Raw genomic sequence first — 144,179 nt, 5'->3', positions numbered from 1 at the left:
TCAATAATAACGGTGACTCGAAAGCCTTCAACTCCGATGAACGTTATTAATTTGCCTATCTGTTCTGTTAATCTCGTGAATTATTTAGAGGATTGTTTTTTTTAAAGATTTTTTTACATTCATGTGGACGAACACCTCAATTTCTTTAGCATTAGTTTGTTGTTTAACTGATTCAGTTATTATTGTTTGTTTATTGCTATTATTTTAAAGTCTTAATATTAAGACTCACAATGTTTCATACTTGGGCCAAGTTAATTATTTACACTTCTTAGAATAATGTTCAGTACTTGGCCAGATTAGTTGTTCACAGTTCCCCAATGAATGTTCCATAGTTAACTTGGGCCCTCTCATAATCCACCCATCCACAATGTTACATATCGTCAGCGGTTTCACGAAGTAGCACTCACTGCTATACCAGCAAAAAACAACAATCAAAGAAAACGGCCTCTGAAGTTGAATACTTTTTAGAAACCCGCCTCCCTTCAAAACTTCCAAGTATTTCCATTTAAATTGTTCAATGTAGATACTTGATGACTTGAACTTATCAATTAATCTTATTTTGACTCATTTGCATAATTAATTATGAAACTAGACACAAAAGAAGATGCGTGCTACTTCGTGAAACCAAAAAAGTGCAAAATATGTCTTTTTGAGTTTTCACGAAGTAGCACTCGCCTATGCTACAACACAGCATTTTGTATTGATTTTTGAAACTAGGTCAGCGCGCGCGCGCTCACACAACTTGCGTGCTACTTCGTGAAAACGTTTTTACCACACTTTGACTCGAGTGCGTGCCATGCATACAACGGTAAACAGAGGTTCGGGTGCTACTTCGTGAAAACAAAAAATGCCACGTTTGTGCCAAAATTGAAAACACTAATTAGCTTAATTAAAAAAGTAAAGCTGTCTCGAGCTTCGAAACATTATGGAATTGTAGGTCTTCGTGCATTATCAACAGAAATGTAAAAAAAATAAAAATGTGTAAAAAAATCCTTAAGCACGTAGAGTGCTACTTCGTGAAAACGCTGACGATATACAGGGGTGGGTTTCACAAAGAGTTAAGACAAGTCTAATATCAACTTGGGACGAGTTACTCGTCCCAACTTAGGACTGCCCATACATTTTTAATATCGCCTAGGACTAGTCCTAAGTCTTTGTGAAATCGACCCCCTGGGCTGTTCAATACATGGCCCTTTTATCATTCCCAGTTCCGCAATGTTTCATACTTGGCCCGCTAGATATTCACAGCTTCCCCTCAGGCCCAGTTTATTATTCGAAGTTCCCGAATGAATAATACTAGGGCCCAACGTTTTCTCAAAGTTTCTCAATGTTCCATACTGGGGCCCTCTTAAAGCCATTGGACACTTTCGGAACAGAAACAAAATAAAAGTTCACAGGTTTACAAAAAACTTACAGGGTTTACAGCTGGTAATGGTGAAAGACTTCTCTTGAAACATTATTCCATGAAATGCTTTACTTTTTGAGAAAACATTAAAACAATTATCAATTCTCGATAACGAGAATTACGGATTTATTTTAAACACATGTCATGATACGGCGAAACATGCCGAAACAGACTCCGATGACCGATTGAGCCTACATTTTCACAGGTTTGTTATTTTATATACAAGTTGTGATACACGAAGTGTGGGCCTTGGATAATACTGTTCACCGAAAGTGTCCAATGGCTTTAATTATAAAGACACTGGACGGAATTGGTAATTGTCAAAAAAAAAACCAGTCTTCTCACTTGGCGTGTCTCAACATATGCATAAAATGAAAATTTGAGCTGAATTGGTCGTCGAATGTGCGAATCGACTATGAACGAATAAACACTCTTGTCACACCAAGTTGTGTGCTTTCAGATGCCTGAATTCGAGACTTCAAGATCTATTAACTCATAGGGCTCGAAATCAAATGAGTGGAAAATTACTTCTTTCTCGAAAACTACGTCACTTCAGAGGGAGCCGTTTCTCACAACGTTTTGTACAATCAACCTCTCCCCATCGTTCCCAAGTAAGGTTTTATGCTAATTTTTAATTTTGAGTAACTACCAATACTGTCCACTGCCTTGCATATACTTGGGCCCAATTAGTCACAGTTCCCCATTGTTTCATTCTTGGCCCAACTATTTATTCTTCGTTCTAAAATGTTCCATACTTTGGTATCACAGGGGTTGGGATTGGGAGCGGTGAGAGGTTATATAAATTTCAAATCAACATAAATTAGTTGCACTTTCAGAGTTCCATTGCAAAACTTAATGTTGAGTTACCAATTGTTTCGTACTGGGTCTCTTTAGACTTTAATTAATCACTGTTCCACAAATTATCCATTCGGTACTTATTATTTACACCCTCAACGTTCCAATACCTGGGACCTTCTAATTATTCACATCTGTACATTTTCTTTCCTCAAATCCGAGATAATATTTTATCTTAAACTACTTTTTATTTATTTACAGCATAGTTTATTTTACCAACAACTTGCAACTTTGTTGTAACATATTATACCATGCATTATTTTCATTTACTTTCTTAAAAAACAATAATCCATAAAAACAATTTCAGTTACTTATAAATGTACAAGCTCTTAATAATAAAACGTTTATCACATCGATTACGATATAAGAGGATTGATGTTAAAAATGAAATAATAATACTGAAGTTATTTAGCTAGGGTTTTCACTTCATTTTGTTTGTTTTTGGCTCAATTTCATTTAGTGTTTAAACTCTACAAAGTTGCTTCCTGGAAGCCCGTGGAAAAGTAATAGACAACTCATGAGCGTGGCAAAGTTTTGTTTTAAGGCGTTTTAAATTGATCGAAATATGTGCCTCTTTGGCGTTTCATATAAACGTCATTACGTCCCAAGTGTGCGCATGTGCTGTACGCCAAAATCTACCTCAGTTTTAGCTCTAAAGTTTGGCTAAATTTGAATCACCCATGCCATCGTCCGAAGGCACTTCTCATGCCAGAAACTTAGAAATTCCGAGAACATTTGAAGCACTTATATCAAATGTGTAAACGTTCTTGAGATTAAAAAAGGGGATTCCGACTTTAAGTGGACGTGGCTTACTATGGAAAGGGAAGGGGCAATTGAATAGTAATTCAACATTTAAAGTATAAATTTGAGATAGGTGGGTGAGGCAAAACGGAATATTATTTATATGTATATTTTTTTAAATGATAGTAGTGAATGGCCACTAATCGCAGCATTTTGACCGATGACGGATGGCAAAAAGGCCACTACACCAATGGGGCTATTATTAAAGTTCTGCATGTAGGTTCCGGTAGCCCTACTGTGGCATAAACGAACAGGCTCAGAATTGGAGCAATAATGACGGGGAGGGGCGAAGGTGATGATTAAAGGAAGCTGGACTGAAAAATTTAGCTATTGTTCCAATCATAGGGTTGAACATTTGAAGGTTCCGTTAAAAAAAATAAGACGATTGCATATTATTTACAATTAAAATCATCATTATTTATAGTTATGATATGTATAAGCCTCTATGCATATTGCAAAAGGCACAAAGAGGCCAGTTACTGCACGTCACAATACCTTGCGGGCAAAACTTTCGGTAAACAAAAAACATCGAGGCTGACTTTCACACATAAACACGAATCTTCATAAATTTCCGGAATCCGTCACGAGAACAGATGTGAAAAGTTGTTTTGTCCAACTCGGCTTATAAATGGTAAATTCCCCCCTCATTTTTTGTCTAATTTGACTCCGTTTGGATTTTGAATTGTTTTTTTTCCCTCCATCATGTATCTCCATGTTCAATTACAATTTAAAGACTTGTCAGACTCAAGCTAATTTAATGCACAATCAATAGTTTCAAAAGTAAGATGCCCTTTTAAATGTTTCCAATAATACGATTATATAAAACATTTTGTATACAATTTGTCAGCACACTATATATATAGCAAATAATTGTTGATAAACTCATATACTACACCATAAATCTAATAACTACAATATGCTTTACTCTAAACAAAGCGATCACCCAGAAATCTACATTGTTCTTGCTCTGTGACATCACAATAGATCCATTGTTGTTTACGTAACAGGCCGCAATCGAGACAATAACTTATTCTTTACCCGTAACGCTCCAATCGGTAATTCTTATCCATAACGAGCAAACGCACACACCCTTACAAGTGCCAACTTATGAGGTACTTTGAACAATGGATCAATGCTATCCAAAAGGTTTTCTTTATTTTAGAGTGGTACCCCACAAAGGATTTCTTCCGAAAAGGGAACACTAGAACAACAATAGAAGTACCCCGTAATTGCCATAATGTAAGGGTGTGTAACGTGTGCGTTATTACTAATAGATGTCACCCGCACATATTTATCAACCCGCTAAAAGCGACGACTTCTCTTTGTTCTCCCAATTTTAAACTTATCACTTTTAAGCGATGTCTGCGTTTTGTGAACAAAGCCATCACCCCTTCACACATACTCAGAGAAATGCATTCTTATGGAGAGCATTCCTCTGCTCTTCCCGTTGTCCCTGCACTTGATTAACAAGCCAGTCTTTAGAAATCCCATCTGGAGTCCTTTCGCTTTCCCTTTTTTGTTTTGTCCTCCGTCTCCACAAGGTACTGAAAATGAACACAGTTTTTTCCGTCGTCCTCGGTTTGAACAGGTACAAATAAAATCACGAAACACGCAAGAAGTTCCCGCCAATTATAGCAACTCTCTGTTTCCTTTGGTCATCTTCAACTCTAAATGCTTAATGAAAATTAACAATTGCAATACCAAGCTTTCTGGTTGCCTATAGAGCAAAGTCAAAGGGACTGGATCCGCCAGCCACGCCATAGTAAAACATAAACAGAGCACCAGTCTACTTTGCCCGACAATGTCACGTCAATTTGACAACAAAAGTTTACCACAAAATCGCCAATAACGTGGATATTTGGATGGTATTTTTTACAAGTATCTTAACAAATGTTATCTATGATTAAACATCACTAAATTACGTAAGCGGTAAACCGATATGTTCCTTTAAAGAACCCCCCCCCCCAAAAAAAAAAAAAAAACTTTACAATAATTTGTTTTTTCTTTATGTAGACCTATATATTTTTAGCACTGTCCAATTCAGTAACACTTTCATGCAGTGAGTGGAATATAAACCACATACTCAACATATTTCAAACAAAATGTTGACAGCTGTGTTTTTTCACTTTTTTTCCCCAGATGAGGCACTTATAATGGGTGCGTTGTAACATTGATAAGTCTCCTTTTGTACGCACATACATGCACCAACAATGGGGGACTTTTGAACACTAGGTGGCAGCAGACTTACCAGGTAAATTTCCATTGTTTACGTAGTTCTGAGCAAGCGCACATTACTGAAAACAATGGATTTTACCTGGTAAGTATGCTGCCACCAAGCGTCCTAAAAGTCTCTCATTATATTTTAGTGAACGAAGAGCACCTGGTACGGAAGCAAACACCTATGCATGTACATGGTACACTAAGAACTTATTAACAACTATTAAGCCACACTGTGGAATATAGGGAAACCAATCCACCCGAGTAAAGCTACTCCTTAAAAGTTAAAACAAAAATACATAGAAGATGAGACGACACGTTATGGCAAAATGTTGTACAATGTATTTTCAAGGTAAAATCCACAACCAGATGCAGAAACTGAGCCAATCCATACAACAGTGGACCAGCGCATGTAGACCTTGTGCAATGCATAATTTGGAATTTAGCGATTGTCAAAACCGTAAGAATGGAAACTTTGGAAAGTCGCCACACACTTGACCCTATTTTGATATTTTAGTCATCCCATTGGCTCCCTGTTGGAACTAGTCTTTTTTAACACAAGAGGGCGCTAAATCCAGTGCTAATGTTTCTAGTTTTTGATGCTTGAGGGCGCTGTGCGTTTTCTTTTTGCCAAATCCCATTTTGTTAAATGTTCAAGGTTGTACCGTTTTTGGTACTAAAAAAGGTCCATTTGTTCCTGTTATTGAAATCCAATCGTTACCTGAACTGGGTGAGTTGACAGTTAATAATTGATCTATTATTGTTATGAGCCCGTAAGGGAGACAAATCAAGTTTTTGGGAGTTTTTATTGACAGTAAACATTTGAGATTTAGTCACATGGTCAGAGTTTGTATGGGGTTATATATTCATGTACATGTTCATGCATTTAGGGTTCCATACCTGCAGTTCTTCACAGGGCGGCTGCATACAGCCTTAATTATGTCAGACTTTAAAACATTATAACTGTGTCTAGGGCTATTCATGTTTTGGCTGTATATGTATCAGGTTTTGATTATGTATTTCTCTATTGTTATTTCAGCATAACAACAAGTAAACAAGTAAACAACTTCAAGCAAACCAACAAACCAACGTAAAACAAGATTATAAGAAAGGAATAGAGGATCAAGAACAGAAAGAAATAAATTCTCTATCAATCACAGTCAGATCAGAACAAGATTCCATTGACTTTCTTATTTGTGTTTATCGGCCAGCAGTAACACTGAGGATTTACAAGTTTCCTAGATTTATAAATATCCAACCAGTTTTTATGTTGCTACAATCGAGCTACTACCTTCAGTCCTACAAATTTGGTCCTTCGAGCCGGATAATCTCGTGAAACTGGTTTATCTTGTATTGGATAACAATTCCTTGGAACAACCATGAACCCTGACATTTCAGTTACAGTGTCGGAAGTTACGACACCATCTTCTATTGTTGTTAATGTTACACAACCATCCAATCTTATGCCATCTCCACCGGCTGCTACCATTGCAAATAGCCTAGCTACTGGACGAACCCCTCGCCCCCGGAGGGTTCCAAGTCATCTTGTACAGGACCATCAATTCATTGTCCTGCCAAGTCTACAGCATGACAGGGATCCTTCTTTCTCCCAGCGAACCATGGATGCACACAAAGCTGCTTCTGTGCACAGTGGAAAGTCGCGACGGACATCAGGGACAGTCAGTTCATCAAAGTCTGTGTCCCCATCAGAGATTCAGAGACGACTTGCAGAGCAGGAGTCACGCCGGAAATTACATGATCTGATGAGAGTAGCGGAGGAGGAGAAAGCGCAAATTCGTCGAGAGGCAGCTGAAAGGGAGGAAGAAATTCACCTTGAGCGAGTCCAGATAGAAATACGCACGCAACGCTTGGCGGCTGAGGCTCGTCTAGATGCAGAACATCGAGAGAGACAAGTTGAGTTTGACTTCGAACAGGCTGAGATCCAAATGGAGACTGAACGACTTCAGCGTGAACTGGAAAACGCTGTTGAGTCTACATACATAGACAATTTACCTGACAGTAACCCAGATGTTCAAACATCTCAGTGGTTAAATGGAACTTCACAGACATTTGAACAAACTTGTATTTCTTCGGGTGTTGTAAGTTCTGATGTTGTACATGTTAGTGATGGCACAGGCACTTTCTCTGTTTTACCTACACAGTCAAATAATCATGTTAAGATGCATGTCAGTAGTTCTGACCGGCAGGGACATGGTTCTGGGACCAATATTGGGGGTTTGAGAGGTGCCGGTGTCATTACTGGTGCAGCACTGGGGCTTGCTAATAGTTCTAAGAATAATGTGCCATATTGTTGCATTCCTACTGCAGTAACATCTATGCCTATGTATACCCAGGCCTTCAGTGGGCCCATGTATGGAAATAATGTATTGTTTAATCCCTCCCATAATACATGTACAACAGGTTTAAGCTTGCAACCTGCAGGTTTTACACTCAACAGTGTGCCCACAGCTATGAAAGTTCACTCATCTCAGGAGGCTGGAGTTACTAGCTTAACTCAAACTGTGTCAGCATCGCACGGAGTTGCCATTAATCAACAACCTGTGATGAACCCCTGCACACCATCTCAGAAGGATGCAGTTGATCATGCAGCTACACCCCTCGATCAGAGAGAACTGCCTTCCGACAACAGTGTGGGTGAGTCCAATGGCTTTAGTGGAAGTGACTCGGACAAATCAGAGGAGGATGACTCTTCCAGTGGCGATATTTCATCGCGAAAGGGCAGGAAATACAAAGCCGGAGCTGAGGCTTCATATCAATACCGATATGGTATGTTTGTAGACAGTTTGCCCAAGCTTGACATTCCTAAGTTTGATGATGAACACAATGTGAAACAATACGTCACCTTTAGATCATTATGGGATAGTATCATGAGCAAACCAGAGTTCAGAATACCAGAGGCCACAAAGTTTGCCTACATGCGCAGTCATCTGGGAGGACGCCCACTAGCTATCGCCGACAGGAATATGATCCTGGGTGATAAAGCATACGCAGCAACCATCAAGCAGTTTGACAAATCCTTTGGTGATCCCGGACGAATAGTGCAGGGCTTGCTTAGTCAGCTGGAAACTCGGCCATCACTTTCCTACAATGACTGGGCTGGATTGAGAGATTTCTCCGATGAACTAGTGACTATGATTCAGACCGCGACTCACCTGAAGTTCAAGGCAGAGTTGAAGAATCATAAGTATGCTGTTGAATTAGCTCAAAAGTTACCGGACAGACTACACACAGAGTTCTTGTCCAAAATGTGGAAGAAATCTGAAGGACAGAAGTATACAGTGCTTAATCTCAGTGAGTGGCTTGAAGATAAGACTGGTCCAGTGGGATTAATTCTTCTGGAACAATCTCGTAAGTTCAAGTCGGGTAAGAAAGAACGCCCCCAGCAAGAACGCAAACGACCTCATCCAAAAGGTCCAGATTTTCCAGTAACCAGAACATACACAGCGCAGATAGCAGCTCCAAACCCACAGGTGTGTGTAACCACTACTGCGAAGGGAGTAAGCAAGACGTCAACTCCTGCTAAGAACTCCAACGCTTCCAAAGGAGGAATCGGTGATAGGATCACTTGCCTTTATTGTGGTGTCAGCGAGTTGGGTCATTATCTGGAGACATGTGAAGAGTTCAAGAAGCTGAACTGTGACCAAAAGATAAAATGGTTGAAAGATAAGGGTCGGTGCAACAAGTGTGCTAAAAAGCATGAAGGAGAATGCCCATTTCCCAAGAAATGCAAGGATTGTCAGGGAGACCACCGTGCTAGTCTGCATGAAGTGGTGAAGTCTACAGTCAACAACCGGGGTACTGTCCTGTGCTCTGGAGTTGGGTCGAAACCCAAGGTGGGCTACGAACGTGATGTTTTGATAAAGGTGGTACCTCTCGTTGTGTATGGACCGAAGGGGATGATTGAAACCTTTGGTGTGCTTGATGAATGTGCAGAGCGAACCATGATTCTTCAGCAGACTGTAAGTGAGCTACAAATTCATGGCCCAGATGAAACGCTGAGGATTGAAACCGTGATGGGGGATGCTGATTGGAAAGGGAAGTGTGTGGATTTCGTCGTTTCTGCTAGAGGTGACCAAAGTCAGAAGTTCCAGATCAACTGTGCGTTTACCGCAGATGATTTTCAACTGGTTGACTACAGTGTGTCTGCCGAAAGGTTGCAGTCAAAGTGGCCTCATCTACGAAACTTACCCCTGTTCACTGCGGACAAAGTCCAACCTGCGCTATTGATTGGTGCAGATCACATAGAGTTGACGCTCTCAACAGAAGTTCGGACTGGTCCCAAAACAAGTTCTCCTGTGGCAGTGAATACCCTCTTTGGTTGGACCGTTCAGGGTAGACAAGGTCTTCAGCAGCCCGGTGTCAAGTCAACTACTAGCCATCAGGTGTTGTTTACGATGTGTCAACAGCCAGAATATCCACTCCACCAAATGATGGAAAGATTCATGGCAATTGACCGGCTACCACATATCAATGAGAAGGAAGCAACCCGTTCCCGACTTGACAAGCTAGCTATCAAGACTCTCAAAGAGAAGACTGTGCAGGTTGAAGTTCAGGGAATACACCGCCTTGAAACACCACTGTTGTGGAAACCGAACAGAAGTATTCCTCAGAGTTCAGCACGAGCCGTTCAAGGTCTGGCACGCTCGCACAGAAAGAAAATGACAAGTGACCCTAAGCTGGCGGAATACTGCAAAACGTATATGCAGAAACTCAAAGACCAGGGACATGTAGAAGAACTCGGAACAGTCGAGGAAATTGCGGCAAAGGAACAACAGGGTTGGTACATCCCGTATCATGTGGTTCACAGTAGTGGCAAGTACAGGCTAGTGTTCAACTGCTCATTTGAGTTTGCAGGCCAGAACTTGAATGACGAGCTGTTGGCAGGACCTACCCTAAATTCTTCTCTGCTAGAAGTGCTGTTGCGTTTTCGACAAGGTCGAGTTGCTGTGTCTGGTGACATAACAGCCATGTTCCACCAGGTCAGACTTTCTCCTGAAGAGCGTTGCAGGTTTCGGTTTCTTTGGTGGGATGAGCAGATGGATACTTGGATTGTCTTTCAGTGGTTAGTGCTCCCATTCGGAGCGACCTGCAGTCCTTGCTGTGCAACATTCGCATTGCAGAAAACCGCAGAAGATGGCAAGGAAAGATACCCTCTTGTTCAGGACACCATAAAGCTGGAAACGTACGTAGACAACCAGCTAGCTAGTCGGGACACCGAACAACAGGCCAAAGAACTTGTTCTTAGTACTCGCCAGTGTCTACAGGAATCTGGATTTCAGATGGTGAAGTATGCCAGTAGTCACCCAGAAGTGGTAGAGAATCTGCCGACAGCAGCCCGCTCTAATCACCATTTGAGATCACTCTCACTCGATCAACTTGAGGGTAATCCCGAGCCAGCTCTTGGTCTCAATTGGGACTGTATGAGTGATGAGATGTATCATCCAGCCAAAGTTCCTGACAACCGTTTGCTCACAAAACGTACTGCTCTGAGAGTTCTGGCGAGCCAGTTTGAACCCCTTGGTGATATTGCACCATTCACAGCAAGAGCTAAGATAATAGTCCAAGAACTCTGGATGAGCAAACTTGACTGGGATGAAGAAGTCAACGACACTGATATCAGGAAAAGGTGGGAGGACTGGTGTCTCGAACTGGAACAGATTCCCTCTTTACGGATGCAGCGGTGTTACACTCCCTCACATGTTGACAGTACTAGTGTCAAGCGAGCACTTCATGTTTTTTGCGATGCTTCAGAGAGGCTGTATGGTGCAGTTGCATATATGCGTTCCGTGGACGACCATGAGCAAGTCTATATGAGTTTTGTACTGGCCAAGTGTCGAGTGGCACCGAAGCGACTGACCTCTATGCCACGTCTTGAACTGATGGCTGCTCTCGTTGGTGCACAGCTGGCTCAGTTGGTGAGCCAAGCCCTAACTGTGGAGTTGGACTATGTGATGATGTGGAGTGATTCTACCACGGTGCTGACATGGATTCAGTCAGATTCTTGTCGCTTCAAAGTTTTCGTTGGCACCCGTGTAGCTGAAATCCAGACCTTAACTGACGGCATGGAATGGCGCTACGTGCGGACCACAGACAACCCTGCGGATGATATAACTCGGGGACTGTCAGTTGCAGAGCTAGGGAAGGGCTCCAGATGGAGTGAAGGACCACCATGGCTACTTGGTCCACCAGACACCTGGCAAAGTGAAAGTGCACCAGTCCTCGCACAGACCCGCGCTTCATCATCTGCTGATACAAGTGAGATTAAGAAAGCTCTCTTTTGTGGAGTGACCATGACCGGCCCCGTGAATGATCTGGATTTGACGGTTTTTGAGAGTTGGACTGACTTGGTCAATGCATTGGGTCAGAAGTTGTATCCATTTGATGAGCAGGTGACCGGTGCTCTCTCTCCTGACCAGACGCGTGATGTTGAGAATCAGCTCCTCCAGCGGGCACAGATGGATCATTTCAAAGCAGAGATCGCTGCCCTTGAGGCTGGAAAGGAGATATCAAAGGAAAGCCGTCTAATCCAGCTCGCACCCGAGCTAGACAGAACTGAGAAGTTGATCAGAGTTGGGGGTCGTCTAAGAAAAGTGCCTCAACAGGATTGTGTTGATTTCGAGTTACATCCAATTGTCCTGGACCAGCATCACCCAGTTACCAAGCTCCTAATCAAGGATGCTGATAACCATTTCAGTCATCAAGCTGGCACCGGACAAGTTTTTGCCTACCTTCGGCGTCGCTATTGGATCATCCGTGGGCGCAGTTCAGTAAAAGGTGTTCTCCATGCCTGTTTTGAATGTCGCCGTTGGCGTGAGAAGCCCCGAGTCCCTCGTATGGCTGACCTCCCAAAATCCCGCTTGCGACTGCACAAGCCTCCTTTCTACTCAACAGGAATGGACTGTTTTGGTCCAATGACTGTCACAATTGGACGAAGACAGGAGAAACGCTGGGGCCTTCTGTTCAAATGCATGACGACCCGTGCCATTCATCTAGAACTTCTGGAGAAAATGGATGCAGATCACTTCCTAATGGCATACCGAAGGTTTGCTTCCCGGCGAGGAGTACCCTATGAGTTACTAAGCGACTGTGGCACTAATTTTACTGGTGCCGCAACAGAGATGGAAAATGCCTTGAAAGAGATGGAGCCAGAGCTGGTTAAGCGACTTGCGAAGTACAAGGTGTTATTCAGGTTCAACCCCCCTAACGCACCCCATTTCGGTGGCCTGTGGGAGCGCGAAGTACGTTCAGTCAAGACCGCACTCAAAGGAGTACTTGGAGACCGCACTGTCCCAGAACCTGTTCTGCGCACTGTATTGACTGAAGCCGAGGGCATCATGAACTCCAAACCTCTTGGTTATGCATCGTCAGAGGTGGCAGATATCGATCCAGTAACACCCAACATACTTCTGATGGGGCGGCGCGATCCTGCACTCCCCATGGTAGTCTATGATGAGGGCCGCCGCAGTTGGCGACATAGTCAGGTCTTAGCAGACCATTTCTGGCGTCTCTTCATACGCTCGTACCTGCCAACTTTGCAGACCCGACAGAAGTGGCAGCGAGAGGTCGACAACCTGTCTGTTGGAGATGTGGTGATGATTGCAGACCCACAGCTTACCCGCTCCCAGTGGCCAGTTGGTGTTGTGTCAGAGGTGCTTCCAAGCAGTGATGACAGAGTCAGAGCTGTCAACGTGAAGGTGGACAAACGGACGTACAAGCGACCTGTATCCAGGCTTGTGAGATTGTCCAAGTATGAGGAAGGGGATACTGCCAAGAGCAATGCACTGCTCACTCGTACTCGCATTCCATTCAAGCTCTACTCTAGCTATGAAACAAGTACTGTTTAAGTTCCTAATTGAGGTGTTTGCCTTAGAATGCCTAAAAGTCTACCTATATGTTAATGTTACCGTAAAAAGGTTGTATTTGATTTTTGCAAATTTCCTTAAGAAATTTGTGGGCGGCCATGTTGGAACTAGTCTTTTTTAACACAAGAGGGCGCTAAATCCAGTGCTAATGTTTCTAGTTTTTGATGCTTGAGGGCGCTGTGCGTTTTCTTTTTGCCAAATCCCATTTTGTTAAATGTTCAAGGTTGTACCGTTTTTGGTACTAAAAAAGGTCCATTTGTTCCTGTTATTGAAATCCAATCGTTACCTGAACTGGGTGAGTTGACAGTTAATAATTGATCTATTATTGTTATGAGCCCGTAAGGGAGACAAATCAAGTTTTTGGGAGTTTTTATTGACAGTAAACATTTGAGATTTAGTCACATGGTCAGAGTTTGTATGGGGTTATATATTCATGTACATGTTCATGCATTTAGGGTTCCATACCTGCAGTTCTTCACAGGGCGGCTGCATACAGCCTTAATTATGTCAGACTTTAAAACATTATAACTGTGTCTAGGGCTATTCATGTTTTGGCTGTATATGTATCAGGTTTTGATTATGTATTTCTCTATTGTTATTTCAGCATAACAACAAGTAAACAAGTAAACAACTTCAAGCAAACCAACAAACCAACGTAAAACAAGATTATAAGAAAGGAATAGAGGATCAAGAACAGAAAGAAATAAATTCTCTATCAATCACAGTCAGATCAGAACAAGATTCCATTGACTTTCTTATTTGTGTTTATCGGCCAGCAGTAACACTGAGGATTTACAAGTTTCCTAGATTTATAAATATCCAACCAGTTTTTATGTTGCTACAATCGAGCTACTACCTTCAGTCCTACACTCCCCATTGCTCTTTATAATTGTTTTGAGTAATTACTAAAAGTGTCTGTAGTGCTTTTAATGTCGAGGACCAAATGAATATTAACTACAGAACTACATGTGTACAAACCTTAAATAGCCCTATTGGCTCTATGCCTTCGTTCACGGTACAGCATCACAAATAAAACCACTGCGACACATGTCGACACTGCGAACCCCACTGATAGCAAAATTACTGCAACAGGCGACTGTGAGCTTTGTTCAACGATCCCATCCGTTCGCAATTGTTTATTCTTATCGTACCCTGAAAGAAAATTTTGTTTTTTGTTAGTATAACACAATTTCAGGCTTGTAGACTGGCATGGCCACTTAAAGAAGTACTCATCAAAAATGAGCAAGGTACCATTCAAAGATGGCGCATGAGAAATGGCGTTTTGGCTGATAGTGATAACCCCATTCTGGTAAAAAGCATTTAGTTGTGTTCCACGAACTTGAAGATAATGAGAGTAGAAGGCTTCCCTTACAATATCACTAACGTGCTGAGAGGTGACTATACTTTTTTAGAAATGAGTAACACAACGTCACGAAAATGCGTTTTACATGCTGAAATAATTTTCGTAAACTCGTTTTACTCATTTCTCAAAAACTACAGCACTTCAGCAAGTAATATTTTCAGGAAGCTTTCTATTATTCAGTTCTTTAAACCGTTCAAGTTTATTGTTGATCTGTGGACATTGTGTTTTGTGTCCTACAAAAACTACCCACACCTTTTAAGTGTGTGTGTTTGTGATAGGGGGAGGGGATAAGGAGGTGGGGGGGGGGGGGGCTTATATCGTCACTGAGTTTACCAAATATCTTACCTGCGTCTTGGTTTGTGTCTGTTGTTAATGACGACGGTCTTTTGTCGTCCGCCCCTGAGCATGCTGCAGATACAAGAATTTGCAGTATAGGAACAGTATTTAGCAATGGAAGTGTGACAACACAATTATAACAGGGAACAAAAATCAGCATAAATGAGAAACACTTCGAAGTGGTGTGTTTATGTAAACATGTATCAATTGTTATTCCCTAAAATTTGAGATGCTTTACTTTCTCTGTAACGCTTCTTAGATTGTGTATGCAATGTAAGGGATTATTCCTCCTGTGTGGACATAACCACTTCACACTGTTCCAACAACCAAAGGTATACTGATTACTCAAAAATAAAGTTGATAGCTTTAAAAACTAAAGTTGTTTTTCAGAGAGAGATAATTTCTCACTCAAATAATAAAAGGATTCAAGTTCAACTAAAGCATTTTAAGTTTGATTAAGCATCTGAAAGCACACAAAGTAATTGGTGCAACAGGTGTGTTTTTCATTCATTATTCTCCTGCAACTTCGATGACCAATTGAGCCCAAATGTTCACATATTTGTTATTTTATGCAAAACATTGGGATACACCAAGTGAGAATGCTGGTCTTTGACAATTACAAAAAGTTCCCAGTGACTTTTAAGCCGTTGGACACTTTCGGTACAGAAACAAATAAAAGTTCACAGATTTACCACAGGGTTTACAGAAGATAATGGTGAAAGACTTCTCTTGAAATATTATTCCATTAAAATGCTTTCTTTTTTGAGAAAACAATAAAACAATATCAATTCTCGATATCGAGAATTACGGATTTATTTTAAACACATGTCATGACACGGCGAAACGTGCGGAAACAAGGGTGGGTTTTCCCGTTATTTTCTCCCGACTCCGATGACCGATTGAGCCTAAAATTTCACAGGTTTGTTAATTGATATAGAAGTTGTGATACACGCAGTGTGGGCCTTGGACAAAATACTGTTTACCGAAAGTGTCCAATGGCTTTAAAGGCAGTGGACACTATTGGTAATTGTCACAGACTAGCCTTCACAGTTGGTTTATCTCAACACATGCATAAAATAACAAACCTGTGAAAATTTGAGCTCAATCGGTCATCAAAGTTGCGAGATAATAATGAAAGAAGAAAACACCCTTGTCACACGAAGGTGTGTGCGTTTAGATGGTTGATTTCGAGACCTCAAGTTCTAAATCTGAGGTCTCGAAATCAAATTCGTGGAAAATTACTTCGTTCTCCAAAACTATGTCACTTCAGAGGGAGCTGTTTCTCACAATGTTTTATACCATCAACCTCTCCCCATTACTTGTCACCAAGAAAGGTTTTATGCTAATAATTATTTTGAGTAACTACCAATAGTGTCCACTGCCTTCAAACCTTACCTGATCTGACCGTGATGTTGATCAGCGCCTTGTCATCCCATTTGAATCCACCGTCCACGTCTCTAGGCACACACCCGTACTTCCCGCTGTCTGAAACCGTAGCCTTAATAACAGTCAGCACAGAGTCTTCTCCACTGACGCCACCCTCTGTCTTATCACACCGAAAGACCCCGTACTTTGTTGCATTACCATTGGGGATGAATCCCATTGTCCCGTCCTCCTTGTAACGGAAGAACTCTGCCAACCCATCGTGGTTCCTCACGATGCAGTGAACGTTAAATTCCTCTCCTACGTGGCCTCCGGGCGAGTGGATCGTCACCAAAGTCGCTGTGATTTCTGGTTGTGTAGTTAAAAAATAATCAACAAACATGAAAAATAAAAAAATATAAAAACCTTGTTGCACAAATGTAAAGACACAGGGGTCGATTTCACAAAGAGTTAGGACTAGCCCTACTTAGGACTAGTCCTAAGCGATATCAAAAACGTACAGCTAGTCCTAAGTTAGGACTAGTAACTCGTCCTAACTCAAGATAAGACTAGTCCTAACTCTTTGTGAAATCCACCCCTGGACACATTTGGTAACTGTCAAAGACCAGTCTTCTCACTTGGTGTGTCATAAGATATGCACAAAATAACGAAACCTGTGAAAATTTGAACTCAACTGGTCGTCGAAGTTGCGAGCTATTAATGAGTCAGTTTTTATGCTAACAATTATTTTGAGTAATTACTAATAGTGTCCACGCCTTTAAGCGCTTTTATTTGAGTGAAAATTGCCTCTTACTCAAAAACTACACGTTACTTCAGAGGGTATGGAGCCAATTCTCACAATGTTCAATGTCTGTATCAACAGCTTCCTACTGTTAGTTACCAAGAAAGTTATTGCTCACAACTACTTTGAGTAATTACCAACTATGTCCAGTGTCTTTAAGATTATATTGGAATGATTAAATGTGTCATAATGTGTAAGTGCAGAACGCCGCGGTAAGCAGAATTATAAATTTATTAGAGCCCAACTGTCACAACTGCAGGTTGCATATAGCGTTATTTTTCAACTGATATTGACACTTACCCAGCAACGTGCTTACGAGAGTCAGGATAATCGGCAGGTACTTAGCATTTCCCATTCTGCCTACAAAAAGACAATTATAATGTACATATACAATTAATAATTTCTTCCAACCTCGGTTTTGTTTGATTGGAAGATTTAGGTGGCCTACTTATGTTAGTATAGGCGTTCGAATTAAAATAACAACATTTTTATTTCGGGCCGACTCATTACCACTATGACCAAACCATGTTGGGGTGTTGGTGTCCATTGTTTGTTTGTTTGTTTAACCTTTTTTTGTGGTGTAGTACCTAGACTGGCAAAGGTTCAGCAACATATCAATTGATTCGAAAATGCATAAAATGTACTATCCCGAGGTCATTTAGTAATAAGACTAAACACGTGAAAAACAAATCAAAAATAGAAAACAATATTAATGCCTTGCTGATTTTGAACATGAATGACAAGAATTGTTTTGTATCTTGTCCAAATAAAACCGTTTAAATTGGTTATAAGGAAAAGCTTCACAGATATACCGGGAAATTCATTTCTCATGCAAACATCCCATTTTATTTCATCCCATTTGAAAACAATTCAAGACATACCTAATCTATACTGTTTGTCGACCACTGCAGCTTCAAAGCAAACGAGCGAGCCTAGTCAATGCCTTTTAACTGCGTCGTCAGCGGAGAAAGTCGCAATCTGTAATGTTGGATTTATTATTGGGATTCCCCTTGTTGCACAATCACACTGTTTTTAAAGTATGTCCATACCGCCTTCATGACGCAGTACATCACTTAAAGGAACATTACAGAATTGTTTTTTTCTAACAAAACAGTTGCTGGCAGTGTAAGCACTTTATTGAATCCACCAGATACATAAACTGACAAACCTATTGAAGTTTGAGATCGATTGGCCATCTTCGGCACGAGAAAATAATGAAAAACTGATTACATATTTTACATGACATCGATTCACACACAAAAATAAAAAAAAACGCTCACCGAGCGATAAACTCCGAATGGGAAATTATTTCTCATCAAATATGACATTTCAGACGTAAATATTTCAAGGGATGTTTTGTACTATTATAAATCATCATCATTAGACCATGTAAGTTTCATGTAAATCTGTGATCATAGACGAGTTTTTCTTACCAATTCTGTAATACTCCTTTAATATTTAAATTCATTAACAGTTCAACGGAGGGAGACGAAACACATGACTATCACATGAGAGGCATTGGATGGGTGAAATACTATCAGCTTTCATAATTTTTCTGGCACGATGCCCATGGGTATGATTAAATATCATAAATATATGGTTAAAAAATACAGCAAAGAGATGTTATCAAGAACCCCCCCCCCTCCGGCCATTGATTTTGTATTGTTATTTAAGGGTATGTTAGAATAGGTCATGAACCCGGAAATTGTTCGATAAATCAAGCATCGATAGCCTTATCAGGGAGTCATCGAAACGTGGATGCTTCACTTCAAATTAAAAAACCATTTGCAAAAAAAAACAGTTTTTAATAGACATCAAAACAACTTGAAAATCCGTGTTCCCAGGGACAAAATAATTATCATTTCCTTGAATCGAAGACATTGTGAACTTGAAAAAAAAAACATTTCCTGAAACATATTTGTAATTGAGGGACGAAAGGATGACACATGAATAGGTCTACAATACCATTCAGAATTGTGTATTTACAGACACTGTGTATTGTTCCATCCCAAATTATGTATCAAGAACATTGCACAAAATAAGAACATTCTGAAAAGAAAAACAACCTGTTGGGGAATAATAATAATATTGGCATGCGATGCGATATAATATTTGATAGTCTACGGATGTCATTGAGTTCTAAAGGAGTCAACAAAACGGCCTACCTGTGTTATGATTCTAAAGTGATGTTGTGCTCACTGATGTCCGTCTGTCTGTCCTGAAACAAGTGATGGAATGAAATAAAATACGCAAATTTCCATCAATAATATGAGCCCTGGAAGGTTTTATATTGTTTTTGTCATTTCACAATTTGGGAATTCCCCATTCGCGTCCGGCGTTCTTGAAATCCAGGGTCTTGAAATCTATCGGAGATGCTGCGCAAGATTTTATGCGCGCTGAATGACACCCACGCCTAGCGTAAGACTCATGAATAAGACTCATGAATAAGACTCCTGAATTTTCGGTAACACAAGACAGTTTCTGATTCACCAAATATTGAGGCAATTTCTAGTGTAGGGATTAATGAAATGATACAAGACATACTCTGCGACTCGTTTTGTCCGCCATACCATTCTTGCAGAGAGCCATAATGTATTATGGAGGACAACTCTTTTTTTTGTTTTTTTTTAGAGTGAAAGACAGGTTCTTTCAATTCGATTTAAAGTGAAGTTTGTTTCAATTTCACTCAAAAAGAGTGACACAGATTGACTTTCACTCTCAAAAGAGCGAACTAGTAAATGTTTACTTCCAATTTAGGGCATTTCGGGATCCCATTAACTCATTTTGGGAATTTTAGTTTAGGATAGACATTGATTAGAAAAAAAGTAATCAAGGTTTCTCGAGATTTTCTAAAATCTAAATCAAGATGCAGAGATGCTTCTTAAACAGTTGTGTGAGCATTTAATTAGTAATAAAATTAAGTAAAATGGTCTGGGTACTTTTTGTAGGACACAAAACACAATGTCCACAGATTGACATTAAACTACCTCAGTTTATCATAAGCTTCAAACGGTGTAAGTTTAATGTAAATCTGTGGTTATAACGTGTTGTGTTACATAAAGACCCTAATCCTTTAAACACAGTCGTGACGCCTGTGTCCTTGCTAGCAAGACCGATTGACAGATATGCGCGCTATTATAAGAAACCACTATATCTATTTATTGTATTTATTAACTCAATTGTAATATCTCATGGTGGGGGGGGGGGGGGGGGGGTCAATCCCACTGCCCCTCCCTGAATCTGCCACTGATCAGATCTGTTTATCAAGAATTAGTATCAAACAACATCTATAAGGACGCGGTATCATACAGTCGAGCCACATGTGTGGTTGCCCAGTATCGTATAACAAAACACTGGTTGGTTCACGTGGCCATAACGATAAAAGCAAAGATTTTATGCAGCCGTGATATGATTGATGGCTGCTTTTAAAGATTCCATGTACCGTTTTTGTGTCTCAAATTGAAGGGCTGATATTAGGAAAGTTTAGCTGCACGTGACACAAGCAATTACGTGAACGTGAACTTCTTAAAATGTGGTTGTTAAAATCTCACGTTTTTAGCATACGTTAAGTTAAAAATTTTCACGTCAGGTATGTACATGTACATGCAGACGTCATATACCTGAGCATGAAATAAGGTGGTGACGTTACCTAGAAACTACACAATTTGTTAGTGTTTGCTCGCGTAACGTGCAGCTTAACCTGTAGCCTTGCTCAAGGCAGTCGAATTATTCACTCCGAAAAAAGACCGCCGCTGTATAAAAACCCACCCGTATTCACTGTGCGTAACATCGCACGACACGATGCCCCCATACACTATCCGCATGCGTCGGCCGTCAGGCCGTCAGGCCGACAGCCTTGTAGGGTCTGTGTTGAAGCCACTGACCTCATTACTATAATAAGCGAAGAGTTCCCACGGTCAGCTCATTACCATAATGCCCGCGAAAGACGAGACATGTTTACATCACACACCACCACCACGGACGCATGATAGGGCCCAAAGGTCGTGATAAGGGAAGTGCGTGATTGGACGTCAAAATGAATAATTCATTTACCTCACATCCTGTGTTGTCTGATAGGTCTGACGAAAGATATACATATTCATGTCTGCATACTAGCATATCCGAGAGCCCCCCCCCACCCCCAATTTTTTCCACTTTTGGAAAATTTTCAATACAACACATTCAACCCGGAAAATACAGACCCGACAAGGCTGTCGGCCTGACGGCCTCCGCATGCGGTTAGTGGTACGAGTGCGGATGACTTATTATTAGTCGTACGATGTGACAGTGTGTATACGGGTGGGTCATGCGTTGTGATCGCACGCACCACGCACAGGGTATACGGGTGGGTTTACAGCGGCGTCTTTTCGGAGCGAATAATGCGACTGCCTTGAGCAAGGCTACTTAACCTGTGCATTACACATGCGTGTGGGCTGGGCCACAAACCCAGAATAATGCTAGAATCTTTCAAGATTGTCAGTATTGTTTGGAACATACATTTTCTATCCATTGATTTAATAAATGGCACAAATTTATCACAAACAACTCTTTGCTTTCCGAAAGGATGAACACAAAATCCAAAATTGAAATTTGAAGGCTTTGTTTCAGCAGTATCTTTCTAATGGTCCAAAGTCCTTAACCATGGCCGGATCAAACAAGAGGCTTCAAATTGAACAGTTTGCTGCTGATAAAATATAAATTGGATGTTCGTCTGGCCAATTCATGTTTGCGGAAGGGAACTATTTAGTGGAACTTCCCGCTCTGTCATAAACAATTTGAAATGTATAGAGTGAAATCCGTCAGGCTGAGGTAAAAGACAGTCTCAGCCGTGACACTTATGTCTTTAAGCAAGACACTTAACCATTGCTTCGTCCTTCGGATGGAACGTAAAGCCGTTGGTCCAATGTGTTGTGTAACGCGTTGAAAAGAAACCAGTGCACTTATCGAAAAGAGAAGGGGGTTCGCCCCGGTGTTCCTGGCTGTGGCTGCTGAATGTGCCGTAGCTAATTATTATTATAAAAAGCCGAATTGCGTATGCATATATACAAAGAGTAAAACATACAATAATTATTACTATATACCTTATTACATTGTAAATCATTATAAGGTGCTCCATGGGTCTCAGAAGTCATAACTTTCAATAACCTCTCTTTCTGTATAATAGACATACTAAGCGCTTTGAGTACCATGTTGGTAGATCCCGTGCGCCATATAACACTTCAATATTATTATTAAAACACCATGAACGGTTCTGGAACTGCATGGGTTTGTTCCGATGTGCTTATAGTAGAGCTTTTTATTTCCACCTTTCTAAAATCGTTTGCCTTTGGAGATCACAAGGTCAGAAAGTGACTAAAAGTCATTGCAGCCGATTTCACGAAACGCTAAGGGATTAACCCTATCTCAAGTTTAATAGGATGAGTAACTAGTCCTAACTTAGGATTAATATTAAGGTCTACATGTTAGTGCAAGGCTGGGACTCGTCCTTAGTCATAAGATCAATCCTAAGTAAGAAATAATTGGTGAAGTCTACGTCTGAACATTTTGTGGTAATTGTCGAAGACCATCTCACTTATAGTGTATCTCAACATAATTGCATAAAATAACAAACCTGTGAAAGTTTGGGCTCAATTGGTCATCGAAGTTGCAAGAGAATAATGGAAGAAAAACACCCTTGTTGCACAACTTTGTGTGCTTTCAGATGCATAAAAAAAGGCTTTAGCTGAGGTATTTTTTCATTTGAGTGACAAAACAACGTTTACTTCAGAAGGAGCCGTTTCTCACAATGTTTTATACTGACGGCTCTCCTTTGCTCATTACCAAGTAAGTTTTTCATGCTACAATTATCTTGAGTAATGTTACCAAAAGTGTCCATGCCTTTAAGATAATTTCGTAATGATATACAATATGTAAACTACCTTGAATCACCAAATGTTCTTCCATAACTACACTGTAGCACCTATAATTTCCGTTGGGGCTATATTTGTGTACATTCCAATTGCGTGTACAAGCGATGGAAGAATATTTAATTACCTTAATGTTATAACAACTCTTGCTTGCACCTTCTATTTCAAGTGGGGCTAGCAGTACTGTAATGATAGGTGTACAAGCGGTGCGATCACATAATTATAGAACATTGATGCCTATTTGACATGTAAGAAGACCCCTCTTGTCTGTGGTTTTGTGGGCAAGTGTGTTTGTCCACATTTGTTTATGGCAGGTTGCCAAGTAATTTTATGGCAGGTTGCTAAGTAATTTTATGGCAGGTTGCCAAGTAATCCGGGCCCGGTGTGGCGGTTTCAACTTTCCGCTGTGTTCAGTTTTCCGAATGACCAAATACGGTAGCATTACGTCATGCGATGTCTGCGCACAGCAAGCGAAAGTAGTCAATTTTTAGTGCCGTATTGAGTCATCCGTTACCCTCCGGTAGCTGTCATGGCGGCGTCCACGAGTCGAGTACAACTAGCGGCAAACGCGTGGATCGTATGAGTTTTTACGCAAGCAGAGTGTGACCTGCCTGAAGTTGTACCCATGAATACATGTAAAGATGGGGCAAGAGATTATGTGCCCAATTGGTAATTAACCAATGTGGTGTACATGGTTCAATAAATTAAGCACTTGAAGCTGATACACATAAGCCAACCCAATATGTACTGTTGTGAATTTTTGTGTCCTCAGAGAATAATGCTTACCTATCAAGTGGGTTGTTTACTGCAGGTACAATTGCGTTACTTTCCCAACTCATCGTTTTAGCGTCACCCGGAGTAAATATATCCTGATTTGAAATGAAAGTCTATCATTTAAAAGGATTGTTGAGAAAATTTCCACATTACGGTGTCAGGTTCACTCATGTTCCCGTAGCAGCTTTATGAGGTTCTGTTATGTTAAATTACCCAAAGGAGCTACGCCATGGAAGTTCCCTTTCTTTTTTCAGCAAACCCAGTGTAGTAGACGCGTTAACCTTTGACATCATAAACCACTTCTGCTTGTGTGTACTGCGCAGCAGGCAATGGGGTAACAGTTCAAAGATTTGTATTAACCCCGCCATTTCATCAATATGCTTTATATTATTGAAAGCTCATGTACTTATAAATCCAGTAAGTTTTCCATCGCATAATCTTTACCTTGATTACCAACCAACCGAGTACAGCCATTGTATGTTCTCACGTATAACTAAAGTATAAAATAACGTAGCTGTTATGAAGCCTCGAAGGCCCAAAAGACAAAATGCTTAACAATACAATTCTGAGTAAAATAGCCCCCCCCCCCCCCCCACCACAAAAAACACCCCCCCCCCCAAAAAAAAAACCGCAGATTGTGGAAATTATAACATGAAATATTGACTGCACGGTCACCTTAGTCTGGTAGGAACAATGGTTGCACTTTGCTGTAATTATAGGCTAAGCAGGAGCTAAATCAATGAACAAAACTACGCTTATCTCGACCATTAGTTAGAGCCTAATTGCTCTAGAGGCTTTTGCTCTTTTATGTTTTTACTCTGACTGCCAGCCAGCCTGTTGAATCTGAGCCGAATAGAGCAGGGCTACCCGTTGTGGCTGACGTTTCTACGGATTTCATTGAGTAGTTTATAGTAATGGTCAATATTCGTTTATAAAGGTAGGAGGAAGTAACATGACAGTTGAAAATGTGAATACATCAAGACGGTTCAAAGAAATGCATTGTTTATGGGCCTTTTCGAAACACGGCTTGAGCTCTGGCTTAGGCTCCGTCCACATAATTTGAACCCTTACCAAAAGTGCACGTTTTCAAAATAGCTCGACAGCATCTGAGGCCGGAGCCGAACACCAATCCAATCCATGGTTTCGAACATGGCCAATGTACCGACACGCACCACCGTTGCGTTGTTGATCACTAGACAGTTGCCCAGAAAGCGGACGAACACGAAAACATGTAGGAATTGCCTTTAACAGGAATGAAGGTGTGTCAATAAAATCGTGCCAATTCATTCCCAAGATTATGCTTACCTTCGACAGAAAATATTCCTGCTGTGTCCTGTTGCTGACAATGCCAGTTTTGTCGTGACTGTTTCAGCCCATCTCGTTGTGGTGGAACTCTATTATATGACCAGGAAACGTGTGTTTTATAGGACTAGCCCGAATATTTCTACCTACGCATTTTGCAATAAACCTTGCTCGGAGTGGGAATCCCCGATTGATGTAAGTTTTTAAAAATAAAACGAAACAATTTCTACAACGGAGACGAGTTATTTTACAAACTTGATTGATGAGCGGTTTTATGATAATTAATTTATGATAATTAATTCATATTGTGCCAAGTGGTTTTCCCCTGGGATTTCTTTTAGTTAGTCATGCTGCACATTATATCGATTTGTTACACCGCACCAAAGCAAGTGGCATTCTTAGACTCGACTTGTTTACATCGCCATTCATTCACATCACACAGTAGTGAATGAGTTGATATTCACACCCAGAAGTTCTAGTAAACTGAATCTTAGCCGATTTAATTATCTCTTTTCTATATAATATTTCTGAAAGATTGTTGACTGATGCTGTTTCAAAACGAAAAACGTTGTGCACAAGGTGATAAGTAGAATTGCCTGTGTCTGCTGAACATGAAATAAAATTACCGGGATCCAGACAATATATAATGCATGCTAATCATTTTCTTAAAGGGGTTGGTGTATCTCTTTTTTTTGTGGGGGGAGGGGGGGGGGCGGTACTTGTACAAGCCACGTGTTGCTCGATATGTGACAAGGCGTACCACTGCTTATTGCGTCTTCGTTGTGTTTTAGTTGTATAGTTGAGTGGGAGGTTGTCTTCAGTCGACGCCGTCTCGGGAGCCTCTGATGGTCGCCTTCCACGCATCCCGGTCCAGCATCAGCATCTTAAGCTCAGTTGTTTCCTGTTGTGTTGCGTCCTTCTTCAGCTGATCTGCGAATATTAGCATCTATGTGTTAGTGTTTTTTAAAACAAATAACTATTTACTTTAGGGGGTACAGAAGCACACGAGGAAAATATTATGCATTATTATGGGAAATTTTGGGAGAGGGGGTGGGGAGCAAATCCTCTGTCATAAACCGTGATCCCTGATGATGTCCCTTTATGTGCTTGGAGTATATTGTGCGTTGTGTATGACAGACACGTCTTCTATGTGCATTCGTTTCGTTTTACAAACATATCTACCGCCATTTTGTATCGCCGGCCTCGAGTATATATACCGAACTGGGTCTGCCCTGTCTAGTATCACATTATGCCCAACCCCCTTTTTTCATGAAAAATATTTGATGTTTTTTAGATAGGGTATCTGAAATGATTAATCAGAAATTATGGCAAAGATAGTACCAAGTGATCGATCAATTGTTGTGTGTAACTCTTCTTTGTAATCAACGCAACTACCTTTAGGAAGCCTTGAGGTATTTTACCGAAAATATTATTTTGTCAAGTTTGGCTCGAGTCCAGCCGGTGAACGAGTACCGCATCCGACTATTGCAAGTTTGAACCTACACAAAAGGTTATTTCCCTTACGCTTTCTTTCACTTTAAGATTTCCAGTCACGTCATTGATTTTGTATACTTCATTCGATTGTTTACTGACATGGGTCACTGTGGGGCTAGATTAAAACGGTTGTCTGCAGGTTGCAAAAAAGTCTGCTACTGCGCTTCAAAAAAGCTACCGAGAAAAAGTTCTTACAAGTTTGTATTTTAAATAGCTGGGTCGCAAGTATGAAACAATAATTTTTTATTTTTTTAGGGGGGGGGGGGGGGGGGGGCTTATGCCCCATAGTCGGGCATGGTATACGAATCTGCAAAGACTCATAATATACAGAGGAACATCAACATTCACTTACATTTGTTTGTTATCATGAGGTGAGGTAATGTAGGTTATTTTGATCAAGTTTGCATTGAGACATCAAGGAAATAAACTTGATACTATGACTGAGGGAACATTAAATTGAACTTCCTCAAAACTGCCGCAACCCTTCTTCCCAGTGGGCCTTCTTCCGGGTGGAATGGCCGACAGCCCCTGATCGGGGGAGGCAAACTTGTTTTCCATTTTTTTTTTTAATGACTCCTTTTTTGAATCGATTTAGAAAGACTACATTTCACATTGAAAAGCACGACACGCGCAATTTTCTAGTGTTTTTCAGTGGGAACTTTGTTTTTCTAAATCGATTCAAAAAAGGAATCCTACAAAATAAAATCAGTAATTTTTTGAGGATGACAATTCCAATGTGCTGAATAAATTTATATCAGGAAGAGGGGGGGGGGGTCTCACAAATTGGACTTAATCGAAACACATTAGTTTGCAATATTAATTACAAGAACAAGCAAATGACGTCATAAGGTCACTGAGGGGGGCTAGGATCCAATTTCAGATAACTGCTCGAACACAAAATGTACTCTCTTCTTGTCCGAGTGGTGTTAGTTTCCCTCTTTTAAGAGTGAACATCGATTGAAGTCAATCTTTTTGAGTGAATTAGGGACAAACTTCAAGCTCTCAATAGAGTTGACACTACCGTCTTTCACTCTCAATAGAGTTGCCGCCATGTGGCCTTTTGCAAGAGTGGTATGGCAGTCAAAACGAGTGTTTTTTCACTCTTTTAAATTAAGAGGGTAGACGAGCAAAACAAAATCATGCTTTACAGAACAAGGTTACCAGGCTAACACCACGTCCAATGTACCAATTATGCCTGGTATCCTTCTCATTTCTGCTAAGCAAACAATACTGTAAAGCAATGTTATCTGCTAAGGCTCAGTGGAATTGGACAAAGGATTTACTATAATCCATTGGTCATAATTCCCAAACAGTTAAGTTATTCCACTAAGATTTAGTTGTACCAGTTGGAACAGACAACATGTGACACATAAACAGATCCAAATTACGAATGGAATTATCTATTCGTCATTTTAATAATACACATTTTTCCAAGATTTTCCAGGCAAACTTTAGCAAAATCAATTCCTGCAGTTCACACATTGACCCCTAGTCCACTCAAACTTGGGTTTCCTCACTTTTGTGCGCACTCGATACTCCTTCTTCTCATTCAGATTATTTTCAGTCATTCTTTTTCATATATACAAGCATTCCAGACGACACTTTGACAACTCTTAGGTTGAATATTTACAAGTGTTTACAAACACAAGTTTGTTGACCAGGTTTTGTTTTCTTGCTGTTTATGTGTAACGAATTCAATTGTCTGTGCGATTAATTTAACCATAAGTTATGGCCCACAGAGCATGCTGGATAACCCCCTTTACGGGTACTTGGACTGTTCTTTGTAGCGTTTTCGCATAAATTCCTATTCATTTTCATCATGTGTTTTGTCATAATTACAACAAATTGTTCAATAACACAAGTAAACCAAATATATATTTGAACTAAATTAAAGCAGTACTCCTGCAAGGGTATGTAGAAACATAAGGTCACCGGTCATTTTCTCTTATATTCCACCAGCACAGTTTACTCAGTGTTAGGAAGTCTGGGAAAATTAAACAGATAAAGGGTGACAAATTTTACATATCAAACTTCATCGAAACACATTGTTAATAATTACGAGAGCAAGAAAATAACTTTCATAGAGCTGCTTATGCCCCAAAAGCAGCTAAGCAAAACATAATCATGCTTACCCGAAAATGTTACTATACAAAACATCATGTCCTATGTACAGTTTGTGTTTGTCATCCTTCTATATAAGCAATAATAGTATTTGCTAAAGCTCTATGAAATTGAGCAGATGGTAACAAATTGCTCATTACTCATCACCGCGCCCATACATATTACCCAATTTAAACATGTTTATATTCACGTGCAGTAAATATTTCAAGAGATCAATACTTCAAAATTACGTAGGAACACTTATATTAGAGTCTACAAAAAAGAAGACAATAATTGACATCTAGAAAAAACGTCATTACATTATGCTTGCTAATTTCAATATTGAAAAAAACTCAATAAATATATTATAATTATTTACTTTTTTTTGAAGAAACAGATTTAGAGGCAGCCAACAAACAACTTTATTTCGCATCATAATACCTCGGTGGTCCTAATACCTGCGCTGAATACCTGCGCATGTATTTTATACAAAGAATGCTTTTTACGAGGAATATTTTACTCTACTAAATATAGTATAATAAAGTTTCAACATACGTCATCACCATTCCGAGGAAGGTATACGCCATGTTTTGTTTAGTTCCGTAATGAATATATACATTGTACACATAAATCTTTTAACAATTGTTTTTAATCATTATTTGCCTTTAAAACATGACTTTTTTTTTAGGTTTTTGAGGTTATTATACTTAACTCTTTGAAAGGGTGATTTTGTTTTTTATTTCAATGTGAACACTATCTCACATCTAGTGTTCACATCTTTACCTGTAAAGTGCGATTAACTTGTATTCGGACGATCTTCTCGTCGAGGGAACTCGGCAAACTCCCATAGGGGGAACAAACACCAAGCTAGCAACAGCCAATCTCTCTCATACAAACATTGGTTTAAAGTATATGTTATTATGAATTACAAAAATCAAGAAATTATAAATTAGTAACTCGACGACAAGACTTACTTAGTCATTGTGAAACCAGCGGTATAGCTTGATATTTAGGATTCAAACCAAGAACCTTGTGGTTGCAAGTCCTGCAGTCTTGAACCACGGTGACATGAATTAATTTATTTGAATTGATTGAAAACAATTGAACTGAATAGTTCCTCGCCTGTGGCAGCATTATAAAATTGTAAAACTTAAACTTAATAAATGTTAACATATCACTTGAAATATATGCACTTAAAATAAATTAACAGAAATTGCTACAACTCAGTACAGTTTAAATTTGAGTGGACATTACATTGAATTTTGGTTAACTGTATCACGTTGTGATACCATTCACTATCGCAGAATAGAACTCAGTTCTGCTATTAGAACTCGCCCTGCTATAGGAACTCGTCCTAATAAGGTCCAACACAACTCGTCTTGCTATAGAACTCGTCCGCTTAGTCCGACAGAACTCGTCCTGCTATAGAGAAATCATACCACTCAGGGCTGACACTTGGGGAAATTACTAACAACGCTAACACCAATTGTTTTTATCAGATCGACTATTGGGCCTTATGTGTTGTTGTTGCTGTTGTTGTTGTTGTTCATGCGAGTAATGTTTGTTTGCCACACACAATAAATTTCTTCAATGAGTTGTCGTGGGTTTGAACCATTTTGTGGGTCCCGTTGTTCCTTACATGAGTCACAAATTATGGTTTTCATTGTTTTTCTCCCAATTGCAAGGCCCAGACCGAGTTCAATGTCCTTGGTACCCTAGACTGGACCATTCCATATATCTAAGAGGGGGTCAGACCAAGGGTTGGTGCATCTTGAATGGGCATACACAATTTGATACATGTGTTAGCATCAGGGCTGACATTGTGGAACGCCAAAGAGTCATTTAATAATCCTTTTGCAACCGCTGATCAAATTTGTCATCGGTCACCGGTTGTAAAAGACCACCATCAGTTATCAAATGCCTCTTTGGCGTTCCATACAACACATCCGCCACACATGTCTCTGGCAAAGTTGAGCCATTCCAACCGCCCATTTATTCAGGCAGTGCCAATAATTTGGGCATGCACTCTGAGCAGCTCTTTAGACATGCACCATTTTCGCTAGACGGCGCACCCTGTACAGATTATTGAAAATTAAGAGGTATATGTACAGTATAGAATGTAGTCTACTGACAGCACACTGTTTTTAAGTATATAGTGGCAGTGTCACTTGAAGAGTTGTATATTAATTCACCCTTTCGTTTGTCATAGACAAGTATCAAAATAATACAAATAAAAACATTTGAAAGATAAAACTATATTGAAGCATGGAGCAATTGCTCCATGATTGAAGGCACCCGTTATAGTTTCCACACTGCACCATCATCTTCATGCATCTGTCATTTCAGCGATACTCTAGACTTGCTCCCGCAGTTCCTGATCCGGTGGCGTGGAGTATCTGTCCCTGTTTATAGATAATGTGGATGGAGAAAAAAATAATGAAAAATGAAAAGTTTCTTGTGAACAAAGACCAACAGTGGTTGCTTTCGAACTTAAGTTTAAAGGATTTGGGAACTTTTTCAAAATGTTGATAGATTTACATTAAACTTACAGGGTTTGAAGATAATGATAGTGGAAAGCTTCCCTTGAAATAATACTTACTGAGGTGCTGCAGTTTTTGAGAAATGAGTAAAACAACGTCATGAAAATACGTTTTGTAAATGCTTAAAATAATTTTGGTCTCATGAGACCAAAATTATTTTCATGACATTGTTTTACTCATTTCCCAAAAACTACAGCACCTCAGCACGTAGTATTTTCAGGGAAGCTTTCTACTATCATTATCTTCAAACTGTGTAAGTTTAGTGTAAGTCTGTGGACATTGTGTTTTGTGTCCTACAAAAAGTACAAACACCCTTTAAGCCACGACGACCCAGACCTCGCTTCGATTCATTACAAAATAATATTTATGGATGAAGCTCTGTCTTTTACACTCAAGGTAAATCCTATTCCTCAACACTGTAGGAATTAAGGGACATATGTTGCCAAAAGGAACACTAAGCACTTGAGCCTTTTCAAAATGACATTATTAAAGGCAGTGGACACTATTGGTTATTGTCAAAGACTAGCCTTCACAGTTTGTGTATCTCAACATATGCATAAAATCACTAATTTGAGAAAATTTGAGCTCAATCGGTCATCGAAGTTGCGAGATAATAAATGAAAGAAAAAAACACCCATGTCATACGAGGTTGTGTGCGTTTAGATGGTTGATTTCGGGACCTCAAGTTCTAAATGTGAGGTATCGAAATCAAATTCGTGGAAAAATACTTCTTTCTCGAAAACTACGTCACTTCAGAGGGAGCCGTTTCTCACAATGTTTTATACCATCAGCCTCTCCACATTACTCGTCACCAAGTGAGGTTTTACGGCTAATAATTATTTTGAGTAATTACCAATAGTGTCCACTGCCTTTAAGAGAATTTCAGTTCCCACTCTTACCGTCTTTTCCAATAGACACCTGCAACCCCAGTAACCACTACACCGTAGATAGCAAGAATCACTACTAAGCCAATCAAAACTGAAGATTCAGTAGGTCTCTGCTTTTGTTTCAGAAAGTTACCACCTATTGGGAATACACACATATCAAAACAATTATAATTAAGGAAATTAAGTTCGTCCTTTGAAATTTGAATAACCTGACAAAAGTTTTGTTTTTGCCAATGTGGTTACTAATACCGAGAGCGCCCGGCTCAAACCTATGTCCCTCGAAATGCAGCAGTAAGGATGATATTATATTAGGACTATTGTTACCGGGAGGCGAATTTGCTTTCTTTTCCAAAACGACATTGCAATGATTTGGTGAAAAAGCTGCCGTCGATTTCACAAAACTCTTCCTAACTTAAGATTAATCTTAGGACTAAGAACGAGTCCCAACCCTGCACTGTAGCATATCATGTAGACATTAAGAATTATCCTAAGTTAGGAAGAGTTACTCGTCCTAACTCGAGATAAGACGAGTCCTAACTCTTTGTGAAATCAACGGCATGATGACGTAATCTGACGGAAAGAGCCAATCACAGCGGCAGGGGAAAAATATTGCTATGTTACTGGGAATGGCTTATTGTTACGTGAAGTGTAGATCGCCCCAATGACACCATTGGCAGCAGCCAACTTGTACACGGCCTACGAAATGGGAGTCATTCATTTCGATTCAATTCACATACACATTTATTTCCAAACATGGTACTATATGGAGCAAAGTAAAGATAACTTCATTAGAGGATAAAAATGAGAACATGACAACCTTTACACTCGGTGGTTCATATTCACAATTTTCACGAGAACTCATTTTCAAAGCGTTATATCGCTAAAATAATTATGTAATGTTAAACTTTGTTTTTCACAAAGCAGGCAATATAAGACGTTATAGTTAAAGGGTATATTTTAGCGACTAATTATAACACATTCGGCGCCCGTATGGTGCTTTAAGGTTCACCATCAACGGTGTACTTTTATCACTAAATAATTCACAGTCTACTATCGGTAATGGGCAATTTGTCCTTCACCAGTTAAGCTCAATTTAGAAACCCAAAACATTTGCTGCTTGGATTACAAACAACGGAACATAAGGTCCGCCATTTGTTTAGTCAATTTTGATTCTACAAGATAGTGGACAGTAATGATCCATGAAATTACACAAACCATACAATTTCAATTTATATTCATGTTATCACAACATTTTACCTTTGACATATCTTTACAACAACGGTTGTTTCCAAAACAAACTATTACACTGACCAAAGCGCCAAACCCGAAGGAAGTGTTTCCCTTTAAAGTAGTCGCACAACATCGGCAAACAGTATTGTCCAAAGGCCCACCCTTCGTGTATCACAACTTATATAAAAAAAATAACAAACCTGTGAGAATTTAGGAGAAAATAACGAGAAAACCCACCTTTGTTTCATGTCATGACACGTTTCGCCGTGTCATGATATGTGTTTAAAATAAATCCGTTATTCTCGATATCGAGAGAATTTATGATTTGTTAATGTTTTCTCAAAAAGTGAATCATTTCTTGGAATAATATTTCACCATTACCTTCTGTAAACCCTGTAAGTTTTTTGTAAATCTGTGAACTTAAAAAAACCAATTCTGTTCAGAAAGTGTCCAATGGCTTTAAACAGGAGCCAGTCACTGGCCCCATTGTTCGTTTGGGGAGAATAAAACGACTAAAATTGCATTGTGCTGTTGAGGTTCTTTCAAAGAAATTATAATTTCAACACATCGAGGTCCTAATGTAAAACAGACGAGACTGATTATTTATAAATACCGCACACAAAAATCCTTGTCATTTTCACCTCGACATTATAATTGTCAATGCGCTCATTTGCAATCACATCCAACATTTTGTATGCTATAACCAGTTTCCAGTTTTTGCTTCAACACACGTTTAGGTCAGGCTACATTTAGGTCTATTCAGTTGCAATAGTGTGGGATCATCAATAGTTCGTTTTGTTTGGGTAATTTCCATTTGCATAACTTAAAACAAACATATTTAAAAATAACAACAGTTATAACAGTAATTGAATTTCTAATAGTACAAATGGAGGTAACATCCGGAAGAGGTACAACCCTTCTGAAGTGGAGTACCTACATTGCTTTATAGGTTAAAAAATAACTGAATTGAATGCGAAAATGTATAATCAAGAACAATGAAATTATACTATCCCGAGTCAACTAAATAATTAGACTAAAAATGTGAAGGATTTTTTTTTACTTCACATATTTAGTATGTAGCTGCCGTCGATTTCACTATAAACTCTTCCTAACTTAGGATCAATCGTAGGACTCAGGACGAGTTAAGTTCCTTGACCATGATAGACGTTAGGACGCACTGAACCCATCCTAAGTTAGGACAGGTTACTTGTCTGTGCGGCACCCAGGTCCGGGCAACATTTAGGTACATGTTTGGGGCTACATTTAGGTCCGGGCTACATTTAGGTACATGTTTGGTGCTACATTTAGGTCAGGCTACCATTAAGGCTCAGGCTACATTAAGGTGCCGCACACTCGTCCCAACTAGAGGTAGGATTAATCCTATCGTTTCGTGAAGTCGGCTGCAGAAATATCGCTCGAGGCTGCAGAAATATCGCTTGAGTCATGATTACATTAGAGGTATTTTAATAAAAATATAATTTTGATAACGGACCACACAAAACATTTAATGCACCAATGATTTGATAAACAGGTGTTGAATTGAATGCCGTTAAATTCTTCATCCGCTCAACCATGAACCTGGTTAACAAAAGGCAGATTATAGTACAGTCATTTCAATAAGCCCAAAATATTGAGGAATTCATGCAAAACGGAAATTGAGATTTTAGATGTTAGTTCGAAGTTGAAGGAAAGAAAGTGTTTTGAATCGCATAAAGGTCTGCACAATATTGGTAAGAGTGACAATACAAATAGGTTTCACAGATTTGCACATGGTCCTAAAAATTTTAACTTTTTTGTAAACAGTTTTGCTTGATATGAAATTCTTTAAAAAACAAAAAAAAACTAGAGAATTGAGTAAAACAAATAGTTGGCACTCTCGCGAATCCAAAACCCGATGTTTGAAAACAGAGAAACAATAGAACAAGGAAAGAGGGTATGAATGGGTAGCAAGGGGAGGGGAGGGCGGGTTGGCATTACCGAGGTACTGTATCCGGCGTGGATGGGGTTAAGGAGATTCAGTGATTTATGGAAAAGGAGTTTATGGAGGTAGGGGAATTCTTTCTGGGGGGGAGGGGAGGGGGAGGGGAAGGGGTGGGAGAAGGGGAGGGGGTGGGAGAAGGGGAGGGGGCGGGGTTTGAGAAGACTCGGTGGAGAAGGAAAATGGAATGAAGAGATTGTGGAAAAGGGGGTTTGGCTGGGAAGTTGGGGTGACTCATTATTGTAGAGTAGGACACGGGAATGAGATGCGCAATGGATGTGGAGGGGAGGGTGGATGATTGTTGTGTTGATGACGTCACGTTGGTAGGAAAAATGGAGAAAAGATAAGGGGTTTGCATCTGGCAGGTGGGGGGGGGGGGGGGTGGATTGAAAAGGGGTGATTTTGGATGGGGAAGTTTCGGAGATAGGACCGATTGATGTACTGACAGGGGGACGGTGCAGATGGAGGAATCAAGTTGGGACAAATTTTAGAGCAATTTTTATTTACTGCATCAGTTTAAATTTTCAGTCAATAACATTCAAGTAATAATTAAGATTTTAAATATAATTTACAAATAATTTTTAATCAACTGCATTAGTTTCCTTTATCAATACACTACTCATATAAAAATATAACAACGGTATTTACTCGTCTCATAAATAACTCTTTAGTGTGATAAATAATGTGTTTAAAATTAATGTTCTCTTTATTTAAAATTTTTTAAAGATTTTTTTTCATAATGAGGATATAATGATCACTATACACTGCGAAATCAGGGGTTGAAAAATTGACATCATGGGTGTTGTTACTTAGATATAGAGAGAATCAACATTAATATCAGGGTTTCAAAATAACACAAATGCAATTGCGTTAGTATAGAAATAACTGTTACTTTAACACCATAATGATGTAAACTTTGATTCCTTATTGTGAAACCCTCATGATGTAAATTTTAACACCCCAATTTTTGCAGTGTTGATGTAATTTATTCATGGTAACAACTTTAATAAAACCATCAATATAAAATTGTATTAATTTTGGTCCTAATATTGGATTTTGAAATCAAATGGAAGCATGCGGACGCATGACAGCAGACTTGCCATGTAAATTCATTGTGCGCGGGCTCGGCACTGCGAAAAATAATACAAATTACGGGCCAAAATGTCATTGAGCTGTTTGAGCACAACAGTTGCTATAATAAGCACAAAACAAAGTTGCTTAGACTAAATAAGGAACCAGCCAAAATACCATGTAACATAGAGCTTTTTGACTGGTATCCTGCTTAAGTTTTGCTTAGCAGAGATTGTATATAAATGTTTAGCTATGTGAAGTTGTGCCAAGGTCTAGAGTCAAAGTCTCCGATTGAATAAGTTGATTTTGAGTGAAGTTCTTCGGTAAAATCCGAGTACTCTAATTTTAATTCATTGAATTTACAAACATCGCTCGATGTTTTTACATGTGTTTACATGGGTAGATCGCAGGGAGATGTTCAGAACTCACAACAATAGGAATATTGTCGCAAATTCACATTATCAAACAATATTTACACAATTAAATATACTTTATCCGGCTAGCTAAACGAAAAACGAATTTTTTATATATAAATACTTCGTCTCGGTAAAATTATCAAGAACCAGGCCTCGTTGGGATTAAACCACTAGCTGAAAACCTCTTCACCACACATTGATTCCCTTATTTTAGACTTCCATTATTACAAAAATAAATGTTTATACTTCCTTTCCTTTCATTTCCTGTAAGTTGATCCATCCATCTTGTTAATTGCACGCAAGGAATTGTCAGTTTGTATTATTATTAACACTGTTTAATAATCATTATTTATTTGTTGCTTATTCATAGATAATATATTTCCACAAAATGTCCAATATACCGAATGCTTAAGTTTCCTTAAGCTTAGAACATGACTGAGCGCATTAAGCAGGAAGTTGTTTTAAAAAATGTAATAATACAGTTATTTCAGCTCATACTATATCTAATAAAAAAAATAGCGACATGAAACAGTCGCCAGGAGTTGGTTTACGACTGTTTTACACTTCATCATCCAGTCGCTTGGTGATTTCCTTTATACGATTCCGGCGGACGTTGATCTGTAGGGGGATGAGTTCTTTCTTCAAAATAAGAACCTCGATCTCAAGTTCGAGCTTACTGATCTCCAGTTCCTTGCGTTCAACGACCAATGAGTCTTCAGTGGCGGTGTCCACGGTTTCAGCATTCCGGGAGACATTTGCTATTGCAGTCAGTTGCCTCAGAAGGGATGACGCTGTTTATATATTTTGAATTATTGTGTTAAGTAGGATTTGAAACTTAGCAATGTGGGAGTACAAATTAAGCGTGGTGTGCTGTAACACCATGTGTTATAAATCTCTCGTGGTTGTTCTGAGAAAAACAGAACCCGATTTCACAGAAAATATTGCTTAAAAATGATGTTCTGCTAAGCAGAAATAAGCAGGATACCAGCCAAAAGTTGTACTTATGACATGGTAGTTTGGCAGGTAATCTAATTGTGGTAAGCATCATCATGTTATGCTTACTACTTTGTGTGCCGAAGCAGCTGTATGCAAGTGGGCCCTTGTGGTTTGATATACCGTCCCAGGTTCTTCTCAGAACAACATACCGCAAAAGAGTTTTCAAACATGGTGTACCCGCAAATCTCACCTAACCATTTGGTTACCATTATAAGGAACAATTACACCGTAGAGGAAAAAAAAAACACATAATGAGTCCACCTTTAGAAAAAGGTATGTCCTAATATTCAACCATGGAGGAATAAAAACATCTCGCTCCATGATTCACCATTATACAACATACGCCCCACAAGACATAAACCGAGATCAGAATGTCTAATTTGTTTGAACTTCCTGCTACTAGTCTTTCGTAAAAAGCTTTCACATTTTATGAAGGAAATGACTATAGGAACACACCATCCGCTTAGGTACATTTCATTTTCAAACAAAAACAAACTACGACCAAAGGTTCAACAAACATTAACTTCGAGCAGACATGTTCTTTGTTTAACTTAGATTTTTTGCACTTTGTCCATCTTAGATTTGAACTCTCCACGCGTAGGTTTATGATTAATTACCTTTTCATGTTTGCAAATAGGAGGAAGCGCTTCAGTCACATTGTTCCTGACACTGCATGCAAGTCAAGTGCATTGTGTACGAGTACAATATGTGTTAGAAGTAACAAACCACACAAGCTACGACAATGAGTATACAATGATCACAGCGGCATTTTCGAAACCATTGCTTGGAAGCCCAGTACCAGAAGTATACGCTTTCTTAATTACCGACGGAGCCCAAGCCGGTGCCTCGAACCCAATCCGTTTCGGAAAGGCCGAAGTGCCTATGCGGGAAAAGATTAAGGTATTACTTTGATGCATACTATTGAGTGATTTTTACCCACCGATTTTGAAACTTGCGGAGTGGTTAAGGACAAATGACTGCTGTGTTATGTAACAACGACGAATAGACCGCGACAATTGTACCCATTTAATGAAAGACATTTCTTTTGATTTTCATTTTCATGTTGAGCATTTAAATTTGGGTTGCACTTTGACCAAGTTCAACTGGTTTAATTTATATAGCTTGTTTCCAGGTCAAGCTAACATGACCGACATTTGTCTTTCGACCAATCATCCTATGAAGCAGCGTCTACACAACATCCAAATCTATTGTAATTATTGACCAAAAAAAATGCCATGGTGGGTCATGCATCCGTAACATAGGATGCATGACCCATTATTGTGTGCGAACGACACAGTGAAGTCAGCCAATGCCACAGATGTGCACTGGGAATGAGTAGTACATGAAAGAATGATAATGCCAACCGCAATATTGGGGGTATACGTGGCTTGTTGTCGATCAAATTAAATATGCAGCTAAAGAGCTTAAACACACTAGACACTATTGGTAATTGTCAAAGACCAGTCGTGTCACTTGATGTATCTCAACATATGCATAAAATAACAAACCTGTGAAAATCTGAGCTCGATTGGTCGTCGGAGTTGCGAGAAAAAAACCCAGAAAAAACACTCTTGTCACACGAAGTTGTGTGCTTTCAGATGCTTGATTTCGATACCTCAAATTCTAAATCTGAGGTCTTGAAATCAAATTCGTTGATAATTACTTCTTTCTTGAAAACTACGTCACTTCAGAGGGAGCCGTTTCTCACAATGTTTTATACTATCAACCATTACTCGTTACCAAGTACGGTTTTTATGCTAATTATTATTTTGAGTAATTACCACTAGTGTCCACTGCCTTTAGGCAGCGTGTATATTTTGAGTTGTCGAAGACCAGTAGGCGTATACTCACTTGATGTTTCCCAATATATGATACAATGTTAACAAACCTGTGGAAATGTGGGCTCAATATCGACGTTGAACTAATGACATGGGATTGTTGTGTTTGCATGGAATGTGTGTGTTTCGGATGCTGGGGAAAGGCTGCATGCCATGGACCATGAAAGTCAATTACAGCTGCGTTGATGATCGTATTCTGACGTCCTTACATACTTAAGTAGGGAACAATTTGAGTTAAAACTTACCGGTTGCTTTGGGTGGCGTCGGTGTTGGCCCAACATCAATACAGCAGTCTAAGTAAGATTCGAATTTTAAAGAAAAAAAGTTGCAACGGTAAATAAATAAAACAAGTGAATGGATTCCATTGCACTGCAAAGACTTGGCCATTAGTGACACCATTATAATGTTGGCACAAATTCACACAGAAGAGATAACCACAATTTACAGTGTGTTAAAATACTATAAACAAATGCAATTTTTTTTTGCAGAAATTAGTATTATTCAACATCCCTGTTGTTAGTTTTGATTATAGGTATCTATAATGCGACGACACCCATGGTGTTAATTTTAACACCCCAGTGTGTACAGTGAATAATTATTTTAGGGACAATTTATGAAGTATTGTTACAAAACCATTAGCTGCACCAACGTTGTTCTTCGTTTTATGTACAGATTTTAAATTACAAATCTGCTATAGGGATTGTGTACAAAGTCATCTAAAAGCTGTTTATTTATGGACTCTTAGATCGATTTCAGAAAGATGGTCCTAACTCTAGGACTTGGATTCTTTAGGAGTTATTAGAAACTTAAGGCTTGAGTTACTCGTCCTAACTCGAGATAAGAATAATAGTCTTGACTCTTTGTGAAACACATTATTACTGGGGTGGATTTCACAAAGAGTTAAGACTAGTCTTGTCTTGTCTCGAGTTAGAATGAGTTACTCGTCCTAACTTAGGACTCTGGCCTTAAGTTTTTAATATCTCCTAAGACATAGTCCTAAAGCTAGGACTATAGTTAGTCCTCGACTTACTGTTAAGCGACATGTGCGATTGACTGGTTTCATCATTTCTCTCGTAGATATATTTGAACACCGCTGTTACGTTACATACACGGTGACCGACGCACACCGGGCTGTGAATCTCAAGGGAGGAATCGTCTCGTTTGACGGCCTGGTGCGAAGGGATATCGCTGCTGGAGACGCCATTTACCAGGTAGGAAACTGCATAGTCGAAATGACACTCGTCCTTGGTGTTCAGTACAACATGTTTGCCTTCATTGGGGTAAGCGATTTCGCTCTGACTGTTTCCTTCTTCGATGCTCAAACTAAAGAGTGGTTCTGGAACAGTGAACATCAAACGATATAAAGTTTTAAATGTCATATTTTCAGTTACAAAATATTAAAAATTGTGAGAGATTTAACTTGATTTGTATCAACTTACAAGATGGAACGTTATCTCTATTATTTTGTGTGCAGTTATGTTTTTTTACAATGGTCGTGTACTGTAACGTTTTCCTGTGTAAGGATTTTTGTATTAAAAAATATTCTATTGGTCCAGGTATGGAGTTTCACGGAGGCAACGCAGCTAATAGCCTGCGTTGCATTGCTTGTCCTATAGGTGCTCCTCCAAAAGTGTTTCATAGACTCAGATTTGGAAGTGCCTTTTTCAAAATGAAAATGCCCTTGCCCTCACACAGATGACATTTCAGGTCTGCAGTTCTATGAAAGCTTATCTAGGCTGAGAGTTTATAGCACTGCAACAACTGGGGTGTTAAATTGATTCCTATTTGTATCTTTATGTGAGAATACTGCCACGGTGTTAATTTCACCAACGATATAGTAATGTGGATAAATAACACCATGTTGGTGTAGTCACATATAGATACCAGGAAGAATCAGTATAACAGCCAAGTTTTAGCAGGGAATAAGTTGTTTTTAATTTTGTTGAGTCCTTTTGTCGGTTCAGTGATGAATGAGCTGCAGATCAAAGCTATGACAAGGTGTTGGGATTTTGACCACAAATACTGTACCATTTGTTGTTTTATTTATTTATAGCATGACTAGTGTTTTTAAGTTTGGACACAAAAACCATAATGTAGGGACTTCGAACACTATGTGGACTTACCGTGTCCACTTGCAGTCAGTTCATAGAACAAAGACATGTCCACAGAGTGTATTATAAAACAGCTGTGTGTCTGGGAGTGTTTTTTCACACCAAGATTCAGTGTTTGGCAATTGAACAAAATATAAAAAGTTATATATTTTGTTTCCTCTTAATCTAATCCAACATTGTAAAAAAAAACTGTTCCACGCGTTAAATAAGATACTTGTGTATTTCAAAAGCAGAAAGAGAGATAATAAAAGACTCACAACAGATATTCAAAAAGAGGAAATTCATAGCAAAAACTTACCAGGACAAACCACGATGTTCAAATTGTTGCTCGAACTACTTTGTGTCAGGAGATTAACATTCGGTGCATCCTCAGCAACCAGCATACAGCCGTAGGTAAACGAACCGGCTTGCTCTGCCTTCACCCTGAACAATGTGAACAGAACCTCCACAGTGACAGAGGTCGAGCTGGTTTTTGTAACGGTATGGTTGACCAAGGTCTCGCAGCCATCCACCACGCTAGTCGCCACTGGGATCTCCTCACCGCCCTTCTTCACGAACAGTTTGTGGCGATACTCGCCGGAAACGGCTCCGGTAACGGGGTAGTGCAGGAAATTTCGAGTTTCGCACTTGAGGACTAAGGACTCGTGGTTTGGTACAAAGACGGTCCTATTTCCCACCATTTCTCTGCTGAAGATTTTTGTCCCTGCAAGGAAAACAAACCGTAACATGGCAGTTAAAGGCATGGACACCAATAAGTAATTGTCATAGACCAGTCTTCTCACTTGGTGTATCTCGACATGTGCTTTAAAATAACAAACCTGTGAAAATTTGAACTCAATTTGGTCGTCGAAGTTGCGAGAGAATAATGAAAGAAAAAACACCATTGTCACATGAAGTTGTGTGCTTTCATATGCCTTGAGTTCAAGACCTCAGCTGAGGTATCGAATTAAATTTAAATAATTATTTTAGTGAGAATTTACTTCTCTCTGAAAAACCACGTTATCAGAGGGAGCCGTTTCTCACAATGTTTTTTTTTTTGCATCAACTGTTCTCCGTTACTCGTTGCCAAGTTTATTTTTATGCTAACAACTAATTTGAGTAATACTTACCAAAAGTGTCCAGTGCCTTCAAAGGCAACGCATACACACCTTTGGTTTTGAAACCATTCGATCACTTTAATCTGATGCGTTTTAATTACATGCATCATGTATTCTATGTCTAGTGATCACATCACTCATCCCAATGATAGGTCCACAATTGAAAATACTGTACGCAAGTCAAGGTATTTACTTGTACATGTATGCTGACTGGTTCATGATTTTTTTTTTTTTTTTTTTTTTTAATAATCCCAGGGATTCTCATTTATTTGCCACTGTCTCTTGTCTCAATATTCGTACAAACAGTCATTTTCTTTGTTCCCCCCTCTTTTTCACGGGAGGAAATTATTTATTTAACCTTAAAATTAAAGTTAAATAAACTTTACATTTACCGGATTTTAATGGCAAATTTTATTGGCGGATTTTAACGGCAAATTATTTACTATACCATTAATTGTTGGTAGCGCTCTTTTTTTTTTAAATCGTAAATGTAGATTATACTACCAAAAACTAACCTGTGGAAATTTCATTCCTAAAGGAGGTAGTATTTTTTAGATAGTGCCGAAAATCTGAAACGGTTATGTCTACGCGGAAAAGAATAACCCGTAAATGGATTTACACAATTTCCAAGAAGCGTTTCATGCATCGAATGTTTCTTGGATCGACAATTTGTTGAATTCCTTTCTCGAAAACCACATTCCTGTGAAGGGAATCGTTTCTCAAAATGGTATATTACACTATCAGTTGTTGTGCTTCTTACCAAGTTTTGATGGTCAATATTTTTTTTTTTTTTTTTTTAATAACCAAGGGTAGGCCATTCAAGGTGTTTTCGAAACGAAATTGTACATTTTGGAAGATTTGTGCGATAGAGAAAATGGTTAAAGCCAGTGGACACTATTGGTAATTACTCAAAATAATTATTGGCACAAAACCTTTCTTGGTGACGAGTAATGGGGAGAGGTTGGTGGTATAAAACACCGTGAGAAACGGCTCCCTCTGAAGTGCCATAGTTTTCGAGAAAGAAGTAATTTTCCACGAATTTGATTAGGAACTTGAGGTCTCAAAATCAGCCATCTGAAAGCACACAACTTCGTGTGACAAGGGTGTTTTTTCTTTCATTAATATCTCGCAACTTGGACGACCGATTGACCTCAAATTTTCACAGGTTTGTTATTTTATGCATATGTTGAGATACACCAACTGTGAAGGCTAGTCGTTGACAATTACCAATAGTGTCCATTGTCTTTAAAAACATGAGCACAAGCAAAATACTTACATGCGTCAGCTTGTCCTGCAAGAAGCACGCAGCCCACCATCATCAGTGCGACGAGGTTCATTGTTGGGAGTTCCATATTGTTCTGTAGAGAATGAGAGTGTGTTTGTAATTAACGGTGATGGATAGATCAGTGATCAGACGTTGCTGTAATGGCACACTTCGTAAGCTACGAGTTATGTTGTATCGGTTTGACTGTCTGGAACGAATTGAAGATCTGCTGGAGCACGGCCGCTATTTATAATAAAAAAAACGTGTAGAAGGGGAAATCCCTCCTACGGCAAATCTATTTTTAGAGAGTACGGGCTCAATGTAGTGGAAGTCCCATGTGCGGAAATTGAAAGTGGTGAGACTATGACGTTTACCAATTTAAGGAACAAAACTTCAAAAAATGTCCTTATCTCTAGTCTTTAACTCAATAAAACTTGTTTAAATTGTTACATTCGGAAAGCCATTTCCTTATTCGGAATGACAATTTTGGCGTAATAGTGAATAGTGAAAGAAAAGGGAGTTTCACTTTTACTTACTGGCAGCAAGAAGAGGAATTTCAGAAAACTATTTTCTCATCCCAAAAGGTAAATGAGTAATGCTTCATTTGGCTCAGTGCCATCTCGCCGTATTGAGTAACAAAATGTTGACAATAATGGGTCAAAAGAGAACTTCAAAGAGTAAAATTGAAATTTACGTAACTCCTCTATTTCCACCCTATCAAGAAAGATAACAAATACATAAATAGAAAATGACAGAGACTGATAAACAGTGATATAGGATAGTGTGTTTGAATTTTTTTTATCAATATAAACCACAAGGGAAACTGACTGGGTAAATTTGAATTTTTTTTAATAATCAGTGGTATAAATCATTTGCACTTCCAGCTTTGATATCATTGCAACTCGAATGAAAGCCGCAATGTTTCAAGGTGAATTTCAGAAGAACCAAGAAAAGTAAACTTTCTATAAGACTGTGCTATAGTCTCGCTTGTATTCGAACACTGGGGCCCGATAAAGAGCGCGAGTTTGTTTCCTTCACGTTGAAGATGTCGAAGCAATGTACCAAAGTCTTCCCACTAAAACGGGACCGCCTCGTCATTGAATGAAGTTTTTAGTGGGATTGGTTGGTTCATATAGAGTAAGGTGGCTGATTTGGTCGCACCATTGGTCCTTTCTCTGTATGGTTGCACGACGGGTTTATTGAAATCTAGAGGATCGGAATGAATTACCTCTCAAATAAAAGCAACATGGTGCATATACAACACCTTTGATTCAATTGATATCTTATCACCTCAATGTGTATTTATTGTCGCCCAAACAACCTTTTCCTTTCAAGAACGCACGGCCCAAAATGTTATTGTAAGCCAACAAAAATTGTAACAGAACTGCTACTGATAATACTTATGAGGGCACGCACTATATTATAACACCCAATGCACAGTTCATAGAACGACAATAGCTTTAGACCGGTAATTCGTGTTCTTCTGTACCTCAAAATTGCCTTTCTCATCGTTCTTTCATTCAAAGGGGATTTTGTTTTCCCAAATCGATTAAAAAAGGGAACCTTAAACAACAAAAGTTTTTTTATGATGGCTATGCTACTACTACAGAAAAGAAACAAGTCGGAAACCCTGACACTGAAGCTATGGGGGGAGGGGGCGTAACCAGGCATTCGTATGGGACGGGGTGAGGAAGCGGGAGGGGGGGTTCAGAATTAGGGGGAGGGGGTAAGTACGAAAACAAACCATTTATTTGTGCAATTTTGTATTGTCGCCCCTATAGTTACGCTGCTGTGTCATACATATTACCAACCCCCAGATAATGCTTTCCTTCTGAGGTGAACTATCAGATACCCATTTTCTTATTCTGATTGGCACGTCGAAATAAAACACAATGAGATATCCTGACAACTTTATAAGCAATCTATTCCATTTGCTGTGTTCTCGAGAACGAACGGACCACGTCAATTACTGTTGACAGTTTGCGCAAGTTGGCAATGACATTGAATGACTTTCCCGTTTCACAGATGGTAAAAAAGGCAGTGCTGATGCATCATACCTTGAATTGGTCATTAAACACCCGTAACGTCTAGACACAAACAACCGCGCACCAACAACACCCCCAACATACCCACCCGCATCTCAAAAATGCATCCTTGCCGCTCTTTTGTTCTTTCTTTTGTTCTTGCTTTTGTCCTTGCACTAAATATCCTTCCCGTTAACTGTGAACACAAAATCATCTGTGGAACCCCTGCTTTAGTTTCCTCTGTTTGTTCTGTTTATGGTCTCCATAATATAGGTACCGAATATGAACAAACATAGTTGTGCGTCCGTAGGTAGTACACATGTGCATGTATAGACATATCATAATGTTTAGATGATCTTCCCATCAAGGGAACTCTGCAAACCCCTACAGAGGGATATAAACGCCAAGCTGGCAACAGCAACTCTCTCTGATTGCACATTATGAATTGCACAAATCGAGAAAGTGTGATTCAGTAACTAAACGACAATATTTGCCTCACATTTTGCCTCATATTTTACCTTTAAATTTGGTACAGTTCTGTCATTTTGCCCTTTGTTTCCCGCTAATAAATACGCTTGCTTAATTTGTTTTGTTTTCATAAACATTGAACGCTATTTAGTATCGTTAGCTTTGCCCTTGAGTGGGCCCTGATAAAAAATGTATTACTGACACACAAAACGTGCCCTTGGCGTTACAAAGCATTTTTGATAAAGAATTATGCTTACATTTTTGTTGTTGTCACAATATTGATTTATCGGTGATAGACCCTTTGAGTTTTTGATACAAAAAGAACACAACGCTCAGTTCCCGCGGGAACTCAGTTTGCTGTACGCTGGGAAAACCCGTACCCTGCTTTAGAATGCAGATTATAATTGTCAACGCTAAAAATCTTTCCACGGCTCGATTTCCAACGCACTTTGATTCTCTTGTAAGATTGAGTAATTCTTGCCATATTTTTGTATTTTGGTATCGCACTTGGCTGAGAAGATTTAGATCAGCTTAGAAGCCTAGGCCTACATAAGCTTTCGATAGTTCAAAGCGTTCATAGACAAAAAATAAACTCGGTTCTTTTTCCCCTAATACAATAAAAAATTACAAATGAAAAATTAAAGAGGATTTGAATGAAACAGATGTTTTATTATATCTTTGTTCAGCACCCCGAACAAAGATATTAGGGACCTTTAGAAAGGGTGCAGGTGCGGGATGCAATGAGGAGACCGCCATGGCTATAGATAACTTAGTTGGTAGAGCCGCACGTTAAACCAAAGGTCGTTGGTTCGAATCCCCACTCCAGTCAAATTTACTTTAGTCAACCCTAAACAGTTTTAGAGATACAAAAAGAGTGGAACACAACTTAACGACACATTTCTGAATATTTTACGGATAATATAAAACTGTATTGGGGATTCCAAGACTTCTGGTTCGAGACAACGGTTCCCTTTTGGTGCCCCCCCGCCTCCACATTCTGGGGATTCCCCTTTTCATTCCCGTCTGCTGCAACACGGTGTCAGCACAGCATCCAGGGTATATCTTGCTAATTTATAATATGTGAAACGAGGGTTCTCCCGGGGGACACTTTCAATTCATTTGAGCATATGGTGGAGTAGTCTTGGTTCCAAGACGTTCGCATGACTCAATTCCATTAGTTATCACGAGTATTGTATAAGATAGTTACGTGTATTATAAGATGGTGACGTCTTGGTCAAAGACTAATGGTGAAGGCCTGACAGGGATCATGTAATTTTCTCGAAATCAGACTCCGACAAAACCAAAAGGGGTGTCACTAATCATAGTTTATGATGTGAAACACCTGAACAGAATGGAAAGAAATTTTTGTTTAAAGGAATTCAGATTGCCAAAGGTCAATTTGATCACACGGTGACGTCATCCTCAGCGTCACCATTATTATCAGACAAAGGCTAGTGAAGAGGCTTAATGGTTTACTTGTATACAGATTTGATTTAAAGGGAATGTATACAATAATTATTGTAAATATTGTCAATAAGAATATTTACTCCAGGTTAGTTTCTGTACAGCTGAAGACTTTGGTGTTGAGAGAAATTGTCAGGTCTTATTTGAAATGTGTACCACGAAGATATTTGGCAAGTGAGTTATTTGCAACATACGTCCAACGTGGCATTTTAAGTTCGACAAGGTTTGCCTGACAAGGTTTGTCGGACACAATGGGTAGTCGGAAATTATTTGTCGATCTTAAAATGTTTCTTGGACTCAATGGTTTGATAAACCTAATTGGTGTACACAATAGATAGAACATAATGGTTTGTCGGGCAAGTTGGTTCAGCTTTTGTCGTCGGACACGGTGGCTAAAAAGCTTGTCGGACATAATGGTTGAATACATAATATGTTGGACTCAATGGATACTTCATGGTTTGTCGGACAGAATGGATAAGACATAAATTGGATGTCGAACACAATGTTTTTTTTCTTTGGCGAAGTTAATGGTTTCTTCTGAGAAAATTGGTAGAATGGCTTGTGTTGTCCACATGGGATCGACATAATGGTCCGTGTCGGATTGTATCGGACATTATTGGTATTATGACATGATTGTTTTGTCCGACATCATTTTTTAACAGTCTTTCGGACTCATTGGGTTGGACTAATTCCATGTCGGACACAAATGGTCTGTTTAATTAGCATAAAAGAAAGAAATTTTTGACAAAAATGTATTATATTTCTCAAAGCATTTAGTACCGGAGCACCGACGTCAAGTTGTTTTAAAGTCAGACTTTGAAAATAATATCGAAGTCTCACATAGCGCATTGATCTATCAACAAAGTACTCATGGCGCTTAGTAAATATCTTGATATATAGAAAGAGAGTTTATTGAAAGTTATGAATTCTGAGACCAAATTATGTAGCACTTTGTAACGATTTACAGGGTGCTACGGCGCATACAGCAGCCATAGCCAGGAACACCGGGGCGAACTCCTTCTCTTTTCGATAAGTGCACTGGGTTCGTTTACATGCGTTACACAACACATGGGACCAACGGCTTTACGTTCCATCCGAAGGACGAAGCAATGGTTTTAACTTTAAAGAGTGTCTTGCTTAAGGACACAAGTGTCATGGCTGGGGATTCGAACCCACACTATGCTGATCAGAAACACCAGAGTTTTAATTCGGTGCTCTTAACTGCTCGGCCGCGACACTTTAGGCAAGTTAACCTTCTCACGATTCAAACCGGACTACCTTTTCTCAAATGAACTAAAACAAAAACCCAATTAATCAATGACGATCCCTAAACATGATTCACGACTGCACTCTGCGGTACCAGCAGAAAAACAACCCACGCTCAATGTCATTCTAGCGTGGTTTTTTTTCTGCTGGTACCGCTCACCTTAATTTCCAAAATTGGTTTAAAAGGTTATTTAAATTTGGGTCAGCAAAGTTAAACAATACAATTGTTAAGTCAATGTTAATCGGTAAAAACAAAAAAACAACTTTAGTAATTGATTGTTCAAAGGGGGAGTGCCGTGGACAGTTTCCTGATTGGCGATAAAGTCTACACCAAAAACCACAATTTCCTAAAAATTCCCCTCCTCCAGGCACCCGGTGGGTTCAGCATTGTGATGAATAATAAATATTTCTATTATTCAAGAAGCTTACTCATTAATGCGGCCAGAAACAAAGGGTTCCTTCCGGACCCACACATACAATTCAATTTGCGGGGTTGAGTTGAACAATGACAATATCGTCTGGGATTTAAATTTACACCTGTCAGTTTCCTTTGTGGTTTATACTTTGACAATTCTATTTAGGATGAGACTGACCCCATGGTTTTCGTATTATCCTACCGACGTCGAAACGTCGAGTTAAACCAACGGTTCTTTTCAGAACCACCCCAACTCATTTAGAGATAGTTATTACATGGTGTTACCGCAAACTCTTCTATATCTAACTTCTCCAGTTCATCTCAAAGCGCACAGACTTCTCTGTGATTGCTATATTATGCGCTATACAATCTCGGTTCAGTATACGTCTTTATTGCCATCAATTTTATAAAAGAGTAATTACCAAATGTATACCTGGAGCTCCAGAAGAACATGATCGATGATGTAATGTTCATAATCATCCTTTGCTTGCACACCCCACTAAGCATTCGCTGGTCGCTTCATCACTAATTACATCCCCGCCATGCAAAGTGTCAAATTCTTTATAAATGAGTGATGATCTTTTGAAGTAAAGAAGAAACTATAAGTAGGTCTAAGTGTGAGTGTTTGCTCTGAAAAGAGCCGGTGTGGTCTCGACGTTTCGAACAATATACTCTGCTCGTCTTCAGGAAAAGTAAAGTGTTTGAGAGAGCGGATCAACAACTAAACAATCTGTACTGAAGAAAACACAAAAGAGATGATTGTCCCCAAAACCAACAATGCAATATCACACTGAACATACAGCATCAAAATTATTGGCAAGAGCCTACATACGACCTTTTGTATTTTTTACCTTTTTTTTTTTAATCAAAATTTATGATCCTATTTAATATAATGGTCACAACTTGTGAACATTATATTAAATAGAATTGTGAACAGTATATTAAATAGGATCATAAATTTTGATTTAAGCTAGCCCGGTATTGTACGATATTATTGTTAGCAGATGTGAACTGAACAGTGTTTTGTATATGTTTTGCTATAGATCCAAAGACTACACACTGCAGAGATTGAACTATTTGAGTACATTCAAAGTTCAGTGCAAAACAGCCAAATTATAGCCATAATAGACCCCAGGACCTCTCACCATGAAGGAAGAACCTTTATGCCCAGACTTAACTGTTGTTTATATACAAAACGGGGCAGAGGTGGGCTTGTCTGCCCTGCTGGCCCTTCAACTTCATATAGTGTGTGTGTACAGCACAGAGGTAGCCTTGATTCAAGGCTGTTGGCGTAGTGTGCCCCGGCCCGGTGCGCGGCACGATTCGGCAACAAAAACTGCACGCAGTGTAAACACGAACAACGTATACATTGTTTGTGCAGTACAGTATATAGTATGTGTACATACGCTGTACACGTATTATATGCACTGTGTTATGTATGGGGGGGGGGGGGGTGGGGGGTGCGCTGGCGGAATTCAGTGATGGGGACTGGGATTTTGCAGGTCCTGGCTGGAGCGCCTTGATGAAGGCTACATAGAGGAAGAGCCCCAATAAAAGGCTAGGACATAGGGTATTCCCCAGACTTGCCCAATACTTCCGACACAATATTTTCCTCTTTTGCAAATAAAACCCCTCCCACCAGTCAACCGTCAGAACCACACAGTGGCCACCACGCCCGTACCGAGCGAATGTGTTTTTGTACTGAATCTTCCTCTTAAGATTGTTTTCCAGTTTTTGGTTTGATGGATTTTCCACTCTGTGCATTTTCTATGGTTTGAGTGGACTTTTACAAAGTCTTCTAATTATTATTGCGAATAATAAAAAAAAAATGTCAATGCAAATTGAGCACAAACGTACGACCCCAATACTTCAAGACACTATTTTCTATTTGTGCAGTATTGTGTTTGTGAGATTTTTCCCACTATGTACATTTTTCAATGGTGCGAGTGGAATATTACAATTAAAACTACTAATTGCTACGCGTGGGCGGGGTTCTAGGGTCCGCAGCATCACCTGATGTCTGGCAAATACCAGTACTGAAGGACCGGAGGACCATTATGAAAATGATTATAATAATAATGACTGTAAACAGATTAGTATTCACAAACAAAAATACGAACACACACAAATAATAAACCAGTTTCGATTTGAATAACCAAAATGTCAAGTAGGGGCATCTTTGAACCTTGCTAGTGTTGTGCAAATCTGTGAATTTGTAGACCTATATTTCCAATCTTTACCCATTCATTGCAAACCCCCATTTAATTGCAAACCCCTAAGATGTGTATTTATCAGAGTCCGGATCCGAGTCCGGATACGAGTCCTTTTTGAAGGACTTGACCCCCCCCCCCCCCTCGGACACCCCCCCCTTCGGACACCAAGGACTCGGACTCGGACACAAGGACTCGACTACAACCTTAACCATCCCCTCCTCCCTAACCCGGGGTAAAAGTGTGTGATGTTCAATCGGATCGAGAACTCATCTTAAAGGCAGTGGACACTATTGGTAATTACTCAAAATAATTATCAGCATAACACCTTTCTTGGTAACGAGTAATTGGGATAGGTTGATGGTGTAAAACGATGTGAGGAACGGCTCCCTCTGAAGTACCATAGTTTTCGAGAAAGAAGTATTTTTCCATGAATTTGATTTCGAGACCTCAAGTTTAGAACTTGTCAACCATCTAAACGCACACAACTTCGTGTGACAAGGGTGTTTTTTTCTTTCATTATTATCTCGCAACTTCGATGACCGATTGAGCTCAAATTTTCTTAAATTAGTTATTTTTTGCATATGTTGAGATACACCAACTGTGAAGGCTAGTCTTTGACAGTTACCAATACTGTCCACTGCCTTTAAAAGGACACATTGCCTTTGGTTCGAGCGCTTTGAGTTAGTACACGCGTTTGTAGTTAAATTCATTGCGTTGCAAGGGACACTTAAAAGATAGCCTATGATTCACATGAATCCCTTGCATAAATTGTCCCCGTTTTTTGGTGTCAATTCATGACAGAACACAGCCCCCTATTTTGTAGAACCAGAGTGTTGACTCAACAAACTTGCAGGGACCGTGTTCCGCTAGTTGTGTTTCAAGAGGCAATAATGTGTGGTTTTCACACTATCTCACTATCTAATGGTGTTTTTGTGCATACTTTTTAAACAATATAAAGGATTATTCCAAACAACAAATGTTTGAGAGATTTAAAGGCACTATGAGCCCCTTTAAGATTAATCTTATATTGTGTAACCATGGCAGAAGTATTGAAATCGACGAGACAAAGTCGACTATTGTCGTCTATTGTGAAGCCACAACTTCTACTTTAAATCAATATTTTGAAGGTAATGGTTTGTAGCAGAGGGATCTCTGAAAAGTTGTCCATAATTGTTCCCCTAGTGTTGTTGACTTTCAATCAAGCCCAATTTAGGCCAAGGTCAGTTTGTTTTTGTACAGTGATGTTATTTATTTATTTAATGAGTACAACTTAAAGATGCTATATCAGATTTTTTGCTCCAAACATTAAAAAATAGATTTTTTGAGTGACTGGTATTTCAAAGAGTATCACCCGCTCTAACGAAAAAAAGTTTAACTTTTACTTTTTTATAAAACACATAAGAATTGGTCACGTGATATATTGTCGGTATCCCGACAAAAACTAATTTTGAGCACTTTATTACACTGCTACTAATAATTGGCGGACTTTTTCGAGCAATGGCCCCCATCTCGACCCCCATCAAAATACCCATTGAATTTTAAATCAAAATTGTGGGGTCAAATCGGCCAAAAATCTAACATAGCATCTTTAAATTCAACTACACACTATAAGGGCTACTAGTTTAAAGAACATACCTAAATTTTGATGAAATCAAACGGAGTGGATTCGATTTCAAGGCATCGAGAAACAACAAAACATTCTTTTAAAATAATGTTTTTAGCATAGCATTTAGCCTTGGTTGATGATGGGTTATTATTATTATATTATTATTATTATTATTCAGTCTGGTGTAGCCCACCCTTCAGAATGTATTATGAAAATTAATTTGTTCAGCAAGCATGATTCGTTCTAGTTGAATACCACACACATAGGTCCAAAGATCTTTCTTTAGGGCCTATGATGATTTTTTAGTAGAAGTGGGTCCCATGTCTAGTCCCGGCCGATTTCCTACCTTCTCCCAAGGTACACAAATACGTACATTAGTATATTATAGTTATAAGCAGGACAGTTCTTTTCAGAACTGAGAAGTCTCCCGAATCCCCCCCCCCAAAAAAAAAAAACAACACAAAATAGCAAGACAAGTTCTCTGAAGAACGCTATAATCTACAAAGCAAGTAGATATACAAAGGGTGTTACCACAAACCAAATACACCTAAAAGCAGTGGACACTATTGGTAATTGCTCAAAATAATTATTAGCATAAAAACCTTTCTTGGTATTGAGTAATGGGGAGCTGTTGATAGTATAAAACATTGTGAGAAACGGCTCCCTCTGAAGTAACATAGTTTTCGAGAAAGAAGTAATTTTCCACGAATTTGATTTTGAGGTCTCAAAATCAAGCAATATGAAAGCACACACCTTCGTGTGACACGGGTGTTTTTTCTTGCATTACTATTTCTCAACTTTGATGACCGATTGAGCTCAAATTTTCAAAGGTTTGTTGTTTCATGCATATTGACATACACCAAGTGAGAAGACATGGTCTTTGACAATTACCAATAGTATTCAGTGTCTTTAATATTTTTGTTTACAACATTAGTTTAAATGAGTAAAGCCCAGTGAAAAGATCGACAATGGTTGAGCTCAAAACTCATCGTGTGTATAAAGATTACCCCCACTGTACAACCACTTTCATTGAGTACAATTTCACTTCGCAATAACCTACTCCGCGGTAGTAGAATATTGCAAGAGAAGTTCTACAAGATCTTCCTAACAAAATACACATGGTGTTACCACATACCTAATAGAATTGTTGTTATCAGCATCAGTTTTAAGGTATATAGGGTTGATAGCAACAATTCATAAATGAGTTAAACCCAGAAAAATATTCAGCTAAAAACTCAGTGTATACAAAATTACATACAGTGTACCAGTGCGCCACATTATCGAGCTCAATGGTGTCACTTCGCCAGAGTCATGTACGTGTCAACACGTAGGCCTATTAAATTATTATCGGCATATTCCGCGTGCAGAAAATGGCGACATTGAAATAAACCCATACACACACAGTCATAAAACAACTTACGATTTGTTAGTTCCGCTTTAGCTTCCGTGGCGGTGACTTCCACTTTCCTTTCCACGAGGATAAGGGTGATTACATTAATGGTAGAGGGGGTATTGTACGCTTTATTTTGAGATAATCTATACACAAACATGTCAAAGAGAAAGGACCAAAAGAAGCTCCCTTGCTCTGTGTTGAATAACAAAATGTTCTTTTAATGAACGTGTTTTTCCCGACCTACGAGGGGGAAGCCCCTGAATGCAGTGTGAATGACGTGTTCCGGCGCAGCGCTGCGCTTGCGCCCGCCTCTAGACTTGTTTGTCGCGTTGTGTGATAGCACAACGGTGTTCTCGCAACTCTTAGAATGAGCTACTACGCGAGAACTGCTCTCGCAGTTTCAATTCAATTGATTCCATACTCTTGTTGGAAAATAAAACAACATGAGAATTGATCAGTACATAGAAAAGTTACAAAAACAAAAGCGCACATAAGTATACAAAATTAATATAATGTTAAAGCAAATAATACATAAATAACTAGGAATTATAGTTAGAGTATAAGCCGAGGCCTGTAAAAAACAGACTTTATACAGGCAAGCAAATAAACAGCGAAGACTAACCAAGGACAAGACAGTTATCACAGTTATCAGCAATACCACTAAATGAAATTGCGTGGGAGGGGTGCAAGGCGACAACCATTAGACGACGTCGACAAATCTGCTTCATCGGTCTGTTGGAACATTGGACCTCAGCCAAGTCACCCTCCCCCCTCCCAACTCAACCTCCTCCCAATTACCCCCCCCCCCCCCAATGATTAGAAGGGTGTTCAATCATCTTTTCCTCTTCTTAAAACACCCTCAACTTCCATCTTTGCCCGTTCCCTGGTGTGGCTGCGCAAATCCAAAACAGGATGAATATTTTGGAGGATCCGGTAAAAGATATTATTTATGTTTGTGTTTGAATCGAAAGAATCATCGGACATGTTGAGTTTCTGTTTTAAAAGTGAAAGCTCACTTGTATAAACTCGAAACCGGTATCAGTTTATTTTTGAAATATCTCCTGCAAAAATTCTGGCATTTGCGAAACTTCAAAAGACGTCAATTCAAAGTAAGCAAGTGTGAGAATGCTGGTCTTTGACTTTTTATCAAAGGTGCCCAGTGCTTTTAAGTGAATAATTGGACATTATGAGAATCAATATTAGTATGGTGTTTTCCACTTAAACTCCCGTCGTCAGTATCCGACACCCCAGTCTCATCTCCACTGCTTTTTGAGGGCTGACTGCTGAGGGAGTTTGCGGAGGTGGACAGGGGTCATTTATGCGACGAGATGTAAAACCCAGAGGGGGCCATCACCCCCTGGGTTTCCATCGTAAGCCGTTATAGACATTTCAATTGTTGATTAACCTTGGTGGGCCCAATTTCATGGAGCTGCTAAGCAAAAAACAATTTGCTTTAGCATTACATTTCGACCTTGATATAAATAGGATTACCAACCAAATTTCCACTTGTTGTATATTGCTGGTTACTGGTAATTTCATGCTAAGCAAATTTGTGTGCTTAGCAGGTCTATGAAATTGGGCACTGGTTTGGTTTGTGTGTAGGACGGCCGAGTGTTAGAACGGATGTTCAACATTTTCCACAACTTTCAATAAAATAATAGAAAAATACTATGGTTGCATGGTTGCTTTGTTTTAACCAAATTCAACACCATTTTTGAACAGTTTTGCATTTAACGGTTTCCATATTTTTCCAACCTCGTTTGTGGCAATAAAAGTGTTAGTCAACTTCCTTGTTAAACACACTTGATGACAGGCTTATCAAAATACTTTCGAAACGCAAGATGATGTCAAAATTCTTCCCTTTCGCTTTATCATAATGGTGGTAGAGAGCTTCCCTTAAAATATTAGTTGTTGATTTGCTATTGTTTTTGAGAAATGAGTAAAACAATGTCAAGAAAATAATTTTCGTCTCAGGAGATGAACATTGTTTTAGCATACAACCAGTTCTGGTAAAACAAAGAAATCGTTTTGTCTGTTTAAAAAAATGTATTGTGCTATTTTATTTAGTTACTTTTTTTCATCCACTCTGTTATTGGCGCTCGGCTGTTGGATGTGGCTGAAATAAAGAAAATAAAAAAAATCTCGGCTAATTAAGCTGAAGGTATGTTAGTATTACATCCGTCTTCATTCACAGTGAGATTCATATCATGGCCAAAAACAAAAGGTATCCAAACCCTTTAAGGCCTTGAAATTATTGAAATCTAGAGACCTCAGGTTTCATGGCTTCAACTTTCAGGATTTCGCAAGTTGTTCCTTTCTGCACGACATCAAATTATGATCAATTCAATTCAATTCAATTCAAAAGTGGTTTACTAAAATAATATGTCTCGCAGATAAAAACTGAATTGCACATGTCAACATCATATTTAAAAAATTACATCAAAATAAATTAACAAAGAACAGGATATTAAACAAGACATTATTACTATGTACATTGCAATCAATCATTATATATATCTATTTAAAAAAAAAAGTATTTATAAAAGCATTTCTTTTACTGAAACAAAATTTATTTCTCACACAGGGGTGTCAGAATGCCCCCTTTTCACGAACACATAAAATACATAAATGACTGGTCATTTGGCTTCTTTTCTTAACATGTTATCTATGATTCATAAACGAAACAGTAACTGATTAATTCAGGCTGATCTCTTATTGATTGGAAACTAAAATTTGATTTTTTTCAAACATTGGCTACTTTAGTGGTTGTTTGGTTTGGCACCGACGTGGTTTATGGTTTTGTTTCACTTTTATTTCACATTATTACTTATCGGATTGGCAAATATGCGTTGGTGTGGGAGTCAAGTTCAGATTGGATATTAGTTGTTAATTGAAATCTGGACTTTGATTGGGTTTTTATTGTTTTTTTTTTTCCAATACCTGTATATAAATATATGGCAGTTAATATTCAGCCGACACTTCTCACCGTAATTGTTGATAAATTAACCATCTGTCATTTTACTGCGGAAACTGAGAGAGGACATCCACCCAAAGGTTTAAAGGCACAGACTACTGTCGGTAATTACTCAACAATAATGGTCAGCCTAAAAGCTTACTTGGTACGAGCAATGGAGAGCTGTTGGTAGTTTAAAACATTGTGAGAAACGGCTCCCCCAGAAGTAAAATTAGACTTCATATAATAGCCTTCACTATGCACCATCTGAAGCACCACACACTAATGCAACAAGAGTGTTTTTTTTCTTCACAGACTTGTTATTTTAAGCATATGATGGGATACACCAAGTGAACTGGTTTCACCCTGCATTTTAGGAATGTGTACTTATTTTTTTTTCCGTAGATGTATTAAATCTTGGTCACCCCCCCCCCCATAATCTTTCCCCATGAACCAATGAGCCCGCCCATACGCCCATGTACGTATAGCTATAGTACGGCTGGCTGATCCCAAAGTCCAAACTGATTGGGACAATGTTATTAAAGGCAGTGGACACTATTGGTAATTATTAAAAATATTTATTAGCATTAAACCTTTCTTGGTGACGAGTAATGGGGAGAGGTTGATGGTATAAAACATTGTGACAAACGGCTCACTCTGAAGTGCCATAGTTTTCGAGAAAGAGGTAATTTTCCACGAATTTAATTTCAATACCTCAGATTTAGAACTTGAGGTCTCGAAATCTACCATCTAAACGCACACAACTTCGTGTGACAAGGGTGTTTTTTCTTTCATTATTATCTCGCAACTTCGATGACCGATTGAGCTCAAATTTTCACAGGTTGGTTATTTTATGCATATGTTGAGATACACCTACTGTGAAGGCTAGTCTTTGACAATTACCAATAGCGTTCAGTGTCTTTAAAGCTCCCCTGAGTAAAAGGTGGCTAGACATATTGTTGGCATACTCCCATTCATGATGTAAACCCTTGCTCTCGACGAGTGAACTTCCACTCATACGCGAGTTCCTGGAATCCAGTGGGCTTGTTCACGTTTGAGAATACCAATTCTAGATTTGAGGGTCAAGACAACATTAAACGAATTATTATAACATATAATAGTTTGACAATGGTTGTATGTACATGTATTGTGGGACCTGGTACCCTTGAAATATTAAGAGCTCGTCAAAACAGCAGTTGCAAAGTTATAGTTCAACCCAAATTTGCTATTTGGGGGTATAGAGTGTGGAGTGTGTGACCGTATATTTTAATATTCACTACCTTATGGAGCCCGAGAACAAAACAGAAAGGGGGAAAAAGGGTCTCCATATGGAATTCTAAAGACTGTGGTGCTCAACAAGGAATGATGTGTGTACAAAGTCTATGGAAGGCTCTTAACTACATGGACCAAGAAAAGGACAAAAGTGATTCCATATCAGGAATGCAAAAATAGAAGAGAAGAGAGATCCGGTGGTCTGGGCAGACTACCGAGAATATTCTCGGTTCAAATTTTGTTTGTGTGTGCAAAACGAATGAGGGTGTCGCATGCAATTACGTCATCTATGCAATACTATCAGGAGGACATTATTGCATATGCAATAATGTCCGCCGGACGGTTTTGCATATGCAATCATGTCCGCCCGGACGCTGCTGCATAATGCAATTGTTTCCACCCGGACACATTTGCATATACAGTTGTGTCCGCCCCCGTGCAAAACCGTCCGTGCAGTAAATTAAACGCCCTGGTCGACGGAACACGTCCGTCATTTTTCACAAGTGTATGTCGTGAATGACATGGAAAATGTTCGGCCGTTGGATATTCGCTGCAATTATAAAATACGTGAATATTCATGCTGAATATCGGTTTAGTGCATGCATGCATGAACAACTGTGAGTATTCTGTCAGCTCTACCAATCCTACAAAATAGCTTTAAATGTCTTTTTTTATTTATTGGAAATATCACGTTTCCTTGACAGCTTTATTTCCCCTCTTCACAACGCTCCTGTCTGATCACTGCAGTTAAAGTCATGTGAAGATAATTATTTACAGTATAATTTCATAAGCTAATAATTTCAATCAACAACGGGAACGCTCGCTTTTTTTTCCCCCAGGACAGATGAGGCCACTTACCATACATGGGCGTGTTTTACCTACTTTTGGGTTTGTTTCCACCGGGCCAGCATGCGCCCATTTATGGTAAGTGACCTCATCTGTCCCGGGAAAAAAAACGCGTCAAAAAGAGCCCTGGGCATTTCTGGAAACTCCAGGCAGCTAAATGTTAGCATGTGTTATTAGCTTTAAGGCGCACACTTTGTATTTATTATAATGTAATAAAAACGCATGGCTGCCATCCATGCGTAGCACATCACCAGTCGCTTTGTAATTGAGCGTACCATGTAAAGGCACTAGCTGGACACTATTGGTAGTTACTCAAAATAGTAAGCATTAAACTTATTTTTTGGTAACGAGCAATAGAGAGCTGTTGATAATAAAACATTGTAAGAAACGGCTCCCTTTGAAGTAACATACTTTTTTTCAGAAAGAGGTAATTTCTCTGTCAAATATTGAAAAACATCAGGCCTGAATTCTTTTAAGACACGGATCACACAAATTGTGCAACATGCAACAAGGGTGTTTTTCCTTTCATTATTCTCTTGCTACTTCGATGACCTATTGAGTCCAAGGTCATAGGTTAGAGAAGTTAGACCCACCTTATCAATTTAATTCAAACCAAGTTATTGCATTATTTGTATTTCTGCATTTAGACATTGCAAGGGGGCGTCATTTCGTGGCATAAATATAACGGTCGTGTGAACTTAAAAGGACCCGTGTCCGACCCCACCTAACACATTCTTAGTTACCTTTTCAAAAAAGAAATTACAATTTTATTCTCTTACACACTCTTTTGTAATGTGGGGATTTGAAAACAATAATTTGTCAAAAACTTGTTTTACAGTAAGTATTTTCTGTACCACAAAGGTCTCTAACCACACGAATTGTTTACACTCTAGTAGTTATGAGCCTACCAAGCATGAGTAGCCATGCAGGTAGAGGCTTCGATAATTTGATTACCAAGTAATGTTTGCAAAACGACTTTTCACAAACAGCCTATATAATCAAGACCCAGGCAATAACTTTTACACCGTTTTGTGCAGTTCTAGATTATTGTTCGCAGTTTTATTAAAAAATTTACCTCACACGTCTTTGTGATTGCGTTTAACGAAACTATGACAAAGGGAGCGGGTAACAATGGTTTCACGGGTGCACATTGCCATCACAACTTTAAATTGCACCCTATCTTTTTTAACAGGTTGTCCACAATAAAAAATAAACTCATGAATTTATATTGAGCTCTCTCCAGGACCACCCTGTTCAAGGGCGCGTAACAGGAACAGGACAATTTATAGACAGAAATTTTAATTATGCCATTCGATTATTTTCTCTGAAAAATGCGGGTAGAAAAATAAGGCGGGTAAAGAGTACAATAAACAGTAGTAGCATTTTATGCAAGGATAAAACCACAAGTGCAGCTTTGGTTTGAACGAGTGATTGTAGAGCTACCAGCAGATATAAACCAGTGATTGTAGAGCTACCAGCAGATATAAACCAGTGATTGTAGAGCTACCAGCAGATATAAAGCAGTGATTGTAGAGCTACCAGCAGATATAAAGCAGTGATTGTAGAGCTACCAGCAGATATAAAGCAGTGATTGTAGAGCTACCAGCAGATATAAAGCAGTGATTGTAGAGCTACCAGCGGATATAAACCAGTGATTGTAGAGCTACCAGCAGATATAAAGCAGTGATTGTAGAGCTACCAGCAGATATAAACCAGTGATTGTAGAGCTACCAGCAGATATAAACCAGTGATTGTAGAGCTACCAGCAGATATAAAGCAGTGATTGTAGAGCTACCAGCAGATATAAAGCAGTGATTGTAGAGCTACCAGCAGATATAAAGCAGTGATTGTAGAGCTACCAGCGGATATAAACCAGTGATTGTAGAGCTACCAGCGGATATAAAGCAGTAAAAAGCGATAGCAGGTGTTGCGAGTAGAGGGATGCCACTTAACCGAACACTATAACAGGGCACGTTGAAATAAGAGTTTCAAAACGTTGTTTCAAAAATTATTAAATTCATCTTGATTTGAAAACATTAATAAATATCGGAGTCTTATAAAGCAGGTTTCAACAATGAATTATTTTAACAGGAGGATAGGTTATTTAAGTTATTAATTCTGCGACCGAACTATGTAGCACCTTGTAAGTGTGTACAAGGTAATACTTTACATTCAGCAGTCACAGCCAGGAACACCGGGGCGAACCGATTCTGTTTTCGATAAAGTGCACTGGTTTTTTTTTAACATGCGTTACACAACACATGGGCCCAACGGCTTTACGTCCCGAATGACGAAGCAGTTTCTTGCTTTAAAGCCATTTGGACCCTTTCGGTACAGAAAAAATTTAAAAAGTTCACAGATTTACAAATAATTTACAGGGTTTACAGAAGGTAATGATGAAAGACTTCTCTTGAAATATTAGTCCATGAAATGCTTTACTTTTTGAGAAAACGGTAAAACAATATAAATTCTCGTTAACGAGAATTACGGATTTGTTATAAACACATGTCATGACACGACGAAACGCGCGAAAACAGGAGTGGGTTTCCCGTTATTTTCTCCCGACTCCGATGTCCGATTGAGCCTAAATTTCCACAGGATTGTTATTTTATATATGAGTTGTGATACACGAAGTGTGGGACTTGGACAATACTGGTTACCGAAAGGGTCCAATGGCTTTAAGGACCGTGGTTATGACCGATAATATTTCACTATTGACACAGGGAGAGGGTGATGACATTTTGTAAACATGCCTTGTGATTTGATGTATATTATTTTTCGTCGGAAATTTGATATAAATGCTGGTTTATACCCCTTGTGATTCTTTCAATTTTGTACACAAATAAGTATACAAATGCTGGACTAATCCCTTGTGATATTTCAAATTTGACTAAAATGTTATTAAGAGGTTGGTTTGAGTGACTCCTTACAATGTTTTAACAAAAAAGATTGATTAAAATGCTAAACTACCCCCTTTTATTTTTGAAAATGTTGGACTCGTGATATTTCGAAATTTTACATACACAAAAAATCCTTAAAAAGCTGGACCTATACCCATTGTGATGTTTCAACATTTTGACAACAGTTTGCTTTTAAATGCCGGACTGACCCGTGTCGTCTTTTCAATTTTTGACAAAAATTTGATTGAAATGCTGCATACAACTCCTTGCCATTTTTTAAACAATTTGACCAAAGATGTCATTAAAATGCTGGTGATTGTTCAAATTTTGAATAAACATTTTAATAATTTTAACCAAAATCTCATGAAATGCTTGACTTATACTCGTTGTGATTTTATAAAATGTTGACAACAGTTTGAATAAAATGATTGACTACTCCGGATTAAATTTTCAATTATTTTAAATTTGTTATTGAAATGCTGGAATCAACCCTTGCCATTTTTGTCAATTTCAGGCCTACTGTTGATGAAATGCTGGACTTACCCCCCCCCCCCCCCTGATCGAGGGTGCAGGAGTAAACAACAAAGAGGAGCTAATCAGGTGTTGCAGGATAGAGTTGTGTGAAGTGTCTGACATCGAGCCCGACTCAAACAAGCGGCAATGCGACAACTTCGGTCGACTGAGTGAGTTACCCTTGCCATTTTTTGGAGGCCTATTTTTGATAGGCAACCGATTGAGCTTACATTTTCACAGGTTTGTTATTTTATGCAAATGTTGAGATACACCAACTGTGAAGACTAGTCTTTGACAATTACCCAAGAATAGTGTCCACTGTCTTTAAGGCTTATTTGTGATGAAAATGCTGGACTTACCCCTTGCCACTTTTTCAATTTTAGGCAATTTTTTGATGAAAATGCTGGACTTACCCCTTGCAATTTTTTCATTCTTCGGCAATTTTTTGATGAAAACGCTGGACTAACTCACCCCTTGCCATTTTTTCGATTTTAGGCCTTTTTTGATAAAAATGCTGGACTTACCCCCTTGCCATTTTTTCAAGTTTAGGAAATCTTTTGATGAAAATGCTGGACTTACCCCTTGCAATTTTTTCAATCTTCGGAAATTTTTTGATGAAAACGCTGGACTAACTAATCCCTTGCCATTTTTTCGATTTTAGGCCTTTTTTTTGATAAAAATGCTGGACTGACCCCTTGCCATTTTTTCAATTTTAGACCCATTTTTTGATGAAAATGCTGGACCGCCTTGCCATTTTTTCGATTTAAGGACCTTTTTTGATGAAAATGCTGGACTTACCCCTTGCCATTTTTTCAATTTTAGGTAATTTTTTTTATGAAAAAGCTGGACTAACCCCTTGCCATTTTTTTCAATTTGAAGCATATTTTCGAAGAAAATGCTGGACTTACCCCTTGCCATTTTGTTCAATTTTAGGCTTATTTTTTATGAAAATGCTGGACTAACGCAATGCCGTTTTTTCAGTTTTAGGCCTATTTTTTTATGAAAAAGCTGGACTTACCCCTTGCAATTTTTTTCCCAATTTAATGCCTTTTTTGATGAAAATGCTGGACTTACCCCTTGACATTTTTTCAATTTTAGGTAATTTTTTGATGAAAAACCTGGACTAACCCCTTGCCATTTTTTCAATTTTAGGTCATTTTTTTATGAAAAAGCTGGACTAACCCCTTGCCATTTTTTTCAATTTGAGGCATATTCTTGCTTTAAGGACACGTGTCACGACTGGGACTCGAACCCACAGTGACTGTGGGTTCGAGCCCCAGTCGTGACACGTGTGAGTGGGTTACGTACATGTATACGTTAATTAATATGTACGTACATGATCACTTATCGTGTAGTACACGCTAAGAGATGTTGTTTTTAATAATCATGAGGAGCTGAAGTACAATGTAAAACAAATGGGTACACATAATAAGGAAATTAAAATTAGTAAGTCGGGACAAGGACAAGTCGAAAAAGAAAAAAAAAGAAAAAAACACAAAACGGTTGCTCATCTGTAGTTTTGAAGGGAAAACACGTTTGTGATACATTAAAGTCTTAGGGTGCAAAACAATATCTGGGAGTCCCCTTTTGTGTTATCATGTTGCAATCGATCCATCTCGTGAATTTCAGCGGTGGTTGGATGGCTTTAGCTGCATCCTGAGGCAAGGTTAATGCCCTTACTTGGAGCAACATTTGACTGGACGAGTAGGGATGACTTCAGTAAAAAAAAAAAAAAATGACTTGGGATTCCCCCGTTTGTCGCAATCTCAATCTGCACGCAAAAACCTTTTCCGAGAAAAAATGGGAGGGGGTTGGGATAGGCCTAATTTGAGAAAGGCACGGAAATAATATTCCCCAATCACTTAAGCGTCGACTCTAGATCATTCGGCACGAGGGGGCGCTGTTAGGCTTTTTATGCACCGTGATCGTGAACGCAGCCAGCTCGTGAAGTGCTGTCCTCTTTTTCAAACTTTGAAAGAAAGACAAACAGAGGACAGGCTTAGTACACAAAGAACTATAAACAGATTAGGAGAAAATCATAATTCAGTATTTGACATACTCACGGCCTTGGGGGGGGGGGGGGGGGGGGGGGGGGTTCGCGAAGAAGAATGAGGGGTTTCGGAATTTAATTGACTTTTGGCTTCGAATATCTGATTAAACCAAAAGTCTTTTTGAAAGCCTGGGACATGAATTGTGAACAAAACGGTATTTGCGACTCCCTGGTCCTGCAACGAGAATCAGTTAGTGCAAAGTGGGAGAGGGTTGGGGCGTGGTTATGACCGATAATATTTCACTATTGACACAGGGAGAGGGTGATGACATTTTGTAAACATGCCTTGTGATTTGATGTATATTATTTTTCGTCGGAAATTTGATATAAATGCTGGTTTATACCCCTTGTGATTCTTTCAATTTTGTACACAAATAAGTATACAAATGCTGGACTAATCCCTTGTGATATTTCAAATTTGACTAAAATGTAATTAAGAGGTTGGTTTGAGTGACTCCTTACAATTTTTTGTACAAACAAAAATTGATTAAAATGCTAAACTACCCCCTTTTATTTTTGAAAATGTTGGACTCGTGATATTTCGAAATTTTACATACACAAAAAATCCTTAAAAAGCTGGACCTATACCCCTTGTGATGTTTCAACATTTTGAATAAACATTTTAATAATTTTAACCAAAATCTCATGAAATGCTTGACTTATACTCGTTGTGATTTTATAAAATGTTGACAACAATTTGAATAAAATTATTGACTACTCCGGATTAAATTTTCAATTATTTTTAATTTGTTATTGAAATGCTGGAATCAACCCTTGCCTTTTTTGTCAATTTCAGGCCTACTGTTGATGAAATGCTGGACTAACCCCCCCTCCCCCCGATCGAGGGTGCAGGAGTAAACAACAAGGAGGAGCTAATCAGTTGTTGAAGGATAGAGTTGTGTGAAAAGTCTAACATCGAGCCCGACTCAAACAAGCGGCAATGCGACAACTTCGGTCGACTGAGTGAGTTACCCTTGCCATTTTTTGGAGGCCTATTTTTGATAGGCAACTGATTGAGCTTAAATTTTCACAGGTTTGTTATTTCATGCAAATGTTGAGATACACCAACTGTGAAGACTAGTCTTTGACAATTACCCAAGAATAGTGTCCACTGTCATTAAGGCTTATTTGTGATGAAAATGCTGGACTTACCCCTTGCCACTTTTTCAGTTTTAGGCCTGTTTTTATGAAAATGCTGGACTTACCCCTTGCCATTTTTTAAATTTTAGGCAATTTTTTGATGAAAATGCTGGACTTACCCCTTGCAATTTGTTCAATCTTCGGCAATTTTTTGATGAAAACGCTGGACTAACTAACCCCTTGCCATTTTTTCGATTTTAGGCCTTTTTTTGATGAAAATGCTGGACTTACCCCTTGCCATTTTTTCAATTTTAGGCAATTTTTTGATGAAAATGCTGGACTTACCACTTACAATTTTTTCAATCTTCGGCAATTTTTTGATGAAAACGCTGGACTAACTAACCCCTTGCCATTTGTTCAATTTTAGGCTTATTTTTTATGAAAATGCTGGGATAACGCAATGCCGTTTTTTCAATTTTAGGCAATTTTTTGATGGAAATGCTGGACTTACCCTAGCCATTTTTTCAATTTTAGGTCATTTTTTTTTATGAAAAAGCTGGACTAACTAACCCCTTGCCATTTTTTCAATTTGAGGCATATTTTCGAAGAAAATGCTGGACTTACCCCCTCGTCGTTTTTTTAATTTTAGGCATATTAAATCGAAGAAATTGCTGGACTTACCCCTTGCAATTTTTTTAATTTTACGTCCATTTTTGATGAAAATGCTGGACTAACCCCTTGCCATTTCTTAAATTTTAGGCCTATTTTTATAAAAATGCTGGACTTACCCCCTGCAATTTATTTTCAATTTAAGGCCTTTTTTTGATGAAAATGCTGGACTTACCCCTGTATTTTTTTTAATTTTAGGCCCTTTTTTGATGCAAATGCTAGACTAACCCCTTGCGATTTTTCGATTTCGGGCCTATTTTCGAAGAAAATGCTGAACTTACCCATTGCCATTTTTTAAATTTTAGAAAACTTTTTGATGAAAATGCTGGACTTTTCCCTTGCAATTTATTTCACTCTTAGGCCCTTTTTGATGAAAATGCTGCACTAACCAACCCCCTTTCAATTTGTTCAGTTTTAGGCCTATTTTTGTAGAAAATGCTGGACTTACCCCCGTGCCTTTTTTCAATTTTAGGCCTCTTTTTAATGACAATGCTGGACTAATATTTTTCAATTTGAGGCCTATTATTTATGAAAAAGCTGGACTTACCCCTTGCAATTTTTTTAAATTTTAGGAATTTTTTTTAATGAAAATACTGGACTTACCCCTTGTCATTTTTTCAATTTTAGGCCTATTTTTGATGAAAACGCTGGACTTACCCCTTGACATTTTTTTCAATATAAGGCCTTATTTTGATGAAAATGCTGAACTAACCCCTTGACATTTTTTTAATTTTAGGCACATTTTTGATGAAAATGCTGGACTTACCCCTTGCAATTTTTTCAAAATAAGGCCTATTTTTGATGAAAATGCTGGACTTACCCCTTGCCATTTTTTCAATTTTAAGCCTATTTTTTATGAAAATGCAGGACTTAACCCTTGCCATTTTTTCAATTTTAAGCCAATTTTTGATGAAATTGCTGGACTTACCCCTTGCCATTTTTTCAATATAAGGCCTATTTTTGATGAAAATGCTGGACTTACCCCGTGCCATTTTTTCAATTTAAGGCCTATTTTTGATGAAAATGCTGGACTTACGCCTAGCCATTTTTTCAATTTTAGGCCTATTTTTGATGAAAATGCTGGACTTACCCCTTGCCATTTTTTCAATATAAGGCCTATTTATTACCACATACGACACAGAAACACTTTGGTTTGATCAACAGAGTGGCCTGTGCAGCCTTTTCTTTGTTCATGCTGCAATGAGCTAAGCCATAACAAAATGCTTGTATTTCATAAAACTTAACCAGATCTCCGGCAGTTGCCTGCCATCCGCAAGATCATCTAAAGTGTGTTTAATGCAAACCAATAAGCTGAACTGATTCCCGGTAGTCGCATCACCCGCGAATCAAAAGTAATAAAGCGGTAATAAAATATTTGAAGCACAAAGTTTTGGCCTCAAATTGATTTTGATGAAAATGCTGGACTTACCCCTTGACATTTTTTCAATATAAGGCCTATTTTTGATGAAAATGCTGGACTTACCCCTTGACATTTTTTCAATATAAGGCCTATTTTTGATGAAAATGCTGGACTTACCCCTTGACATTTTTTCAATTTTAGGCCTATTTTTGATGAAAACGCTGGACTAACCCCTTGTCATTTTTTCAAATTTTGGCAATTTTGTAATGATAATGCTGGACTTACCCCTTGCAATTTTTTCAATTTTAGGCCTATTTTTTATGAAAATGCAGGACTTAACCCTTGCCATTTTTTCAATTTTAAGCAAATTTTTTATGAAAACGCTGGACTTACCCCTTGCCATTTTTTCAATTTAAGGCCTATTTTTGATGAAAACGTTGGACTTACCCCTTGCCATTTTTTCAATTTTAAGCCTATTTTTGATGAAAATGCTGGACTTACACCTTGCCATTTTTTCAATATAAGGCCTATTTTTGATGAAAATGCTGAACTTACCCCTAGCCATTTTTTCAATTTTAAGCCTATTTTTGATGAAAATGCTGGACTTACACCTTGCAATTTTTTCAATTTTAGGCCTATTTTTGAAGAAAATGTGTGGACTTACCCCTTGCCATTTTTTCAATATAAGGCCTATTTTTGATGAAAATGCTGAACTTACCCTTAGCCATTTTTTCGATTTTAGGCCTATTTTTGATGAAAACGCTGGACTTACCCCTTGCCATTTCTTCAATTTGAAGCCTATTGTTGATGAAAACGCTGGACTTTACCCCTTGCCATTTTTCATATTTTTGGTGAAAATGCTAGACTTACCCCTTGCTATTATTCTGTTCATTTTTGAAAAGAAGGAGTTCTCCATTAGAAACTTTCAAAGTCACTAGGAAACTTTCAGAGCGTCACCAAGGCCAAGACCAAGGGCAAGACCAAGGCCAAGACCAAGGCCAAGACCAAGGCCAAGACCAAGGCCAAGACCAAGGCCAAGACCAAGGCCAAGACCAAGGCCAAGACCAAGGCCAAGACCAAGGCCAAGACCAAGGCCAAGACCAAGGCCAAGACCAAGGCCAAGACCAAGGCCAAGACCAAGGCCAAGACCAAGGGCAACAGAGGTCTCTACTTGCCTTTGTGGCCTGCCTGTAGTTCCAAACCTGACAACCTCACTTAAAATAAAATCTCACAAATGTAGAAGAAACAAATTGTAACCACAAATGTTTGCATCTGTTCAAGTATTTATTCATATAAAACACCTTTAAATTCTTTCAGTTTTTAGCATACTTAAGTACAGAATATATTGGACGGAATGTTGTAACAGTTTACTATTTTTACAATATATCTTGAAAAGGCAACACAACGGAAGGAAACAAGTATTTACATACTATGTAATTATTGAAAGAAAAAGTGTATTAAAGGGATGAATTCATTGTTAAAAAATTAAGATGAGTGTTGGCAACTTCAATTACTAAATAATTAAACACACAGATTTGTGCAACAAATTGTTTCAATTGATGTAGCAGGTGCACGAGAGACTCTCCCCCCCCCCCCTAATTCACAATGTGACAAGCACTGTACACGTCAATGACCACCATCTTTGATGTGTTTTAAGAACACTGGAAATATGCACGCGTGCAAGCGTGACTCTCAGCCAATGGTAGCTCATCAAACATGGCGACCGATGGACCATATTGCAATCGATCTATATAATCTCCATCTATGGCCCTTTTGGAAACCACGGTGTCTGCTTTGGATTCGGCTTCAAGTTCCATCCTCGCATCCATCCTGAGCGCGTACGCAAAACACGTGCAATTGTCAAAACAATCGCACTCACGCTAGCCTGAGCTGAATACACTGCCAAGGTTGTGGTTTCGAAAAGGGCCTATTTGTCTTATGAGACCAAAAGGAAACCACAATTACAGCTGATTACAGTAGGGGTATAAACCTAAATACTGTAGGATTTCCCAGCCACATTTTAATAACGTGTTCATTCAATGTATTGTAGAGTCTGAATCCTCCAGATTAGATATAAAAGGGGATTAACAACTAAAAGTAATCACTCAATTTCACTTTCCAAGCATTCTGCCTTAAAAGATGCAGTTAAGTATAAAGTATCGAAAAAGAAAACAAAAAACATAAATTTGCTCGCACTTGTAAAACTCTTGTGAAATTGAATGACATAGTCAACATTTTCAGTTAAATTGAAAGCCAAAGAAAAATCTTTCCTTTAACCTAAATTTTGTTAATAGAAAAAAGGGGAAGTAATCAAACCAAAGATCAAAATCGGTCAGACGTTTATCTGAGAAATCTACTTAACAAATTAATTTACTAAGCAAAAGTCACTGAACAATTCTTCGCTTAATGAATTGGTGTGCTTTAACTGTTCTATGGGCACAAGTTAAAGGAACACGTTGCCTTGGATCGGTCGAGATGGTCTTTGAAAATCGTTTGTAACCGTTTGTTATAAAAATGCATACGGGTGGAAAGAGGTTGTGAAAGTGGAATACAATGATCCACACAAGTATCACTCGAAATTGCGTAGTTTTCCTTTTACCTCGTCGACAAACACGGTCGGCCATTTATGAGTCAAATTTTTGACTCCCATAAATGGCCGACCGTGTTAGTTTGCAAAGTAAAAGGAAAACCACGCAATTTCGAGGCAAATCGTATGTGGATCATTGTAGTCTACTTTTAAAACATCTTTCTAACCATATGCATTTCATAACAAACAGCTTTTCAAAGACCAACTCGACCGATCCATAAATAATAAATACTGATCTTGTCTGCTCAGAACTACAAGGCCACAGTGCAAAGCGCATGCATCTGATAATTCTTTTTGCATATTTTTGATCTCCTGGTAATTGGGATCTATTGATCCAAAGTGGTCTTCAAAGTAAGTGTTTGGCAAAAAGAAACATTCACTTTCACAGTTTTGTTGATTTGATTTTTTTTTCTTCAAACTTATATGCATTTAATGAACTTTTGATAATTACAAATACCAAATAGCCATTAGTGACCATACAGTTCTGCGCAGACAATCTCTCAGTCCAGTTTAAGATTGATTTCTTCCTGTTAGTATTTACCTAAGCACTTCCCTCACACATCAGTCCTCCTTTTGTCTCCCTATTCATTGTTTACCCCTTGCTGTTTTCTGTATGCTTTCTAACCTCACTGCTTATGTTACACTTAGTTACCTGTTCATGTTTCTTGTGTTGTCATTTAGCCTTCGAGAAAGACTCTGCTAGGGTCGAAACGTCAGGCCATTAACTATTTTTGCACTCTTCTCATCAGTAACGTTAAATTCTATATTGGGCAAAGACAAAAGAATAGAGCAGGATCGAGTATAGTCTTATCACTTTGCCAAAATATATGAAAGTCGTTAACGTGATCTCTGCATGCTAGGCACATGTACACACACCCAAGCAAGCCCTAGCTAGGCACATGTACACACACCCAAGCAAGCCCTAGCTAGGCACATGTACACACACCCAAGCAAGCCCTAGCTAGGCACATGTACACACACCCAAGCAAGCCCTAGCTAGGCACATGTACACACACCCAAGCAAGCCCTAGCTAGGCACATGTACACACACCCAAGCAAGCCCTAGCTAGGCACATGTACACACACCCAAGCAAGCCCTAGCTAGGCACATGTACACACACCCAAGCAAGCCCTAGCTAACCTAATTTCTGTTTACCCAACTACAGTGGCAATCTATCTACATACAAGCATATGGCTTCAGTAGTGTACAGAGAAATCAAAGCTAAACAACTCTAGCAATCTTAACCAAACTTGCATACTTTTCTCATTTCTATGAAACTTTGTAAAACTTGCTATGGATTTAAATTAAAGGCAGTGGACACTATTGGTAGTTACTCAAAATAATTACCATCATAAAACCTTTCTTGATTACAAGTTATGGGGAGAGGTTGATGGTATAAAACATTGTGAGAAACAGCTCCCTCTGAAGTGACGTAGTTTTTGAGAAAGAAGTAATTTTCCACGAATTTGATTTCGAGACCTCAAGTTTAGAATTTGAGGTCTCGAAATCAAGCATCAAAAGCACACAACTTCGTGTGACAAGGGTGTTTTTTTTCTTTCATTATTATCTCGCAACTTCTACAACCGATTGAGCTCAAATTTTCACAGGTTTGTTATTTTATGCATATGTTGAGAAACACCAAGTGAGAAGACTGGTCTTTGACAATTACCAATAGTGTCCACTGCCTTTAAGGAATATCTATAATTAATCCAAAACCAAATCATCTAAACTTAACATCAGAATATCCTTTCAGAATATAGTTTCACAACAAACAATAACAGAAAATATCAGTGTCAAAAGGAAAATGAGCAAGATCATGTCATGACCTAAAGTGATTACTTTTACTCTATGGTGATAACTTCAAAAAATAAAATACTCTTCCCAAATAAGTCAATTCAAGTCATCTATACTTCATGTGAACAATGGAGATATAAAACTTGAACCTAAATTGGAAGAAAGAAAGGTCAGTAGGCCTACAAACTGTATTGGGCAAAGTCAAAAGAATGGAGCCGGATTGAGTCTTATCACCTTGCCAACATTTATGAAAGTGAACAGACACACTCAACATGTGGCACTCTGGTGTCTTTGGCCAATACCATTTTTTACAGAGGGGTGACACATTCTAAAAACTAAAAATTCTTGGAGGGTCTTTACATTCTGCCGGAGCATCTTCCTTCTTTTCCTCTGCTCCCTCTGCTGCCGCGTCTTCTTTTTGTCCCTCGCCCTCCTCGGCAGCTGGTTCCTGTTTCATCTCCTCTGGAATTGCACTCTCTGCCTCAGGTGCTGCCTCTTCACTCGGCTTGTCATCTAATTGGATCGGAGGAAACAATAGTTAGTTTCAAACTTGACACGTTTAAAGGAACACGACATTACTTAAAGGCACTCAGTCGTTTCCACCAAACTCCGGATTAGTCTTATGATTTAGGACGAGTTAAGTTCCGTATCCATAAACATTAGGACGCATTGAACCCATCTTAAAATAGGATGAGTTACTCGCTAGGTAAACTCAGAATAGGACTAATCCTAGCGTTTTGTGAAATCGGCTGCTGGACACCTATGGTAATTATCAAAGGCCAATTTTCTCAAAAATAACGAACCTGTGGAAATTTATGGTTCAATTGGTCATAGAAAACACCCATGTTGCACAAGTTTGTGTGCTCTCAGATGCCTAATAAAAGTCTTCAAGCCTGAAATCTTTTAGTATTTGAGTGAGCAATTACTGCTTTCTAAAAAACTATGTTACTTCAGAAAGAGCCGTTTCTCACAATATTTTATACTATCAACAGCTCTCCATTGCTCATTACCAAGTAAGTTTTCGTGCTAACAATTATTTTGAGTAGTTCTCTAATAGTGTACAGTGCCGGTGAGGTTTGCCGTAGCACCAAAATATCTTTTAAGTAGTGTTCGGTCTGAAAAAAAAAACCCAGTGGTTGACAGCTCAACGTTTCAATCAGTATGCTCTCTGATCGTCTTCTACAATGTAGCTGAACTCCTCTGCTAGATAGTGATTAAGTACTGCCTTGGAGATTAAAGGCAGTGTACACTATTGGTAATTACTCAAAATAATTATTACCATAAAACGTTACTTGGTAACAAGTAATAGGGAGAGGTTGATAGTATAAAACATTGTGAGAAACGGCTCCCTCTGAAGTAATGTAGTTTTCGAGAAAGAAGTGATTTTCCACGAATTTCGAGACCTCAAGTTTAGAATTTGAGGTCTCGAAATCAAGCATCTGAAAGCACACAACTTCGTGTGACAAGGGTGTTTTTTTTCTTTCATTATTTTCTAGTAACTCTGATGACCAGTTGAGCTCAAACTTTCACAGGTCTGTTATTTTATGCATATGTTGAGATACACCAAGTGAGAACACTGGTCTTTGACAATTACCGATAGTGTACCTTCCCTTTAACTGGTAGTCAGGGTAGGTTGGATGATGGGCAAAGGCAGCTAACAGGAGCAGGGGTCAATTTCACAAAGGTAGTCCTAACTTAGGACTAGTCCTAAGCAATGCTAAGAGATAGGACTGGTCCTAAGTTAGGACCAGTAACTCATCCTAACTTAGGACTGGTCCTATCTCTTAGCATTGCCTAGGACTAGTCCTAAGTTAGGACTATCTTTGTGAAATCCACCCCAGGATTTATCTCAGTGAAGCGTGTAGGCTAGAGCTGTCACTATACCTAAACTGAAACCCCCACCCAGTGGGTTTCAGCTTAGAGTGGGTTTCAGCTAGGTTTAGATATATAACATTATTTGAACTGACTCTGAGCTGGGACTAAACCTAAACTGAAACCCACACCCAGTGTGTTTAATTTTAGAGTGGGTTTCAGTTTAGGTTGAGATATATTACATTATTTAAAGAGCCAATAAAGGATGATCTCAATATGTCAACTATTACCTTTTTATGGCCAAATAGACATCGTAGATACCGGTTAATAACCATTGTACACTCAAAATTTGCATTTAGTCATAAATAACTCGAGTCAAAAATGCACCCAGCCGCGCGGCTTTTTCAGCCGCGAGTCAAAAACGACTTATCTATTATAATGACCCCTTGACGCCAGTGACGGTATTCCCCTAATTGAATTTGAACACACTTCTCCAGCTTTGGCAAACTGAGGGCGCTATTTTCCACATCAAATAGCCGCCATTGATGTCACAATTCCTTTGTCGCGCGGGTTTGTTTGACCCCGCGTTTTTCAGAAATTTGGCTTGTAGCACTCTGGAGAAAAACCATTTTTACCATGTTTTTACATGAGGTAAGAGACTCGTTATATTTTTTGTATGTTTCCTATGGACTCCAGCTATTAGAAAACTGTAATATCTATATGTTTGAGATCATCCTTTATTGGCTGTTTAAACTGACCTTCCGCAGCGGGTTCATCAGCCACTTTGTCCTCGGCAGCAGCCGGTTGTTCTTCTGCCGCTGGCTTCTCTTCTGCAGCTGGCGTCTCTTCTGCAGCTGGCGTCTCTTCTGCAGCTGGTTCTGCGGCTGGTTCTGCTGGTGTTTCTTCTGCGGCTGGTTCTGTTGCCGGTTCTGCAGCCGGTTCTGCAGCTGGTTCTGCAGCTGGTTCTGTTGCTGGTTCATCCGCAGCCTGTTCAGTAGCTTCACCTCCATCAGGGGCTGCCTCACCTAGGATTGAAGACATTGATGACAGTGATCAACGTGGTTTAACAGAAAACAGTTTCCTTAGAACAAGTACCCTGAACTAGTGTGTATCAAGCTAGTCCAATGTCAGATGTTTAGTATGCTACACTGGTGGCCCAATTTCATGGCTCTGCTTTACCATACGCAAAGAATCGGCACTGAGGAATTCTTCGCTTATTACGTCAATCGTTGTTCATGGGTTAGCGGGGAATTTTGGATTTATGGGCATCGGTACTCCACTATACTAGGCATTCTAAGCTTACACAGCTAGTGCAGAAATTTGATGCTTGCCCTATAGTGAACGCAAGGTCAGAATTCTGCAGTAAGCAGAGCCATGAAATTGGGCCCTGTCTGTGTACTTACACAAAAACTTATTTTAACAATCACTATGAAAAAGTTTCTAGCTGGGTTTTTTTGTTCTTGATCTAGGATGAAGATAGTGAAGCAACATTAAGATGGGAAGGAAGAGATTTTGAATACAGAATGAATATTTTTTCAAAGAGTTATTGTGAGGGTTGCACAAGGAAAAGGGCAACAAGAAAATGTAAACAGAAAAAAAGTTATGGGAAGGGGTATATTGGTTGTTGGAGATAAACAATAATAGAGATGTATCCTCAATGACAATTTCCTTTCTTCAATAAAAAATATATAAATGAATAATGCACATAATTTAAGCAAACCTTTACCGAACTGCTCCACAAAAATGAATCTTTGTTAAAAGTTAATATTATTAGAATGCATGCAATGTTATCCTGCAATAAGAAGACAGATTACAACAAATGTTGATAATATAGGTATAGTAAAATGTATGGAATTAATGAGAAAATTAACCCTTTACCGAATTGCTCAACAAAATGAATAATTGTAAAAAGTGAATAATGATTAGAATGCACGCAATGTTATCCTGTAATAAGACCACAGATGACAATAAATGTTGACATTAATATAGCTGCAGTAAAATGTTTATGAAATTAATGAGAAAATTAACCCTTTACCGATGGATGGAATATAGTTAGGTATGATCAAAAGAAAATTTAAAGAAGTTTTTAATCGGAGCAATTCTGCATCATGTAAGAAAATAATAGCTGCAGAAAAAGATGATTGAGAAACAAGAGGTGACAGGAGGGCTCCAGCCATGTCACAAAATGTGACAGGAGTTACAGTCACATCATGTGAGATGTTAAGAATGTCATGGCCATGTCACATAATATCATAACATCATATAATATGACAGGAGTGTCCACCGGGCCATGTCACATGAGATGTTGGGCGTGTTAGGGTCATGTCACATGTTGTGACAGAAATGTCCGGGCCACGTCACATGAGATTTGAGGATTTTTAAGTGTTAGGGTCATGTTACATGAGATGTGACAGGAGTACCAGGAGTATATTTTCACAATATTTTCTGTAGGTTTCCTCTGGCATTGCACTCCGTGATGACTGTGCATTTAGAGGTATGCAATTAAAATGATAGATCGATAGATTATAAGCTATTCAATTCATTAGCAAATGGAAGGTCATAAATAAGTTAAGTTTTTATCAGTATATTAATATAATAATTATTAAATGATGATAGTTAAGCAAGTATACAAATATAAAAGGTAAGAAAGTAAAACATTGGTTCTTGGATATGCACCATCATTTCACTTCAAAAGAATGACCAAAGATTATTTTCTGTTTTATGGTTATACAAATGAAACTTTGTAGGTTTTAAAGTCTAGCCAAAATTTTATAACAGTCATTATTTTCTGAGTGATACAGAAATGACCAAATTGTGTCTTTCAAATCATTTTAAACCTATGTTGTACTTTCCTATCAGTGGTTAAAAGTTAGGAGCCAGAATTAGAAAGGTGTGAGCGTGGTGATTTCAAGAGCCATCTAGTGATGTCTCACCATCCGTCTGTTCAGCTACAGGCTGTTCATCCTCCTGCTGTTCCTCCTTCTGTGCAGGCTCTTCAGACACCTCTGCTAATTCATGGGGGAGAAAAGTTGACAACATTTTAATAACAAGTTTCATCAGTTCATTTAAAGATGTGGATTTTTGGTTTAAACAGATTGTGTACTTGGATTTCTGTGGGTTTGATTTTTAAATGATATGGAAAAGAAAAAAAATGGTGTAAATATTTCTAAAATTTGTAACAACTTGGATGGATTTGTAACAAGGTTGCATGTGAATTTATTTTTTCAAAGTTGGTGTGATTTTCGTTCATAGTCCATTTACTCCAAGTGTCAAATGATGCTCTGAAAAACTTTGTTGTTGTTCACAAAACCGATTCCTTGACACAGAATTATTCCCTCACAAAACAGTCAAAACTAGTCACAGCTTAAGCTATTAAGCTATTATAAAGCAAATCGTACTAATTGTTTTTTAGCAGTTCAAAACATGCGTTTTAAAAAAAGGTAATAATTTGTTTTAAAATTGAACAACACAATTAAAGCACAAGCTTGTGAAGTTGTTATTATTAATAATATTGAACAAGGTCGATTTAAAAACACGCATTTAATCTTGATGTTATAAGTTGTCATAGTTGTTCACTGCAATCAAACCCCATCTCTTCGAGAAAAGTAGTTTGACATAATTTCTGATACTGTTTTTGTCTTGATAGTTGTATATATGCTATTTTGAAATGTTGCAAGATTGTTTTCTTGTTTGGATTTTGTTCAGTGCCATTAGTGTCAAGACTTGACAGATACTGGCACGTTCTTCTTCTTCTATTATTATTATTATATGTACATGTAGCTGACAATATTTCCCCACCCTAACGTACCCTCCTGTGCCTGAGGTTCCCCACCATCATCTGTTGTGGGTTCTGTTGGGGGTTCTGTTGGGGGTTCTGTTACCGCTGTTTGATCGACATCTTCAGCTGATTGCTCCTGAATTTCTGAGGATTGTTCGGCTGTTTTTCAAAGAGATTCTCATGTTAATAATATGCTCATTTATTGCACCTCAAGGTTAGCATTATCCACTGACCACTGGCCCCAGCCTAGTTGTGTTAAAGATTCTTCAATAGCATTCAAGCTGCATAGTCATTTTCTCCAACCAGTGCATTACACACTTTTTAGGGTTTACTAATCTACAAGTTACATAGCTACATGTACTAACTCTCCATTCATAACTTAAAGTCTTACGAAAAAAAAAAAATTCGTAATTTTTTTATTTATTTTAAATAAAAGTATTTTGTTTGACCTTTGAGAAAGACTCTGCTAGGGTTGAAACATGCGGCCATCAACTTTTTTTTTGCATTTATACGCTTGGTCCTTTCACAAAAGGACGAACGGTACCACAATTTAGTTCGTAAGTTGTTTGCAACAGCTTATTTTATTTTTCCAAAAGGTTTTTGGTTCAGCTCTGTGGTTTCTACTAAAGATAGAAGTCAAACATGCACTAATAAATCTGATAAACAGTGTGTAGCACATGCTACAGGTTGAGTAATGCACTGTCGGTTATAATCCGGAGTGTTATTATGATACGCTTTCTAAGTAGGGTTTGAAATTTAGCATGATGGAAGTATAACTGAGAGAGGTTTGCGGAAACGCCTTGTGAATATCTCTTCTGGGTAGTGGTGGTTCTGAAATGAACCGGTGGTTAAAGACTCAACGCTTAAATACCGCAAACCTCTCTTAGTTAATGCTTTCTATGTTAGTAGGTAAATGTATTTTTACCAGCATGCATTTCGAAATGACGATTTGACAAAGTAGAAATAGTATGGATTTACAGGAGAAATAGAGTGGATTAAATGCTACATGCGTTTTGTTAATTTTGAAATGCTTTCACAAAATTATTATCAGTGAACAAAGTTTTGCTTCACCTTTCATAATATCCAATAGACCCATCGGTGACTGCTCTACTGACTGTAGAATTTATTTATAATGGTTTTTTATTTAATTTTTACAAAATTGGTTAGCAAAAAAGGTTTTCAAAGACTAAATCTATGTTGCAAAAGCATAGTTGTTTTACCAAAGAATTGGTGGAAAATAAACGTTTGTTTGTTTATTTTGTTTGTTTGTTCGTTTGTATGTCTAACTGTTTTTTTTTTTTTTTTAGTTCCTGCTTATCATAACAGCCCACTACTCTATTACATTCATCCTGCTTACTGCTACTTGATGTTAGCTTTGCTGAACTCCTTTTTGCTTTACATAATTTTCATAGAAGTATGGAAATCTAAATTTGACTTGAATGAACTGGGTTAAGGCTCTGGACACTTTTGGTAATTACTTAAAAAAATTGTTAGCATAAAACCTTACTAGGTAACAAGCAATGGAGAGCTGTTGAGTGTAAAACATTGTGAGAAACGGCTCCCACTGAAGTAATGTAGTTTTCGAGAATGAAGTAATTGTCCACTAAAATATTTGAATTTGATATTAAGACCTCAGAATTAGATTTTGAGGTCCCGAAATCAAGCATCTGAAAGCACACAACTTTGTGTGACAGAGATATTTTTTCTTTCATTGTTATCTTGCAACTTCGATGACCAATTGAGTTCAAATTTTCACAGGTTTGTTATTTTTTGTATATGTCGGGATACACATGTCTTTGACAATTACCAAAGGTGTCCAGTGTCTTTAACTATGTGAACATGCGAAGAGAAGAAACCTGATGAGGTCCTGTTCTAAATCACCAGCGAACTTATAAGCGAAAGTAAACAAGTTAGTACATGTGTTAGTTTAAAAAATAATAACAACATGGATCTGCTGAGAAATATAAAAGGTTATTATACATGGAAAAACAATGGTTAGAATAATGTATGATAAAAAGAAGTGTTAAAAAAAACCTACAATAAAGTTTGTGTTAAACTCCCTCTAGAGCATGCATATTCTAGAAGTGGGTTAGCATGTTATGCACCAGACAATACCTCAACACAAAATGAGTATTGTTTTGAGGACCTCATAGAATAAGGCCATATCCGAATGGCGTCTACAGCTACGGCTACAGCTGATGCCAAGGGTGTTTGTTGCTAAGGACGTGCTATACCTCAATGCATGATGACGCAGAAATCTAGCCATACATGTAGCCGTAGCTGTAACCGCCAATTCGAACACAACCTAAGTATGCATGCAAGAAAACAAGGTGGCTGCCACATTGGCGTCTGTAGATACCTTCCTCTCCTTGCTCCTGATTCGTCGATGTTTCATCAGCTGTTTGCTTTTCTTCGATCGGTTCATCATTGCCGCCCTCTTCAACCCCTGGGGCTTCTTCTACAACTTCCCCCTCCCCCTTCTCAACCTCCCCATCCCCATCCCCTCCCTCCTCTTCCTTCCCTTCTGCCACTACTGTGTTCCCACCCTCAGGTTCCTGGCTTTCTTGCTGTGATTCTGTAAACAAAAGTTTATTACTTACTGATAGAGAACAAAATTATGACGTTCACCACCTTTTATACATACACTAAAATGGTAAGAATCAAAGCAATCAAATTTAATTTTCTGGTGCTGTTAAGTCCTACAAACATTTTAAGGAAGACAACTGTTTTTTTTTTTTTACTGTGAACACTGACAGCACCCAATCCTTTACCTCTAAAAAGATTATAGTGTTGTACATTGGCTACAAACAATAAAGCCTGGTCCATACTTCCTGCGAATGAGAATGCGACGTAAATTTTGACGTCACATATTTGCAACAGCTGAGCTGTGTTCAACTCCTGCGAAACATTCGCAATAAAAACAGCCCTGTGAGGTAAAAATTTTCCTCGCATACCCAGGAAGTATGAACCGGGCTTTAGAAATTGTTTGGCTAAAAACAGGCTTCGGTTAACAAAACAACCAACAGCTATGATGTGCGAATCCTGAGAGACGTCTGACAGGTAGCAAATATTAACTCCCTTAAAATGAAGCAGAAGGTGGAAACCACTATTCCTTACCCTCAGCTGTTTGTGCTTCTGCTGGTGCTGCTTCCTCACCGGCTTCAGCTTGTGGTTCTGCGGCATCACCTTCAGCTGCAGCTGCAGGTGCATCTGATTCTCCTCCTGCTGGTGCTTCACCATCTGCAAGGAATTTAAAGGAACATTACAGAATTGGTAAGAACAAAACTTGTCTAAGATCACAGATTTACATAAAACTGAAACGGTCAAATGATGAAATATTTCTGTCTGAAATGTCATCTTTCTTAAAACGTTCCACTACCCCCCAAGAAAATTAGGGTTGTAGGAACAGGTCAACGTTTTCTTCTTGGAGTTTTTCTGAAAAAGTTGCCTGGACAGCTCTGCCAGTATACATGTAGGTTGCCTGAACAGGTCACCTCAAGAGGTCGCTGAACAGTTTAAAACTAAAACTTAAAACTTAAACGGTCTTATGATGATAATAGTAGGAAACATCCCTTGAAATATTTTTGTCTGAAATGTCATACTTGATAAAAAATAAATAAAGCTAATTTCCCGTTTGGAGTTTTTAGCCCAGTGAGCATTTTATTCTTTTATTTTACTTTAATAACCACACCGATGGATGAATAAACTCATAGGTGCGGGGCTAGAGTAAATCAAATATGCACAGTAGTGGAGTTCACAAAGAGTTAAGACTGTCTTATCTCGAGTTAGGACGAATTGCTAACTCAGGACTAGTCTTACGCTTTTAATAACTCTTTAAGGACAAGTCCTAAGTTAGGACTAGTCCTAAGTTAGGACTAGTCCTAAGTTAGGACTATCTTTGTGAAATTGAAGTAGGTAGTAAGAAACCTTACCTTGTTCAGCAGCTTCTTGCCCTTCCTCTCCTGCAGCAGAAGGCACTGTGTAATGAAAACAACCGTTTAGTTAAAACATTTAATCATTGCGCTTAATATGTATAGTTTTAGGTCAATCACATTTTCCTAGTAGGGAATCTGAATGTTCGATACAACAAAGAAAATACATCCATAGCATTTTGTTTGAGAACATCAACGGTGTTTAGCAATGGGGTGTTTACTGATGAGATTTGAATTATATCTAATGATACAAAATTTGAGGCTAGAACATAGAACGGGGCTCTTTCCATGAGCTATTAGACCCTTCCTATGAAATATGCTGTTTACATTCACTCATGCATACAGACCCTATTGGTTGGCAAAAGCCATAGAGGTGTGCACTAAGCAGACGCCCAGTCATGTCTGCGTCATGCCGACATTAGCAAAATATAAAACAAAGCAATATTCCCTCATTTGGCCATCTGAAAAGTTAGTGTACACGCTCTGTGTAATTTACAAATTTCATGGGAAGGGTCTATTTTAATGATCTCAATGACTGACAAATATTCACTTAAAAATGTAAATCAGTGTTTATATCAGGTTGCTATTTATTTTCTGCAAGTTAGCAAATTCGCATGCATGTCTCTGGGATTGTAATCTTATATTCAAACATAAGAAAACAGTGCAAAATTGGGTTTTCAACGTGAGAGCTTGATTGTTTTTGGCTGTCACTCATCAACACTTTAAATAGGAAAAATGAATTTCACATAGGAAGAGTAATTCTAGCAACATTTATGTTTTTTGTACTATTGCTAGCGTTTTTCTGTTGCAAAAATGTTAGCATGCATGACTCTGGGGTTGTAATCTTACTTGGTTGTTGGTCTTCGGTTGGACTCTCTTGGTTAGCATCAGTGTTTTGTGCATCCACTTCCATGTCTAACACAATACAGGATGTTATGAGTGAAAATGACACACCACCACCACCGTACAGCAACAACATGACAAATAAAAAAACACACATGGGCCATGTTTCAAGAGACTATTCTTCCAGGCAATTTCGACAGCGCAATGGAAATTTGTCTTTTTCTTAAAAACGTTCCACTACCCCCCAAGAAAATTAGGGTTCTAGGAATAGGTCAACGTTTTCTTCTTGGAGGTTGCCTGAAAAAGTCGCCTGAACAGACTGCAAGAATAGGTTGTCTGAACAGGTTGCCTGAACAGGCAGCTTGAACAGGTCGCTTAGCAGGATGCCTGAACAGATTGCCTGAACAGGTCACCTCGAGGTCGCTGAACAATTGCCTAAACAGGTCGCCTGAACAGACGACCAAAACAAGTTGCCTGAACAGGTCGCTGACCAGACCGCCAGTATAGTTTGCCTGAACAGGTCTCCAAAACAGGTCGCCAGTACAGTTCTCCAGAACAGGGCCCCTGAACAGGTTGCCTGAACAGGTCGCCTGAAATGGTCGCCTGAAAAGGTTGCAAGAACAGGTGCCTAAACAGGTTGCCAGTATAGGTTCCCTGAACAGGTTATGACTGTTAAGACATGGCCCTTATAAGGTTACCATGCCTCATGCAATGACAAATATTGATAATGGTATGGACAATGCCATTTGACAATCACATTGGCAATGGAATTGAGAATTAAGAGCAATGACAATGCATTGAAGGTGGCAATGATAATGACAATGCTTTTGGAAATGCTTTGACATATGGACATAATGTAGACAACGTCATGGATGTCATTGATGGAAGGGAAGTGACCATCACATTCAATTGCCACCTGGCATGATCCAGTTTATTTGTTAAAAACATGCAACTTGTTTTGTTTTCTCACTTCTTTCCCCCGAACAAAGATATTGACAAAATAGGGACACCGCCAATATAGGGCTAGATAGCTCAGTTGGTAGAGCGCCGGCACGTTAATCCGGAGGTCGTTGGTTAGAATCCCACTCTAGTCAACTCTTTGTTCAAGCCCAAAATTTCTCTTTCTTTCTTGACGTGAGTTTATGTTCTTCGCATCGGTTGTATCAGCTGATTGTGATTAGCACACTTTAAGAACCAAGTTAAATAACTATGAGAAATATTTCTTTTAACTGAGGAGGATCCATCCACCGAGGGATTATCTTTTACACCAATTTCTAATTTGCTGATAACCATCTTTGTTTTGAACCAACAAAAGGGAAACGAAAAATAAGTGTTACTGTACAAACATCAAAGGAACACAGTTGGTGCAAAACAACTACAATCTTGGTGAAGACAAATAGATTAGGGGCTTTTCACAATTATCATTTGCACCATCGTACAAACTGTATGTTAGAAGGGAGGGGGTGAATGCAAACTTTTCTGAAACTGTGTCGAACCATAAAAACAAAGCTTCATTGCCCTTTTTGCACCGATAGAAAAGGTTTTTTACCATTTGAAAGTCAGATAAATAGCTGCGTCTTGTACATAGGAAATTGTGTAGATTGTTACACATTTATTTTTAGCAGCTTAGCTTGTAATAAAGAGGGTTTACATGTAATTCACATACAAGTATCTCTATGCAGAATAGTGTGAAAAGAAAACCCAACATCTTTGAACACTGTTAGGGGGGAGGGATCGAGGGGGTTTTGAAAAAGTGTACAGTTTGTACGCTTGTAAAAATAACAATAACAACTTTTAAAAGTTTCAAAACTAAACCAGATTGAAATATTGACAGGTGCAAGTTAATAGTACATTTATGTTAAACCCAAGTACTCATACCAGAGACAAACTGAACTTAGCTGAAGATTACAGTGGTACCAAGTGCCCATTCAAACATAAGAAAGCAGTTAGAGTGCAAAATTGGGTTTGAGTGAGAGCTCAACTGGTTTTTTCTGTCACTTAAACAATATTTTAGGAAAGATAAATTTGGCACAGGAAGAGTCATTTTTTGTTTACTATCGCTGGCAGTTTCCTGCTTGCAAGTATTTGCATGCATAGAATATCATAGCACGTCATGTTTGGAGTGCGACACTTGAGTTCTACCTTTCACCAGTGCTCATTGATTGGTTTTTAAAATATAAAAAGCTCCTTCATGAAAACAGTCATCACCCTTCTAGAAAAGTACATCCTCTTACCGTTGAGTGAGCCATCACTGTTTATTTCAACCTCCGGGAAGAGTGTCTTGATTTTTTCTTCAGCGTGCTCCTTGGTTGAGCTCCCGTGGATGGCGTTCGATAAGAGGTCCTTACCCAAGAGGGCACGGAGGGACTCGGGGGCCTGTTCCTTGGCAAGCTCTGGGTCTGTAGGACCCATGATGGTACGCCAACCTTTAATGGCATCCTCTCGGGATAACACCATGACCATCGAGGGACCACTGAGAGGAAGGACAGACCAAGGAGTACAGAGACGGTCATATGGAGAACATAGACTATAAGCATGGCGTGTCATGGCCTAGCGGTTAAAGGCAATGGATACGTTTGGTAACTGTAAAAGACCAGTATTCTTACCTGGTGTATCCCATCATATGCAAAAAATAACTAATCTGTGAAAACTTTGACTCAACTGGTATCAAAATTTGCAAGCGAATGATGAAAGAAAAAACACCCTTATTGCACAAGTTGTGAGCTTTCAGATGCCTAACAAAGGCTTCACGAGGTAGAAATTACCTCTTTCTCAAAAACTATGTTACTTCAGAGGGAGCAGTTTCTCACAATGTTTTATACTATCAACAGCTCTCCATTGCTTGTTACCAAGAAATTTTTTATGTTAACATTTTTTTTGAGTAATGACAAATAGTGTCCAGTGCCTTTAAAGGAAAACAATTGTTACCTTGTCATGTGTTCCAGTAAACTGTCAAAGAATTCCTTGCCCTCATGTTCCTTGTAGAGTTGTTCCGCTAAGTCCCTGTCCAACTCGATATTCTTCTGACACGCTATGTTAAATCCAGCCTCATGAATACGCTCAATAATGGCATCTGTTGGGAAGATTGGAAGAAAACAATTGAGGAGAATTCAGATTCGAAGGTTCAGAAAACATCTTCAAATTGTAGTTTGATGTGTTAAGCCCGGTTCATACTTCCTGCGAATGTGAATGCGATACAAAAATTCCGTCACAAATTCGCGACAAATAATTCGCATCAGTTGTAATGAAGTGTTCTCAACTCCTGCGAAACACTCGCAGCGAAAACAGGGCTGTGGCGTCAAGATTCATATCATTTTCTTATTTGCAGATAGTATGAACCAGGCTGAACAGTTTTTGGATTGAAAGAAGTTGCTTTGGTTTGTTTAGAGGGTGGGGAGGGGCAATACACAGAACTTTATTTTCCACAAAATATTGAGTGGTTTAAAAAACCTTAAGAAAACCAATTTCCACCTTGAGGTATTTATATTGAGCTTGTACCAATCGCTAGGGACGCATCGGAGTGCATTCATGCTCGTGACATAACTTATCCAGGGGTCCTTAAGTGCCTTTTTCTGTAAGACTAAAGGTTTTTTTCTTCTGCAAACCAAAACAAAATGTATATTCAAAGCATTCAACATCTACAGGCTAGGCATGTATGCTTCTCCTTGGTAAAGGGCAAGGAAATTGTAAATTTCTACTGGAGCATTTCAAGGGCACCAAGGCAATGACCAGAGGGCATGGAAGCAATAATCTCTGTTGCCTCCGTGAAGTAAAAGGCCTGCATCCGTTTTCATTACACATGTTGATTGGTCAACAATTCTTGTTATATTCTTTGACAGGTTTACCTTTGTGTTCGACTGAGGCATCTGGTTTGATGACGGCTAGCGTATGCTCAGTGGGGAAGAAGTAGTTGAGTTCTTTGCTAGCAGATTCTACTGAGTCACTTCCATGGACGCAATTTATTGTGGAATCCGTCAGACTGAACTGTGCACGTAAACTGAAAATCAAGGATAATTGTGTGACCAGGGGTAGATTTCACAAAAAGTTAGGACTAGTCCTGACTTAGGTTTAGTCCTAGGATATATTAAAAACGTACAGCTAATCCCAAGTTAGGACGAGTAATTCGTCCAAACTCGAGATAAGAGAAGTCTTAACTCTTGGTGAAATCCACCCCAGTTAAAATCAGGTTACTTTTTCTTTTGCTATTCCTCATTATTAAGTTCTAAACATTTTTAAGGGAAAAATCAAATGTGATATTGCTTTTAAAGATACATTGACCCTGGGGTGCCTTGCGGCTACTGCTCATGGTCATTCATTATTTTCCTCAACTGGAGGGACACTTGAACTGTGTGCTGCAGTGTCAATTTCTTGAACATAGCTTTTCAATTTTGTTTGGTGCATGGATCTCATATCAATTTTAATATTCATAGATTATGACTGTTTCTGCATTGCCTAGGTTATGTTATCTTTCAACACACCTTACATTAGCCGTTGTTGTGTTTGTCTGTCAAGTCTATTGTCTGTACAATATGTGCTGGTGCTGTTTTTTTGTTTGTGTTCGTCTGTCCATAGGTTAAGGAACAAAAGCCACGGCTTCACCTGAACCTAATTGTTGTCCAACCGCTTATTACATATAAAATTGTTGTTAATCTATTATTTATATTGCGTATACATTGTAATAGCCTACTTTATCATAAACATGTTATTGTGTAACTGAATGTAATATTAATCTATGTATTGTAAGATGAATGGGCAACGATGAAATAAATGTTAATTAATAATAATTAATAATAAGCACTTGCACCAACAATCTTTCTGCTCTTATGGAATTCTATATTATCAGTGAAACGCCAGCATCAGGGAAACAAAACAGAAAATGCCCTGGTTGTGGCTTTAAATCCACCCAGTAGGCATGGGGCCTACTCTCCCCGCACTATGAGGGTCCATCCTCACTAGTATCAGCACCTACACTTTCCTCACTCTAACCCACAACACCGCACTGTCCAAGCAGAGTCACAAGAACATTTGCTTGCTTGGCTACAACACCACAAAAGCCAGTAAGAACTTGCAATTCAAGTCTGCAAGCTCCAGGCACAGAGGTTGAAAAGAGTATTAACAAACCAAAAACTCTGACCAACCTGTCAGGGGCTTCTTGTTTGGCAACCTCCACTTCCTTGGGTCCGAGCATGTTCCTCCAGTTCTGTATCGCCTCTTCCTTTGCTAGGCCAAGAGCAAGCACAGGGCCCCTGCAAAAAGCATTATAATAATTGTGTCAAACTTGAAAATCGCAATTAGCCTCTTTTCTAATCTGTCTTCCAGCTTTTTGGAAAGACTCTGCTAGGGTCAACTGTTAGCCCTTTGGCAAAGTTTTGCATTTGAAAATAAGAGACGCCATTTATAATGCGACGCGTATGTCTTAAAGACACTCATGGCGCAGGAAGTAAATGGGCCTACAATGAGTTTCATAGATGAAATTTAAAGCACAAAAATAAGTTTTCAAAGGAGTTTGTACACCCGTATAGGTCATTGGGTTGGGTAAAAAGCATTGTGACCTTTGGTAATTGTCCAAGACCAGTATTCTCACTTGGTCCCACTTGGTCTCGGCATTGTCCCAAAATATGCATAAAATAACAAACCTGTGGAAATTTTGGACTCAATTGGTCATCGAAGTCGCAAGAAAAAGAAAAAAAACACCCTTGTTGCACAAATTTGTTTACTTTCAGATGCCTTAAAAAGTCTGAGAAATTAGTGAGAAATTACTTCCTTCTCAAAAATTATGTTACTTCAGAGGGAGCTGTTTCTCACAATAATTTACATTACCAACAGCTCTCCATTGATCGTTACCAATTAAGTTTTTATTATAAACATTATTTTGAGTAATTACCAAAAGTGTCTCGTGCCTTTACCTCACTTACTACGCAAACTTTTTACACATCTCAATCCATTTCCTTTAAAGAAAGTAAACAAACTAAAACGAGACAAAAATCTCACGATGTCATATGACCGATGAGTTCATCAAAGTGCGGCTGTCCTTCCTGTTGTTTGTAGAATTCCTTCGCCTGCTCCTCGTTAAGTTGTACCTCCTTCTGGAGACAGACATCAAAGCCAGCCTCCTTGATCTTATCCAGGATCGCATCTGGGAAAAATTTGTTGAATAAAAAGTTAAATTTTAGGATGTACAATCAGTGAAAAAAAAGTTTGATCTTGAGTTTGTAAATGATGCATGTGCCTTTGTGATCTTTAATAGCATTGTTATGCGATCAGGTAAAATGAGTCAATCGCCTAACCCAGGTCATCTTTAATTTGTTGATACTTTTGAAAAGAGCATAATCGATGCTTTAATGCTGTTAAAACTCCACATTGATACCTTCTTTAGCTCAAAAGTTGTTAAAGTAGAAACACCAAGAGAACATGGGAGAATAAAACTGAGAAAAAAAAGTATGAAGTTGAGTTGTTTATTGAACATACATCAGCACATTTTCTTTCACTGCTACTGTTAGAACCCCCTTTTTGATGTTATTTATCTCTTGCAAATACAAAATAAGATATATTTTGATATTTAAATTTACAAAACATTTTTTTTTTTTTTTTCACCCGTTTGCCTGTTTTGGCTTGTTTCTCCATACGAATACTTCAGACAAACGGCTCATTCAGCTTGAACGATCACATTGTGACCTGTCACCACAAAATGAGATGAAAGTCGGAATAAAAAAAATAAATAGCTATTTGTATTTCTAAATTCTGCAGATCAAGAGCTATAACACTTGTGGTAACAATTATCCTCCAAACCGACAAAGCTTATGGAAACAAGAGAGTTCTCACTTATCTATTGAGAAAGATTTGACTTTGACCGGCTCCACTGGGAAATGGCACAGTGGGACTTTCAGCTCATTTCGTCTTGAAAGGTCACATATGGTCTAATGATTTAATGTTGTCTAATCAGTGCATGCTTCATTTTCTTAAATTAATTAACGCACCTTTGTGTTCTTTGAGAGCATCTGGTCTAATGAGAGCAAATGTTTTCTGGACCATTGGAGGTGGTCCCGTGCCAGGTACAATGGGAACAGCAAAGCCAGGGAAGAAAAAGGATAGTTCTCTGTGGGACAACAAAATACATCAACATGTAAATTCAAACACATTTCCTTATAATTTGTTAGCCCTAACAGTCCAAACTCCACACAAACGCTATAGACCGTTTTGAATATGACGTCACCGTTCAAATTTTGCCCTACAACATGGCCTCCTTGCGCGTGTGCTTGTGTGTGTGCATGTCTGTGCCGTAAAAATCAAACCGGGAATGCTGCGTGCTGCATTGGTGTACACGTATGGACGCACATACGGTTTGCCCTACAAGATGGCGACTTTCATAGCAAAAGGGGGGTTATTCAATACGGTCTATTCAAGAAGTCACTGATTTTTGTAAAGGTTTCATGCACAATTACTTAACATTGGAATCCTTAGAGGATTTGGGTGCTTTTGTTACACAAAACACTATGTCCACAGATTTATCGTTTGAAGATAATGATTATAGAAAGCTTAACTTAAACTATTACTTGCTGAGGTGCTGTAGTTTTTGAGATATTAATAAAACAATGTCACAAAATACTTTTTGCCTCAGTTTTAGCATGTAAAACGTATTTATCAGTTATGGTATGTTACCAAAACATATTTATCAATTATGGTGTATTACCATAACTGGTAAATACGTTTTACATGCGAACAAATTGATCGTCTCTCTGAGACGAAAATTATCTTGTGACTTATTTTACTCATTTCTCGAAAGCTACAGCACCTCAGCAAGTTGTATTTTAAGGGAAGCTTTCTACCATCATTCCTTCAAACTGTCTAAGTTTTTTGTCCTACAAAAAGTACCAAGACCATTTAAGTCATATGTAGTCCCTCAGTCATATCATAGCCTTAAAGGCCTTGAAAATGTTCCAATACAAATGGGGTTTTTTTCTCAAAAAGAGGTGCCCTCTCAAAAGTGAATGTTGCTTTGTTCATCTAAAAGCAAAGCACCAATCCTGATGAAGCTACATACCTTGCTGCACGTTCCGCAGAGTCTGCACCATGGAGAGCATTCATTGTCGTGTCTGTTCCATATATAGCACGCAAACTGGAAATAATCAATAATCAATTTATATTAATCAATTTTATCTCCCAGGAATCAATGCTTGAAAGTTAATTGACCAAGGACAACAATTTTTTTAAATAAATACCCTTCATTAAGCCTTAGTGGCTCTAGATCAGTGGGGTACACCAGTCGCAACAACTTATACTTGATAATAAGTTGGTAACCTATTTCTGCTTAAAGACACTGGACACTATTGGTCGTCGAAATTGCGAGATAATAATGAAAGAAAAAACACCCTTGTCACACAAAGTTGTGTGTGCTTTCAGATGCTTGATTTCGAGACCTAAAAATCTAATTCTGAGGTCTCGAAATCAAATTGGTTGAAAATTACATCTTTCTTGAAAACTATGTTACTTCAGAGGGAGCTGTTTCTCACAATGTTTTATACTACCAACAGCTCCCCATTACTCGTTACCAAGTAGGTTTTTATGCTAACAATTAATTTGAGTAATTACCAATAGTGTACACTGCCTTCCACAAATATTAAATCGGTTACCTCTCTGGTGCTTCTTCCTTTGCAATCTCCACATCTTTAGGTCCGATAAGATTGCGGACATCATGTACAACTCCTTCACCGGTATCCCCTTTAGTTAATACAAGGATGTGACACGGCCCACTCGACATGAACTGCACTAGGGAGTCAAAGTGCTCCTGGTGGGATAAACAAAAAATAATCCAAGATTCAACGAATGCAGAAAGGTATTATCACACCACCATAGATCAGTGTTGTTGACGCGAGTCTGTGACTTGGACTCAAGTCGCGAATTTCATTGACTTGGGACTTGACTTGACTTGAGGGGAAATGACTTGAGACTTGACATGACTTACACAAAAATGACTTGAAAGTTGAGAATTGGCTTGAATAAATTAGATTGTATGACAATGAATTGATTGAAAAACTTCCTCTAGCTATCGTGCGGGAATACCAATGGTCTACTTGAAGACGCTGCTCTAGAATTGCTAAGGTCATGGGTTTGAATCCCTTCGAGTAATATGCATGTGATTTTTGTTAACAGAACACGGGAAAGTAAAGAATATGCAGCGCTTAAGAACAGTGTATGGGTTAAACACACTTACACTATATTTTGAAACTGGTTGAGAAGATCACTGTCATTTCTACAAAGAGTGAAGCTCTGTGCTGTCTGATAAGAGATTATAAATGGAATTGCCCTTGAAGTAAATAATGGTATGAGAAACGTTCATGTACCTCTTCTTCATGTTCCTTGTAGAAGTCTCTAGCCTCGTCTTCTGACAACGTCTTCTCCTCCTGAGCGAGGACCTCTAGTCCATTCTCCACCAACTGCATTATAGGATTATTTCAAAGTAAATAAACAGTATAACATCAATCACGTTAACTGTTCGTGCCCCATTTTTTTTAGTGATAAATTTGGCATTGTTCACATTAATTGCTTACTAGTTTCTTACAATTTGTGACTGCCCCCAAAATAGGTCTTAATAGCACCCTTAAAGGAACTTTAACCAGGCTTAAAGGAACTTTAACCAGGCTTAAAGGAACTTTAACCAGGCTTAAAGGAACTTTAACCAGGCTTAAAGGAACTTTAACCAGGCTTAAAGCCACGCTTCTCATACCTTCTGGATAATCTCTTCCACTTTGCCTTCTTTGACTGCATCAGGTTTGACCAGGACAACGGTTACCTCCTTGGGTACAGGCTCTGCAAGACAAGATTTGTTCATCATCTTAAACATTCATCTCAAATTAAGAATACCAAAGACAATGGCATATGCACTGTGGTTGTCAGTCATTTTAGTTATTAACCATTTTTCTCAAGAGCAAAAGTTATCCGTAAATAGGTTCCAACATATCAACAAACATCAGTATGGTTGTGTAAAAATGAAACACAAATTAATATTTAATAGCTAACTCAACATTTAGGTTCCAATATATAAACTAACATGAGTATTAAGATTGTTTTTTTTTTTACTTTGGTGATGTAAAAAGAAGTATAAATTAATATTTAACAGCCAAACTCACATTTACACAATCTGTTTTAGAACATACTGAAAGGTAACTAAATGTACACTAAGAAAATCCTCAGTAACTACATTTGTAAATGTACAAGAAGAACATTTTTAGGAAATAAACCCAATGCCCATGTCAGTAATTAGAAGAAAGTAACAACTTAACAAATAAGAAACAAAAATTGTTCAAATGAAATGAAGCTCAAATTTACTTGCTAACAAAAAACAGGAAACCGGACTAAATAGCCTCAAGATTATTTAGTTGTTTATAGAACAACAGAAAATATGAACTAAAATTTCAAGGTTCACCAAAGAACAGTTCATATTGTTAGTACTTTGTTAATCCCATATTTACTGCCTGCTCTTGTTTTATTTTTTAGATGTATTCCTATTTGTCTTCTATTTGTGATGTTTTCCATTCAATGTTTTAAGAGTGTTATTTCATTTATTGTATTTTTGTAGACAATTGCCAAACATGCCAAATAAATAATAACAACCCTACACAAATTTTAAAGTTTAAAGTGGGAAAAAACTCGCAAAAAAATGAAATAAAAAACAAGTGAAAAGTAAAAATTTTAACAATAATGAAAAAACATGAAAAACAAAAGTAGCAGAACAAATAAAAAACAAAAATCAAAATAACAACTTCAGCCTAACATTGAAATGTATCTAATCACTTTCCTCCTACCAAAAAAAAAGAAAAGAAAACTAGAAAAAAAAGAGAGAAAAAAAACAAGTAAAATGAAAACAAAACTTAAATTCTAAACTAGACTACTACCTTGACCTGATCTAGACCTACTGCCCAAGTCCTGAATATCAGAGAACAATATCTGCACAGTGTTCTCACTGACTGGCCTAACGGATACATCCTCACACTTCTCTTCCCCACAGATTATATCACCGACTAGGAGGACAGAGTGTATTATCACAATATTATCACAACAAGACACAAAGAACATTTGTTTATAGAAGAAAGTTCATTCAACATAGGAATTGAAAACATATTTGGTGAGTTTTTGAGGGGTTGAGTAAATTGAATGAGTTTTTGAAGGGTTGAATAAATTGCATACAAATTCTAACACATACATGACATAGCATGCTTCTGAATTCAGGCATGAATTCACGGGTTAGCAAGGAATTTTAGCTTGTGCATGTGCGTACACCATATAACTCCTAGGCATTCTTCGCTTACACAGCTAATGCAGAAATTTGGCGTTTGCACAGTAAGCAGAGAATGGTGATCGAAAGCCTAGAATTGGTCGGTGAACAAAACCATGAAATTGGGCCCTGATTGAGTGGAAATAACCTGAACTGAACTGAGTTGGTGGAAATGATCTGTACATCACAAGTATCTCAAATACCAGAACATGTCTTTCAGACTCTGTTGTAACTATAGACCCTTTGGCAAGTACCCATTGCCCAAACGCTAACCCTGGAATGAGATGCATGCTGGTTTATCTATAGATGAAACTTGAGCGCTAGCTAGACCAGCATGCACCTCACACAACACCTACAGCGCACGTCCAGGTTTTTGCTATGAGGTCTTTGTGAATATGCGAAAAGAAAAAACTTGATAGAGTCCCGTCGATTTTTAAAATTGGTTAAGTAGGTGATATAAAGTATGGCTCTTACTTTGTGCTTCTTCATCGTGCTTGCGTTTCTCCACAGCCTCAATCTCAGCAGCAGCTTGCTCTTTAGCTTCCATGGCAATCAACAGAGGATCTTTAATCTATCAAGAAAAATGTCAAGATAAAACAAAGAAACACCTTTGAAAAATTTAACTGTGTAGTTATCAGATGAATCAGTCGCTGTACTTGGGACCTTAATTGTCTTTGCAATACATGTGTGATCATTTTTTAATGTTAAGGAACTTTTTTCTCTACGCAATTTTGTACACCATCCTCTCCTCTCATGAATGTTTCAAAGCTGACTTGACATAATAAACAATCACTGATGTCTGCATCGTCAGCAGTTATACAAATTAATTAATTCCTCAAGATACATTTGGAACAACCACTCATGGCCCAATTTCATAAACCAGACAATACTGCTTAGCAAATTTCTTGGCTAGGGACGAGCTAAATGTAGTGCAGCTGGGCGTCATTTGGTTGTATGTGTGCACAAAGACAGGGTCCAATTGTATCACGTTCATCCTGTTAACAGAGAGACCCAACTCATTATCAGAATTCAACTAACTAGGGTCACATTATATACATTGTCCGGCCAAAGCTATAGACCAATCCGTCGAAACAAAACTGGTAGCTATTGACAAAGTTTAACAACTGCTGTGTCTTTGTGTATAATCTAGACACTGGAGACACAGCAACAATGGCGCGCGCCATGTTCAACACTTGCGTGCCCGGAGTGGTGTATTCGTTCCAGAAAAACCAAACCCATTTAACGATTTTCTTAGGACAAGTTCAGATGTTTAGAGTGTGACTGAGCCTTGTACTCACCACTTTACGCTCTGCCCCCTCTTCCAGCACCCTGTGCTCATTAGCCAGCTGGGTTGTGATGGACTTGTTGAGAGCCGGTCCATTAGCACCGCGTACTACATCCACCAACTGTCCACTGCCATAGAACAGGAAGCATGGCTCACAGTGGCCACGGTACCTCTCCAGATTCTCAATGCTGTCTGCCTCAGCCTGAAAAAAAAATGTAATGATTAAAATCATGTTAGACAAGACAAAAGGCTATGCATGATGGAAAAAGTTAGTAACACCCGATTCAGACAGGTGTGCCAGAGTCGCGACAAACCAAATAAGTTCCGCCCGACTCTGGAGCGCCCAGTCTGAAATGGGTGTTAGGTTTGCGGTGAAACGTCAAGCAGTACAAACGTGGCCTTGGCCTCGAGAGACACAGCTTTTGCCTTGAAAATCACATCCATATCTCTGGCCTGTGGAATCAAAGACTCGGACTTGGTCCTGGAGGTTACGTCCTAAGCTGTTACACTTTCGTGGGGACTCTCAGGATCACTGAGTGGATATTTTCATATTATTGGCAGCTATGTCTCCTCAGCTAATTGTGTAAATTCAAAAGGAACATTCATAACTGACCCCAAAGAATTACATCTTGATGGGGAGGAGGAAAGTTTCTTTCAGAAAATATTCTCATTTTTTTAATCTCATAAAAGATCAATTTAAATGAGTCAAACAACCATTATATTTCAACCAGATATGAGGTTATTTTTTTAAAGGACTTAAAAATAAACATCTATGATGATTTTCTTTTTTCAAAAAGTGAACTCACTACGGCATATTTCAGTAGATCATCTCCAATTTCATTCTTTAGTCGTCTAAACAGACTGATAACAGCTGAGCAGGGACCACACCATCTCTGGTAGACATCAACAACTGAAAGAAAAATAGAAAGAAAATATAGGCAAAAGGTAAAGACAGTTTAGGCAAACAAACACAAACAAAAGGTTCGGAACTAAAAGTGTCAGATACTTCACGGAGGCAACAAAGGGGATCACCTCCATGCCCGGTTAATGTGTTCATTGCCTTAGTGCCCTTGAAATGCTACAATAGAAACTTTGGATTTGCTCATTTTACTGATTGGAAAATGCCTTAGTGCCCTTGCTTACAGGCCTGTAACTGTATACATGTAGTAAGTATTGAATTGATATTGGTTTAATTTAAAAATTCACAATATTAAAAATTGATTCTCCACAGTACGGTTTAAAAAAAGACGTCAAAAATATTGAAGAGGAACCACATCAACATCAACTGTGACATTTGATAGGCCTACTCTTTATCATAAGCTGTGTCTCACATCAATGCACAGTGGCAATGCACAATGTATTTTGCTTAGAGCGCTGGGCAAAAATTGTGAGTCCCAGGCAGGCGCGCCGAGCACCGCCCACCATGGCTTCAACACCGGTAACCTACCATATAAGCCTTCACCTCCCATAAGATCGTCCCATTGCTCTTGATTTAACACTTCCTTTTGAAGAGCAACTGCCTCTTTCTTGGCAGGCATCTTGACCACTTTTCACGTCAACTGCAAAATGTTTTTTTCTAAGGAACAATACAAATAGATTCAAATTAGCAAACATGGTTTAAAACTGCCTTCCACCATTTTAAAACACAGATAATTTATTTCAGCATGGTTTGAAGCTTTGAAAGGTGTGGATAATAGAAAGTAATTGTTGGTAGTAAACGTGAGTTTACAATATGCGTTTCATCTCGCCCCCTAATTACAAGCGCGCCTGCCCCAAAGTTGCCTCCAACAAGCTCACCCTTGTAATATAACAATCTTGCCCATTTGAAAAAGTCGCCCCATTTTGAGTATTTGGGTTGTTTTTTTCAAGATGTAGGCATGAAAAGAAAATCAACTATCCGGAATTTAATTGAACCTTCCTTTGTGCAAAATCAACCACGAGCAGTAGTTGCGACAGACCAGGGTTCAATTTCAACGCTCTGCTTACTCTTAGAGTCTTACTGCCGAATTCCCGCTTACAATTACATTACAAATACGTTCACGATTCCCCGGTCCTACCCTTCCTTGTGTAGTTGTAAAACTAAAAGCATAGAATGTCTAGGTAGTGCTTACGTGGAGTACGCATGCTCAGAAGACACAATTCATTGCTTACTGAAATACGCTTCAATAAAAGCTGAAGAATAACAAGAAGTTGCTAATATTAAATAAAAATTGGTGAATAAATTAAAATACTGTAGAGTACTGAAGGGCCTATTTAATTTTATTTTAGTTTATCGTAGCGTCATATGTTATCAACCCTCATATGTTTTCAAACCCAAACTTTGATTCCCGTTTACCGCGAGACTGTGCAAGCTCCAACGGTGACAGAAGCTCTGCTGTTTACTCACGGTCTGTATTTTCGTCAGGCTTAATCATGCTGAGAATTAAGTTTCCTGTCGAAGGTTAGGCTCAAACATGTATAAAATGATGAATTTTTGGTATACATCACTAGTGCATTATTATGCCAACATTCAAATGAGTCTAAGAAACATCATCCATGGGAAAGACAACGATAAGGGATAAAAAACAAGGGATAAAAAACAAGGACAAATCATGCGGGTCAGGGGTAACAAAAGAAAACCAAATTACTGTTGCTCGGAAGCATGCTGCCCCATGCATGACCAACAAACACAATGAACTCAGAAACAACAATGGGGAAGGGAAACCACACAGGGGATCGTTCACGACCTGCATGCAAACAAATTAAACATCTATTACGCTTTGTGGTTTAAACAATGATCCTTAAGAGGCGGAGAAATGTCATAAGAGGACAAATTACGAAACCAAATTACAGCAGCTTCGCGAATGATGGGTGGTATCGTGTCCCACAATCTTGGAAATCAATGGGAGGGTGAATAATAATATGTCTACATTAGAAAGACAATACAACAGATTGGTTTCTTACTCCTGAAACCAAACATTGCTGGTCTGAAATTGGGGGAAAACAGACTGTTTTGAAGTGTTTGTGTTTCAATGGGATTGATTGGGGTGTTTTACTGTCATGCCTTGCGGATTCTAACCGAAGCGAAGTAGCCATATATGTCTTGGGACAAAAATGTAATAAGTTTGTCTAATGTAAGAGTAATTGAATGAGCTTTTTTTTTTATATTTTGCATGCCATGCTAGCTTCTAAATATTCAATAAAATACCAACCAATGAAAGGTTTGAAAACATATGACGTCGCTCCAATGTCGTACATGCATTGGAACTGTAAATAGTGCTTTTTAGTGGGTTATCTCTCCCAACAGAAAACAAAACTTGGATAATCTTCTGCACGTCGCCACCAATTTATCCGCCGTTTATTTACTCAAAAATTGTTCCCAAACTTTTTAAGATTTCAACACACGATCGAGTGCAAGTGTCATTGTAAACAAGTTGGATAGATGATTTTTTTTAAATCGTTAATTTTTTTATTGTGAACAATTTTCCTGTTATCTGGTCATGAAGCCTGTTGTCGGTTGAACCATAGAGTAAGGATACTCTATTGTTGAACGTTGAACTGTCACTTCGTCAGTTTTCAATTTTAGCTGCCCACCTGGCCCTCCCCGTAGTGTAAGTGTGAGTGAATGCCCGATTTCACAAACTATTCATTCGACGCCGAGCGAGCTCGACGAACATGACGAACGAAGAATGCAAAGGGAAACCTCTTTATGACTGAGTACTATTATTAGTGTACGCCAACCAGTGGCCGATCTAGAGAAAGTATTATTATTAATTAATTATTAACGTATCTATTTCTTTAATTCCCATTGTATCAATATTCGCTTAATTAATTAAAACTTACATTAATTTTCACGAATCCAGTGCAGGAAGACTTCAAAATATGTTTACAAGTTCATCGTTTGTTGCTTAGTAAGGTCACGTGACCATTTTGGATCGTTACACTTGGTTTCTAGGTAAACTTTTAAACGTAGCTTAACTTTAACAGAGTGGTAGCTTAGTTGTTGTAGAATGTATTGTTGAATAAAAAATAACTTGTAAAAATAGCAAATTATAAAAATATTGGGTGTGAAACTAAAATAAATTGTTCTCATTATAAATAACGTGCATAATAACTAATACCCCAAACACCCCTACTTCTGTCACTTCGACGAATCTCGCTAGAAAGCACCGATGTTTCAAAAGAGGGCGCTCTTTGAAGGAGTTTGTAGTTGTTTTTTTAGAGTTCCCCGGCCGGTCGCAGGCTAGGCGGGGTTTGGGTTTTTTGTTGTGGGGGGGGGGGGGGGGGGGGGGGGCGGTGTCGCATGCAATTATGTCCTCTATGCAATACTATCCGGATATGCAATAATGTCCTCCGGACGGTTTTGCATATGCAATCGTGTCAGCCCGGACGCTGCTGCATAATGCAATTGTGTCCGCCCGGACACATTTGCATATGCAGTTGTGTTCGCCCCGGTGCAAAACCGTCCTTGCAGTAAATTAAACACCCTGGTCGACGGAACACGTTATCCATTTTTTTTACAAGCTAACAAAGTGCATGCCTTGAATGAAATGGGAAATGGTCGGCCGTTGGGTATTCGCTGCAATCATAAAATACGTGAATATTCATGCTGCATTAGTTCAGTGCATCCACGCTCGCTTTTTTACAGTAAAGTCATGTACATGTCCACTGGACGGTTTTTGCATAGCCCCGGACATGATTGCACATGCAAGTGTCCGGAGTGGACACTATTGCAAGGCGGACACAATTGCATCTGACACCGGCGCGGCGGCCCATGTCCCATGGGAGGACCGGCGCAATTTGTTTTTTTAGCACTTTTAAGTCTTAAAAGAACTGCCATCACCAGAAGATTTCCTGATTTTTTGGTAATATGTGGCAATTTTAGAGTGCAGACAAAAGAATTGCCATCAAGGGTTTGAGGCGGGGGCGAGGGCGGGGGGGGGGGGGGGTAAGTAATTGCCTTCACACACACCTGGCCCACGTCCCAGGGGTAGCAGGGTCAAGTAGGGAAAATAGTGCTAGACTCTGGATGGATATGAAGACTCACCGGGTGCCAATCAAATACCAATATTTTCTTTTATTAATTCAATATAAGACCATAAATAAAAACTTGAAACAATGACTACAGTCAGGACGTACACAAGTTTAAAGATGAATTCCCCAAATTTATTTTGGTCACAATAAAAAAACTGTTTTTTTTATGGTTGCCTACAAGTGTGTTTAACCAAAGAGGGCGAAGAAGCAAGATTGGAAACACTAGCTGCAATGTGAAGTAATCTCTGGACGCCACATTTCAGCAAGCAACTCTTTTGATGCAACACTTGCAACACTAGATTATAGTGCAGGCAATTTGCGGTCAATGATACATTTGCGCCAATGCATATTTCACATTCCAACAATACTAGCCCCAGTTCTCCATCTTGCACCTTCTGCACTCTACTCTTAGGCTGTAACAAATCATTAGAAGTAATGCATTAAATGGCAACTGCCACCGCTGAACATGCATTGATGAACTTATTAGTCATATTGCAAGGCCATGTGCTGGTCATCAAATCACACTATAAATGTGACCACATCAATTGTAATGTGATGGAGAGCATGTGTGTCTAATTTACCAGGGTTAGAGTACATTACCATGTACAGCCATTTATTAGGCCTGTGCAATGATCATGACCCAATTATCAGCCCTGCCATTTAATTACAGTAGTGAATTGAATATTTAGCCACTTAAATTCAAAATTCAGCAGCCAGACTTGTCACCAGAACTCGCACTCGGGAATCCATCACACCCATTCTTAAGGATCTACATTGGCTACCAATACGGGCTAGAATTGATTTTAAAGTTTTGGTTCTGACTTATCAATGTATCCATGGTATTGCCCCTGTTTATCTTCAAAAGCTTAGTTCAGGAGTACAAAACAACCAGGAATCTGCGATCTTCAAATAAATCCCTTCTGACCCCCCCCAGTTATCAAAACCAAGTCGTACGCTTCCCGCTCTTTCCAATATGCAGCAGTTCAGTTATGGAACAGTCTTCCAGAGGTTGTTAAACAGGCTGAGACATCAGAACAATTCAAAACCCGGTTGAAAACATATCTGTTTACTTTGTACAATAATTGTTGATTTCCTTTTACAGCGCATAGGGACCTCACGGTGATATGCGCTATATAAGAATGGTTTTATTATTATTATTATTATTATTATAATGGAGAACTTTGGGATGCTACGTTGAAGCAGACTTACAAGGTAAATTAACATTGTCTATCAGTGTTGTTGCAACAGTGGGCCGTGCCGGGCAAGCCTGCCCAAAACTAATTTCACCCACCACTCTGAGCAAAATTGGTGGGACTAATTGGATTTAGAGCCCACCAAATTGGTCTAGCTACAACTCCGTTGTTTAAGTTTACATAGTTCCGAGCATGCACACATAACTGAAAATTATGGATTTTATCTGGTAAATTTAAGTCTGCTGCAACCTAGCATTCCAACAGTCCTCCATTGGCAAAGCGGGAATTAACCAATCTCCCTTACAGGGACTTCCTTCCTCAATTGAATAAAATCCCTAAATATAATACATGATTAGTGCAGTTGAGTCACGATAAACCAACAGCATGCAACCAGTGCAAGTTGAATTTGGATGGATTTGAATTAGGATTCAGGGTTAGGAAAACAGACAAAAATCATGAAGCTGGTAAAATGTTAACCATGGTCTCCGCCAAATCACGTTCAGCCATGTTATGCACTTGGCCCCCTAATGGGTCACCTAACCCAAGATTGGCTTCAATATGAGCCTGCTCCTGCATTAACAAATTAGTTTGAATATGAACTGGATCGACGACTAAAGACATCATTGGAGGGGAAGTTTGGACAAACCTGATGATGTGTGGTTTTTGTTTTTGATGTGGTGAGACAGTTTTTGTTGGACCAATCGCACCGGGAGATAATATCTGTGCACGCCGCCGGTGATATCTATCCACATGAGCTGTCAATGAATGACCTTGCGTAAATGCCTTATCACACTGGGTGCATTTGTGCGGCTTCTCACCAGTGTGAACAGTCTGATGCCTGGTCAGGTCTGACCGATTAGTAAACGCCTTGTCACATTTGTGACAGCGATGGGGGCGCTCACCCGTGTGCGTCCTTATGTGGTATGCCAACGCGGATGCCCACTTGAAAGTCTTTGAACAGTGGACGCACTGGTAAGGTTTATCAGCAGAGTGTGTGCGAAGATGAGACTTAAGTGTCTGCTGGGATTTCATTGCACAGCCGCAGATATGACACAATAATTTTTTTGGTGGAGTTTTCTCTTTTGCTTTGTGCACTTGCTCGGGATGTTTCACTGAGATGTGCTGACCTAGGTTCCACTTATTGGTGAAGGACACATTACATAAATTGCACTGAAGGGTCGAATCCTCTCGGACATGGACACGGAGGTGATTCAAGTAGCTCACTTTCAGCTTAAAGCTCCTTCCACATTCATTGCATTGATGTCCCACTTCAGGGGGTTTGTTTTTATTTAATAATTTGATGGTGACACCTCTTGATTTTACACCCGCTGGCTTGAAGTCTCTTTTTTGTGTGTCACGTCTGTTTTTCAAATCAACCTCCTCCTCCTCCTCGTCACTTGCACTTTCATCTGAGGATTCCTCCTCGGAAGTACTCGTTAACGCTACTGATTCTTTAGGGATTTTTCTAAGTCTGCTCCTGCAGCACAAGTTAACTTGAACCCCAAGAGATCTTGATTTTCCAGAGTTAGATGAATTTTTCTCAAACCAGGGCTGCTCTACTCCGGCAAGTAGTGTAGCAAACTCAAGTCGGTTTGTTCTGTAATGAAATGGAATAGTCCTAAAATGGAATTATACTATATATATTTAATCTAAAAATGAGTTTGAACTTTAAAAAAACTATTCCTTGCTTTCAGAAGAAATACTAAAAATGTTATATAATTAGACACTTTTTTTGATCCTGTCTTTTTTCCTGAAAAAAGAAGAATGTAAATCATGGTTGTCCACCTGTAATCGAATTGATTCTTAAACTTTAAAGGTCCAAACATACATGTTATAACCATGGAGCAGTTGCTCCATGTTATAACTAAGGGAAGCGACGAGTTCTTAACCAGTCCGTTTAATACATGCAGGGTCGTTATATAGTGTCTGTTGTTTAACTGTCTGCTGGTGATGTTCCAAGGCAAGCAGCTAGAACAGCTGACACAGAGTCTTGGTGGTGAGAATTACCTGTAATATATCCAGCATATTGAGTTGTGATATAATAATAATGTTCAATAATAATAAGTTATTGAATCTATTTTTTTATATTAACTGAACAAAATTTGAAAGACACATTTCATTATTGTGGAAGTCTGCAAACCTTTACTAGATTATTTAGTAAATAGATTACATCCCCACCATGCACAGTTTCAAGTATAACCAGAGAGTAAGGACAGAGATAACTGATATTCCAAAATACTTGTTACCTTATTGTTTCTTCTAATGAAAACAAATGCTGCACAAATGCTTCAGGTGTTTTAAATCCACTTGACTTCTGCAGATCCACGAGTCGATTGGCAAGTTCAGAGTGTAAAACAAAAGTCCCATTTCTTGTTTCCATGATGAAGTGAAGAAATTTTCAGGCGTCAGTTCTTCATCACATCGCTACTTAATAGTGGATAACTTGTTTTGTATAGGAGTGTTGGGGGGTCGCACTGATGACTAAAAATACTGACAACTCACGACCCACGACCCCTCACGACAAATTTTTTTAAATGCACTTTAACAGAACAGTTGAACATAAGTCAACCGTTAAATATATCCGCAAGAGTCATATGCACCCAAATCACTTTCAAACTGTTGAATAATTGTATTTTTAACTGTTAAAAAGGTGTTTTTTACCCCGATTTTAGTAACGAACAGTAATATCCGCCATGTTGTCTTTCAACGCACTTGGACAATTCTATTATACCGCAGGGGTGATACAATATGCAAGATGATTATTTACCTTTTTGTTTTAATGTATTTCATGGAGTTTAAAACAATATTATATTTAAGTTTCCCCTTTTAACTTCGAATTCGAAGTGGCGGCTTAGTTACTAACAAGAAAGAAAAAATCAGCAGCTAAAACCAAAACGAAAAAATAAAACTCAGCCCTCAGAAATTATCTCGCCCCCTGCGGCATTTAAAAATTGTTGTCGTGAGTTGTCATGAGGGGTCGTGAGTTGTCGGTATTTAGTGCGACCGGTGTTGGGTAAAGGCAAAGATGTACGGTATCTGGTACACACATGTTCCGTCCCAACTTGATAATCGTCCCAACTATAGTTGGGACAGGTCCCAACCATGCAAAGTTTCAAATCCTACTTAAACTTAGTCTTGGCCCAAGACTATGGTGCTTGATTCTGGATAGTGTACTACGCGCGGTTGAATCGCCAAAGTGCGCCCGCCACGATATAATTTAGTTAAATGGACGGCTTGAAATAAATCCAAAAGCGAAATTAGATTTTGTATTTCTCATCAAATGACATTTCATTTCAGACAGAAAAATTTCAAGGGATGTTTTCTACTACCATCATCATTAGACCATTTTAAGTAAATCTGTGATCTCACGATTTTTTTGTCTTACCACAGATCTGTAATGTTTGTGGCAGTGGACACTATTTGGTAACTACAGATGTTGATAATATAAAACATTGTGAGAAACGGCTCCCTTTGAAGTAATGTAGTTTTTGAGAAAGAAGTAATTTTCCACAGATTTGATTTCGAGACCTCAAAATAAGATTCTGAGGTCTAGAAATCAAGCATCTGAAACCACACAACTTCGGTGACAAGGGTGTGTGTTTTTCTTTTATTATTATCTCGCAACTTCGACGACCAATTGAGCTCAAATTTTCACAGGTTTATTATTTATGCGTATCATGTTGAGATACACCAAGTGAGAAGACTGGCCTTTGACAATTACCAAAGGTGTCCATTGTCTTTAAGCTTGAACTTTTTTAATAATACAACATATGAAACAAATAATTTGACATCAAACTACAAAACAAATTTAATGCACTTAATTTTATTTAACTGAAAGTTATTTAACTGAAAGGAATTTTAAAACAATACCACTAGATTTTTCACTTTGGATATAATGCAAGTAGAAATTAACTTCACGTTTTGAATTTTGACCAAACTAGGATCATCTACAGTTTAATCCGTATGGAAAGTATTATCGGAATGGGTTTTTTAAAAGAATTATATCAATGGTTCACTCTTCACCATTTGAGCAACTCTACATTTATCTTCTTGTATTGTCAACTCAAATGTAAATAAAATCTTATTGCAAATTATCATCCCTGTTTGTAGCTGATAAAGTGTTTTTTGGGGGTAAAAATAGTGTTACAGTTAATGCAGTACTACATTACTGTAACTTTTTTTTTAAACTGCCATTTTCAACACCCTGATTCCAAAACAATCCCACACCCAAATCAACCCCAACATTAAAACTTCAACCCATCCACAAAACCCCAACCCCAAAAGCTCATCCCCAACCCATCCACAAAACCCCTTCCCTAACAACAAAACCTCATCCACAAAACCCCTTCCCAAAACCCCAACCCATCCACAAAACCTGATCCCCCATCCCATCATGACCATCCACAAAACCCCTTCCCAAACCCCAACCAATCTACAAAACCCCATCCCCAACCCATCCGCTAACCCCTTCCTAAACCACAAAACCCCATCCCCTTCCCTAACCACAAAAACCCATTATCCCAACTCATCCACAAAACCCTATCCCCAACCCACAACGCAACCCCAACCACAAAATCCCATCCCCAACCCATCCACAAAATCTCATCCATAAAACCCCATCCCTAACCCACACTGCAACCCAAACTACAAAAAATCCCATCCCACTAAAACAATCTAAACTCGGTCACAAAACCTGTTGTATTCAGGTAATTAGAAAACATTCCAAACAGCTGACCCGCCAAAAACTAGAATGAAATCTGAGGTTTAGTGGTCTAAAAATATATTTGATTGCTTTAGCCGAGTATTGAGTGGACTATTTTTTAAATATAAGCAGCTAGCATTGAGGATTTATTAAAGGCACTGGACTCTTTTGGTAATCACTGTTAGCATAAAAACTTACTTCCTAACGATCAATGATAGCTGTTGATAGTTAAAGACATAGTGGAAACGGCTCCCTCTGAAGTAATGTAGTTTTTGAGAAAGAAGTAATTTTCCACTAAAATATTTGGTCAGTTACTTTGGCATGTTTGGGGGGGGACGTGGCATGGCCGAGTTTCATAAGACTGTTTAGCAAAAAATACTGCTTAGCAAATTTCTTTGCTAGGCAAACATTGAGAGGAGCACAAGTCAAATTAATCATAACAATGTAATCTTAACGTAATTTTGGCAGGTTACCTGTTTCTGTGAAGCAAAATTTTCTGTGCTTAGCAAAGTTTTTTTGCTTACAGGCTTTATGAAATTGGGCCCTAAATTGAGAATCTTGATTACTTCACTCCTGCCTCAATATGGCCAGAGCTGTGTATCGAGTTACAACAATAGAGGGACCAGTTCATGGTTGCTGTGTACAAATTATTAGTCTCCAAATGCACAATCAAATGCAGCACAACCCAGCAGGCAGACTAGTCTGGCACCTCGTATTGCCCATGAGGTTGTAGGGCCGGGACACAAAATGGCTTCTATTAGTCAGTTGTCGCAACGGCACTGGATAGGGCTAGCTAGCTCTCTGTATTTACCGGCACTGTGTCTGGTAAGGGTGGATCATCATCACCTAGTGTTGATGTTCTGCGTTGGCTGAAGACACCCTGTAATTAAAGGTACATTCAAAGTAAGGTCAATTTAAAGGGACACGGTGTCCTGGATTGGTCGAGTTAGTCTATGAAAAGCATTTGAAACTACTCTTATGAAATGCATGGTTAGAAGTGGAATTTAATATGCTTTAAAACTGCACGGTCTGCCATTTTATGCCATTCACAGTGTAAAAGAAAAACGAGGCATATTTGTTTGGACCACTATTCTACTTATAAAACATCTGTCTAACCATATGCATTTCATAACAGACGGTTTCAAATGCTTTTCCAAGACCAATTCACACGATCAAATTAGGCAAAGTGTCCCTTTAAACTGTTCTTAAAAATTAAATATTAGAGGAATATAATATCCAAGTCTTAAATAGCACACGTATCTACCAAACAAGGAACTCAAGGCGCTGAGTATATACAAAGTTTCAGAAAGATAGGTTATTGAAGTGATGAATTCTGAGACCCAATTATTTAGCACATTATAAAGGTTTACAAGGTGCTCTGGCGCATACAGCAGCCACAGCCAGGAACACCGGGGTGAACCCCTTCTCTATTCGATAAGTGCACTGGGTTATTTTACTTAACACATGGGACCAACAGCTTTACGTCCCATCCGAAGGATGAAGCAATGGTTAAGTGTCTTGCTTAAGGACACAAGTGTCACGGCTGGGGATTCTAACCCTGCTGATCAGAAACACCAGAGTTTGAATTCGGTGCTCTTCACCGCTCGGCCATGACACTTCCAGAAAGATATGCAGTTGTTTGTTTGTTGGGCTACTTTCTAGAACTATAAGGTTCGTACCTTGTTCCACTATCCTCTCTTAGTATTGCGGACTTAATTAAAACAAAAATGATAATTTGACAATCTATTATTAACATCTATTATTGACAATCCTTGCCAAATTAATGAGTCGTTGATTAAAAAAATTAAAAAATTAAAAATATTGTCAAAACAAATGTGATATACTTTGTTTCGATAAAGTACCTGAACGAAAAACTTGCCTTGAAAACGTGTTTCCAGTCAATTTCTTCATCGTAGTGCACTTTACTAAGATTGTCAACATGGGCTCTTACCGCATGGATGTTCTGGCTTAACCCAATGCGATGAAACAAATCAAACATCTTCAATGAACTCTTTTCACGCCTCATTTCAATTCCAACAACGGCCGGCCAGAACTTGTAAATCTGATGGCTGTTCGCATACAGCATCATAGCAACAGTGACTCCGGCTTTCAAGTTCCATTTTTTTTTGGCTTCTTTGTTAGTTAAACGCGGCCTGCACGACAGAAGAAAAAACAATAACAACTTTATGTCAAGCAAACCCATTATTGTTATTGTATCATGAACACACAATGATGTAAAGAAAATTCGAATCCCACCCCAAAAAAAAGACAATTTCTTGACTTAATGGTGGCAGTGGAAACATGAGGGAAGTTAAATCAATGGTTAAAGGAACACATTGCCTTGGATCGGACGAGTTGGTCTATAAAAAGCGTTTGAAACGGTTTTTATGAAATGCATATGGTTAGAAAGATGTTTTACAAGTACAATATAAAGATCCACACCAGTATCACTCAAAATTGCACGTTTTCCTTTTTTACGTCGCGAACTAACATGGTCGGCCATCAATGGTAGTAAAAAATTTGACTCCCATAAATGGCTGACCGTTTTAGTCGACGAGATAAAAAGAAAACCATGCAATTTCGAGGAATATTAGTGTAGATCATTGTATTTTACTTTCACAACAACTTTCTACCCATATATATGCATTTTTATAACAAACGGTTTAACAGAACGCTTTTTATAGACCAACTCGACCGATCCAAGGTAATGTGGTCCTTTAATGAAAGAGTTTAGTACAACTATCGCATGAAAACTGGACTATACTAATTATTTTTTGTTAATTACTACTCCCTTCATTTAATCTCAAATGTTTAATTACCATGTTGTGTCACTGTAACATCACACGTACCGGCTTGCTTTTCCTGTTTTGCGTCGTTCATGTTGGTGCATCAATGTGGACAATGAGGGCATCATACCCGTAAGGGTTGTCGTCGTAAATGGCATCTTGGTGGTCACCTCCTCCATAACATTTGACCACTTAAACTTCTTTAAATTCTCCACGGTAACTTCAGAAGTTAGTGGCAATATCCGCTTTGGGGGTCTTCCGACTTCGACAAACTCTTGATGTATTTGTTTTTGCACAAATTTATGAATTGCCTTCCGCCCACCACGAAGCTTATACATACAAGCTACAGCCTTGTCGTAATGAGCATTTTTTATGTAAGTGATGAGTACTTCCTGAAAAATAATCATAAGAATCTCTTCTTAATTACTCATTCTCACTTTGTGTATCAATGTAAAAATGTGAAAATAGAATTAGCTGAATGCAAACTGCTTATTAACCAAAAGGACCTGTGGCATAAATACATGTAGGCTCTGCTCGGTCAAACGTCAGGCCATTAGTGTAAATGTCATCAGGGTTGCGCGTAGCTAGACCAATTTCAGTGGTGGGTAATAAATCCAATTATTTTGAATTCCAATATGGGCGAGCCGATCAACAAAATTATTCATATTTAAAAATGGGGCCAATATTGCTGAAGTGCAAGCTCCAGGCATGATGCCAGGTTTCCAAACTGTCTGTTTTAGGGGCCATGCATTTAATTTATTATGGCCTTTTGACTGTGCTCTATTTCTCTGTGATATATGACTCCTCATCAATTAGTGTCTCAGATCAATGCACAGTGGACACTACATTGGACGTCATGACCACTCATTGAAATATACAATTCCTGAAGCATCCATTGACCTACAAGTTCTCCTTCTATTCACGCACTGTGAAGATTTGGAACCAGTTGCCCACAGCTGCTGTCCTGGCTACATCACCCACCGCCTTCCAGGAAGCCGCCCTGCCTGCTATCAAAGGGATGAGGCTACAGGTTGGTTCCAGGCTCCTCTAAATCTCCTAGTCAAGCTTTTTAACCTGCACCCAAATTTTTGTTGGATTTTGTCAACTTCTTGTGCTTTTGTCCGCACTTTGTCTATTTGTCTATTTTCTTTCTTCACCTGCACCTTACCGCTGTGATGCCACGCTGCACCCATCCCAGTTTAGCCAAGTTTGTGCTGCAAAAGGATCACACAACTCAAGACTCAAGGCAATCTTTTGACTTATTCTATGGAAAATCTACTGTGGCACTAGTCGCAGGGCCTTAATGATCGTACCTTGAGGGAACTTCTCTGCACCTTGGGTTTGGGCTCCTCGTCTACCTCCATCCTTGCAACTTCTTCATCATGCTCAGGATCATATTCAGAAATGCCGTCCCATGTTGGTGACAAGTCACCATGAACAGGTTCCTGCAATTCAAGTAACAATTTTATGAGGTTTCTGCAACAGGTAAAGATCCGGGCACCTTTGGTTGTTTCTTATTTATTTAAAGGGAAGGTACACGTTTGGTACTCAAAACATAAAAAAACTGACTTGGTAACGAGCATTGGAGCGTTGGTAATATAAAACATTGCGGGAAACGACTCCTTCTGAAGTAACTTAGTTTTTGAGAAAGAGGTAATTTCTCACTAAAACATTAAAAGACTTCTAGCAGGAAGTCTTTTATTCCTATCTGAAAGCACACAAATTCATCCAACAGTGAGAACACTGGTCTTTGACAACTAGCAAACGTGTTCAGTGCCTTTAAGCCCCACTTAACATGACTTGGAACATAAAGCCTAAATGATGTACAACAGTAGTGCAATAATTTTAATTGAATGCCTGCACTAAACAAAGAACATTTTAGTTAGTGGAATTGAGAAATCTTTTTTTATGCAAAATGATAGACGATTTAAAACTATTCCTTTAGAAAAAGAACATAAAATGTTCAGTTTGACTTTGGACATAAAAAACGTATGGTTTAATCTGGGGGGGGGGGGGGGTGGCTCTCACAAATTTTTGTAACAGTTGTAGGGTTAACCTAATATTTTCTGCACAACTTTATATTGGCATTCTGTCACTTCTGCGCAGTCAAGTTTGCAATTGCTTCCGAGTTGGATTAGGGGCTCCTATTTAGAAGTCCCTTTTCAGAAACTACTGCACACAGAAGTGACACTGTGACGGAACGTTAAATCTGTGCAGACGACAATCGCGTATACCACGCCCACAGACACCTGTTGAATGAGGTGCTTGCTGGTCTAGTTAGCACTCAAGTTTTATCGTTTAAAAGTAAGCACTTGCGCAATGGGTATTTGTGAAAAGGTCTACGAAAGTGCTACATAAAATTTTGCGAGGGCCCTCTTGCAGTCGACAGATAAACACTATGCGACCTTACGACCTACATTCACATTGTAATGTTATGTACAAGAGTTCAATGGCAAATTTCTATAATCAGTTTGAACAATGGAGCAATAACAGGTTGAACTGGGGGTGACTTTGTCGGGGTCGGCTCTGGTGGGGGGCGACATTGTGGGGGCGACAAAAGCGACATTGTTCTGGGTGGATAGTGAAATTTGATATTCGGTTAACTGTTGATCAACTATTCGAAATTCACCGGATATTCAAATATTTATTTCTCCACTAGTACTTTCGTGAGTAAGGTAGTGAGCGCCAGGACCGCTAAAAGGGCGCTATTTGTTTGTGGTCATTCGTGACCCAGATCTTGTGACCCATTAATTGTGCGTTAGAAAACCGGGTGACATATGGCGGTTTGATATGAGTTTTAGACAGTGTCTACTTGCACCACCCTGTCTGATGTCCTGCACAGCACAGTTGTATTGCCAGCGTCATTTACACATGTATATTACACGTAGGCCTATCCCTATAGCACTTTTTTCTTCAAGTTCAGGCCCTTTTCGTTAACCTGGAGTCACTTATTCCTACTGCTTGAGCACCAATCAACCACCCATAGCTTTACGTCCAAACTTGTGGATTCTGCTGATGAGTAAACCAACGAAAAATTTCGAAATAAGGAGTAGGCCTACACACTACAGCGCCCCGCCCGGTTAATACCAAAATACGAAACCTACCAAAACCTAGACCCAGTAACTGGGGCGCTGTATTCCTTTTTTGAAAATTTGACATTTTCTGTCATAACCAATACAAGGTTACTGGGTCTAGGTTAGCCCCACTTGCGTGGCCAAGGCTAGCTGAATGCTAGCCCTATATAGGACTCTTCCTCTGTACACAGATACAGAGTCCTAACTATTAAGGCCTGTTTCTGGGGCGGACAAATTTCAAAGCTTCATAACTCAAATCTTACCTGCAACAAGCCACTAATTTCAACAGATTCAAATTCCATGGCGGCATATATTTTTCTGCGGTGGGTTTTGGTCCTCATATTTTCCTCACAAATCCGTCATTTTTGTGAAATAATGCAGCTTCTAACGTTAAAAAATTTCAGTTTCGATTGTTTTCTCACACTACAGTGTTGTCTGTTGTCGTGCGTAAGCGTTACATTCACACGCAAGACGCATGATGCAAGCTTAGCTTAGAAGCATGAATTCTTGGTCACCGTATCTTGGCTGCACAGCGTTAACACGAAACACAATTCAACATTTGCACGTCGTGCGTCTTGCATACACACGGCAGACTGTTGTTAACTTACTTGAACTTACTTGAATCCACCGACGCTATCACACAACTGGGGAGGAGACGGTGGTTCTGGTTACTGGGGCAGACAGCTTAGATAAGCTTATGTAGAGCCCCCCGACGTTCTTTAGGAATTTATCCACATGTCCCTTGAAAATGTTCACACTTGAAGCTTCAATTGCTTTTCGAGGGAGAATGTTCCAGTAGTTGACCACTCTCTGGGTAAACCAGAACTTCCTGAGGTTGAGGTTGGATCTTGATTTGTACAGTTTAAGTTGGTGACCCCTGTGCTGCATGGTTGACAAATCAAAGAAGTGTTCAGGGTTCAAGCCCTCAAGGCCCCTGAGTATCTTAAAGGTCTCGATAAGATCTCCTCGCAGCCTCCTGCACTCCAGGGTGGTCAATTTCACTTCCCTGAGTCTGTGAACGTAGTCTAGGTGAGATAGACCTCCAATCATTCGCAATGCTCTCTTTTGCACTCTTTCTATTAGGTCAATGTCCCTTTGAAGATGAGGCCTCCACGCCTGAACACAGTAATCTAGGTGTGGTCTAACCAGTTCTTTGTACAGTCTGATGATTGTTGTTTTGTCTTTGTTCGTAATGGTTCTGTTGATTAGCCCCAGGGCTCTGAATGCGCTTTTGACTGCCTTTGCACAGTGGGTACTTGCATTTAGTGACTGATGGATGATTACCCCAAGATCTCTTTCTTCACTTACTGTCTGAATTATACTGTCACCAATGGAGTAGTTGTGCTTGATGTTACTATGCCCGAAGTGGAGGCACTTGCATTTGTCAATATTAAATAACATTTGCCAGTCATCAGACCACCGGTAAAGGCGATCGAGGTCGTCCTGAAGAGCGCGAGCATCTGCTGGGGTTTTCACTTTTCTGAAGACCTTGGTGTCGTCAGCGAACTTCAGGACCGAACTCAAGATATCCTCATCAATGTCGTTGATGTAGATGATGAACAACAACGGGCCAAGAACAGAACCTTGGGGGACACCGCTTTTAACTCCTGACCACTCCGATTGGGCCCCGTTCACCACCACCCTCTGTTGTCTGTCAGACAGCCATGCCTTAATCCAAGCAGCAGTTGAATCACCTATCCCATGTGATCGTAGTTTAGTCAGTAACCTCTGGTGTGGAACTCGGTCGAAGGCTTTACGTTAGAGTAGTTTCATGAAAATGATGGATTTGTGAAGAATAACTTACGATCAAAACCCACCGCAGAAAAACATATGCTGCCATGGAATGTGAATCTGTTGAAATTGGTGCTCTCTTGCAGGTAAGATTTGAGTTATGAAGCTGTGAAAATTTTCCGCCCCAGAAATGTACCCTGATGTCCAGGACGTCACTGTAGTACAAAACGAAAGTGTAAGGCCGCCAGGGCTAGCTGAATGCTTGCTAGAATAGAAGGTAGCCTTGGCCACACAGGTCTTCAAGTGGGGCTATTAATATAATAATAATAATAATAGTAACACTTGTAATGCGCACATATCCACCCTGCTGGGTGTTCAAGGCTGGGTATTGAATTGGTGGGTTTCGTACGACGAGTTCTGGACTGGAGTAAACAGAATACATACCCTTGATTCTCCTTCTCCTCCTTCTCCTTCATGGCTGTGTGGCTGCTGTGTGGTGGAGTCTGTTAGATTCTTGGGAATTCCGTTTTGAAAGTCGATCTTCGTATTTGGTTTAATCATTATCCTAACCACAAAGTTTACAAACCCAATACTTTTTTTTCTTTTTTTTTTAATTTTTCTTCCGTAGAAATATACCACTTTTCTGCATTCTGGGCACATGATACCTTCTTCAAATTCGAGATTTGTCAAATTAAGACAATTGATCGCACTCTCTTGTGTTAGAATTGATTTGATCTTATGTTTAATTAGGAAGTTTGTTCTTTTGCAAAAAAAACAGTTAGTCGCCATTTTGCTAGTTTGTTGTACATACGACTGTTTACTGGCACTCCTCCTCTGCTCGGCGCTGGTGTACGACTGTTTGCTGCCATGTCTATGGCCACCATACAACAATAAATCGTCGACAAACCAACTTCACACTGTCGGGGCCGCGCCGGGAGTCGACTAGTCTTGGCCCAAGACTATGGTGCTTGATTCTGGTCCAGAATCAAGCACCATAGTCTTGGGCCAAGACTATTCCAAACTGTACCAATGGGTTGACTGTCCCAACTCGGTGTAGTGGGATAGGCCCGGGCCCGGGTTGATAATTATTTTAGCTGAGTGGTAGGGATGGTCTCCTCATAGAAGATGGGACAGTCGTTACTCTAGTGGGGTCCCAACTGTAGTAATGACTGTCCCAACTGTAGTGGGGATAGACCACATTTATTTTATAATATTTTATCTGGTAGGGATGGTCTCAACAAGGTCTCAACTATAGTTGGGACAGTCATTAGTACAGTTAGGACAGTCGTTACTCTAGTTGGGACCCCATGTCCCAACTGTAGTAATGACTGTCCCAACTGTAGTGGGGATAGACCAAATTTATTTTATAATATTTTATCTGGTAGGGATGGTCTCAACAAGGTCTCAACTATAGTTGGGACAGTCATTGTACAGCTAGGACAGTCATTACTCTAGTTGGGACTCGCAGTCCCAACTAGAGTAATGACTGTCCCAACTGTAGTGGGGATAGACCAAATTTATTTTATAATATTTTATTTTGTAGAGATGGTCTCAACTATAGTTGGGACAGTCATTGGTACAGTTGGGACAGTCATTACTCTAGTTGGGACCCCCAGTCCAACTGTAGCAATGACTGTCCCAACTGTAGTGGGGATAGACCAAATTTTTTTTATAATATTTTATTTTGTAGAGATGGTCTCAACTATAGTTGGGACAGTCATTGGTACAGTTAGGACAGTCAGTACTCTAGTTGGGACCCGTAGTCCCAACTAGAGTAATGACTGTCCAAACTGTAGTGGGGATAGACCAAATTTATTTTATAATATTTTATCAGGTAGAGATGGTCTCAACTATAGTTGGGACAGTCATTGGTACAGTTAGGACAGTCATTACTCTAGTTGGGACCCGCAGTCCCAACTGTAGAAATAACTTGACCTCGCTTGTTCAAGTTGTCTTGGCCCATGCATAGGCATGTTTATTTGTTTGTTTCAAGTTCATCTCTATTTGTACAAGTAGGCTCAAACGCGTAACACTGTAATTTTCAACATAAAACTATATTAAGAATTTCTTGAGAATAATTAATTTGCCCACTCAAACCCTTCTACTACGCACCGCCACTCTCCAGCCACAAACAATTACCGACTTGATTTCAAGACTAGCCCACACCATGAAGCAGTCTACCACCGACCGGTCCCATGCCGAGCATTACTGTCCCAACTATACTGTCCCAACTATATAGTTGGGACGCCCCAACTTTAGCACTCAAGTTGGGACCAGTCCCAACTATATAGTTGGGACGATTATCAAGTTGGGACGGAACACAAAGACGACGTTGCCGTTAGGGCTGCAGTTTTGTGCACAATAAAACAGGACACAGGAAGCAGCCATTTGCTAGGTCGGTCATCGACCCCAACCGGATATTAGATATGGCAAGCCAAATGCCCAAAATTCGATAAACATTGCGCCATAAACTGTGTTTTCTGTGCGCGCAATATATTCTTTTTCGAGAAACTCCAATGTCTATATCGCTTGATAAATAAAGTATATCTCGGTGAACACGGTTTTTCCCTGGTGAACAATCTGATAAACACTGTTGTTCGAAAAACTCCGTTTATTGTTTTTTTCTCACCGTAAATAATGCGTTTTGTGTGTTTTGCTTCCTGTGCAGAGATTTCCGTGTCTGAATTTATTATAGGCCTTTTATTTCGGGACTTTCCCGTTTCGTGTTTGTAGTCTGAGAAACGATCGGTACGATAACCTAACGCAATTCACATAAAAAATGTCACAACAGGAGGCCGGATGTCCAAAAGAAATATTTGTTTGGGATGCGCGAGAATCATTGTTGACAGTGCATGTACCCTTGTACCATTATCTAGCGGCTGCAACATTCGTCATGCAAGAGACACGAAACACAATTTTGTGTGTAGTAGGGAAGAGTGAATTGTGTCCGTGTTCGAGACAATTGATCGTGAGGACCAATTATTTTATGAAGACATTAATTTGGGCGCCTTGCATCTTTCTACACACAAAAAAGACATTTTTTGGTCTCGCAATAATGAGGCCTGTAATTCCTGTTTCCCCGCCCGTGTTTGCTAGGCAAATTCAGTATTTATGTAGAATATTGTACCCATTCTATTATATTGCTTTTGGTGCAATTGGTGGCCCTGTCTTGATGAAGACTCGATCTTTTTGCCGGCCCAATACTGATCCGATCCAGGGCAAGGTCTGCTGTCAATCAGCTTTTGGCGGACGTTTGGCTCAACTTCGTTTTCCCTCCCCTCTATGTCGCTCTTGTTAAAATGTTGCTCACTAAATTGAATAGATGATACAAAAGTTATAGTTTAGTCAAGTTATATTTTCCTCCCGAGAACTTTTAGTCCGGGATAAATCATTGATATAGGTTAATGTCATACGACTCCAAATATTGCGGATCAGTCTCCGACAGTCGCCCCTACGAATTCTTAATTGTGTTTGTACACTTAAACGTGGAGTGCATATAATGCATGGCAGGGTCGTCCGTTTCTTGACTCCTTCAAGAGGAATTAAACTTTTAACAAATATGGATTTATCCCGGACTAAAAGTTATTACCAGGAGGAAAATATAACTTGACTTAGCTTTTGTATCAGCTATTAGTGAGCAACATTTTAACTAGCCTTTAGTCAAGGCGCACGCGGCACACTGGATGGCACGCACAACCCAAAAAATGTAACGCACGAAAAAAGACTATCACCGCGAGCGGCAAAGCCGCGGAGCGCCTTTATTACGTTTTGGGGCCTTATGTTTTTCTTTACATTTTTGCCAACGACTTTGGTGGGAAAAAATGTAATGCATAATGCATTTGCGTGGTGAGTTGCTGGCCAATAAGAAGCCACAATTACTTGCATGACGTCACAAGACTGTTCGATGCAAATTCGTTACATTTTCTCCCACCAAAATCGTTGGCAAATGTAAAGAAAATCATAAGGCCCCCAAAACGAGTTGGTAAAGGCGCTTCGCGGCTACGCCGCTCGCGGTGATAATCTTTTTTCGTGCGTTACATTTTTGGGGCTGTGCGTGCTACCCGGTGTGCCGCGTGCGCCTTGACTAAAGGCTACATTTTAACAAGAGCGACAAAAGGGGAGAGAATTAGAAAGAGAAGTTTGAGCCAAACGAGAAAAACCTGCCTCATGTACAAGTGGTGTCATTATGTGGATGAGCAATATGTACATAAGCCACAGAATGACAGAGAAATACGTGATATATTCGGTCAGTGGGGATTGACAGCAGACGGCCGAGTTTTGTAACAAGCATCGGTGTAAAATTAGTGAGGTTAACGTAGTTAAAAAAATGAAAAAATTATCATGCCTGCTGTTGTGATATAAAATAAGTATTTGAGCAATGCTTTTACCCAAAACGCTTATTTAATGTAACATTTCGGTTTCAATGGAAGCACCCGTTGCTAGCTTCGCCTGTGATAACAAGTTGATTGTGTTGATCAACGAGAAACTCTTTGGCGCTACCAACTTAACCAGATGTGCGCGCCATACATTCGACTCTTTTCAGAAATCGTGGGAACAGTCAATTCATAATGACGGAGCTTGTTGTATGTAGTGCAGAAGCATGTGCAGAAGTAAACATGGACATGAACACTGTTATTCCTGCTGGCCTGAATCAAATTAGTTGGACAAGATCAGATGTTAAGAAGAAAACGTCCGTGCAAAATGAGTCGAGCGTCCTTTTCTCAGACTCCAAGGCATACGGCGAGTGGACTGATTACCGAAGTCGAAGTGGTTTTTCCACGAATGACGAGGCCATGATGCACTTGCTTTCAGTGCATTCCACTGACCATACTGACATTGTCATTGACAGTGGAAGGAAAGAATGTAAAATTTGTAGCTTCGATAAACTATTACTTAATGGTCACAACTCATTGCAGTAAGTGTGCCTTCTCATTTTTCAGCAATTGATTAATAGCACTTGACTTAGTTATTTTTTAAATATTTTTTTTAACTAATTATTCCTCATTTCATTCATGGAGGTACATGTTTTATTGTTTAATGTTGAAAGAAACAAACAAGAATGTTATTTCATATGCTTGTTAAATCTATATGATAATTTGTATTAAAAAAATATAATTTACACAATTTTATCTTAAAAATAGACTTATGTTTATTGTTTTTATATTATTAATAAATAAACTACTTGTGGGAAGAAAAAAATGGGTATTGTAAATCGCTTGCCCCCCCCCCCCCTTCCCTTTTGACAACTGGGAAAAATCAGCAAGGCTGGAATCGCAATGTTATCTATTCAATTGATTCAAGAGCAAAGTTCAAGGCCTGTGATAATTTATAGAATAATCAGTTTGTAAAATGATTTTACTTGAGTCAAAGGATTCTGTTTTTTCTTTCAAACAGCGCGCCTAAAAAAAGTAAAAACCAAGCTGCTGATGATTTTAATGATCAACCAGAAAAATTTACCCTTCTAATCCACTGAGATAGACATTCCCATTATTCTTTATAATAACTTTTGGCAGTCAAGTTGTAAAAAAAAATATATCCTTTTCCTTTTCACAGAGGTCTCAGTGACAAGTTCAAGACTTCCGTTCACTGTGACCCTCTCCAGAGTCCAACTTGCGAAGTTGAACCTTCCCAGAGTTTGACAAGCCATGACAGTCTTACTGGCCAACTTTCAACCAGCCAAAACTCTTACCAACATGGTGACATTGACACAATTTCTAGTTCTACCCTCACACTCGCCAGTCAAGATGAAGATTCTTCCAGCTCCCGTCACATCCAGCCTTTCCATGGATCAGATGATCAGCCCAAAGAAAACAATATAAACAGAGGCAAGTTGTGCAGTCTCCAGCCGTCGACTTCACCAAACTCTTCCTAACTATAGGATTAATCTTAGGACTTAAGACGGGTCAGTTCCGTATCCGAATACGTAGGATGCATTGAATCCATCCTTAGTTAGGACGGGTTACTCGTCCTAACTTGAGTTAGGATTAGTCCTAGCGTTTCATAAAATCGGCTGCTGGCCAGACCTGAATGCCCCCCCCCTGGTGTTGATGCCCTTGAAATGCTCCAGTAGAAATGTTCATCTATTTCCTAATTGGATGTCCTTTACCAAGGAGAAAACGCCTTGGTGCCACTGGCCTTTCAAAAATGAAGCATACAGGTTAGGCCTGGTACTCTATCATCCCACTACAACACTCTGATCCTATAATATATAAGGTCAAGTAAAAAAACTATCAGTTGATCGTCCGGGTTTTTCCAAAAAGAGGACAATGAGGGCCTTTTATTTATTATTTTTTTATTTTGTTCTAAGAGTGGATTTAGATTTCTTAAGTGGAAATTGGGCTCAAGTTGTTCAATGGACCAAGTGCCATTTTTAAGCATTATCAATATAATATACAGTAGGCAATACAAAATATAAAATCATACATTATATCACCAATCTTCGCTCAGTTGAGTTCTGAGTAGATGAACTCACATAATACAAGAACAACGGTTTCCCATAAGTTTGATTTTCTCCTAACATGTACTGTCACTGTTGAACATGCAGTTTTAAAAGTTATGCTTAAGTCATGCTGAATGATACTCATGATGTATTTGATTCCTTATTATTGCAGAAATATCCCCAACCCTTGATGTACAGAATTCTCAAGTTCCAGCATTGGACTCTACCGAACGTCCAGTTCAAAGAAGGTATGTTTCAATTCAATGTAACATTTATTTATACGACAAAAAGTACAAGCAAATAATATAATATCTTATTGTAAAAATAACAGTGAAGGCAAAATCCAAAAAGCGGGGCTTGTGTTAGATATGCCTTGAATAACATTTCAACAGTATAACAAAAAGAGATCAGAATGTTATAAGTCTACAACAATGAACCAGAGACTGACAAAAGTGTTGTCAAGCCTGTCTCAATTGATCGCATTTCTTAAAGACACTGGACACTAATTGGTAGTTGTCAAAGACTAGTTTTCACAGTTGGTGTATCTCAACATATGCATACTCAGTTGTTCATCAAAGTTGCGAGATAATAATGAAAGAAAAAACACCCTTGTCACACGAAGTTGTGTGCTTTCAGATGCTTGATTTCGAGACCTCAAATTCTAAACTTGAGGTCTCGAAATCAAATTCGTGAAAAATTACTTCTCTCTCGAAAACTACATTACTTCAGAGGGAGCCGTTTCTCACAATGTTTTATACTATCAACCTCTCCCTCATTACTTGTTACCAAGAAAGGTTTAATGCTAATAATTATTTTGAGTAATTACCAAAAGTGTCCACTGCCTTTAAGTTTCAACACATTTTAAAAAACCTTAGTGATCTACATAAATGCATGACTTGGCAGGCCTGCATGATTCAGTTTTTAAAAGGCAATGACACCAAAGCATTTTATCCTATGAGGAAGTTTCTACTCATGGAGCATTTTAAGGGTACCAAGGCAATGACCTTGGGGCATGGAAGCAATCGCCATTGTTGCCTCTGTGAAGTACATTCTGACTTGGTCCCCAAGGGTGGGAGGCGGGGGGGGGGGGGGGCTTGTTGATTCAACAGCTCCCAGACTATGGTCATGTTTTTGACTGGCATAACGTAAAGTTTTATATGTTTTTTTTCACAGAAATTGTGCTTTGAGAGAGGTGCATCAGAATATAAAAGAGAGCTGCAGTTTCAATGGAAAAATACGTAGGCCTATACATACTTGGTGTAAGCAGCAAAAGTGGTCGTCGAGAAGTCGGGTAGAAATTATACATGGATCAAAACAGTCCCTTGTCTGTAAGCATTGTTGCTACAGATCTACCAGGCCTATTTTTTTGAGGCACCATTACCTTTGGTCACATCCTAGAATGATATCTGACCTTGACATTATTTTGGGACGTAGGAAGTTTGTCCAGTCAAAGGAGTGTACAACCAATTTGTTAAATACAAAACGCAGCTCCAACACTTCTGAAGAAGGTCCTAGGATGCTGAAGCCTGAAGAAGGTCCTGGTATGCTGACGCCTGAAGAAGGTCCTAGTATGCTGAAGCCTATAATCCCTAAGGGTATACCAGAATCTCTTGTGGCGATCGAACATGAAAATGAGGTCTCCAAAGGGACAACTGTTGAATTGTCTAGTGATGGAAGCAGCTGCAAACCAGCAGGTCTATCTCTGTCAGAGTCTCATCCTGAAGATGCATCCAAACAAGAGTACAAGGTATCCCTTGATAGTACAGAGCTGTCAGGTGAAGGAGAAACAAGCAAAGAACCAGAAAGCGGAAAAGAACGAGAACCAGAAAGTGGAAAAGAACCAGAACCACAAATCGCAAGTCCGCTTGTCCTTTCTCAACCTCCTGCTGAAAAATGTACAACACATGACCGTTTAGAAGAAAAAGCCAAAGGAAGGAAAACATTTCAGTGTAAACACTGTGTTTGCCGGTTTCTATACAGACAAGGCTTATGGAGACACACCAAAAAATCCCACAGTGACGAGTATGACAAATCTCAAGCAGGGACCAAATCTCAAGTGACAGACTCAGATGAACCTCCCCATTCTTCCCCTAAAAGTAAGACACATAACCATACAAGAGGTGAACCTAAACCATTGATCGCGTATCATCAATGTCCTCACTGTGTTTGCCGGTTTCTATACCGACAAGGCTTGAGGAGACACACCAAAACATCCCACCGTGACATGTATGAAAAATCTTGTGTGGGGGCCAAACTTGATCTGAGTGAGGTTTCTTTGGGTCAGGGGAACAGTACCAAAGGGACTGGTCTATGTTCAGAACCGTCTCAGATTCCAGTGCTTGATTCACCTTCCAAAAGAAGAAAGCTTAAACGGACTTCAGGTAAACCTGTAAACAGGGTCCCCTCTGATGTGACGGACTCAAGTGTACCTCCTAAACCTTCTGTTAAAAGTAAGCCACATAAAAGAGGTAAATCTAAACCATTGATAGCGTGTCATCAATGTCCTCACTGTGTTTGCCGCTTTCTATACCGACAAGGCTTATGGAGACATACGAAACAAAACCACAGTCCCAAAACACCCTCTTGTCGGACACCAACCCAAAATAAACTTGAGGTCTCTGCTGATGTCACAGAGGAGTATGAAGGCTTGGATATAAAAACAAAAATGTCGGTTGAGAAAGGCGCCACAAAAGAGGACACTACAATACCTTCACAGTCCCCTGTTTCTTCATCGCCTGATACACCTTTCTTTGGCGGAGACGAGACGAAGGAATGTCCTTTAGGTAGATATAAAATGTCATTGGATACAGCAGGGTTGCCAGTTGAAGAGGACTTAACTCAGACTGTTCCACACGATCGTCCTCAACCTTCCCCTAAAAGTAAGCCACATAAACGCACACAAGGTAAACCTAAACCATTGAGAAAGTATCAATGTCCCCACTGTTTTCACTGGTACCGTTTCCGTCAGAGTTTATGGAGACATGTTAAACAAAACCACAATCCAGTAACACCATCTTGTCAGACACCAGCCCACAATAATTTAGAAGTCCCTTTTGATGTCGCAGAGCCAAGTGTGGAGAATAGCAAGAGAGACACTAACACGAGTAGCAAGAGAGACACTGAAACAAGACGTGCGTCACGTACAACTGTTAACATTCCCACTCCACCACCCAAAAAGAAGACAGGGAAGCGTTCTGCAACTGAACGAGTGAAAAAAATATTCCAGTGCCCTCATTGCGTTCATTGGTTTCCTTTCAGACAGAGTTTCTGGAGACACCTTAAGAATATACACAGCCAGGAACAGTCCTTACCTCAGACAGCAAAGCAGTTTGAGGTAGTGGATATAAATACAGAAGTATCAACTGAGGAGGGCACCACAACAGAGGACACTACAATACATTCACAGTCACATGTTTCTTTAACGGCTGATATACCTCCCTTTGGCAGTAGAGAGACGGAGAAAAGTCCTTTGGAGACAGCAGGGTTGCAGGATGTAGAAAACTTGAGTCGGACTGTTCCACTTGTTCTTCCCAAACCTTCCCCTAAGGTTAAGCCAAATAAACATTCAAAAGGTGTGGAGAAAAGCAAGAGAGACACTAAAACAAGTAGGAAGAGAGACACTAAAAGAAGACGTGCATCACATACAACTGCTACAAATATCCCCAACCCAACACCTACAAAGAAGACAAGAAAAACTGAGAAACGTTCTGCAACTGAACGAGTGAAAAAAAGATTCCAGTGCCCTTATTGCGTTCATTGGTTTCCTTTCAGACAGAGTTTCTGGAGACATGTTAAGAATATACACAGCCAAGAACGGTCCTTACCTTTGACAACTGCCACAAAGGAGTTTGGGGTTATTGATATAAAAACAGAGACATCGGGGGAGGAGGACGCCACTAAAGAGGACATTACAACACATTCACAGTCTCCTGTTTCTTCAACGCCTGATACATGTACACCTTCTGCCGACAAAATGGAGACAGAGGAATATCCTTTAGGTCAAAGCCTGCAACAGTCTGTTTCTCAGGTATTTGTGAAGCTTGAGCGTTTAGACTTCTTGGAGTCTTGCAAGCTTTCAGATGAAGAGGCAGACGAGGTACTATCACCGACCACTGAACCAACTTCCACAGTTCAATCTTCAGGTAGACCTACAAGCCCTCTACATTTTGCGTCTCATGCACTTTTGAAACATGAGCTCGATGTCACTGTAGAGATTACCAAGTTGTCGTGTCAAGAGACAGATAGGCTGATGTCATTGTCCACTATTCCAAACATCCCTGCCCAACCTTCCACAAATCTGAGAAAGACTTGTAAAAGAACAACAATACATGTAGGTACATCTACAGTTTCTGAACAGATAGCCTCTAGATATTTCTCCAAGGCTTCCTCAAACAGGAACAAGTCACCGAAAGTTCATTGTGTCCCTGTATCTGTCAATAATTCTCAAACTCTGAGCAGAAGAAGGGAGCACAAAGGATGGAAGCTTCGTCCTTTCTTGTCAAAAAAGAAGAAGATTTTTAGTCGTACTGAAGGTCAGTGTAATGTTCAAATAATAAAATGTCCTCATTGTGAGCAACCCCGTTATCAACTTTGGTCGAGTTTGTGGAGACATATCAAACAAAAACATGGTATAACGCTGTCACGTTCTCAAATGGCCATCAAACGAGAATCCACTAATGAAGGTAATGACTTGAAGGCAAAATCATCATCCAATGTCTCTCATGCTCCTGCTTCGACTTCCCAGCAAAAGGAACAATCAAAAGGAAAACGTTTCCCCAAACACAAGAGGAGCAAGTATTTGTGTCCTAAGTGCCCTAACAGTTACTTTCATCAGCCAAGTTTGTTTAGACACGTCAGTAAAAAGCATGGTAAAGCAAAGTGTTTCTTAGATGAAACCTCAGAACAGGGGCCTGATGTCTCTGTTGAGATAATTCAAACATCGGGAGAGGAGGAGTTCAACAACTCTGCACTAGTCATATCACCCATCCCTACAATCCCTTCTCTAGATTCCCACCAAGAAGTAAGGGAAGATGCTCCCAAGGAAGACAGCTTTTTAACGCAGGAGGAAGTGCCATTGGAGATTGCTGAATTTTCTTGCCAGGGTCATAGTTCTTATATAAGTGTCGTTCCAATGTCTTCTTCTGGTACATGGCCACACTGTGAAGTTGCCAATGGGCTGTCACAGTCGCTCACTAAGGCTACTATTGAAAGCCTTGACGATTCCTTGAAAATGCAATAACTCACCCAATTCAGCTACATGTATGTGCAACACAAATTATAAAAGTTCATGAGTGCAATGGTGAGAATATTTTCATGAATTGATATATTCTATTTGAATATTGAGGCGAAGCAGAATTGAATATAAAACTCCATCTCAAAACTCAACAAAAAGGAAATGTTCTCTCTGTGTTTTGCACAAACACTAAACTCTCTTCTTTTTGTTCAAGTAAACTTTTGTTACTTTGATTGGATGATAAAACTGTAAGCATAAACTGGTATGGTTTTGCGTGCAATAGTTACAAAGATGGGTTAAAACTGCAATGAATTAAAGGTGCACAAGCTTTGATACGGACCGGTTATAGATGTTGCTTCTACAATCCTCAAATAAAATGACAAGAATCAACTTGGATCATGGCATGCAAAGATTGAATTACTAAGGCCAAGTTAAGATTTTTTTTGTGATTTAAAAAGGAATAATGGGCAGAAATAGAGTTATACTTTTTTCTTTTACACTGATTTCAAACAAGCATGTTCAAGTTTATTTACATAAAAATGATGTGTAATACAGCAATCTCAACTTTTGAAGTAGATTGCAATTTTCAGTTCTTGTCAACTGTGAGTGAAATGTACTTGACTCAGTTCATTTCTGTGGTTGCTAAATATTGGTTTAATTCTTTCACTCTGCGGGAGTTTGTTTATTTATGATACATCTCAAGTCGTAAACATTTTGCAACGTCAAAGTAATTCCAAGAAAAGTAATTTCAAACCATCAACAGCAAATATTTATAGTTTTTTTTAGGCCTAATCTCATTTCATTCACAACAAATTCAAGGCCTAAAAATGTTGACTTTAATACAGTTCCCATTTGTTTCTCACATGATTTTCCTAGGACAAGGGTAACACTACATGGTGAGCCTCTTGATCATAAGAAACCGGCTGATGTTTATCAGGCATACCGTTTAATTCATCAAACATGTATCAGTTGATCTGTTTTTGTACTTTGGAAATTCATCATGTCTATAATGTACTTTTGCATAGGCATACGTATATTTGTATAATATTTATTGCTAGTTTCTTAACGATTTCATAGTGGAAATCGAACTGCTATATTTTTTTTTAAATGAGGACAATAAGTGAAATCAATGTCAAAATTTGTAATGAGCTTAGTTAGTAATCAAGCGATTGAAACATGTAAGTTTAGAATGCAGAATGGGGTGCAGTGCAACGCCTTATAAATATTATTTATTTATTTATTTACTTATATCGTAGCCTTTTGTCAAGGCCTTCGTGGCTTCGACAGCTTTGTAGAGCTGCGATCCATAGCAACTGGAAGGGGAGACCTACATGTACCAGTCGCTTGGGATAGCCTCTCTATGAAGCTGTCTAAGCCATGACAAAAGTATATGCTGGCCAAAGTCGGGCCTGGTATTTCTTTATTGTAAGGGTATAAGGATAAATATTTCATTGGTAAAGGGTACTTCTAAATTTGTGCTGAAACATTTTCAAAGGGCACAAAGGCAATGTTGAGGGGCAATGAGGTAATTGCCTATTTTTGCCTCTCTCATTAAACCTGCATGTCCTGGGTGCCTTTTTGGCTAAATTATTATTATACACCGTTTTGTATTATACATTTGTTTTATGTTCCATAGTATGGTTTTGATTTACATTGAAAGTACATCAGAAAGATGATGATTGAAGAATCAGATTTTGGGAATCTCTTTTATTTTGATTGATAAAGATTATTTGGGGATCCGCTCCGCAATCTAGCGTTGGATGAGCAAGGTAAGCCTGTCAAATGTTTCCTGACGGGGCACAATTTCATAAAGCTGTTTAGCAGAAAATTCTTTGCCGAGTAAAACAAAACAAACGCAAGTCGTGCACTAGACGCCACAATTGTAACCTTAATGTTGGCTGGTAGTCTGTCTTGGCTTTATGCAAGAACTTCCTGTGCTAGGCAGGTTTTTTTGCTACCATGAGATTTGGCCCAGATCATTTGATGAATTGGAACTTTAGTGGTTGTTACAGTGTAGTAGTTTGAAATGTAGTGTTAAGTTCAGTTCTCAGAGCAGCACTACCTCAATAAGAGATAAATTACTTGGTGTAACGCTTGTAGCAATCAACATTATTGTATTATGCCTTCACCTTGCAAATCTTCTCATCTTAAAGAAAATGGACACTTTTGGTTATTGTCAAAGACCAGTCTTCTTACTTGGTGTTTCTCAACATATGCCTAAAATAACAAACCTGTATAAAAATTTGAGCTTGATTGGTCGTCAGAGTTGCGAGATAACTATAAAAGAAAAAAACACCCTTGTCACACGAAGTTGTGTGCTTTCAGATGCTTGATTTCGAGACTTCAAATTTTAAATCGTGAGGTCTCGAAATCAAAATCGTGGAAAGTTTCTTCTTTCTCGAAAACTACGTCACTTCAGAGGGAGCCGTTTCTTACAATGTTTTATACTCTCCCCATTACTCTTTACCAACTGAGGTTTTATGCTAATAATTATTTTGAGTAATTACCAGTAGTGTCTACTGCCTTTAATAAAAAACAATAATATAAAAGGCTCTGAACACTATTGGTATTACTCAAAATAACTTAGCATTGAAACTCATTTGGTAACAAGCCATGGGGAGCTGTTGATAGTATAGACCATTGTGAAGAATGGCTCCCTCTTAAGTAACATAGTTTTTGAGGAGGTAATTTCTCACTCAAATAATAAAAGACTTCAGGTCAGAAGCCTTTTATTAGGTATGGAAGCACACAAGTTTATGCAACGAGGGTGTTTTTTTTTCTGTCATTGTTCTCATGCAACCTAAATGACCAATTGAGTAAAAATTGTCACAGATTTTTTGTGTTTTTTGTTTCTGGTTTATTTTAATTCATCAATATTGATTAAAACCCTCCTACAATCGGCGCCTTTTTGTAACAAGTTGATACACCATTTGAAACCATTCAAGTGAATGGTATTGAATGGTATGATAGCTGTGCAGAGAGTTGGTTCCCCAAATGGTTTTGAATGGTGGTGCAGCTGGTACAGAATCCTATGAGGATTGTTTTAAGTGGTGCATCAAGGATCCCACTTTGTCATGACTGAGTGATACCAGGCGGTGTGGGGGTGACCAATCTGTCCTTGGCTACGAGGTTACCACACACTATGTCATAGACACTACAGGATTTGTTAAACAGCTTGCTGACCATCTGAAACCATTCGGCTATGGTAATGCACACAGGTACAGCTTATGCACAGCTCGAAACCATCTGAATGGTTTTAAGTGGTAGTACAGCTTATCATCAACCCTGCTCAAATGGTACTGCCATGTGTGTACAAAAACAATGGGGTTGTAAACGTTAGTTAATTTTGAATGGTTTTGAATGGTGTATCAGTAGGAGGGTTTTAAAAGACACTTAGCAAATAAACAAAAACTGAATTGTGGTCCTAAAACGTACACTTTGGCAGCGAGTGAGAATACTGGTCTTTGGCAGTAAATACCAAAGGTGCGCCAGTGCCTTTAAGTTTATGTTTAAATACAAGTAGTATTACACCAACGAGCTCAACAATTGTGTTTCTTGTTTCCCCTATTTTGCAATGAGACATACATTCACGTTAACTTCCCTTAAAAGTAAAATTGTTATTTCTGGTGATTGTTTCCATTATTTTCAACGAAAATCCAATTAGTCATAAAATCAATCCAAGTGAATTAATGTTTTGTGTCTAAAAAAAAAAATAAAAAAAATAAGTTGTATTTGTTTTGTAACATCTGTTTTTGTGAATGAATAACGTATTCATACATCTGTATTATGTAAAATTTGTTTCTTGTATTTGTTTTGATTTCTGTGAAGTTTCTTGACTGAAGAGAAAATATTTGTTTTGAAAGTAAAACAAAGAATCTCAGTCAGGTCATGGAGTTCTATTTCTACCTCCATGATCAGGTTTAATGGCCTAGGCACATTCCGAGGAGCTGGTGGACTATGTCTACACTAAACAAAGGATTTGCATTTGCCTTAACAGTGAAGCCAACTAGATTTGGTCACTTACAGTTGTTGCAGTTAGCTGTAGCTTTGCCCTCTTTCTGACTCATTACAAAATCAACAAGTTTTGCAGAATTACATTTCCACATAAAGTCCACGACAAAAATGTAAAATCAAATAACAAGTTTTAGAATGGAGTGTTGTTCATTAAGCATGGCTCCATGCAAACGGTGACTTTACAAACAGTAATCAATTATGAATGGTTTGAGAATGGGGCCACTTGAGGTTTAAAAGCAACAAAAACCTGCAATAATACAAATTTTCCCTCAAAGTGATTGAAAAATTTACTCAGTTGTGTCTTTAATTCCAAAGCCCTCTTCTAATCTAGAAAGAGGACCAGATGATGTTCTTTTTGAAATCAATAAAAAAAAATTCCTGCCGAGAAATTTGTATGATAAACCATGGAGGTTCATAAAATTACAAGCCGTTAGTTTGAAATCATAGCCCTTGTTTGAAATGACACATTAATTAGTATTAGGTTTTGTTCTACTATTATTGTCGCCTAAAAAAGTTCAAAACATAAAACTCTTGTCGTATAGCGCCCTCGCTCTTTCAAAGCATAGTGAACGGACCCACTTTTAAACTCGGTGAATTGGATGCTCATAAAAAGTTCTGCGGATCGCATACGCATCAAAGTTTATCTGGTCTCATTACGACAAAGAATCCGCAACGACCAAATCCTTTAAGAAACTCTAACAATAGCTATTATCAAACAAAAATGTTTGTCTGGGTAAACCCATTGAAAGTGCCACATATTCAGAGTTAATTGGTGATTTTTGTTAATGGCTCTTTCGTGACCGCAAACGCCCGGCCCCTCCCTTTTTGCGCATAAAAGAAATCAATACAAAAAACCGCATGTTCTTGTTTACAATGCAGCGCCACCTCTTGTCCACTCTGGGCCAGTTCAACATGGAGGAGTGTTCTGATGAGGTCGAAATCGCCCCGATTTCTCCTTTAACCGAGACCAATCCTGGTCGAACTCGGAGGAGAAAATCGTCAGTTAATTCCGAATCTACTACGTCCAGGAGACCAAGGAGTAGTCGACTGCGGCAGGTGGCGATTGGGAATCAGCTGGAGCGATGGGACGCAATGAAAACCCGACTGGGATTGGAATCGCATGCACAGCTTGCTGAAGTGCTTTTGGATGGGTAGGGATTTGTGTAGTCTACATTTTCTATTAGTTAGTCTACGACTGGGCTAGTCCAGTGTGTTGTGTACAAACTAGTCAAGTGAAAAGCTAACGAGGTCTTAGAATAGATCGTAGATGAGACCATTGAGAACTCTGAAGCTAAAGTCTTTAGTAAAAAGATAGTGCTTTCTTAAATTATTGTTTTGTTTGGTTTGTTGTCTTGAGTTGATGAAGATTAAAAATTTAAAGAATGTTCGAGTTGACAAAGGCAAAGCGCTATATTTGTTTTAAACTTTAATTAATAAGCATTATTTTACTTTCAACATTGTCAGCGCCTGTGGACTGTTGACATGATATGTTCGGGGAAAGATTACTCCACATTTTGGGCAAAGCGGTGCAGAAAATGTGGGCTATGCAAGAAGAAAAACATTTGGACTGAAGTGAAAGAGCATCCTGCTACAGAAGACTTTTTATGTTGTTAAAACCGTTATAGTTCAGTCTGCTTGGTGTTTATTGGTTATTTGTATCTCTCTGTGCGCAAGTGTTTGGGGGAAATCTGCCCTTCTGGTTCTGACCATATCCCCCACTTCACCAAAAAGTCCCCTTACACCCTTCAAAAGAGCAATCGCACCTTCAGTAAGTGACTTGCAAAGAACTTTACTTACATTTAGCTACACTTTGGCTAGAATCACCAAGCAATGAACGTAGGTAGTTATTGAATAATCAGTTCTAGTGTTTGGTAGTTTGCGATAATCAGAACCCTCCATCCTCCCGAACGTTTTAGACCAGCGGGTTAATATGACTCTTGTATGTAAAAATTGTGCAAAATATTCAACCATTTGTCAGACTATTTGACCAGATTGCCTGATTTTACCACTTTCTTAAAATAATCATGGCTATGGATTTTTTTATTGCAGCATGGAAGCAACAGTTGAAGGAGATGTTGTGTGGGGCTCAAAGTGCAATGACCCCAAACTCAAAAGTAAACTTGCCAGTTTCTTCAAGAGAAAAGGAATCGCTGCCCTTGTTATACAAAGGTACGGTCACATGTAAAATGAATAACTAAAAATACTCTATATAGGATTTGAGGCAAAAAATACTCTCTTATTTCATACCTTCCATATCAAAATGTAAAATTAAAGTTGCTGAACAGCAACTTTTCTATATAACATTGTAATATTGTAGCAAAACAGACTAACCTTACTAAACTAATCACTACCCAAATGTCTGTTGTTATATTGGAATGTTAATGTTACATTATCAGGGATGAGGTTGTTATGTTGCGGGGGGGTGAACACAAGTAAACTAAACTTCCCCTAACAAATTTTGGGTCGCCTGAAAGTTTGTTTAACTAGAATGTTACAATGCAAACATTTTTTGCAACGTAAACAAAATAGCTCTCCCTATTTTGTCAAAACCTTTGTTCTTGTGTGCCAGTCTGAATCCAAAAGAATATAAATACACAAAAGTTTGAACTTACAGTTGTTGATCCCTCCCCAGACTTGTCTCCTCTCTTGCCCTTAAGCTTTAAGTTATTCCAAATAGATTCTTGCAACAGAAAACACACGCCTTAATGCTTGGATCTAATAAAACTGAGACAGTGAGCTGTGTGGTATTGGGAAGTCCTCACAGATCTTGGAGACAACGCCCCCAACTTAAGTTTGACCTGTACTTCACACAGGAAAACACAGAACTCAAAATGTGCATCTTACTTTACATCATCTCAATCATTATTCAAACGTGCACTCAACTTTAACCTCGGTTTCTTTTCTTATTCAAAACTGGAAATGACCTGATGAATGCACACCATTCTCAACTCTGTAAACCCCAACTGAAGCATTCCTCAGATACTGAGTACCTATTGTTGTTGGAACCTGCTCAGCTTAAGTCAACTACAACACTGCTGGGTCAGGTGTGGGTCTAATCATGGAGGAATAAATGTATTCCTCCATGGTCTAATGATGTGCATTATTCCCACTATGGGGTATAGGTCACATCAATATTCAAGCCAGCTAATGAACATACATGAATATTCATAATGCTAAATAACGAATATGCACCTGTAAATGTCAGTTATTCGCTGACATTGGATATAAAATTCAAAAAAGGAAACACGAGTGACACTCTTACGGTTAATTAAAGCACTAGTTTATTTTGTAAAACTAACTTTCTGCAGCATGAACTCTTTTAAATTCTTGTATAATTAATTTTGTATGATGCTGTAAAAGTAAGAATTTTTCAACTGAATTTACTGAAAGCAAGATGTTAAGAGTTGGCTGTCTCCCAACTTCTACACTCCACTTTATTTATAAATTTGTAAATGTAAAAACATTTTTTTGTGTGCAGGGCCCGAAAAGCTGCAACCCCAAAACCAAGCCAGCGAAGGAAAAAACAGCCAGTCAAAATCAAGATAAAAATCATGAAGAAAGAGCCGAAGATTGTGAAACCTAAGGGTGAGAATGGACAAGGAGGGCAAGATGCGGAGATTGTGAGCCATGGGGAGGAGGATGAGGAGGGCGAGATTATTGATGACTTTGAGGACCAAGACTTCTCCCCACATGAACCGAGTCGCCATGGCTTGAAGAAGGTATATACAGCTTAGTATTTCAATATACAATTGCTGCACACTGTGACAGGGTCCATGGTGTTTTCTACAACCAATGGGGCAAATGGCACCATAGGCGAAAGCATCTGTTTTGTTAAATGGTTACACTGTTTTATTTTGTATCATGAACGAGCGCCATGAGCGCCTTTTTTTTTGGCAGATACCGGCGCTATATAAGACTCACATTATCATTATTATTATACCAAGGTTATAATATTGAGTTGCACTCACATTCTTGCCTGCCCACAGTTTCCATACCGTCAAATAATTTGTAGGTTTTGAAACTTTGCATGGCGGAATTATTACTAAGAGAGGTTTGCGGTAACACCATGTGCATGCATGTTGGTATCTCTTTTTGAGTAGTGTCCTTTTCAAATAATTTGTGACCAACAAAAGCAACAATAAAACTTCCCTTTTTCTTTGCATTGTTGTAGGCGTGGCTAGGGCGTCACCTTAAAGGAAAGAAGAAGTCACTGCGACAGAGGAAAAGATCTCTTCCAAAGCCAGAAACAGACGAGGAATTGGAGGAATTAGAAGCAGCTGCCATGGAAGATGAGGAGGAGGAAGAAGAGGAGACGATTAAAGAAGAGAAGAATGCCAAAGGTCCGAGGAGGAAGTTACGTCAAACCAGCGCCCGAAAGAAGCGTATGAAACGCTTTAAAATCAAGCAGAGAAGGGTTAGATCGGCAACGTAAGTGCTGGTTTTAAAGCCATTATTATACCATTTCTGAACAGAACAAAAATTAAAAGTCCACAGATTTACAAATAACTTACAGGGTTATCAGAAGGTCATGGTGAAAGACTTCCCTTGAAATATTATTCTATGAAATGCTTTACTTTTTGAGAAAACATTAAAACAATTATCAATTCTCGATATCGAGAATAACAGATTTATTTCAAACACATATCATGACACGGCGAAACGTGCGGAAACAAGGGTGGGTTTCCCGTTATTTTCTTCCGACTTCGATGACCGATTGAGGCTAAATTTTCACAGGTTTGTTACTTTATATATAAATTGTGATACACAAAGTGTGGGGGTTTGGACAATTCTGTTCACCGATGTTGAGTGATTGCTTTAAAGGATTCTTTGATAGAAATACCTAAATATTTCTGAATGCGATCAGGCTAATGAGTCGTTACACATATTATGGAGAAAAAACCCAAAAAGACCAACAGGGGTGACATTTGTAAAATATTTTCTTTTTATAAATTCATTGGCAACTTCCTTCCTGATGAATAACATCAAAAAGAGGTTAAAACTAAAAGAAAATGTGCCGGTAGATGTTAATAAACTTTAAACATTTTCTCAGTTTCATTCCTTGTTATCTCTTGATGTTTCTACTTTCATAAGTTTTGAAACAAAGGTGGTATTAACACAGGGTTTATCAATAATAAAGCAAAGCAACAGCATAGATAATGTTTTTTTCCAAATGTATACAACAAATTTACGTAAGTCGACAAACTCATTTTGCTTGATCGTAACACATTTGTTGCATAATTTCAGAGATGAGGTCGAGTTCAGCAAAAACTTACAAGTATTTTGTGAACTTGCTTGGTTGTGTTTTCTTTGTGGAAAGGATACACTATCATGAACAAAAGACCTTCAGTGTGCCCAGGTTTGATTTATCACTGCTGCATAAACTTACTTACACTTTTAACTTTTTGTTGAGATTCAAATAATCATTAATTGACAAAATACTTGTTATTAATTCACAGGAAGACAGTCGAGGAACTGTTTGGGCCCGACGCTGTTCTCGCTCAAGTCTACTGCTGTCGCAAATGCACAAGCCAGCTTGACTCAGCAGACGTGATGAAGGCTCACTGGCAGACACATCTAGCTGAAGAGGAAGACACCACTGCTGTTAAAGCTGCACAGGATGGGTCGCCCGAAGGAACATCTCAAGGAGGTGAGGAGGGTGACGAGACAAAGCCAGTAGGAGTTGAGGCAGAAGATGGAGGTGATGGCGATCCAGAAGTCCCTGAAGACGTTAAGAGGATTGCTAGGGTCCTTACTCGCTGCCCCTTGTGCCAAAAACTGTTCTCCAATATCCTAGCCCACACTGCTTGCCACTCAAACTACCTTTGCGAAGAATGCGGTATTATGTTTCGCCAGAGGCGCTCTCTGAAGCTCCACCACCGAGCCGTACATGAGCTCGGGGAGACTGGCCAGCTGCCGTTTGTTTGTAGCCGCTGCGGCCGTGCCTTCCGCTGGGAAGCTAGCCTGCGCAAACATCGCACGCTACATTCCCAGCATCGCCAGTTTATCTGCCAGACGTGCGGCAAGAGCTTCAAAGTCCAAGCACATCTCAAACGGCATGTGATCATGCATGAGGAGGTCAAGCCATTTGTCTGCCCCCACTGCGGTCGACGCTTCACCGAACTCTCAAACATGAAAGTTCATACCCGCGTTCACACTGGAGAGAAGCCGTACATCTGCGACGTTTGCCAAAAAGCATATGCCCACAAGGTGAGTCTGAAGACTCACAAAAAGAAAGAACATGGCATCGATATGTGGCAGCTTGGCTACATCACACAACCTGTCATTGAATTTGATGATGATGGTAAAGAGACTGAGTACAGCATCGCCAGGAGGTCTCGCCGCCCCAGTATTTTCAACTCCTCAGGCAAAAGTAGGAAAAGGAAACACCTTGACGAAAAAGTTACACCGCCCCCTCTAGATGTTCCGATGAAAGCCGAACAAGTCTCCAAGTTTGTCAGAGAGAAGAATCAGGAGAGACATCCGAGGTTAAATGATAGTGCAGAAGACGTTAACAATGAGCCGCCTACAGTTCCTGCGCAACAAGCACCCCAGCTTTATGCAGAACCAAAGATGCAAACTCCAATACAACAGCAGCACAACACCTACCAGCAACATGCTCAAATCCAGGCTCTCAACCAGCCACAACCAGAGGTTCACCCCCAGCAGCACATGCACCCGCAGCAGCAGCACCACATGCAGATGCACAACCAGTCCTACGGGCACAGCCACCCTAGCGAGTCATCACAGCAGGTGATGGACGACGATGCAGACAGTGAACCCTGCTCGGCTGAAGAGGAAGAGAACCCTCGATTACTTCACGCTGAGCTGATCACCAATCAGATGCGCCATGCACAGCGTTTACAAATGCCAGAAACTAACAATCACCCATCACAGCCACTGCCCTTACAGCTTCCCCAGTCCCAGTCAATACAGCATCAGCAGCAGCAGCAGCTTCCACCGCATACCCAGACACAACCCTTGCCACATATACAGATACCCAGCATGAGGCAGCACCCTCCACAAGCTCACCAGGCCAATCAAAGGCCCTCATTGCCAAGTTTTGAGTCGGTCACCAGCACTGACAGACAGGGTCATTCTCAGTACCGTCAGAGTATGATGAACACTATGGCTGGACTTGACATCAATGCTCTGGTTGCTGGAACGATGCCGTATATGTACTGGGGATCGCAGCAATATCAAGGTGCTCCTTCTTACATTCAAAGGAATAACGAAGACACAACCATGGAGACTCCCAAACAGTGAGCACATAAGTATTGTTTGAAACTTTGCATGGTGTGCATCAATAGGAAGAAACTATAAATAGTAAACTTGCAGGTACAACCATAAGTCTTTTTTTTGTGGGTCAGTATTGGCTCTGAAAAGAGCTGGTGCAGTCTCAACGTTTCTCCTGAAGACGAGCAGAGTATACTGTTTGAAGCGTTGAGACCACACTGGCTCTCTTCAGAGCTACATTTAACCCTCTTACTAAAGAGATTTAAACATGGTATGGTTGTACCTGCAAGTTTACTATTCATTAAAATACCTTTTTCTTCCTACTGAGCCTATACTATTTTACAGAGTATCAAATTAATTACGGTAAACATTTTAAGAGGGACCATGAACAATTATTTATGCATGCTTAATTAAGGAAAAAAGTATTTATGACTTTAACTTTGTAGTTTTAAATTTTTAAGTCGTTTAATCAATTTGCCGATGTATTTGGCAATTAACATGTGTACACATGTTATATACATGTACACTGTGTACACATTGTATATGAAGAAACAGTAAATGCATGAAAACTTTTTAAAGACTTGCTTTTTATGCCATTGTTTTGGACATGCTCGGTGTTATAGTTTTTATTCTTGTCAAAAGCCTTGAATAATTATGAGCCATATGCAAGCTTGCTGAGTTCAGAAATGATGAACTCAAACGTTAGATTCCCATCACAAAGGCAACATAATGTACAAATTTGTTTGTGATTGGTTGCTTTTAGTTTGCCTTGCTCGCAGATAATTCTTGTGCGTCTGCATTATGCCGGCAACATCTTAAAGAGTTTATGTACTTTTAGTTCAACACAACACACAAATGTCCACAGATTTTCATTGAATTTACACGGTTTAGAGGCAATGATGGTAGAAAGATTCCCCAATTATAAAATACTACATGAACTTGCTAAGGTGCTGTAGTTTTTGAGGAATGGGTAAAAGCATTGGTGTTTTGTGTCAAACAAAAAGTATCCCAAAGGACTTGTTTTTAGTCTCAAACTCGAGTCAGATACTAAACAAACGTTGCTAATTTGATTTAAGCAATAGTTTCCAATACTACATGTATGTGCAAAGAATAATCACTGATCAACCCACTATCTAGGGAAACGAAAAGAAGTTCTGCATGGTGCATTTCACATAGTGCATTCATTCACTTACATGGAGCTTTAAGCAGACATTCACAAAAATACTTCAACTTTATTATTAAAACTATTTATTTATATAAATTTATCAAAATAGAAAATATGTTTTAAACTTTTTTACTCTCACTTTTTAGCTCTTGTAGAGACTGCTTTTTTGCAAATCCATCACAATATTTCCAGCCATGCCTGGTTTTTAATAATTTTTTATTAATCCAATGGAATAAATCTCACACTAAAAGGTTTGAATTCCAGAATCTTTAAATTCCTTACTTGACTAAAACCAGTGCCATCTCGTGCCGAAAGGGTCGTGATCAAAATGCAAGCTGCATCTTCATTGTGGTTGTATTGGTTGATGTCACTTTTTTAGTTACTGTAGCCTTCAATCATGTCAATTCAAATTTCATGACATATTGTCAGGATAAATATGATTAGAAGCCATAATAGGCAGTGGACACTATTGGTAATTGTCAAAGACTAGCCTTCACAGTTGGTGTATCTCAACATAACAATAAAATAACAAACCTGTGAAAATTTGAGCTCAATCGGTCATCGAACTTGCGAGATAATAATGAAAGAAAAAACACCCTTGTCACTTGAAGTTGTGTGCGTTTAGATGGTTGATTTCGAGACCTCAAGTTCTAAATCTGAGGTCTCGAAATCAAACTCGTGGAAAATTGCTTCTTTCTCAAAAACTATGGCACTTCAAGAGGGAGCCGTTTCTCACAATGTTTTATACCATCATCAACCTCTTTCCAGTACTCGTCACCAAGAAAGGTTTTATGCTAAGTAATTATTTTGAGTAATTACCAATAGTGTCCACTGCCTTTAAGATAAAAATTCGGGGGGAAAAGTGTTTTAACCGGTAAAGTTTTTTTCATTGACAATTTCGTCAAATAAGTCACAAAATTGTACTCAATTGTAATAAAGCAATGGGGTAAACAAACAGAAATCATGTGCGTAAGTAATTACTTTTCGGGGTGAATGGGTTGGTGTCATGTGCATATAAGTAATATTAATTATGGGTGTATGTATGTGTTTTGATATTGATGCAAATTTAATAACTTTCTATGCTTGTTTCCTACATCATAAATAACTAATCATGCAGTTCTAGAAATTAAATCAAAGTTACATGTTGGACTATTTAGAATGGAATTTTCTGTAAATTTAAATGGACATCATACAGAATGCTGGGTATGAACTGCTGGGTATGAAGTACATGTATCTGTGCCCAACTGGGGCATATTCTAGCCCTGGCGGCCTTCCACGTTCGTATTATACTACAAATTAGAGCCAGCACAGAGGTATTATAGGGCTTAAGGGCAATTTCATTCATGCTGCCAATTTAGCTTTATGGCAAATTAAGCTTTTCCATTGGTCAATTTAATTATACGGGCATGTCGCTTGTTTTTCTTTACCCACTTCTATCTCACTTGACATGCTTGAAGCAAAAATTTGGTCGGGGACCAGCCACAAGAGTGCAAACCAATGTAATTTGGGCTGGCAACCTGTTTCTCCTAAGCAATATTATACTGTGCTGAGCAAGTTTTGTGCTTACATGCTTTATGAAATTGGGCTATGAATTGATGATAATTATGAGCCCAGTGTTCTTTGTGTTCTTTTTGTATGGTTAAGTGCCATAGACCTTATCGCAAATACTTGGTACCTGCGCCTGATAGGCGTGGAATGAGGTGCAGGTGCATGGAGGTCTAGCCATGGACCCCATTCTACAGTTAAGAGTTGTGACACATTTGTGATCTGTGCGAAATGCCAAGATTTCACATTGCTTGTGATTAGTTGTCTGTTGAGTATAAGGGCTCTCCAAACCAGAAAGTATGTAGTGTGAGATTTTAATGTATTCAGTGGCTAAGATAGTGTTGAGTACACAGTTACTATAATAATGTCAGTGAATTGTTTGTCAAAAGACCTTGTCCAAGTTGAAAATGTTAGTCTTGCCAGATTTGAGTGTGTTTTTTTTTTCCAAATAAAGAAAATCTTTTATAATGCAGTGCTTTAATAGCTGGTATTTAATAAAGGCAACACTTAGTAAATTTGGATTATGTTGCTTTTTTTTATCATCAATGTCAATGTATGCCTGCGAAAATATTTTTTAAATAGTGCTATGATTTGTCACGTCTTGCCATAGAATTGGACTTGACGGTTTTGAATCAAAGTTCAATATTTGATCATGCCATTTACCAATGCTCTGTTGGTGCTTTTTAATATTTACAAAATGCATTTAATATTTTTTGAACTATATTGTGCTTGGTAGGGATAGCTGTATTTACTGTTAACTTTTACATGTTCTACATGTATTTCCATTTTCTCTTTTCTTTTTATAGAATAGCGTCTTATAAACAAATCTTGTTTGCATTTTCTTTTGTGGTGATTATTTAACTCAAATTCCATTCATTGATTTACAAGGGGACTTTCCAAACCTAGGATTATGTTTCAGCACTGGTAACGTTTTTGTAGCATTGTACATCAAAGGTGCTTCAACAGCAAACAGACCCTGGAGCCTTACCCGAGGTTTGGAAAACACCCTTGGACTATTCTTTGGTTGCAATAAGCCACTTGCATGTAAGATTTGAATGTTGTCCGTTACAATGAAGTGCTGGATCACAAGTTACCACTTAAATTTGAATTCCTGAGACTATCGAGACAGTTGCCACACCTACGTCACATGATTAGGGGCAAGTTTTTGCTTAGTTACGTAAGAGACGGGGAACACCCATACACAATGAATGTCTATAGACATGTATCATGCTGACTCCATCTTGGTCATGCTCCTCGAAGCGATTAACAATAATGAATGTTAATAATCACTTAGAAAATAGGAACCAGACTATTCAATTCTTCCAGCCTCGGTTTGGTAACATTGACATCAATTGGAGAAATTCAAGATGGTCACCTTGGGATAAAGGTCTATGGCACATACCAGGGTTTGCTCATCTGGAGGTTGCTATACAAAAGCTTGCCACGAACCACTTGACATAGCAACTTTTTTTTATAGTTTGAGGAACTCAAATGTAAGCTGTACATTGTGACTAAGCAAGTCATTGTACCAGACATTCAAATCTAACACGTTAATGGCTTATTGCAATACCTGTACTGGTAGACTCTGATGGTACTGTCAGTGTCTGCAGTGCAGGGTCCAACAGAATCAATATGAAGTTGAATATTGAAGGGTTAGGAGTGGTTCTAAGTGTCAATTAATCATGTTTTAATTTATACGATTCGGTTTGCTATTTTACAATTGGAACAAAAAAGTTATTTTAGAATGTGGATGTCTATGTAAGTTCTTGCACATAGACAAGTATTGGAATTAGATACATTCTTATAGCATGGTGTTATATAGAGTAGGATTACGACTGTTGGTAGGTTTTCTTCTGGTAATATGTAAATTGTTCAAGATTTAATAAAGAAATCTTAATATAAAAAAAAATATTATGCCATTAGAAATGAAATGGGTCAAGCTAAAGAAACATTAATGTTAGATTTTTAATACATGAACTAGTGGTATTAATTTGTTTCGTCACTCCCTCTGTCTGTCAGAAAGATAACATAACTCGTAGAAAGACAATGCCAGTCTGCAAGACGGTCTATCCTATGTATCTACACTGTACATGTTTGGCATTCGCACAGTGCACAGTTTCTGAGACCATATGCAACCTGAGGCAAATTTCATGGCTTTGCTTACCGCTGCACTCTGCGCTTACGATCCCCATTTTTTCCCCGATTTGTTTAAGACATGTTACAGGATTTAAATTTTAAGAACAAAATAGAATCTTAAAGGTTTTTTTCCTATGCAGTAGGACTCTTCCTCAATGCTCTATCGTATACCCTTCACTTTACATGTAGTTTTTAAAAAAAAATTTATGCAAGTCGCCCGACACACAAGGCCTGAAGGCCACTTCAAGGTGTGGGCTACAATTAAATTTTCCAGAGGCCATTGCCACCTACTCCCAGGGCTGAAACAGGGTTACCCCTTTCACAGTCCATACGAATGTAGGCTTGGGTATCATCAGTCCGAAGCCTGGCCGGTAGAGCAGAAAGCACTACCTCCCCAATTTTATGTAGCAAGTGTCACGACCGGGATCCGAACCCACACCCTGCTGATCAAACACCAGAGCTTGAATCCGGTGCTCTTAACCGCTTGGCCATGACACTGCTGTTACTTCTAACAGAATTGAACATTCCCCAGGGCTATATCATGGGTTAAGTGTTTAAACATTTTGAGCAGGTTTTATTATTATTATTTTTATTTATTACTATTGGTTTATTAAAAATTCAAACATCGCAATCCGAGGTCTGAATTGAGTTTAAAAGATACACAAAAAGAATATTCATTATTTTAGTCGTCTATCTTCCTTTTCATATTGTACACAATGTATGTACACACTTCACTAAAAAATAAATTGTTCTTAAAACACAATCCTAGTACATGTAGCTAGATTGAGGTGCTGTACAACATTTTAACCCATGTAGTTGGACATGCCTTGACAGATCCTCAAAATTTCCCAACTCCATGGGTAGAATACAACCAGGAGCTGATCAAATAAGCACCAAGGGGTCATTCTAACACAATATGCCTACCATCTCAGGTTCCCTGGTTTTATACCCCCCCCCCCCACCTGAGTTAAGAGAGCAATTATGGTTAAGTGCCTTGCTGTTTCTACCTTGCTCTATGCTCAAAGACATTCAATGCAAGTGAAGTGTCATGACTAGGAACCAAACCCACACTGTAATGATTCAACCATTAAAATTTAACCATTAAGATTTAAATCTTGTGCGCCAGACTGCTTTGCCAGTTGGCCACATTTAGCTGTTCGAATAATAACCCTTCCTGAGCAGATAACAAAAGGTTAAAGTTTCAATAACAAATACCATGCAGAAGTTCTGTACACTTGTGTATTTTTAAATGTTTCAAATTGGGAGGTCAAAATATGCATTGAGTATTGTGTCTTTTGAAGATTTTGCAATAAAGTATGTGTTCACAATATGATATAATGGTCTGAAAAAGTGAAGTTATTTAAAATTCCTAGAAAGCTGTACTTCAAAGCGTTGTATAACCGTATTTTAGAACCGTTGATTGCTTTAATCCAATATAGACCTAAATGTAGATGTTTACAATGAAATTGACCTATGAAAATTTCATATCAAAAGGTAGTCACGTTTTGTAGGGATCGATGAAAATCAAAACAGTTGAAGTCCATTCAGAAAGAAGAATCCCTAATAGATTTAAAAAAAAAAAAAAAAAAATTACTATTGAGTTTATCTCCTGATACCATCTTAGGTTCCCTGGTTTTATACCCCCCCCCCCATTGTTCTTAAGATTCAAAATTGAAAATTGATAACAGACAATACTCTCATGTGGCACTCTGGCCTATACTGTTTCATTTATTGGATTAGATAATCATAACATTGAGTAAAACTGCATGTTTCTTAAAGACACGGGACACCTATGGCACTGTGAAAAACCAGTCTTCTCACTTGGCGTATTTCAACATGCATGAAATAACAAACCTGTGAAAATTTGGTAGTAAAAGTAGCGAGAGAATAATGGAAGAAAAAACACCCTTGTCACAGAAATTGTGTGCTTTCAGATGTATGAGGTTTCAAATTCATTTCAAATATTCTAGTGAGAAATTATTTCTTTCTCAAAAACTACGTTACTTCAGAGGGCCGTTTCTCACAATGTTTTATACTAAGGGAATCAATGTGCGGTGAAGAGGTTTTCAACTAGTGGTTTAAACCCGCCGA

At 38.9% G+C, this 144,179-nt stretch overlaps 8 protein-coding genes across 14 annotated transcripts; 3 read left to right on the top strand and 5 right to left on the bottom strand.

The window, feature by feature from the left end:
• The first annotated feature begins 6,657 nt into the window (after positions 1–6,657).
• LOC117291289 lies at positions 6,658–13,143 on the top strand. Its single transcript, XM_033772923.1, has one exon. It carries the CDS (start codon positions 6,658–6,660, stop codon positions 13,141–13,143), a length of 6,486 nt encoding a protein of 2,161 aa, XP_033628814.1.
• Positions 13,144–14,036: 893 nt separating this feature from the next.
• Positions 14,037–25,592, bottom strand: LOC117291764. 4 transcript variants are annotated; one of them, XM_033773662.1, is made up of 8 exons: positions 25,010–25,592; positions 23,717–23,799; positions 19,190–19,242; positions 17,906–18,002; positions 17,325–17,384; positions 16,256–16,591; positions 14,870–14,932; positions 14,037–14,313 (listed from the first exon to the last, which is right to left on the bottom strand). In XM_033773662.1, exons 5-8 carry the CDS (start codon positions 17,377–17,379, stop codon positions 14,141–14,143), a joined length of 627 nt encoding a protein of 208 aa, XP_033629553.1. In that variant the 5' UTR covers positions 17,380–17,384; positions 17,906–18,002; positions 19,190–19,242; positions 23,717–23,799; positions 25,010–25,592; the 3' UTR covers positions 14,037–14,140. The 4 variants fall into 4 exon arrangements, with proteins under 4 accessions (XP_033629553.1, XP_033629555.1, XP_033629552.1 ...); XM_033773664.1 differs by lacking the exon at positions 17,906–18,002; XM_033773661.1 differs by lacking the exon at positions 23,717–23,799.
• Positions 25,593–29,332: 3,740 nt separating this feature from the next.
• LOC117291262 lies at positions 29,333–55,098 on the bottom strand. 3 transcript variants are annotated; one of them, XM_033772892.1, is made up of 6 exons: positions 44,041–44,232; positions 41,966–42,370; positions 40,587–40,892; positions 39,802–39,849; positions 32,040–32,163; positions 29,333–31,002 (listed from the first exon to the last, which is right to left on the bottom strand). In XM_033772892.1, the coding sequence occupies exons 1-6, from the start codon at positions 44,114–44,116 to the stop codon at positions 30,954–30,956; spliced, it is 1,008 nt and encodes a 335-aa protein (XP_033628783.1). In that variant the 5' UTR covers positions 44,117–44,232; the 3' UTR covers positions 29,333–30,953. The 3 variants fall into 3 exon arrangements, with proteins under 3 accessions (XP_033628783.1, XP_033628782.1, XP_033628781.1); XM_033772891.1 differs by lacking the exons at positions 29,333–31,002; positions 32,040–32,163 and adding exons at positions 36,892–37,513; positions 54,905–55,098 and having other exon boundaries at positions 44,041–44,122; XM_033772890.1 differs by lacking the exons at positions 29,333–31,002; positions 32,040–32,163 and adding an exon at positions 36,892–37,513.
• A 16,668-nt stretch (positions 55,099–71,766) lies between these two features.
• On the bottom strand, positions 71,767–99,782 carry LOC117291522 (thioredoxin domain-containing protein 3 homolog). Its single transcript, XM_033773298.1, has 22 exons — positions 99,647–99,782; positions 97,272–97,400; positions 96,631–96,734; positions 95,838–96,026; positions 95,014–95,110; positions 94,160–94,285; positions 92,992–93,074; positions 92,609–92,701; positions 91,898–92,052; positions 91,309–91,383; positions 90,245–90,363; positions 89,259–89,403; positions 88,406–88,513; positions 87,113–87,264; positions 86,196–86,340; positions 85,502–85,740; positions 83,274–83,339; positions 82,425–82,469; positions 81,610–81,732; positions 75,473–75,739; positions 73,263–73,415; positions 71,767–71,868 (listed from the first exon to the last, which is right to left on the bottom strand). Coding segments are annotated over exons 2-22 (2,577 nt in total). The 5' UTR covers positions 97,363–97,400; positions 99,647–99,782; the 3' UTR covers positions 71,767–71,866.
• Positions 99,783–101,954: 2,172 nt separating this feature from the next.
• Positions 101,955–104,423, bottom strand: LOC117291946 (zinc finger protein 37-like). The gene is made up of 2 exons (XM_033773968.1): positions 104,277–104,423; positions 101,955–103,627 (listed from the first exon to the last, which is right to left on the bottom strand). Exons 1-2 carry the CDS (start codon positions 104,408–104,410, stop codon positions 102,484–102,486), a joined length of 1,278 nt encoding a protein of 425 aa, XP_033629859.1. The 5' UTR covers positions 104,411–104,423; the 3' UTR covers positions 101,955–102,483.
• A 2,543-nt stretch (positions 104,424–106,966) lies between these two features.
• LOC117291906 lies at positions 106,967–115,341 on the bottom strand. 2 transcript variants are annotated; one of them, XM_033773911.1, is made up of 5 exons: positions 114,768–115,341; positions 110,832–110,963; positions 109,582–109,910; positions 108,684–108,885; positions 106,967–107,612 (listed from the first exon to the last, which is right to left on the bottom strand). In XM_033773911.1, exons 1-5 carry the CDS (start codon positions 115,110–115,112, stop codon positions 107,526–107,528), a joined length of 1,095 nt encoding a protein of 364 aa, XP_033629802.1. In that variant the 5' UTR covers positions 115,113–115,341; the 3' UTR covers positions 106,967–107,525. The 2 variants fall into 2 exon arrangements, with proteins under 2 accessions (XP_033629802.1, XP_033629801.1); XM_033773910.1 differs by having other exon boundaries at positions 108,612–108,885; positions 114,768–115,334.
• A 3,547-nt stretch (positions 115,342–118,888) lies between these two features.
• LOC117291647 lies at positions 118,889–128,223 on the top strand. The gene is made up of 4 exons (XM_033773492.1): positions 118,889–119,238; positions 119,877–120,148; positions 120,935–121,010; positions 121,936–128,223. Exons 1-4 carry the CDS (start codon positions 118,892–118,894, stop codon positions 125,999–126,001), a joined length of 4,761 nt encoding a protein of 1,586 aa, XP_033629383.1. The 5' UTR covers positions 118,889–118,891; the 3' UTR covers positions 126,002–128,223.
• A 2,698-nt stretch (positions 128,224–130,921) lies between these two features.
• On the top strand, positions 130,922–137,340 carry LOC117291288 (zinc finger and BTB domain-containing protein 24-like). Its single transcript, XM_033772922.1, has 5 exons — positions 130,922–131,160; positions 132,059–132,178; positions 133,488–133,728; positions 134,181–134,437; positions 135,466–137,340. The coding sequence occupies exons 1-5, from the start codon at positions 130,922–130,924 to the stop codon at positions 137,270–137,272; spliced, it is 2,664 nt and encodes an 887-aa protein (XP_033628813.1). The 3' UTR covers positions 137,273–137,340.
• The last annotated feature ends 6,839 nt before the right edge of the window (positions 137,341–144,179 follow it).

Source organism: Asterias rubens, chromosome 6 (assembly GCF_902459465.1).
Source record: "Asterias rubens chromosome 6, eAstRub1.3, whole genome shotgun sequence".
Classification (NCBI taxonomy): Eukaryota; Metazoa; Echinodermata; class Asteroidea; order Forcipulatida; family Asteriidae; genus Asterias; species Asterias rubens.
The sequence above is the reverse complement of the archived record's forward strand: the minus strand, read 5'-3'. Positions and strand labels throughout refer to the sequence as shown.

What these genes read in the sequence shown, in the direction of transcription:
- LOC117291289 (XM_033772923.1), top strand. Translation starts at nt 6,658, where the DNA reads ATGAACCCTGACATTTCAGTTACAGTGTCGGAAGTTACGACACCATCT.
- LOC117291764 (XM_033773662.1), bottom strand. Translation starts at nt 17,379, where the DNA reads ATGGGAAATGCTAAGTACCTGCCGATTATCCTGACTCTCGTAAGCACG. An exon ending in TCTCGTAAGCACGTTGCTGG is followed by an intron (nt 16,592 to 17,324) that starts GTAAGTGTCAAT and finishes CTACACAACCAG; the next exon opens with AAATCACAGCGACTTTGGTG. An exon ending in AGACACAAACCAAGACGCAG is followed by an intron (nt 14,314 to 14,869) that starts GTAAGATATTTG and finishes ATTTTCTTTCAG; the next exon opens with GGTACGATAAGAATAAACAA.
- LOC117291262 (XM_033772891.1), bottom strand. Translation starts at nt 44,116, where the DNA reads ATGGAACTCCCAACAATGAACCTCGTCGCACTGATGATGGTGGGCTGC. An exon ending in ATCGCACATGTCGCTTAACA is followed by an intron (nt 39,850 to 40,586) that starts GTAAGTCGAGGA and finishes AATCTTACTTAG; the next exon opens with ACTGCTGTATTGATGTTGGG. An exon ending in GACGCCACCCAAAGCAACCG is followed by an intron (nt 37,514 to 39,801) that starts GTAAGTTTTAAC and finishes ATATATAAACAG; the next exon opens with CGTCATCCCTTCTGAGGCAA.
- LOC117291522 (XM_033773298.1), bottom strand. Translation starts at nt 97,362, where the DNA reads ATGCCTGCCAAGAAAGAGGCAGTTGCTCTTCAAAAGGAAGTGTTAAAT. An exon ending in ATCTACTGAAATATGCCGTA is followed by an intron (nt 96,027 to 96,630) that starts GTGAGTTCACTT and finishes TTTTTTTTTCAG; the next exon opens with GCTGAGGCAGACAGCATTGA. An exon ending in TGCCTCAGTCGAACACAAAG is followed by an intron (nt 86,341 to 87,112) that starts GTAAACCTGTCA and finishes TCTTCCCAACAG; the next exon opens with ATGCCATTATTGAGCGTATT.
- LOC117291946 (XM_033773968.1), bottom strand. Translation starts at nt 104,410, where the DNA reads ATGGAAACAAGAAATGGGACTTTTGTTTTACACTCTGAACTTGCCAAT. An exon ending in TCATTAGAAGAAACAATAAG is followed by an intron (nt 103,628 to 104,276) that starts GTAACAAGTATT and finishes ATTTCATTACAG; the next exon opens with AACAAACCGACTTGAGTTTG.
- LOC117291906 (XM_033773910.1), bottom strand. Translation starts at nt 115,112, where the DNA reads ATGGCGACTAACTGTTTTTTTTGCAAAAGAACAAACTTCCTAATTAAA. An exon ending in GAGGAGAAGGAGAATCAAGG is followed by an intron (nt 110,964 to 114,767) that starts GTATGTATTCTG and finishes CTTGAATTGCAG; the next exon opens with GAACCTGTTCATGGTGACTT. An exon ending in ACTGGAAACACGTTTTCAAG is followed by an intron (nt 107,613 to 108,611) that starts GCAAGTTTTTCG and finishes CTTTAATTACAG; the next exon opens with GGTGTCTTCAGCCAACGCAG.
- LOC117291647 (XM_033773492.1), top strand. Translation starts at nt 118,892, where the DNA reads ATGACGGAGCTTGTTGTATGTAGTGCAGAAGCATGTGCAGAAGTAAAC. An exon ending in AGAAAACAATATAAACAGAG is followed by an intron (nt 120,149 to 120,934) that starts GCAAGTTGTGCA and finishes TTATTATTGCAG; the next exon opens with AAATATCCCCAACCCTTGAT. An exon ending in GAACGTCCAGTTCAAAGAAG is followed by an intron (nt 121,011 to 121,935) that starts GTATGTTTCAAT and finishes TTTTTTTCACAG; the next exon opens with AAATTGTGCTTTGAGAGAGG.
- LOC117291288 (XM_033772922.1), top strand. Translation starts at nt 130,922, where the DNA reads ATGGAGGAGTGTTCTGATGAGGTCGAAATCGCCCCGATTTCTCCTTTA. An exon ending in GTCGCCATGGCTTGAAGAAG is followed by an intron (nt 133,729 to 134,180) that starts GTATATACAGCT and finishes GCATTGTTGTAG; the next exon opens with GCGTGGCTAGGGCGTCACCT. An exon ending in AGAAGGGTTAGATCGGCAAC is followed by an intron (nt 134,438 to 135,465) that starts GTAAGTGCTGGT and finishes ATTAATTCACAG; the next exon opens with GAAGACAGTCGAGGAACTGT.